Source organism: Elaeis guineensis, chromosome 8, assembly GCF_000442705.2.
Source record: "Elaeis guineensis isolate ETL-2024a chromosome 8, EG11, whole genome shotgun sequence".
In the NCBI taxonomy this organism is placed as follows: domain Eukaryota; kingdom Viridiplantae; phylum Streptophyta; class Magnoliopsida; order Arecales; family Arecaceae; genus Elaeis; species Elaeis guineensis.
The window spans coordinates 130,989,543-131,133,721 of NC_026000.2; the positions used below are offsets into that span (position 1 = coordinate 130,989,543).

Here is a 144,179-nt window from a genome sequence, read left to right on the forward strand (position 1 = left end):
TTAGGGGATGACAGATGGGGACAAGGCATTCCAATTAACTTCAGACAAGAGTTGTCTTATCCACCCCCTCTCTCCCTCTCTTACAACTCTAGTTCTTTTAGGATAAGGTTTGTTCTTTTAAGACAAGCCTAAAAGAATAAGCCATTCCTCTTAGGACAAAGGGTAAGATCCTAAAGAAGGAGGTCAAAGCCAGAAGAAGGTTCTAAGAGGTCCAGACTCAGGTCTGAAGGAGGGTATGATCAGTTGGAGGCTGGTGGAGTTCTAAGAGTTAGAACTCTTGAAGCAAGGTGAAGGAGGAACGCTATCCTTGGAACGATTCCTGTGTGGATCACCATTGGAGGATGAATACTTAGGTGCCTAGTGAAAATAATTCTTCACCAAATTAGAATTCAAAAGGTATGCTTACTAATATTTTTTATATATTTATGCTTTGATTGCTATTATCAAGGATTCCTGGATATTAGAATTTTGGTGCACCCAGGTGTTTGAATAAAAATTTTAAACATCTGAATCTTCCATTATGCCACTAGAATCCAACAATGGTATCAAAGCCTCCTTAATTAATACAATCAGAGGATAGCATGTTGGCATGATTTAATTTTACCTAGGGTTATTGGTTTGGTTCAGTGCGGATCAAGAGTTGAATCCGATTGAACATCTAAACCCTAGACATGCTTAAAGATATGTTTAGATGCATTTTTTTTAAAGTATGATTATGCATCATTATAGAATGTATGAAGTACATTATGAAATATAATCTAGATAGTGATCATCTAGGGTTTCGAACAAGTTCAATTCGGGTCATGAGATAAGTCCGATGAACAGTCGAACCCTAGTCTATCTTAGAGATCTGTTTAGATGCTTTAATTCAGGATATGATTCACACCTAGCATAGCATGATTATGTACCATTGTTAATGTATTAAAAAGGATGTGCATGAGACCATAAAGCCCTCCTAAAAATTATATTAAGTCATAGTGGTGCAAATCAAAAGCGATCTAAGTTTGACAGTAATTGATCGATTGGTGTTTAAGGCAAGTGTTCTTGAGTGGTGGTTACTTAATTAGAACCATTATGAAAGTACGGAGAGTCTCCTATCAATCTTATACTTATTTGATCAATTAGATTAATTAATCTAAATTTGCGATGCTTAGTGTTTAGGACCACTACATAAGCCTTCATGCTAAGTTAATTTCATATCAAAAACTGTAGTAGGTTTGTTGTGCAACCACATGGCCTACTATTGAGGTTTGATGTGGGATAGTCTTGGTACATTTTGATGCTTACGATATTTTTGGATGTGTTGCTTTGCTGTGCAACCATAAGAGCAGCATTATTCGAATATGACTGTATAGAAATAGAGGATCTGACTTAACTAAAATATTATTGTTTGTTGTGTAACTATAAAGCTATAAGTATTTTAGAGACAAGGTTATGTTGAGAATTTGAAAAGAGTTTTCTATTGATAAACTCATTAAAAATTTATTGTGTAACTGCAAGACTTTTATGAGGAATTAGGATCGAAACCTCACTAAAAAAATCAATTAGGGTTTCTCGTTTATTATAGATGAGGACTATGGTATCTGATAAAATAGTAAGAGACATAACTAGATAGAAGATCTCATCTAGTTATGCATGTCATCATGAGTGGTCAGCTTATACTATTATTTTTAGTTCATATAGATCAATTCTGTATTTTGGAACTTCACTCTCATTGCATAGCATCATTGATGCAAATATATTGACCAATCTGAACTATGTGGACTGATTGGGAACTTACAAATTAGATTCGCATAGGAGAAGATCTCCTATGTTTTGGATATTTCTGACCCTGATTCAATTAGTGATAATACTTTCAAAAAGAAGAAAGAAAAGGATGTCCCCATGGATATCACCTGTTATTATTGTAGCAAGATATGACATTGGAAGAAAGATTGCAAGAATTATCTTGCAAGTTTGAAGCAAGGTGCAAGTGTTGCACTGAAAGGATTGTATATGATACAAACTTGCTTTTCATTGAGTACCTCAGTCTCTGACACTTGGGTATCGGATATTGCTTGTGGTTCATATATCTACAATTCATTAAAGAAACTATAAAATCTCAGAGGACTGAAAAGAGATGACCACAAGCTTTTCAGTGCAAGTGGAGAGTCCATTAGTACAGAAGCTGTGGAAATCTATATGCTGAAGTTACCTTCGGGCAAGACTTCTTGCACTCAACGAAAATATGTTTCATATTGATAAAAATATGAAAAAAAAGAGAGAAGATGCGTATATCATATATCTCTGAAATTGCCACATTGGTCATATTAGTGAGTCAAAGATAAATAACTTATATAAAGAAGAATTCTTTGATCTCTATGATTATGAATCATTGAAAAATTGTGAATCTTATCTCATGAAAAAGATGACCAAGACTCCATTCTCTATACATGGAGAGAGGACAAGGGAGCTATTAGCCCTAGTACATTCAGATGTATATGGAGCAATGACAACTCAAGTCAGAGGAGGATACTCTTACTTTATCACCTTTGTGGATAATCTATCAAAATTTGGATATGTATTCTTGATGAAACATAAAATTGAAACATTTGATAAGTTCAAGAAGTATCAAAATATGGTTAAAAAATAAATTAGAAAAAGATATTAAGATTTTTCGATCTGATCGAGAAGGAGAATACGTATCCAGTAAATTTCTTGATCATCTTAAGTATAAAGATTTTCTCTCTCAATGGATCCCTCCTTACACACCACAGCTAAATGGTGTAGCAGAAAGGAAGAATTATACTTTGATGAATATGGTGCAGCCCATGATGTGCTTCATAGATCTTTTAATATCGTTCTAGAGATATCTCCTAGAAACTGCCACATATATATTGAATAGGGTGCCTTTAAAGTCTGTTGTTAATACTCTATATGAGATATGAAAAAGAAGAAAATCTAATTTGGGGCTGTCCTGCTTATATCAAAAATATTTGTGGCCATAAGCTAAGTGCTAAATTAGACAAGTGTAGGTTTGTAGGATATCCTAAAAAAATTAAAGGATACAATTTCTACCATCTTACTGAACAAAAGGTATTTGTTAGTAGGTATGCTACTTTTTTAAAAAATAAATTTATACAAGAAGGAGGCAGTGGAAGGAATGTTAAATTCAGAGAAGTTCAAAATCTATAAACCATTTCAAAATTATCAGTAGATGATTCTTAAAATAATTCTCAACCAGAAGTACCCAAGGATGAGGTACATCCATAATACACACCTCCTCTCTGAAAGTTAGATAGAGTGCAACAGAAATTTCTAAGATATGATTTTATCATTAAGAATGACAATGAGATCAACATCATTGAGGATGATGATCCACTAACCTATTCAAAAGCTATCGTGCGTAGAGACTTAGACAGGTGGCTAGATGCCATAAAATCTGAAACAGACTCAATGTACATTAACCAAGTATGGATTTTGGTTCATGTGCTTAATGGTGTGACCATAATAGAGTGCAAGTGGATCTTCAAGAAGAAGATCGGAGTAGATGGCCAAGTAAAAACCTACAAGACTAGGTTGGTGGTGAAGAATTTTAGTCAAAGGCAAAAAATTGACTATGATGAAACATTCCTATCAGTGTCTTGCTCAAGTCCATTCGAATATTACTTGCTATAGCTGCATACTACGATTATGAGATCTGAAAGATGGATGTCAAGATCATTTTCCTCGATGGTAATCTTAAGAAAAAGGTCTATATGACTCGGCTAAAGGAATTTATCTCCAGTGGAAGAGTAAATCAAGTATGCAAGTTAAGAAAATTAATTTATAAATTGAAACAAGCTTCAAGGAGTTGGAACATCTATTTTGATATGATAGTCAAAGAGTTTGACTTTATCAAAAATAAGGATGAACCATATGTGTATAAGAAGATAACGAAGAGTGCTATTATCTTATTAGTTCAGTATGTCGATGACATACTACTCATTAGAAATAATATCTCAATATTATAATCGATCAAGATTTGACTATCAAATAATTTTTTTTATAAAAAAATTGGATGAAGCATCCTATATACTGGGTATAAAGATCTATAGAGATAGATCTAAGAGGATGCTAGGCTTGTCCTAATCTCAGTACATAGATATTGTGTTAAAGATGTTTAACATGGAAGCAACAAGAAGAGGTTACCTGCCTGTAAGATATGATATATGTCTCTCCAAGAAAATGTATCCTAAGACATCTGAGGAGAGGAACAGAATAAATAAGATTCCTTATATTTCGACTGTGGGATCAATCATATATGCTATGCTATGTACCAGGCCTGATATAGCTTATGCTATAAGCATAGCTAGCAAGTTTCAGGCTGATCCAAGGGAGAATTATTGAAAAGCTATGAAAAATATTTTTAAGTACCTAAGAAGGACTAAAGATGTTTTTCTTATACATAGAGGATCAGAGTTGAAATTAAAAGGTTATACAAATTCTAGTTTTCAATTTGATTTAGATGATTGCAAGTCAATATCAGAGAATATGTTTATCCTAAATGGTGGAGTAGTAAATTAGAAGAATTTCAAACAACAGACTATAGCTGACTCAATCACTGAGTCAGAGTATATTGCTGTTAGTAAAGCCGCCTAGGAAGCTATCTGAATAAAAAAATTCATCACAGAAATGGATATAGCTTCTCAGATAGAATGACTAGTGCTAGTTTATTATGTTAACACTGGGGCGTTACTTAAGCCAAAGAACCTAGGTCTCATTAAATATCCAAGCACATCCTTAGATGCTTCCACCTCATTCAAAAATTTATCGAAAGATAAGATAATAGAACAAGTTGATACTAAAAATAATATAGCAGATCCATTCACTAAGGTCATACCACAATAGCTGTTTGATCGCCATCTCGATTGTATAGGATTAAGATACAAAGGTGATTAGCTTTAATACAAGTGGGAGATTGAAAGAAGAGTGCCCTACAAGTCAATCGCATAATTGATGCGATGGAACTTTTTTTTATGATCTTCCAACTCATAAAATGACATTATTCATTAGTTAATAAAATGAGGTATTGATTCATCATTATAGCTGGATCTTATTATGTATAAGATTATAATGAACCTCATGAATTAGGATAGTGATTTTAGGGCCATAAAAAGTTTATGCCTGTAAAATTTAAAATTCTAATCCTAAATATTTCTAGTCGTAAGAATATTAAGGATCAATTTTTTGGATAGACTGGCACATCCTATGTATGCTCGATGAAGAGGGGGCTAATTTCACAAGTCACTTGTGTGAGACACTAATATAAGGATGTGGATGCTCATTAGTAAATGAGTTTACTGAATTGACTCACCGATAGAGAATATCTTATGGAGCCTTACTTGCATGTCAAAAGATTGTTCTCTAAGTAAAAGTTGTGCAAGTGATCCTTAGACCTGAGACCACCATAGAATCTTATACATATAAATCTATATTTTGGTTCATATCCATGTATAACATTAAGATATATATGAGATGTTCTGAATATGATAAAATATGTATGAAGATTGTAAGTCGATCAATAAGGAATCGATCACTCTTAGTAAGAGGAGATGACATCCTATGCATTATCATCTCCAGATGACTCAGAAAGTCTTTGGCCAAAGCAGCATGAAGATTAAAAAGAATTTTTAATACTTTATCATTAGAGTCATCACTGATTGATAGAGAATCAATATGTATATGTGTTTGAGTTTGATATAATTCTATATTCATGAACATATTCGGGATGCAGGATGATCGAAGAATTGAATTATATGGTAACTTACCACTGAATGATATATTTGATATTTTTATCAAATTTTATATCTTCTGGATAGTCATGATACATTGCTAAATAACAATCTTGACTTATAGATTTGATCGGATTAAAGAGTTTAATTCGATTATCAATTAGAAAAAGTTCTATATGCTGAACTCGGGGTGGCAGGATTTGGACCTTAATCAATTAGAAAAAGTTCTAATCAAATTAGGTCAACTTGTATCTAGACCTACTGCTGGCTAGATGTGAAATCCAATAGATCACACACATTAAAAAGTTAGCCAAGAACCCATTTGATATGGTTGATTGGAGTTTTAGATCCAATCAAATTTTTGTTAAGCATGCTAGCATGTGTGAAAACTCTAACTCCTTGAATCGGATTTAAATTCAGTTCGAATCTTACTTCTTGATCAAACCAAATTATGCCAAGGCTTATTTTGTGTTTGGATCAGGGTGTGGCTACTTTGGATGGTGCCACATAGCCTCATAAGATACCATAACTAAGAGTCCAAACTAAGTTGAACTCTAGGCACGCTAGAAGTCTGTTGGCGTGTGGTTTGGCGTGAGGGGAAGGAAAGAGACCTTCTGCTTTGGGATTAAGACCCGTGTGGTAGTCCATATCATCCTTCATTCTTTGGCACATATCTCAAAGGTTGATATAATTTTTTTTTGGATTTACTTTGGCATGGAGAATTTTTGCAATGAAGGCTGTGTGCGTAAAAAAATGAATTCATGCAACTTATCATGTGAAGAGTCCTTCTGCCATGGGATAGGAGGCATCCCTATCTGATAAATCCCAACATTTGAATCCTTATTCAAATAAGGATTAACATGGAAAAATCTCAAGTTTATCTAATAAGTGGAAGGATGCCAAAAACATCTCTTTATGATGTGCGTGCGCAGGAGAACTGCAGGTTATGCGAAGAGATGTGAAGACTCCTATTTTAAGCAGATGATTGGCACCATATTTATCTAAATTTTTTCCTTATTTGAATCAGATTTAAATGCTGATTCCACATGTCTTCTTAGGAAATAATCTGATAAATGATTGGATGCCCATGATGCCCTTTATTGGGCGTGTGCGTTAGAGAGGAATCAAACACCATATTTGCTTGAAGAGTTTTTTCTTCAGAAGGACTCTTATTTCTGATATGTAGATCAAATATGCTTTTTCCTAAGAGGTGTGGCTTCTCTTTTGGTGCCCCCTCGTGTCTTATAAATAGGGGATGGCAGATGGGGACAAGGCATTCCAATTAAATTCAGACAAGAGTTGTCTTATCCGCCCCCTCTCTCCCTCTCTTACAACTCTAGTTCTTTTAGGACAAGATTTGTTTTTTTAAGACAAGCCTATTTCTTTTAAAACAAAGGATTTAAGAGATCTTAAAAAAGGAGGTCAAAGTCAGAAGGAAGTTCTAAAAGGTCCAAACTCAGGTCTGGAGGAGGGTCTAATCAGTTGGAGGCTGGTCAAGTTCTAAGAGTTAACTCTTGAAGCAAAGTGAAGGAGCACTGTCCTTAGATCGATTCTTATGTAGATCACCATTGAAGGACGAACACTTGGGTACCTAGTGAAAATAATTCTTCATCAAATCAGAATTCAAAAGGTATGCTTACTAATACTTCTTGTATATTTATGCTTTAATTGCTATTATCAAGGATTTCTAGGCATTAGGGTTTCGGTACACTCGGGTGTTTGAATGAAAATTTTAAATATCTGGGCCTTCTGCTGTGCCCCCAACACTCACCACATAAGAAACTGTTCCTATCTTTTTGAGAGAAGGCCCATTATGATTTTTGCCACAATACTCACATGTCTCTTCCCCTATCTTCTTATTAGAGTGATTTTCTAATTTGTCATGTTGGTCTCTTCGAATTTCTATTGATCTGGACCCCTTCCTATCCTCCTTTTCTTTTTCCAATCTTTTAAGATCCAATTCCACTTTCAAACTTTGTTTTAGTACATGCTTGTAGTTATTAAAAAGGTGAGAGGACAAGTGAAACCAAGTTTTATATCCTAGACCATACTCAATTCTATTTACTTTGCTTCTTTCAGACTCCATGAGCTAAGAGCAAAAATGATTGAACTCTTTGAATTTGTTTGCATATTCTAGTACTGTCATATCATCTTTTTGCCTCAAAGTTAAGAACTTATTTTCTTTACCAATCTAATTGACCTAAAAAAATATTGATCATAAAATATAATTTTGAGCTCCTACCATGTTAGCTTATTATGATTATTTTCATATGTGGTCTTTATTACAGTCCATCAAAGATCAGTATTTTTTTTCGGCATAGGTATGGCTAACATGACCTTTACATCCTTGGGATACTATAGGGCATTGAATATTTTCTCCATTTTGTGAATCCAGATCTCCACAACTAGAGGATCAGGTTCAACATCAAACAATGGTGGGCTAAGCCTTCTAAACCTCTCATAATATGACTCCACAGATGGTATAGGTTGAGGAGCAGCTTGTGTTTGCTGCTGTTGCTAAATAAGCTGAACCATCCCTTGGCATACTCCAATAATATCTGCCTAAGTGGCTGGCACATTAGGGTCTGTCCAACTGGCTGGTTGGCATCCCCCCTTCTAGTCCCTCTTGCTTCTCTCCTCCCAGTGGCAAAGTTCACCAAGACTTCATCCTCTTTGTTGCTCATCATCACCTATCCAAAATATAAGCATTAATCAACTTTTTTAAATGAGTAATAAGAACTCTATGGAAATTTATTTACTCCCATTCAATTAAACGTGATCTAGCTAAAGGAGACCTAATTACTTATTGCTAGACTTCAAGTTCTACCCATAATCTATTGCTCTGATACCATAAAATGTTATGCCTCAAATTCAGAACAAAATACAACCATACTACCGAGGGATACCATCCACGATAACACAAAGTCTATCAATCATGATCAGCTAAAATCTATCACAAATAAAATATAATAAAATATTTAATTTAATTATTTATCAAATAATTAAATCAAGATTGATTTAAAATATGTAAATCCAAAATCAAATATCAAACCCAAGTCTTACAATTTATAAATAATTAACTACAAGTCCATAATTATCTAATAAACTAGTTTTAGCTGCAAACTTTCAAAGCTTGCTACACAAATCTTCAAATTTGGATCCTCCATCGTTTCTAACCTTATTCCTCTATAAAAAAAATAAAGAGGTATAAACTACACTAGCTCAGTAAATAAAATCTACGCTTTCTTATCGAATCAAGCATAAATTTTTCTATGATAATATAATATTAAAAAATAATAAATAATATAAAATAAAATATTTCATAGGACATATAATAAAATGAGTCATAAAAATAATCATGTATGCATAAATTATGAACATTTCGTAAACATGATTCATAAATCTTTCTTATCAATTATTCATGTCATATTTTAAAATATTGCTCACAGATGTTCATGCTATGGTAACTTTATATCCGTGACAAGGTCATACTTCTTAATTAATAGTTCTTATTTTATATGCCAAATTTATATCCATAGGTGGAGTCATATTTCTTGTATATGCTAGCTTTGAGTATCGACCTTCTCAATTTTAAAAATTTATTCATGACTATTTGAAAGTTTTTAAAATCTTTACATCTTTTTCTTAAAAGATATATATATATATAGATAGAAAAATAATAAAATTCATATTTCATAAATATATTATTTTTATAAAATATATTTATAAAATCACTTGTCATAATAAAACATACTTTTCATATCTCATATATTAATTTTTATTTTATAAAAAATATGATTTCAACAGTAATAGATCATTTGCATGAAAAATATAATAATTTAAAAATAAATAAATATGTAAAATCTACTTACCATGTTCATCCTAAATCTTTAAACTTCGTTAGAAGAATCAAGTGATCCTACTAAAAATATCAAAAACATAATCCCTTCTATTCTATGAATTCAATAAGATTAAATTATAAAGAAAGAGGATAATTGACTGAGCGGACAACACGAATCTATGAAATAAGGAAATAAGACTCAATACTAGGATTCACATATCTTCTTGTAGAGGAAGTGGAGGGAGGCATCCCTCAAAAAAGAAAATCAGGATAAGATCATTAGGGGTCATATCAGGATGATTCAATAGGGATTAACAGTAATCAGATTCTATAAATATTTGGCAAGAACCAAACCGGATCCAACATACTGCATGAATATTAAAGCAATTTTGGGCCTCCTTTCTAAACGAATTTCTTGGTTCATAGTATGGGAGCATGACAACAAACACTGGGGTCTATGGATTAGATAGAGAGAGAAAAAAGGTAGAAAGAAAAATCTAGAGAGGAGAGAGAAATACAAGAGTTTTTTTTTTTTTACTGCCAGTAGGTGGCTGATGACGATATATCAAAAAAATCATTAAAAAAATAAAAAAAAAATTCAATTTCTGATGGAACCGACAGCCAGCGATGATGCCTAAGGCAAAGAGAAGAAGGGAGAAGAGGAAGGACCGAAACGTTACCCTAGCTCTAGTGGCGTCTTTGGCCTGAATTTTCAATGGGCATGGCGAAAGAATCCAGTAAAAATCAGGAGAAAGAGAGAGAAAGAATGCAATGATCACTAATGGAGGGCTATACGAGGAATGAGAGGGCTATTTATAAAGAGCCCTTGGATCCTCTTTGCCCTAAGACTCCGGCTCTTCTTGGATTCAATCGTTGAAGAAGACTCTGGCTCAGAGTCTTCTTCCAATGTTTTTTTTTTTGGTTTTTTTTTTTTTTTGGCTGCTTTAAAATTGTTACGGCTGGTCCAATTGGACCACGTTATCACAAGGTCTTTCAACAAGTTACCTGATAGATATTATAAATACAATGATGGAACAACTTGTCTAGATGAACATCACAAATGCATCCTATTGTGATATTACAAGAAGACGTAAAACCACATCACATGTGATGGCAAATTAAGAGCTGCCGCAATTGGATGATGATTAGCTTGTTATCAAGGACGGATAAGTGTTTCCAAACTCTGCTTCATCTTTTGAGCAATAAGCTTCCTAACTATTTCTCGTCTCTGTCAGATCTGATAGTTTGTAGCAGGGAGTGCAGGTCCCAATCAGTTTTTGCTGAGACGGTGGCATCAGTAGGTTGATGATGCTTGATGGTCATCTCTCATGAGATTCAGCAGAGTAGTGCTTAAACATGTCCAGCAGGACTGGCATCAGATTGTTTTTCTCTGAAGTTCCAAAGTTCATTTAGTTCTCCTCTTATCCCACCCAAAATAATAGTAACACCTGATAATTTAAGCCCAGAAATGGTCATCATTCATGAACGACATCATAACAGATTGATGGAGGATTTAAATATTCATGACCAGAACAAGTAGATACGGTTCATTACCTAAGGTGCAGGGAACCAAGTAGAGCAGGGCAGGCTGTCCATGTCCCTTCATTAGGTATAAACCAAGATATGTCAAGGATAAGCCTGCAAAAAAGAGAGCATTTTCTTAGGACAAAAAGTTTGTTACAGGTGACCATGTTGGACCCAAGCATTTCCTATTTTGTTCTCTGCTTTTGTGCAATTAAACAAATTAAAGTTTCAGTCTCATGCATTTCATATTATCTGATTCTCTTCTTTCGCACAGCATAAACAAATAAAAGTTTCAGTAAAGAGGTGTTAACTGGAAGATCACAAGATGCAATTATCAACCATGCAGTGGTTAACTATCTAGTGGTTCCAATCATCAGCTGTGCAACCAGTGCAGATGAAGGAAATAATAAACTACAATAAAGACAACACAACACATATAGGCTCATGATATGGTTGTTCAGCAGCCAACATGCTAAAATCTTTCATGCTACAATGAAATTCCTGAAGCAAATAGATAATTTTGATATACAAGCATGACCAAATGGTGCATGTGTCCTTTTCTGCAATGAGAGTGAACATAAGAAATCTCTTTTATGCAATCGGTTTTTAAGAGACCTTCCATAAGAGCAATTTAACTTACACAATTATGTGAGAGCTTATAAATGGAAAAGAAAAAAAAGGAAGTGCCTAAGGCTTGGGTTTAAAAAAACTAAATCATTCAATACATTTACAAATATAGATCTTAATGATGCACTCCAATACTCAGGTGCACCTTGAGTGTAATTACCAATTGGTGAACCTGACCATCATTGGCAAAGCCCATGATTAAGGCTAGGTGATGAATCTAGCGACCTTGAATTAGTACAATTTTCAGCTGAAGCATTTCCGAAAATAAACTAAAACTATCAAACTGAATGCTAGGTCTTATTTGACCCAGAAAGTCAAAAGCCCAATTTAGCTGTTCTCAACCTATTCTAACACCAATGAAGATGTTCAAGAAAGTCTAACCCCCAAAGTTTTCATATACTACAGCCTAGACCATCGGGCTAACAGGAGGTTGGCCTTTCCCCCAAGAAAAATAATTAAATAGCCAAGCATTTAAGTCCAGTGGCAAGATTAATTCAACTGACCCAGCACCTAGCCCACTTATAACATAATATGGGGTAGATTGATGGAGGCTTGGAGTAATCCTTATGCAAAATTCATTCATAAGAAACTGCGAGATGTAATATTGACCGTGATTGACTGTTGGTGCAATGTATGACCTCAAGGACTCTGATACAGCAAACTTGGATTTTTTGAGCTATGGTATGTGGGTTAATCTGGTGCAATGTATGACCTCAAGGACTCTGATACAGCAAACTTGGATTTTTTGAGCTATGGTATATGGGTTAATCTGAGCACTAATTTGTTGGTATGCATTGGAAAGAGGTTATCTAAAGCTAGAGGTCCCACTGATGTCCCTCCATTCCATCTAGGTGTCAAGTGATCATCTATTGCTTTTGTTTTGAGCAATGTTATATCTTAGCACGCAGAAGAGTGTCAAACAGATGTACTCCATATTTTTGCTGAATTTGGTCCCACATGCAAGCGACAGCTTTTAAAGCAATAAAACACCAGTGAGGCCTTCTAAGGATGAATATAAATTGACAGAGTACTCTAATAAGATGAACAGAAACAGCAAGTATATTTGATCACATTAGTTTCCTGTTGAGTCTAGAGCATAAAACATCAACTTCCAAGTCCACAAAACATCAAGGGAAATTTGTAAGAGCTAGATTATGTGAACTTCCATGCAAGGTTTCAAGTGAAAAATTGCACTAAACAGTGCAGGTTGTACCATTGTCACCTAGTATGGTATAAGGGCTCGATACATACCCGTACAAACACATGGTACAGGTACTGTTCCAACTCCAACAGCATATTTTATGTCCATGCAGGAGCGTATCATACTTGAGCAACCTGTACTGGTAAGTTACCAGCACACAGTCCGGTACTGAGACTTGAAACATTGTGTCCAGGCAAATTCGTAATTGTGCATTTAATTTCAACATGACCAATATGAACTAGATTCAATTACTTCATGATGCCCTTCCATATTCAAGGCGTTTAGGAAATGATCCAATGTTTTTATAAACAACAATAACCATTGAGCTGGACTGCTATTTTATCCGTAAAAAAGTGTGAAAAAGGACATTTGTGGCTTTATACACAACATTGAAGGAATAATAGGTCAACATCTTTACTAAAACCCTTGGGCAGATAGTGATTAGCTACATGCTCTTCCAAGCTTCAATCCTTAAAAGGTCTTATCTCTAGAGGTTCATTGAGATGATTTGTATGCCTACACAGTTGGCTTTACTTGTTATAAATGTGTGTGAGATTTAATGACAGATTTTGGATGCCTCATGAGCAGCCTATAAATCATGCTCATGGCTGAGGGCATTTTGGTTATTCAACAAGACAGAAGGCACAGCCTGATACATTATTTAAACAAAGAAAAGGCAGCCTTGAAAAGCAAAATTGTTGCTTCTTCCCTTCTTTTTTCATTCCCTTTCTTTTTTCCCCTCATTCAGTAATACATTCTTAGGCAGTATTTGGTTCCAGAACAAAGAATTCTGATTAGCTGGGTTAAAGGGAATGACTTGGAGAAAAAAGAAATGAATTAGATGATTCCACCTATTAATGGGAGTACGTTCTTTTTAGATTAAGTGAACTAAATGGGTTAGGAAGTCAAAAATTGAAGCATTTATATGTACCTACTTTTCAAAAATACGATTTTCCCTTTTGAAAAGTTGATTTAACCCAGTGCTCAAGAGTGTTTGGTTGAAAAGAGTGGCATTAGTGGGTTAAAGGACCTATATTTCTTCTTATTTCCCAATAAAACACAGCCCTACTAATCCTTTCGCATCTTATCCATTGTCTCCAACAAACAGGCCGATGTTCTGATCATAGGTTCTCGATATATATTATGCTAAGTTAACCTTTAGTGCTATCCACACCAAAGTACTTGAATCATGGTGAAACCATCCAAAACACCACATACTTCAATAAACCAAGCAAGCTTTGCATGATGAATCTGTGAAGAACATTCCATTAAGCTTTATAAAATTACAATTAAAAATAGACACATGGTCACAACCCATACCAACATTTTAAAAAGTAGAAGTAATAAATTCTGTCATAATTGCTCAGAAAAAAAAATCTTCCAAGAATAAAGAAAAGTAACAAAACCAGACTTAAGGAAAAAGAAGACCCACCAAATGCATAGCCAAGTACCAACCACAGGAAATAGCCATTCAACACACCTTTTTTAGTTGATTTATCAAATCTGTGCCAAAAGAAGATTAGTTATAATGCGACCAACAGAAGATAAATCTTAACCAACTAATGCACTCATTACCAAAGTGCAGCACATAAATGGACTCAGCTAAGATAATAACATCTATTTATCACATTAATTTGCACAATCAAAGACTGAACACTCTTCAAATATCATGCCAAACTTATAATCAGCATGGAATAAAGTCATGAGGTAATAATGGAAAGAGACTATAAAGAGAAGATGATGGCAGCATGGATTAAGGAAGAGTACTGTGATTTAGGACATGGGTGATGTGGTGGTGCACTAATTGAATAGGGAGGGAAAACATGGTGTTGGACAATTAATTTTACTCTCTTGAAATTTCAAAGGGTCCAGCTTGTCTAACCATCAAGAGATCCCAAACCTCCATGAATCATTTCAGATCAATCTCTATAAAGGGAAAATTGGAAATTAACAGCTGTTTGCTTTTAATTGAAATCAAATCCTTCTAACTTAATTCAAATGAAGCTGAGAGTAGAGATTCAAGCCTACGGGTTTGGTTTCCATGTGGAGTAAGGTTATGAGTATTTTAGGAACAATTTTTGACAGATAGATTCTATGAAGCAGTATACCAAAATCAAAATTGTTGCTCTTTAATATTGTGCATGGGTGTGTATAAGGCCAATAGGCATGTATGCATGCAAGCAGTTCTTGCCAACAAGCCAGCATATATTTTAACAATGTTGATTTGATTTAAAATAGTTGATGTCAATGAGCTACATTATGTATTTTTCGTTTTATTGACAATCAGGTCACACTAGAAATCATTTTCTGAAAACATAACTAGAAGTTCTTCATCACTTTAAATGTCACTACACTGCAATTTGTATCTTGGTCCTGCACCAGCTCTTTAGTGGCTTCCTAAGCACAATAATAAATATAAAAATGGATGTTTGGCTAGCAGGCTTTAGCTGCACTTGCTACTTACTTTCTTATTCCTTCTTATTTTCCCTTCCTTCTTCCCACTTGCTTTAATTGTTATCAAACTGGCCATCTTACTTCCATCCTCAAAGCCTTTAAGGCACTCATATTGACAGATCAAGGATAAAGACTTCCATTAGCTGGTGTGAACAAGTCAGGTTTGGCAGAGGCCAAGCCAGGTCCATCCAAACCCAAAAAGCTAATCAGTTTCAAATTGTCCTTACTCCTTATCAGGTTCAACTTGGGTTCTATCTGCAATCAGATTCAAGCTGCACTTATTAAATTTTTGAAAACTATTGACCCTATTGATATTTTTCTCCAGCATCTTTTTTCACGACATGTAACAACCTCATAATGGTAAAGCAATAAACTTGTTCGTATCTGCAATACCAAATTTTTGTTTTCATCATACCAAGTAGTTTCCACGTAACAGAAACCAAGGATTGTGGCCTTTTGTAGAACTTCAAGATTGCAATTATCTCATATTTGATGCTTCGTATCTAAATCTAAAAATGGCAGTAAAAGTAAATCCATACTTCCACTAGGCTCATTTACCCAAAACATCACTTACATTCATTACCAATCACTCACAGAAATGCATGCTTTATCTTAATATTTATTACCCATCCAAAGGTGATTGCAATTATCTCATATTTGATGCTTCGTATCTAAATCTAAAAATGGCAGTAGAAGTAAATCCATACTTCCACTAGGCTCATTTACCCAAAACATCACTTACATTCATTACCAATCACTCACAGAAATGCATGCTTTATCTTAATATTTATTACCCATCCAAAGGTTCTAAATAATGCTTGGACACCAAAAAAGAGGAATATGATGTTTCAGATAGATGAGGTTTTTAGACCTGTTTTTATACATTTCAAATGATAGATGACAAAACTCTGAATGAACACATACATGATAAAGTGTTAGGATTCAAATTATTATTTTAATGCATGAAACAACTCTTAAAATGCACTAGCAAGAAGTTCAAAGTATCAAAACTTACAAAAAAGAAAAAAATATATAAGAGAAAAATCCCATGCCAAAAGGTGCCAGAGCTTGGTAATGGTGCTATGCATGTGCCCAAAATGCATCAGCCCATGTCGTGTGTCAACCAGCACCTCAATCCTTTAGATTGTTTATAATTAATGATATTCAAGATACTAATACCAATACCTTTTTGTAAAAGAGAAAGGAGCCAAAGCATGTTTTTGCTAATATGGTAACATCCAAGAGATCTTACAATATGTGAAATCAATATTATTCCATAATCTTGTGGTTTTCTATAAAATATTTGTCATTTAAAACATTTCACTCTATTAAGAGTTCTTTTTATATTACTTGCAGCACATCCCATGGAACTTCTAACACACATTAGAGAGTGGCATTAAGACATTGCGCTTTGACAAGATAGAAAAGAGAAGCATTTTTGTTTAATTTATGCTGATCATACAAAGCTTTTTGGTCATTAATGTTGTTAATGACATGATTTTTTTGCAACATTTATAACTAAAGGTACAATAAAGAGTTCTCTAACTAATTCTGTAATACAAATTAGGTTCCATTGAGATCACCATTCTTTTGTCCTTTTACTGAGAAAGCTCTTTCAAATTTTTTAGAAGTTCAGATGTTATGAGGAATTGGATGGGAAATATAGAGAAACATGAAAATGGACATAGAAATAGTGTAGTACAGTTGAACTCGTATGCAGACATTGGGCAACCAAGGACTGTTGTTGGTGGTGAGGTGATCAGTTGTTTTTCTGATATTTCTATAGCTCAAGCAAATCACTTTAAGATATTATATATAGGGTTAGTACAGCTGTCATGGATAGACTTCTATAGCACCCTTTGTCAATGCAAGTGGATCTGCTAAGCAGATCTGATATCCAAGCCTCAAAATCCCACCTTACACAGTTCACCCATCAAATCCTGCAATAAACTTTAGCTAATCCCTCCCTTCTCAAGATCCTATCTAAAATAAAAATCTCCCTTTGCACAATGTATCCTCCTCCCAAGTCCTAGATCAAGCTCTCTGCCCGCAAACTTCTGAGGTCCCAATCAATCTCCATCCCTCCCCACTTCGCTGCCTCCATGTATGTGTATGTGCATGAATCTTTAATCCATATCTTTAAGAAAAAGAAGTAATTATGCATAAATAAAAGAATAGTAGTTATTGCAAATATAGGAAGCTAAGAACAACTAGAAATAGGTTATAAGTCTTTCTCATATAATATGATCTCATAGAATTTGATATTTATATTAAGACAGCCCTTTAATATTTTAAGCGACGCATCATATTTGTTATATTTTTTAATGCAACATGCTGGAAATTCCATCAGGTATCATTTTATCAAATGTCTAATATAGGCTGAAAAAAATGTGTAGAAGGGATAGTGATCAGTCAGTGGTTTTGAAAACAGGCTGAGCAATGGTAGCCACCTGCTCAAGCCAACCAGGAAAGTTAAGGAGGTGGATTAAGTGAGGGTAAGAAGCCAATGCCTCGAATATCCACTCAGACAAAGCAAAAGAAAGGAAAGAAGAAGGCACGGCCACTCCGACCGAGTTGACTCATTGCACTACTAACAGAGTAAGGATTTTGCACTTTGCATGCTTCCTCGCATGTACGTGCATTTTGATATGCTTATATTTATGGTAGATGGTAAATGAACTAATGATTTTGTTGTATGCCTTATTGTGAGCACGATAGATGCATGAAAATAATATAATATGAAACTCACATAATTTTGATAGTTGGTGGACAGTGGTGGTGATGGACTATCCATGTCATCATTGCCCCCATCACAAGCTGGAAATGTGGCATGATCATTGCCCTATCACAAGCTGAAACGTGGCAGTGTGGCACCATTGTTGCCCCCATCACAGGCTGGAAACATGACTATGGAGTATGGATAGTCCAAAGTGAGATTAATTTAAAATAATTGATATGCATTCTTGATATCTATGGATGGTGGGCTATGGGCTAATCTCGTTGACATCGTTGTCCTGTCATAGGCTGGAAATGTGGCATTATCGGTGCCCCATCACAGGCTGGAAATGTGCCATCATTGCCCCATCATTTGGCGGGAAACATGGCCATGATTAGCCCGAAGCTGAATTCAAAATAAATTACATTGTAATCTATTGAATTGAATCTCGGACATATAATTATAACTGTGAAAACACAATCTAATGAATGCATGAGTTATTAATTAACCTGCTGGGTCATTATTATTTATTGTTCCCTGCAGTTATTTTTGAATATCTTATGATGTTGATTGCTTTATCCTATCCTAATTGCTACAATTGTTGTTAGACAATTTTTTCATTCAATATATGTCTGTGTGTATAAGGGAAATTCTTACTGAGCTGTTAGCTCATATCATCTTGTTGAACCTTTTTCCCGAGTCACAAGATGCCTAATAGAGGAATGTTGGAGATGATCAACAAGTGATGGATTAGTTAGTTTATTTGTGATGCCAGATGAACAATTGATTTATGCAGTTGAAGTTGAACAAATTTTACTATTTGTTAATGGTGGAACTATTTAGTTGGATTATTATGGTTATGACGTGTTTTGATTTAAATTTCTGGTGTTATTGGAATTTTGTTCATTTTATAGGCCTTGCATGCTCCCTACAGCCATGCTCTAAGGATCATGCAACCGTGTCACATGGCCGAGCTAGGTAAAGACTCAGGGCATGAGACAACCTCTATCTGATGCAATACGTTACCGTCAAAATGGACTTGGTCCTTAATCATGGTGTTCTCCAATTAATATTCTTGTAAAGTCAATATTACTTTAGTTCATAGCATAACGTATAAATTTTGTAAAACTAACATATGGCATGATTCTTTAGAAGTGAAATCAGATGATAAGCTGGCATTTGTAAATCGGCATTCTCCAATTAGATAATAAACTGTATGCACCATAAAACTATTAAATGCATTATCCAGGATCCTCAAAATGCATGGAAAAAGACTTTTAACACATAAAAATTCAACAATTAATGAGGATACCTGAAACTGAAAGCAACAAGCAAGCCAGGGAATAGAATGTCACCAAAACCAATCATGTCATAGCCCCCCAAGGGTCTGAAAATCTAGGAATTCTTAGAAGCATTGGGATGGCTTCTCCACCACTATTATCACCACGGGCAACCTACAAAAATAAAAAGAAGTTACAAGTACCATTAACATTGCAGGTTCTTCTTCATAGAACTGCACAACAAGAAAGTTTGAATATCTCAAGCATATGGATATTGGTCTTTGCAGAGCAAATAAACTAAATGGAGGCAGCACAAGAGTAACAATGTTGTACATTATAATTGTTCCTCACATAGGATCATCATTCGAACAAAAATATGATTTTACCATTTTGACTATCAACATATATTATTTCATTGCAAAGTACTTTAATTTATTTACACAGAAAATTCGGTTATTCCAATATTTTGTTCATGAAAGCATCTCACTGCTAATATGTAATACATTAACTGTTGTATTACGATCAACAACTATCTTTACATATTACTGTATGATAACCAATGATGGCATATTCATAAGTCATAAAAGGTATTTTGTCTATTCCCACTTACATGTTACATTATCCTATATTAACCATCTTGATATGTTATTCTATGAAAAAGCCATTACATAGTTATGGCTCGAACAATCCAGGGTCCTATGAGGAGTGGACTGGGAACAAACCTAACCTTTAGTATTTTCACACAAAGTGACTATGCCGGACTCGAATCCATGCCATCATGCTTATCTGGCCTTTTGTCATTGCAAAAGAGCATGAATGATTGTCAGCCCTAGTAATGCAGCCACCTCCTTTACTTCTCTTCTTAGTCTTCTTATCTTGTTATCTAACCTATAGTCGTAACAAAGAGGGAATTTTATGGAAAAAAGCTAGAGCCGCACAATCAAGGAGCTCTCTTTTTATAACAAATTGGTGGTTTAAGCTTATTTTTAATCCCTTGATATACATCTCTCTCAAGTCTCAACCCTCTAATCTTTTCATAAACCCTAATCCTGTAAACCTTTTTTTACTTTTCTTCTTTCTTTTTCTTCTTTTTTTTATTTTCAAAACTAAATCCTGCAGCTAACATAATTGGTTCGTACCACAAAGTTATCTATTGTATTTCTTGACTTATTATTTCATCCTAACTATATTAGTCTCTCCAATGGATTTAAGTGTAGCTAGCATGAGAAATTCCTAGAGTGGCCAGCATGCGATGTATCATGTCATGTCATGCCAACACACTTATCTAGACATGCCAAAAAATAATTATTATATATGATTAAAATTAAAACCATTTTTATATAATAAAAAAGAGGGATAAAATGGATTCCATGCCAACCCATGTTGATGCCAATGCTAGCATTGGTTCGGCATGGTACATGCCAATCATCACAGACCAGCACAACCTGACACTTAAAATCTCTCTCTCTCTCTCTCTCTCATGTGCTCATTCTGACTTTTCATTCATTTTGAACAGTTGGGTACATTTTGCTTTCTCTACAAAAAGTAAATGCAGGTTGGGTGATTGTCTATGGCGTTCTCCTTTCAGCATACAACTTGTTTTCCTAAGCTATGCAATTCACATAGGTATCATATTATGTCACAAGTTTAGCAGCATGGGACAAGGTGGACATCGGGTACTATGTACCAACCTACATCATAGTGTATTGTGATGATATATCACAAGATTTGTCAATAAAGATTCATACCTCACAAGTCAGACCGAATATATATGATCAGTTATCTAAATCTGTGCAAATATATAAAAGTTCATGGAAAGGAAAGAATTTGTCTCGTGGAAATGGGCAGGACTATTGGTACTGTACCATTTTGACAGGAAGCCAGAACAAGAACACTTGCAGGACACTTGACCATCAATGGCCTGGATGTCTCGCTCGTCCCTTCCAAAACCAGTTAGGACTGACCGATATCAAGGCTGGTTTCGCTAGAACCGGGTGTGACCCAACCAGATCATTTGATTTCAAAATAAAGTGGGGGTTGGGGGGCACATGATTTGTTTTCCCTATGTTAGTCACAAGCGGTCAGGCAAGAAAAAGGTCAAGACAGACAGACACACACACACACAGAGGACAAAGAGGAGCAAGGAGGGCAGGTTTGGCCTGCCCTCAAAATTATCTAGTCCCCTCAATATTGAAAACCTCCCCAAGAACATATCAGTATTTAGTCAAATATTCATTTAGGACAAAAAAAAAAAAAAAAAAGGCTTCCTTACTGGGATGCTAGGCTATCCCATGAGTCAAGATGGTAGCATCGTATCGTCCTGACATGGGACAAAACCAGTATTGTGCTTGGTATTGATATTTTAAACCTTGCTCAAAACATTGACTATTCAAATTATCTTAACTAATTAATATAATTGGAAAATCAAGTTTTTGCTTTAAAATTTCAACTCCTTGTCTGCCTCAGATTGTTAATTCTATATAATGATACTTTATGTAAGGTTACCTTTAAAGTTTTCTCTTAAATGGTATAGATGAAAGTTTAGGTTCTTTTCTTAATTCTGTAATGCTATGTGATAGTCAAGATTCTTTTCAAGTGTTCACAACATGTTTATTTCCAAGTTACAGTACAAAACATGTAACAGAATAGGTTTCTCCTATTGTACATAGCAGGCCATGCCTACCTTTCCACGCCAATGCTTTCAATCAAAAACACGATTATGAGCAGGTAAATTGGCATCCGCAACTAGCACATGAGCATGACATAGGGTACCTGAGCTCCTATTCCAACCAATAATAGTAAGAAACTATCTAGTAAGAAAATGACATTCGAATGAAGTCTTGTTTTCCCCATTTTTAACCTGCAACATGGAGTTTAATTAAAGTAACATATTATACGTATAGTTGCTCTTGTGGAGTGTGAACACCTATCATGTTTCAGTAGAAACTAGAAAGTAGAAAGGATTCCGAAGCTTTAATAGATAAATAATTTATGAACGAAAATGGCCTAATGGTTGAGTTTACCAAGATTATAATAATTAGATACAATAGGAGACAAGAGATGATTAAAACAATCAACAGAAATTCTCATGCAAACGTTGTCCGAATTTATATACTTGGCTTGATGGAGAATCATTGATTATTATCCTCAGGGCATTCTTAGAACCTGCCAAACTCAAGTGCACAAACAAGGTAAAAGCAGTCCATTGGAAGTTCAGATATGTCATGATTTCACGAAAGCGAACCAATCATTCTATACAACCTAAGCAATGCAGAAGAGAAGATGAAAGATATGGCTGTTCTGAAAAACATGGCTTCTCTGAAAGACATGAACTGCTCTAGCAGATCACACTGAAGAAAAGCCACCACTGATTAAAGTTATTGAAACATAATCACATCATAAAGCATTTAACTTTTTAATGACTAATGAAGCCAATGGTGATGCCGCTAGAAGAACCACAAATACTATAGTAATAGATGTAAAAACACAATATTGTCTTTCCTTGCCTTTGCCCCTCACTTTTTCCTTGTCCTTTTCTGTCTTATAATGTGAACTATATAAAATATCAGTTTACTACCATAGAATAAAAGTAAAAACACATTATCACAACTAGAGTAGAAGTAGAAGAACCACAAAGATTAGAAAAATAGATGTACAAGCACATCTTGGAAAGTTCAACATACATACATAATAAAATAAATAAACTGGATGCCTAACTAAAGAACAAAAAATAGAAACAACAAAAAATTGGGAAAACAAACATGGCAAGCATTAAAGATAAAGTTATATGAACTAGCTTCTTGACAGTCAATCAAGGTTCGCCATCTTGGTACTAGACCCTGCATCAGTACCATTGTAATGACCCAACTTTTAGCCCATGAGCCGGCCGGAAGAGGCTCAACCCCATGGGAAACGCATGCTCGGTAGGTGACTAGAGGGGAGGAAGAAGACTCCGATCAGGAGTCTTCTTCTTTCCCAATTCCGACAAGATTGGGGCGACGTTGCCTAATCTAGGCTAAAAACCATAGAAACTAAACCTATAAGAAGGCCTTTTCTTCTCCCACGGACTCCATCACTGATTTCTCAAGATATCACCTGCCGATCTCCGAGTTATCCTTCGAATTTTTCCTTTTGGTTTGCCAAAAATATTGCCGAATCTCTTCCCTTGGGTGTCGCTGGACCGAGATAGCCACCCTCACCTTTTCTCTTTCTTTTCCCTATTTTCCACATGTCGCTGTCGGTTGGTTGAATAGGATACTTCCTTTTCCTTTGCTTTGCCAGTCACCGCTGGCGGTGGTTGTTGTCAAGATGGTGTCCATAGCTGTGTCCCTGAGTCCTCACCATCAGATGGTGTGGGGTCGCTAGCCATGGGACTCATGGCGATGTTTGGGAGGAAGAGAGAGAGGAGTTCTATTTTGAAAAAGAGCTCTCTCTTCTTCTCTCTTCTCTCTCTCTTCTCTAACTCTCTCTCTCTCTCCTCTCTCTCCCTCCTCCTCTAGATGGGTCAAGGAATCTGTGGGAGAGAGGTTCAAGAGACTTGAGTTTAGACCCTGATGAACCCGGACCGAGGGTTCTAGATAGATGATTTCAACCCTATGGATTTTATGTTTAATATTAACTTTGATTCTGTAGAAGAACAAACTTTCGGACAGGAGAATATTAAGGAACAAACTCCTGGACAAGAGAATATTGAGCAAGATTTTTAACACGCAGATTGTAAATCGTGTGAGTTTAGTCTAATGTCAATAGAGTTAAGAATTCTCCTAATCAACTATTTATATAAACAATATTTTTATGCATCAATGATTTTGCTCAATGTGGTTTTTGATAGCTGCATGCTATATACTTATTTGTTAAGTACATATGGCTCTGCATGAAGTTATGTATCATATATTACTGATCCTAATTTGAATAGACTTGGTACTTGTGTGCATTGAATTTTGCAAAGGAGTGACATCGAACTATAATTCTTTGACAAGTGTAAGTTTGAATTGTGTAATTGAATGATGGGTTGTGGTACTCTAGCTAGCCATGTTGTTAATATCCTGCCACAAATCGAAAATATGGTTGTGGTAGTCTGCAGGACTAGCCATTTATTGATGCCCCATCATAGACCGAAAGCGTGGTTCTGATAGTTTAGAGTTGAGTACTTACAGTCCTCAAAATTAGCGTCATGCGCTAGAAACGCAATTGTGGTAGCCAAAGTTGAGTGTTTGTGGTCTTCTAGACTAGCCACTATATTGATACCCTACTAGGCTAAAATTGGTTGCATCGTCGGCCGCTGTGTTGATGCCCCCTACAAGCCAGAAACATAGTTGTGATAGTCCAAAGCCAAGCACCTAAATATTATCAGATTCGATATACCATAATTTGAGATAATTATTTGATGCAATTTATTGCATAAAAGATGTATTTGCTATGCATTTTTATGATCGTGATATTTTGTGTCATGGGTTTATATGAGTAACAACCATTGTTAATACTCATTTATTATTATTATATTGGTGTTACTGTGTAAAAATTCTTACTATGTTGTAAAGCTCACAATCCTTCTTTTTTTCTTTTTTCAAATTATAAGATGCTTATCTTGGCTATAGTTGGAATCACGGTTGAAAAGATTAAATAGATAAACATCATTAATACCAGTTAGATGATTGAGTTTTGTAAATTATACAAATTTTTCATTTGAAAATATAGAATATTTTATTATGAATTGAGATCATTTGTATTTATGAAAATTAGAGGTTGTGATGGATTTTAAGGCCTTGTCCTAGGAAGTGTGCGGCTATATCGCATGGCCGACCTGGATGCTGGTTCAGGGCATGACAACTGTTGCTGCAAGGCTCCGGAGGTGAGGTCGGTGCTGAACCAAGCTGGAGATTTAAGATTGTGCCGATGTGGGTCAAACAAAACCTACAAAAGAAGTCCTAAAATCGTGGGGTGTCCTTCGATTTAGGATCCTCCGATATTCAAGTCAGCCGGGGCTTGAGAACAAGTGGTGGAGACGGAGAAATAAAAGCGAGAAATGAGAGTTTGAGAGTAGAGAGAAGTGAAGAGAACTCTAGTTTCTCAATGAAAACTTAGTAAGTTTTGTCTCTGTGAATTCAAACTTACCTCCCGAAGAGCACCCTGTCTCCTTTAGACAGAGGGAGTTCGCTTAGGTCTTAAAAAAAAATTATTAGGCGTTAGAGATCTGTTAGGCCATTAGAGATATGTTACATTGTTGGCCGCTAGAGATCTATTAGGCTATTGGCCATTGAGATCTATTAGATCTTAGATTGTTGTAACAGAATGGCCAGCTGTGCAGAGATCATGGGACGGCTGTCTATATGACAAATGAGCCGGAATACAATTGGAAGACAGTTACAGCTGAGCAGATGACAGCTGTCAAATAACCATCTAAAGATGCATGGCACGTCGGTAACAGATCGATGTGAATAGCTGATATCGGTAACTATCTGGACTGAGTGTTATCTTTTGGTGTCAATAATCAAGTCGACCAACAATCGAAGTAAGGTGACGGAGATCGAAACAAACTGAGGTGAGCATCAAGCTTGTAAGCAGTTCTGGATTAAACCGATTAGTAGATAATACTGAAAAGGCAGGTCGTCTTGGCCGATGTAATCTGAGAGAATATTTACTTCAGATAACAATCTGATACTATATATCCAGATGATGATATGGTCGGATAATATACACCAACATATGCTCCCCACTTTCCAAACCGAAATGAAATGCTTCACATTGATGTGGAAAGTATTTCAAAGGTCTCCATCCGACCTACACTATCATAATAAATGCTCTAATTGCCAATGGCTGGAAATATTAATTTTTAATCATTGAAGCGACACACCACCCTCCAAAAACTGCTCCGCCATACAAAGTAATGATGGGTGCTTGAAAAACTGAGATTCATAAATGCCAGAGTGACTGACTGCAGGACGTGCATGTTGGGTGTCAAAATGTCATTAGAGAACTTGGCTTTCCCATGGATCCTGCTTACGTGGCTAAATTAGGAAGAGGTGTGCTGAAATGACTCTGTACAGATTCGTTAGATGGCTGACAAGTGGCACCAATCTAATAGTGTACCAAATCAATCTAGGCCATTGAATACCTTTATAAATAGGCCTGCCTATGGTTGAAAACCACTTTACCATTCCTCCTCCGCTGAGACTACCAAAATTTCTCCAAAGCCATTGTGCCACCGATGCCGGAGGAGAGAAGTTCCTTGAAGCCACTGGAGCCAGAGAAGAGAGAAAAGTAGGAGCCCTTCAAGAATTTTTTTCAAGCCCATTTCCTCCTGTTAGGTATTGTCTCCATTCATCTTCTATAAGGATCTACGTTTTAGGGTTTTAGAAGCCTCTGTTTCACCCTCTGTTTCTTCTTCCTGATAGCTTTCCCTTTCTATTCTTGTTCTTTTTCGAATCCTTTCCTATCCATTCCTGTGGTTTCTTTCTTCTATCAAAATGTCCTCCGATGGCAGTACTGAGCGTGTCAAAGTAGTCGGGTACCTCGATCGATCAAGCGCTGTTCGATTTTGAGATGAAAAGTCTACTGGGGACAGAAGTTGAGGTCAACACCTCAATCGGGATAACCCCGAGTCTCTTATAAGGGACTCATGATTATCTTGGGCCAACTACCGAATAGTCACTTAACCGACATCAACCTTTAGGAACTTAGGGAGAAATCCTCCATTCCTAAAGAGTTCCAACTAATGAGCCAGGTTGGTGATGGCAGGATAATCGAACCTTTGGATGGTTGTGTCGTATTTTATATGAGGCACTTCATCTAATCTTCGATTTTTTTTTACATCCCTTTTTCAGTAATATTTTTTATTTTTATAGAATCCATCCAACTTAGGTTACTCCCAATGCCATTAGGGCAATCTTCATCTAAAGAAACACCCATATGAAAAAGATTGATGGTACTTTTCATCTCAGCCAAAATATAATTCGTCTGCCCTTCTTTCATTCACAATTGAAAAACTATTTTTTCTTTGTTTCCTCCGATGTTCCGTGGGGTTTCAGCAATAAATGGCATACCCTTGAAACCAAATGGAATCATACAATGAAGTACACCTTGAGGATAAGGAGCTTTTGCAGAGCTTCTGGGTATGAAAGTACCCAAGATGAGCTTACTAGTGACGGAGCAGTCTTTGCTTGAAGCCAGCATCAGTCAAATCTTTCCCCAAGGTAAGTCCAATGTCGATTTCATAATTTCACCACTTTTCATCAATATCTTCATTTACTGACTTCTGCTTTTATGTAAAAAAAATAATGAGGTTTAAAATACAGAGGTTGGCAGAGGCCAAGAAGAGAAAGCCAAGCTGATCAACTTGCTGCAGACCTTGCACCCAAGAAGGCCAAGGAGGCCGCTTCTTCGAGGTCGGCTGCCCCCCAATCATCATCCAGGCCTTGGTCATAGACAGCGATGCTATGCCGATCTCCGCTGTCATATCAAAACCAGCTCATCCAACTACCGAGATGGCCTGACCACCACCTCCCAAGGGTCCAAACAAAGGGGTCTTCCCCAGCCCTCCTCCGATATCGGCCAAGACAGCTCGGCCACCAATCACGTCCAAAGCCATCAGACAATCTGCCATCCACTTCAGCGAAAATAATTGATTTGGCGAAGGCATCACTTTTGGAGACACCAAGGCTGGTCTGAGATCTCTTCGGCAAGATGATGCCACAAAGAGATCTCGACTCCCAGAGGAGAGATCTTTTCATAGATCAGCTGGCGAACTATGGGTACACTAGCATCATTGATGTAAGTGTTTATTTCTCTTTTTCTTCTTCTTTTCTTTCTTCTTTTTTTTTACATCAATTTTTACCGATCTAACCATATTTTTCTTTTCTGTTCTTCTCTCTTCTTTTCACATTGGTATTTGCCGATCTAATCATTTTTTTCTTTTGTTGTTTTTGCAATCTACCATGTACTTTAGGCTGCTGCATGAGCACATGGCATGGTTGTATGAGAATAAAAAAGTCATGGAGGAAAGTCCTAAGGCCGAGGAGGTCAAGAAGGCGGTCGAGGAGGCTAAGAAGGCAGTAGAAAAGAAAGCTGCCAAGAAAAAAGAAACATAGAGGGATTGAAGAAGCAGCTCCAAGAAAAGATAAAAAATAAGCAACTGTGGACAATCAGCGTCAGCTGAATGAGAAAGATGATCAGCATGCTGAAAAGGAGGACAGCTGTGGAAGAATAGTGAGAGGATCTTCGAATGGAAAATAAACTCAAAGGAGGCCAAAGATACCATTGAAAAGTGGATGAAGCTTTGATCGCATATCGACGTTAGCTCGATAGGGACCAGGAGCGGATATCCCATCTTATCGAGGAGTATAAGCACTTGAAGCTTTCCAGGATGAGGTGACTGAAGCATCAGAGGGGCCTTTGACTACGGCTTCAAGAGCTGTCGATGCTTGATCATCAAGCACTTGTCCGACCTTGACCTCAGCAAGGTCACCGTAGAGGCATCTATAGAAGCAGTGGCCGAGATAACCTCTGAAGTTACAGCCACCCAGCCCCCTTTAACCCCTTCCATTAAGGTACCTCCAACCGAAGTCCCGACCAGCCGGACGAGGTCGTCATCACCAAAGGTCCCCTGAAGGAAAAGCTTAAGGAAGAGTCCAGTTCAGCTCCCCCAGCAGCTTCTCCAGTGGAAGATTCTCAGGCTAAAGCCTGCTTATATTTTTTCTTTTATTTTTAACTTTTGTATCAGCCCGATGTGGGCTTTTGTAGTTATTCTTTTTATATCAATGAAATAGAACTTTTTTAAATGTGTTTGTTTCTTCTTCCCGATCTCAGATAATCCGACTTGAGTTTTACTCATTTTGAAATATGCACAAGTTATTTATTTTCTGACATCGGTCAGATGATAACAAGTACATGCAACTTAAGATCAGTTAATCAAATATGTCAAATGACTATTTTCAGCTTAAAGAAATAAGATAGACTAACATGATTAACTTTAAAAAGTAATCTTTATCATTGAACTGAATTGAATCAGATCACATAATTGAAGATAAATCAATCTCTAATAATTCAATGTAAAGGTTTCAAAAATACCTTAACCGAAGTAGAAATGGCAAGTCGATTTTATCATCCAGAGATTGATAATCCGCTTATCCTCCCATAGTCATCATTAGAGAAATCCAGCTATAGATCTGAGCACTCTTTCCATAGGATTTAGGTCATTTCTTCATATTTCTCAATAAGGTCTAATCCAAAGATCAAAGATTCCAAATTGTCTAATGAGATCCAATTCGGAGATCGGGTGTCTCATGTTCTTTGGTGAGGTCCAATTCAGAGATCGGATGTCTCACATCAGGTTGTCCTGATTTGATCAGAATTTTTATGGCCTTATCGTGGCTTTTTCCAACCTCATTTGACACCTTGATTTCCTTCTTATAATCATCCTCGTTTGATCGGCTTTTACCAATCTGATTTGGATGAAGAAGGATTCTTCAATAGAAACTCTGGCTAGAACTTTGTCTTTATTGGGACAAAACTAGAATGCTTTTATTAACAAGATTTCATTGATAGTACATTCTAAGATTTTCAGCATTCCATGTTCTTAGGATATTTGTACCATCTAGATTTTTAATTCGTAAGCCTCTAGACGAATTACTTCGGTAATCTGTTATGGTCCTTCCTAGTTTAGGCTTTGAGACTTCAGCTTGTCGAAGAATCAGATCACCCTTGTGAAAAATTTTAGGCTTCACCGAGAATGTAATATCTGGCTACTCTTTGCTTATAAACTGCCATACGGATCTGAGCTTTCTCTCAGATTTCATCAAGTAAATCAAGATATTTCTCAGCTGATCTAAATTGCTTTCAGTATGAAAATTGTGTTATGATCGTAGGTAGACCATCTCAACAGGTATTACAGCTCTGTTCCAAAAATGAGTTTGAAAGGTGTTTTCCCAGTTGGTATCTGAGGTGCAGTCTGTATGCCAAGAGAACATTATAAAATTCTTCTGCCCAGAGTCCTTAACTTCATGAATCTTATTTTTAATCTTGAAGAATGATTCTGTTAGTGACTTCGACTTCTCCATTAACTATGGATGTCCAACTGAAGTGAATCTGTGATCAATGTGGAGCTCAGAATAATTTTTTTTATTTTTTTGTTATCAAACTGCTTCCATTATCAGTGATTATCACTCGAGGAAATCGAAATGGCAGATAATCGATTTTCATACAAAATTTTTATCTTTTTCTCAGTGATTTGTGCTAGTGGCTCGGCTTCTATCCATTTGATGAAATAATCAATGGTTATGATCAAAAATTTTCTCTATCCTATAGCCATTGGAAAAGGTCTCAGAATATTCATTCCCCATATAGCAAAAGCTAGGATACTGTAATAGAAATGAGCTCGGATGCAGACTGATGTTGAATATTGGCATTCCTTTACACTGATCACATTTGTTGACAAGATTGGCAGAATCTTTTTGAATAGTAAGCCAATAATAATCTTATCTGATTATTTTATAAGCCAAAGATCTCTCTCCAAGTGATTGCTGCAAATTACTTCAGAACTTCTCAAGAGCATAATCAACTTCTGATGGTCTTAGACATCAAAGCAGTGGAGAAGAATATGATCTCTTATATAGTTGGTTGTCTAGGATGACATACCATCCTGTCTTTTAATTCTTCTTGCTTCAACTGGATTAGCTGACAAAACTTCTTTAGCGAGATACTCCATTAATGGATCAATCCACTTGGCTCGTGATCAATTTGGGCAAGAGCAAGGCCTCAATATTAGGCTTTTCAAGAATGTCAACAAAAATATTTGAATAGAGCTCGAAGAAACCAGATGTGGCTGAATGAGATAGAGCATCGGCTCAGCCATTTTCCGACCTAGGTATCTGTATGACTTCTAGATCTTCAAAGCTTTTTGATAATTCTTTCATATTATATAAATATTGAGATAAAGTGAATATTTAGCTTCAAATTGACCCCATACCTGACCGACATAACTGAGAATCAATGAAGACTTTAGCCTCTTAATATTGAGTTCTTTAACCATCTCAAGTCTACAATCGATGCCTTATATTCTGCTTTGTTATTTGAGGTATCAAAATTAAATCTTAAAGTGCGTTTAGTGACAACGCCTTCTGGGCTTGCTAGAATTAAACCAGCTCCACTTCTTTTAGAATTAGAAGCTCCATCAACATATAATATCCAATAAGAATCCATATTAATATTTTTAAATTTTTCAAAATTGGTTCTTCATCAGGAATAGAACATTCAACAATAAAATCAGCTAGCACTTGAGCTTTCAATGAAGACTAAGGTCGATAATGAATGTCGTACTCACTTAATTCAATAGCCCACTTAGCAATCAATCTGAAGTATCAAGCCGCTGTAAGACTAACTTCAGAGGTTGATCAGTCAAAACTATGACAGAGTGAGCTTGAAAATAAGTTGAAGCCATCTTACGGATGTAATAAAGCATAGATCATTTTCTCAGTTTTGGAATATCGAGTTTCAGTATTTCTAAGCAATTTGCTTGTATAATAGATTGGTCTTTGTGTTCCTGCATCACTTCAGACCAAAATCGAACTAATAGCATTAGCTGAAACAGATAAATACATGAATAACTCCTCACCTTCCAGTGGCTTTGATAACAATAGAGCGGATCGAGATATTTTTGAGGTCATCGAAAGAGCTCGACATTCATCCACCAAGTGAAGTCTTTAATATGCCTGAGAATTTTAAAAAAAAGAAGATATTTTTTAACTAATCTGGAGATAAATCGACTGAGAGAAGCCACCATCCAGTGAGCTGCAAACTTCTTTAATGGAGCTCGGATGCTTCATTTTGAGTAGAGCTCAGATTTTTTCAGGATTGGCTTCGATTCCTCATTGAGTTATTAAAAAATTAAGAATTTTTTCAAGTCACTCCGAAAATATATTTATTGGGGTTGAGCTTCATTTATACTTGCAAAGTTCACCAAAAGCTTCCCTAGATGATAATATACCGATCTGATTCAGTGCTTTTCACCAATATATCATCAACATAGATTCCATATTGCGATAAATTTGTTGGTTGAAGATCTTGTTCACCAGACGTTGATATGTGGTACCTAATTTTTAAGATCAAAAGAAATCATTTTATAACAATACAAATCTCTCTCGATGACAAAGGCCGCATTTTTCTCATCGTCAGGTGCATTTTGATTTATTGTAATCAGAGAAAGCATCCATGAAACTCAGCAATGTTCCTGAAGATGTATCAACAAGCTGATCAATTTTGAAAGAGAAAAACTATCTTTTGGAAATCTTTGTTGAGGTCGGTGTAATCAACACAAATCCTCCACTTTCATTGGCTTTCTTTATCATGAAATATTTGCAATCCAATTCGGGCACTATGCTTCTCTAATAAATTTGGCCTTCAATAATTTATCAAATTCCTCATCTATTGCTTTCTGCTTTTCTGGAGCAAAGTTTTTTTTCTTTTGTTGCATTGGTTTATACTTTAGATCAATATTGAGCTTATGCATAATAACATCAGCTAAGATTCCAGGCATGTCGGATGCTGACCAAGTGAAGATATTGGCATTTGCCGAAGAAAAATATCATTTCTCCTTTAAGTCGGCTTAGTAAAGACCCAATTGAACTATTTTTTTGGATCATCACCCAAAGGAACAGTGACAAGCTTCTCAGCTGGTTCTCTCGCTTTTTCCAACATCAGCTTTATTTTCTTGATCCAATATTTTGATTGGTAAGGCTTCCACAGGTCTCTTCATTTTTGTTGCTATCAAGAAGTGCTATTTAGCAAGCATCTGATCTCCTGCATTTCTTCGACTCCATATTTAGTGAGGAATCAACTAACAAGTGGTAGGTGGAAACTACAGCTTTGAGGACATTGAGCCTAGGTCAGCTAAGAATTGCATTGTAAGCTGATGGCACTTTAACAACCAAAAAAATAATCTTATTGTTGATTGGTAGGGTTCTGTGCCTGCAATGACTAGCAAAGTAATTTCTCCTTCTGCTGTTACAGAATTCTCAAAAAGCCAATTAAGGAGGTGCCGACCTGCTTTAACTGACCTATCAAATTCATTTTTTGGAATATATCATAGAACAATACGTCAGTAGAGCTTTCATTATCTACTAATATTTTTGCTATTATCATGAAATGACAACAGCATTATTGTGAGGAGTTTGAACTCCTTTGACATCATCAAAAAAAAATAGTATTGTCTATGCATTGATGTTTTAGGGAGCTCCCAGCCACTTCAACTGTCTCTTCAGTTTCACAAGATCCAAGGTCATGTTGATAACTCTAGCTGTAGGTCTGTTGAGGTCATTTTCATTGTCTGGCTTCTATCACTAGTCGTAGCTTGATTGGCCGATCTTGGACATATTTGCTAAGTTAACCTGAGGTATAGTGCCTCAATTTCATCTTTCATTGCCGGCACTCAATGTCATGGCCATGATCCTGATGGTAGCGGTAGTACTTTCTTTTCTCTTTTTGCTGGTGGGGCTCTCATAGGGTTAGGTTAGGAAGATACCCTTGATCCTGATCTCCATCAGTATTTGAGCTCAAGGAGCAGATAAAGAAGTATAAGAATCAAATCACCGAGGTGGGCTTCCAGACCTTGGATTTTTTCGAGATTGATCAGTATTGCTTTGTTGATTTCTGCGATCTTCTTTTCGAGGTCGTTTTTTTCCACCCTCTTCTTTCCTTGCCTGACGGATTATGCTTTTTTCTTCTTCAACCTGAGTATACTCTGTACCCGAACAAGTATTTGCTCATAGTTATCCGGATAATTTTTGTTGAGGGAGAAGATCAGGCGGTTGCTTCTGAGTCCCTGCCTTAGAGCTGTCATAGTAATGGACTCATTGAAGTTCTTGATTTCCAGAGTAGCCGCATTGAAATGTGCAACATAATCCGCAGAGATTCACCTTCTTGCTACTTCATAATAAAAAGACCGTTAGTATTTTTTCAGGTGAACTCTATTATTTCCAAAGTAGGTAAGAACAGCTTGGCTAACTGTTCAAAAGAGGAAACAGATCCTGACTGAAGACCAAAGAACCAAATTCTTGCAAATTTTTGAGGCTGATTAGGAAGGTGATACAGAATAGGGCATCAGACACCCCTTGCAGCCTCATAATGGCTCTAAAACCTTTCAGATGGTCAAAGGATCAATAGAGCTGTCGAATGACTCCACAGCAAGCATCTTGAACTGAAAGGGACTGGTTCATCAAGGATCTACTAAGAGAAGGGAGATCACAGGCTGAAATCCCTTCCATCTTGTGAGCTTCCAATCTGAATTTCCATCAATTTCTTTTCAAGATCTTGAATCTTTTGCCTAAGACCTTCTTCCATACTCATTTTCCACTTGGAGCAATGATTCTGCCCCCCAGGATTGATCTGTGAGATCTAGAGCATGATTATGAGGATTTTGAGGAATTTGTTGCTGGGAATGATGGGATTAAACCACTTGAGGACTTGCTTCTCATTGCTGTTGCTCAATGGTACACTAAAGTTGTTGCAGCGCAGCAATGAGGGCTTGAACTTGCTGAACTAATAGACTAAATTGCTGAGGATCAATAGCAACTGGCAATTGGATGACCTCTTGAGCTTCTCCAGAAGAAGACGAGGCAGGAAGACAGTTATAGCTGAGCTGAATAACAGCTGTCAGATAACTGTCCATAGATACGATGGCACGTCGGTAACAAATCGATGTAGAATAGCTGACATCAGTAACTATCTGGACTGAGTGTTATGCCTTTGGTGTCAATAATCAAGTCGGCCAACAACCGAAGTTAGGTGATGGAGATCGAAACAAATCAAGGTGAGCATCAAGCTTGTAAGCAATTCTGGATTAAGCTGATTAGCAGATAATACTAAAGAGGCAGGTCAGTCTTGGGCCGATGTAACCTGAGAGAAGATTTATTTTAGATAACAATCTGATACCATGTGTCCAGACAATGATGAGGTCGAATAATATAGACCAACAACAACCATCCTATTATAGTATCGATACGTGGTATAACAATGTTAGTGCATAGTACAATACAATAAGGTTCGACATACCAAGGTCCATATGTTATGGTTTGATATATAGGTTTGGTATTAGTACAGTATGGTACAATCGGTATCGTATGGTACTAATCTATACAGCAGACTTTGTAGTCAATAGCTTATCTTTTAATTGATGAAAATGATAGCTATCCAAATAAACCAAGAAGAAAAAATTCATAAGACCATAAAGCAGATCCAGTTAACAAACAAGTTGCAATATAATAGTTACTGTAGTAACCAAGATTCATCATCTCGGTATCGAACCCCATATTGGTATGTTCCTATTATAGTATTGATACATGGTTCAGTATGGTCCGAGACAGCATACCAGTATAGGTATGGTATGGTATGGTATGCCCCATATCGGATGGTAATACAAACCATGGTAATAACCAGACATCACTAATGAAATTCTTGATAAATGAAAGATATTCCCTTATACAAATAAGTTATGAGAAGATATTTTTCCATCTGAAAACTCAATAAGTGAAAATATCTAGGAGCTACACTTACCGCAATCATAACACTTTTATGGAATATCAAGGGTGAAAGGAACACCCAGAATATATCGTAGAAAAATGCAGAGGTAAGAAGAGCTGATGCAACCTGAATTTCCAAAAAAAAAATGATTAGATGGTAGGATGTTGCAGCTACAGCAGAATCTGGATCTCATTATTTCAAATTACCTTTATATTAGGTAAGCGAGCCACTTGCAACACTGTAATCATCAGACAGATGCCCTGAAAGAATGGAAGAGAAAGAATCCAATTAAAGTAAGATGCAATTAAGATCTCAGCAGTATCTCCATGAATGAGTTACATAGAAGGAAGAATAATGCAGAATTTCAATGAACACCTTGTAGAATACAATGTTCTTATTTATATAGTTACAGGTAAACAATGCCAATGCCAACAAGTTGAACTAGCAGGTTTATGACAAACTTTTTTAGGTTTGTAGAATGACCTTTCAAAGTAGGATTTGAATAGTAATTTAACATGAATTTAGTGCTCCTATTGCTTTACTTCATCATTATTGTCAAAAGTATATTGACAATATATCGCATGACCTCTTCTGATATTAGGCAACACTGATGCTTAAACACTAGAAAATAATCCAATCTATATATTACAGATCAAACTCTGCTCCATAAAACAAATCCAGTATAGATAGGATAAAGCTTGCAGATTAAGTTCTTTTAAATCAGTGGAAAAAGTCTTGATAGCCATATGCAAGTGAAGTACTGCAGAGGTAGTTCGAATGAAAGGTTCTATTATGAAGGAGACTCAAACTGAAATCAGATATATCAAGGGTTGGACTATTGGTACCAGTGCCCATGTTGGTAGCTAATCATACCAATAGAGTACTGAGAGGTGTAAACACAGCAAAATAGCAGTGAAATACCATGTACTGGTACAAATATTGGTACACCCCTTTACTGGTATAACTCAGTATAGCCGGCATGAACCAATATGCAGGGTACTTAAATCCTTGATGGACTCCATGCAGTGCCAAAAGAATCCAAAAAACAGGGGGACTACTTTATCTAAACATATCTCAGGTTCCTATCTGAAACATGCTCCTACAATGGATGGAGATAGTACATGCATTAGTAACATGTATATATCATTTTGTAGACAGACTCAGAATTGCATGCAATATCCTGAGTCCTGACTTAACCTCTTGAAGTTTTCCGAATCAAAATGGATAAAAGAATTGCTCAACTGGTCTTAAAATTTTCAAATGTTTTTTAAATGTGTTAGAGCCATGGTTCTTTTTAAGGTCCACCCTGTGGAGTCCATGCCAAGTCACATTTATGCTGCTGGGCCAGTACTGGTATCTGGCTATTTCTTTTATTCTATGTTAACTAAAGTTCCTTTTTTTCAGTTGGCAGCACTTAAATTCTTCATTTTTTATAGCTTTCCCCAATAAGTACTCAAGAAGGATCCAATAAGAATTCATGCATGATCATGTACATGTGGCAGAAATGGTGACCTAAAAGGATGTTTCAGACATTTGTTTCATAGAACATTGATCTTAGTAGCAACTAGCAAGGATCTAATTGGTGGAAAGGTGCAGACATGTAGCTGACAAGCAGACTCAGATAGAATCAAAAAGACTTTGCAGGAAGTGCGGAACAGATTTGTGATTCTAGTGGATATAATGAAACTGAGAATATGAATGTTGTTGGTGCCCGTACAAACTGGCTGACTACCCAGATTGATGAATCTTGGTGCAATAGAAGAACGCCCTCTTAGGGAACTTGCCCATTCTTACTGAATGGAACATCTCCTAGCACCACCCATCTCTAACAATTTTCAAATATGACTCATAGAAGAGCAAGAAAGAAAGATCAGGTAGAAAAACCTACATAATGACCATTAACTTAAACATGAAGCTTGGCAGCTGAAAATGGAAAGTATTTTCAGCATTTATAATGAACGCAATAAGTGCAACCTGAGAAGGAGATATATGATAAATTTAGGGCAGAAACAACGAGAAATAAAAGAACTTTGAGGACTAAATGGACCTGTAAAAAAACCAGTGTTGTGATATCTCCTTAGAAACCTGAAAATGACAGTGGGACTTGCTGAGTTCAGGATAAGTCTCAATAGAATTTACCAAGGTTACCAATAAAATTTGAAGCAAAGCTATTGGGTTTACTAATAAATCTAGCAATGGGAAATGCAGAATCATGCTACTCCGTGATTCTCAGATTGTCAGGCCCATCCATGGAATGGACCAATACATAATGAGCTGCCAATTTTCCAAAATGTGGAGATTTAAGGCGAAGCATAATTGCTCAAGCATAAATGCATAAGCTGTAGCCTCATGTACTTTCTTAAAAGATTCAGAATTCCATGCAAAAATGATGTGAAAATAGGAAATATAAAGGAAGTGGGAGTTGGACATAATCACATAACTAGAAAATATTGGAGAGGATTGCACAATCTATGACCAATTATGCAAAAATCTAAATATGACCAAACTTTGTTCTAGAATTGAGTGCATATACAATATCATGCAATAATATCAAAGAGCCTCTCCTCCCTTCTAAGTTGTTGAAATAGTATAAGCTTAATGAATGTTAAGTGTATCTTCAGGTGCAAGGTGTGCTTCCTACATTAGAGAATGAGCTCCTTTATGCAATACAGGTCGCAATAGAAGACTCACACATGGCTGAGCCGCGAGCATTTTTGAAGCAATTGGCCTCAAGAAGTGAAGGAGGTGAGCCTTATATATAGGCCTTTTTGAACAATCCTTGTTTTGGCAAACTAACTGGTTGCCATTTCTAACTATCTATAGCACATGTGTTTAATCTTGGCTTCAAATTGATAATTCTGCAGAAGGAGCTGGAGACCTTAAATGGAGTTATAGCTGGATTTTGTCTCACCCTGCGGTCTCCAATGTCTTTATTTCTCATAGCAAACTAGAGACAGATGGGTTCCTCACAATGCTCTGTTCATTTTATAATTGTTTGCCATATGTAACTTTGTGAACAGTCCAAAATTGCAAGTTAATGGTGAGCTATTGCAATATCATTTCTTGCTCCTTGACACAAGTTATCTATATGGTAAGCTAGTTCAATGTCATTGCAAGCTCATTGACTATGTACTATACCTCTGGGGAACAAACAATTGCTCATACTTCTCATCAAAGTTTCCAGGTTTAGTAATGAAGATTAAATTGGCAATCATACTAATTAATTTCTAGATCTTGGAGATCCCTCACCTACATGAAGAACAATAAACAAACAAACATAATTCAGTCTAGCACTAGTCAAGTATAGTACTATTATGGCCAAGGTACGCTGTCTCAATACCAGACCCCATACCAATAAAATCCTATTATAGTGTCAGTACGTGGTTCGATATGGTAGTGTCGGAATGGAGTGGTATAGTGTACTAGTAAGGTATAGTATGCCCCATATCGAGCAGTATGGGACAGTACAGCAAACCAAGATTATGGCTAAAATTATCATGGTGGTGACCTACATCATCATCTTCTCTCCAACTTTGGAATCATTACTCTCTGTTTTGATTACTGAAATGCTAGCCACACAACTGAAAATCTAAATGTCACAGCAAGGCATCACTGACCAATCTATTCACATAATCTTGTCCTTACCCATATACAGCTACCAAGCAAGCTCCTTCAACTTTCTCACAAAGGCTCATACTTCCATGTAATGTCAGTATCTACTATATAAGCTTCATGCCATGACCCATTGTGACCTAGAAAAGAAATCTTGTATATGTAGACATTAGATTACTGGACTGCACATAGCTCTGTTAAAAATATATATAATTATTTTATTTTTGTATATATGCCATCAATTATTCTTATATGAAATACTTAATGTGAGTTAGTACATACAAGTTTGTAGCATTTGCTCAAGTTACAATAATGGAAGTATTTATACGAAAAAGAGACTTGCTAGCTTTCATATAAATGCACAAGAACAGCTAACCCACATATTAAGTTCAAGATTATGGCACTGGATTTACAATGAATATAAAAACAAGGACAGGTGTAGTAAAAGAAAAAGATTAGTGTGGAAAAATATCTTACAAGAACATCTTGCCCAATCCAGGCATGAGGTGAATTCCGATTTACAGCCCAAGAAATGGCAAATGCCATACAGAATGGTAAAACCAACATAGACAGAATCGAAACCTCCCCTAGAACAGGAAGACTTATAGTCATCCGCCCACAACCTTTAAGAATTCTGCTCAATAGAGATCAATAAACAAACAAACTGAAAACCAAAAAATAAACTTAAAGACAATAAAAATGAAAAATACTACCTGTATGATTCACAAAGAGTTATGATTCATAAGAGTAAATCAACTTAACATGACTGTACCTTGAAACAAGTGTCACCATGCAGACATGCATTCCCTGTCAAATAAAAACTTCAAAATATAATCATTAAAGGACCAGCTGCACAAATTACTCCACGCTTCTCTATCATAAGTAAAATTATACAACCTTTACAAGAAATAAGAATTCTGAAAATTCTGTACCTCAGTACTGCCTATGCAGAATAAGACAATCAGCAGCCAAACAAACCAAGAGGACATAAAAAAAAATAGAAGCACCAGGAAAGTAGATGCTGCTATAACAAATACTATGGCTCCCGTCGTACTAAGTTCTACGAATTCTTTCTCAGAATCTTCTTTTCTGCTGATTTGAGGATTAGTTTGATCCTGTCAATTAAGAGTAAAAGCAAAAGAAATCAAAAAGCATACGGCATTTCACTGTACTATAGTTTGTTAGAAACAAACAGGAAATTTCCTATGATTGTTTTGATCAGCATCAGAAATATAAGTAACTGAATGCATGTGCACCAGCATTATTGAATCACAAGATGACTCTTATACATTTCTATTTAGATACACTCATACACATTTTCAAGGCACTAAAAGAGCAGATGGAGCCTATGAGTTACAAGGTTTTCTCCCACAATCAGTAGCTTTTTAAGCAAAACTCATTCAAAATTAGTTTTATGGCATATGAGTGTAGGTTGATGAAAGATCATGTCCAACTGTATTCCATCAAACTCATTCGAAAAAGTAAAAAAATTTAATATCTTGTTGCTTCTAAACTTGAATTCACATGTATCCATGTAATAATGCAGTAGTAAAATAGCAAAGATACAGATCAAGTCTCCTTATTTGATTAGTAACAATAAAAAGTAACTTCATAAACTAAATCACTGAATGGCAGCATATCAGTTGCCTTTCATGCCATATTTGAGAATTCGACCATTGGAGATGTTAAGAATAATCCTGTTTAGGAAATATATCAATTAAGAGATCAATTAGATAATAGAACATTTGATTGAGATCATGATTTATATAGTTCATTATATCTAGATGGTTCATTGTATCTGGACTTTTATTGCTCTATATATAGAGCGTCTTGTAACATAAAATACATATATGAAAAGAGATACAATTATTACTTTCACATGGTATTAGAGCATTTCATGAGAGTAATTTAATTTCTGAGAGTCCAGTTTTCTGCACCACCACCCCACATTCATCAATTGAAGGTGTCATCACTGCACTACGCACCACTCACCGATCGAAGGCGAGACTTCTCATTGCATTGGCTTCCCTCGCTGAAGTCATATCTACTTCTTTGTCCACCGGCGTCATATGCAGGAATGTATTAAAAAAATGATTCCAAAGTCACCAACATCACAAGTCTTCCAATCTCTAGCAACACTGTAATCACCACCACGAAGCTGAATAACAAAAATTTTTCTGACTGGAGTGCCACTGTCGAGGTCTGGCTTATGGGTCAAGAGCAGGAAGATCATCTCTCCAAATTCATATATGATATTTAGACATCTGATCAAGCCACCCAAAAGAAGATTGATGCACAACTACTTAGTCTTTTGTAGCAAGCCATGGATCCATCCTTGATGGTTATATTTTGTCCTTATTGGATATGTAAAGAGGTGTGGACTCGTGCTCACGAGCTCTACACTAGTGACGTCACAAGCTCTCCCATCTGTTTCCACTGAGACAGGCCAATACAAATATGCAAACACACTTGGGCCAATTGCAAGCACTTTTCATCGAATTTAATGAATTGATGCCCTTTACTACAGATTTGAAAGTACAACAAACTCAATTAGAGAAGATATTTTCAATTATTTGTCTGTAAAGTATTCGACCTGAGGATGAATTAGTCAAACGTAGATCCTAGGTGGTGAATCAATTTCTTCACCAACAGATGTCTTTTCACGACTACTTCGAGTAGCCTCCATTCCAGCTGTCCTAGAACATGTGCCTACTAGAGATAGATCTATTTTTATCATACAATCTAATTTATATGTAGCACCCTCTAGCACTCGTGGGGGTACTCGAGGTAGTAGAGGCACTAGAGGTGGTGAAGAAATATTCCTAGATGTAGTTACTGCAACAAGAGGGCATAGTTGTGATACCTGTTACTCCTTGCATTGATTTCCTCCTAAGGTCGCCAATGCAGGATAGACAGGTTTCCAGTGTTGGTAGTATACTGCCCACTAAACAATCCATTATCGTCAAATTTGCAAAAGAATATGCCCATTTCTTACGAAGCCAGACAGCTCGACAAGCAACTCAACTTGTTGTTTTACTCGCTCTATCAGGACACTTCTACATGCCTCAGTCATCTCTTGGCCCCTAGATCTTGACTCTGGTTCTTCCGAGCATATATCTAGTAATCCCAATTTGTTCTCTTGTTTAACTAAGCCTAATGCTCTACCATTTGTCATATTAGCCAATGGGTCTGTTACTCCTATATGGGGCATTGGAACAGTAGCACGTACTGCTTTCCTATCCCTATCCCTGTCTTCTATTTTGTTTCTTCCTCAGTTTCCTTTTAAGTTAATTTTCATTAGTGAACTCACAAAAAAACTTAATTGTATCATAATCTTTTATTCTGATAATATTGTGATTCAAGATTCAAGGATTGGAAGGACGATTGGCACAAGGCATGAGTCTTAAGGACTCTACTGCCTATATGCTCCAGTTTCCTCTGAGTTACCTACTGCCTACATGATTGCTACTTCATTGCAAATTCATAGTCGTTTTGGGCACCCATCCTTGACTACCCTAAAGAAGATGGTCCCTTGTATGTTTAGTATAAATGAATTAAATTGTTAGTCATATTAGCTTGAAAAATACACAAACTCAATTTTCAAGCCGTGTCAATAAACGAGCTAGCACTCCTTTTTCTCTTGTTCACTCTAATATCTAAGATCCTTGTAGTATTATCTCAAGTCAAGGTTACCATTATTTTGTTATTTTTATTGATGAATACTCGAGTAACTTAGGTTTATTTGATGCAAAATTATTCTGAAGTATTTTCTATCTTTGTTTCTTTCTGTGCTGAGATTAACACTCAGTTTAGAGTTTCTATTCATACTCTTCATAGTGATAATGCTCGAGAATACTTCTCTACTTAATTTCGATCTTTTATATCATCTCGCAGTATGATACATCGGTCCTTGTGCTCTCACACTCAACAAAATGGAGTGGTTGAGAAAAAAAAAGGCATCTTGTTGAAACGACACGAACATTACTTTTACATATGCATGTTCCTCATCGTTTTTGGGATGATGCTCTCCTTACTGTATGTTATTTAATTAATCAAATGCCCTCTAGTGTTCTTCAGGATCAAATTCTTATTTCAATTTTACTTTCACAAGATGCATCCTATCATTATCCCCACATGTTTTGGATGTGTATGCTTCGTTCATCAATTATCTCTCGGTGCATCTAAGTTATCTACTTGCCTATTAAATATATTTTTCTTAGATATTAACAAGGGCAAAAAGGGTATAGATGCTACTCTCCCGAACTTCACTAATATTTTGTTTGCACCGATGTTATCTTTTTTAAGTCCACTCCTTTCTTCTCCAACTCCACTACATCATCATCCGAGTCATCCACCACCATTGCATCCGCTCTTATTCCTCTTCCAAAAATATTTACTTTCATGCCCTCTCCAATTCTTCTATTAGGAAAGCAGAACAAAGTGACCTCACTACATTTCAGCACAGGCAAAAGGCACCTCAAGCAAAAATTGCTGTAGCAAAAGGAGTGCATGACCCTCCGATGAGACTTGTCGAGAACTCTCTTGTACCTATAGCTCCTTCCACATCGGGTCCATTATCACCATCACCTTCTGAACTTGATCTGCCTATTGCACATAGAAAAGGTAAACATGCTACTACTGCTACTCATCCCATTTATAATTTTTTGAGCTATCATCGCTTATCTATTCTCTATACAGGCCTTCTCTCTTTCTTGGATTCTATTTCTGTTCCTCACTTTACTATAGAGGCATTGGCACATCCTGGCTGACGGGCAACAATGATGGAAGAGATATCAGCCTTGCATGCTAATAGCACTTGGAAACTGGTATCTTTGCCACCTAATAAGTCTACAGTCGTATGTCGTTGGGTGTACACAGTGAAGGTATCTCCTAGTGGAAAGATTGATCATCTAAAGGCTCGGATTGTTACCAAAGGCTATGCTCGGATTCCTGAGATAGATTCTAATGACACCTTCTCTCCGGTAGCTAAGATTGTTTCAGTCTGTTTGCTCTTTTTTTGGCTACTATTCATCACTGGACCCTGCATCAACTAGATATCAAGAAAAGATGTCTTTTTGCATGGAGATCTCAAGGAGAATATCTATATAGAGCAACCTTCCAGATTTGTTACTAAGGAGGAGTTCTCTGGCAAAGTATGTAAGCTTAAGAAGTCATTATATAGCTTAAAACAAACTCCTCGAGCCTGATTTAGTCGCTTTAGTTCAACTATTCTGGACTTTGGACTAGTGAGATCTCAATCAGATCACTCTATTTTCTACAGACATTCTAAGGGATGAAAAATAATTCTAGTTGTCTATGTTGATGATATAGTTATCACTAGAGATGATGAAGTTGGTATTACTCAACATAAGACTCATTTGCATTCACAGTTTTAGATCAAATATTTGGGATCTCTGAAGTATTTTCTTGGAATTGAGATTGTAAAACTTGAACGTGGTATCTATATATGTCAGAGGAAGTATGTGTTGGATATTTTGAAGAAAACTTGATTAGTTGGGTCCAAACTTGTTGATACTCCTATGGACCCTAAAGTCAGACTTGTACTAGGAGAGGGGGAGCCTTTCTCAGATCGTGGGCAATATTGAAGATTGGTTGGCAAGTTGAATTATCTCACAATTACCAAACCAAACATCTTCTTTGCTGTTAGTGTTGTAAGTCAATTCCTGGATTCTCCAACTATGGCACATTGGGATGCAATAATCCGAATTATCAAATATATCAAGACTGCGCCTGGAAGAGGTTTATTATATCAGGATAGGGGTCATGCTCAACTAATTGGCTATAGTGATGCTAACTGGGCTGGTTCACTATCTGATAGAAGATCCATGACTAGATATTATGTATTGTTTGAAGGAAACTTGATCTCCTAGAATAGTAAAAAGTAGAATGTTGTGGTCCATTCAAGTGCAGAGGCTGAATATAGAGCTATGGCCCTGCCAACGTGTGAGTCCATATGATTGAAGTAGCTACTGGAGAATTGGGCAGACACAATAATAACCTATGAAATTATTTTATGATAATCAAACAGCAATGCATATTGCCTCAAACTCCATGTTTCATGAAAAGACTAAGTATATTGAGGTGGACTGCCACTTTATTCGAGAAAAATTACAATCACGAGATATTGCGACTGCATTTGTTTTGGATCAAGTGATCAGCTGGCATTTCACTAAAGAACTTAGAGGTCCTCGGATAAATTACATTTGTAATAAGCTGGGCATACATTATATATATGCTCCATTTTGAGGAGTGTTGAGAATAATCCTATTTAAGAAATATATCAATTAGGAGATCAATTAGGTAACAGAATATTTGATTGAGATTATGATTTATATGGTTCATTGTATCTAAATGGTTCATTGTATTTGGATCTTTATTGTATCGTTCATTGTATCTAGATAGTTCATTGTATCTGGACCTTTATTGCTCTATATATAGAGCCTCTTGTAACATAAAATAGATATATGAAAAGAGATACAATTACTTTCACAGGAGACATAGTAAAACCTCTCCTTTTATTTGCTCTAACTAGTTTTTTGTTAAACTGGATAGGAGGAAAACCAAAGGAATGCAGTGAATGAGAATAAATAGAAACAGAAGCAAGGAACTATAGAGATCTTGCAGATCAAAGGGCCTCAGGACCTTCAAGTTGTGACAAGCATTCAAATTTGAAAGATGAAAGAGTATACAAACATTAAAAAAAACTTATTAAAAACAAAGGATGAAGTACCCAACAGTAATGAATGGTGAAAAAGATCCCATTAGAGTCATCCAAATAGATTTTGATGATTGTAACTGTTAAGTTTAAATGATTGAAGTTTGAGAAAGAATCATCAAAATCCAACTATTTTTATTTCAGGTTCATTTAGGAATTTGCAAATTAATTGGATCACAGCGACAAATTATGGAAAATTTCACCCAACAAAACCTCCCTGGTCCCCTTCTTAGCTAATAGAGAAAAACACAAGTACATAAATAAAAAAGTAAATAAGCAATGAGAGAGAGCGGGGGAGAATGATTATCAAATCTTAATAATTTGTAGGTACTTTGTTCGCATTTATTCAAGTTTGATTTTGTCGTAAGCAAAACTTATACAATTCCATGTTTGGTTACCTGATGATGTCAAGTAAATTGACAATTGCAGGATATATGATGATGGAGAAAAAGCACGTTAGAGGAGAGAATGCAAAGAATTGCAATACCAATGTTAATAGGATTAGAGGATGTTTTGACTCTACATATACAGTTCTTTTACATTGTTGGTAATATGCTTACCAACTTGGTGATTGTAATTGTTGTCACATAGATGTACTTGGGCTATTGCCCAAGTAAAATACAATTAATTAATTAAATGTTCCCATTCTTCCTGTGTCCTAATTTTCACAATGTATGACAGTGACAAGCCCCTCACTAATGTCCAGAACATCTATGCAAAAAGCTTGGGTTTGCAATAACAGAGGTTAGTAATAACATCTCATCATTGCACATGCTTGTCATTTTCCCATCTCTAAGCTACTACCTTCATCATAGATGGTCATCAGCTATTATGCCGTCACCACCAAAAGCCATGTCAATTTGGGAAATTTCTTGAGTTGTTTCATTCAAGGTTTTAAATCCATGGGACAAAGGCGTCCCAATTTCTCCATAGAAGGGGACACCCCACTATCTTGTCCCGTCCCAACAACAGTCCCAATCATGCAATCTAGTGGATATCCTCCATCCTTTTCCCCTTCTTTCCTTTCTTTGTTTCTTTTTTTCTTTCTTCCTTGTTTTCTTTTTTTCCTCTACCTTCTTTTCTTTATTTTCCTTCTCCCTTCCTTTCTTTTTTTCATTTTCTTCTTCTTTCCTTTCATTTTTTCCTTTCCTTCTGTTAAAGTATTATTGTATTTATGGCATTAGATGTATTCGTGATAGTAGCATATTAGGCTTATTTTATTTTTTACTTCTATGTCTTATTTGTACATGTCATTTATGCTAAGTCATCTGTACATATCTCTATAAATATTAATATAACTCTAGAGAGGGGTGCGTTGCTTTTACCCATATTTTTATGGTATCAGAGCCAAAAACCTAACCCTAGATAGGTCGTCGCCATAAGTGATCATCTTCGGTGGATCCTCTACCACCAATTACTCCCTTTCTTCTCCTTCTCTTTTCTTTCACATACCCATATCCATCTCTAGTCGATCCACATACCCATCATCAAACCTTCTCTTTTCTTTCATATTACTTTTGTCACGTTTATTGCTTGCTACAGTACCGCTACAGTACCATCGCAACAGTATTGCTATAGTAAATCCAACTACAGTACTGGCCATCAATTTCCTGGTGCGACTTTTATTTTGTCATCTTACAACTAACTTATGGTGGCTAACATGTCTTAACTACTTCCCATAGTCAATATCAAAATCTTGGTCCCAATTGAACTCACCGACACCACTTATCTTGTTTGGAAACAAGTATTTCTGAACGTGCTTAAAAGTTTTGGAGTTTCCTCACATGTAGATGGCACGACAATCATTCCTTCTCAAACAATTGAGGGAACCAACAACAGAGTTTTGGCCAATCTGACCTATTCTATCTAAAAGAAAAAAGATACAATCATACTGTCATGGATTAATGCGAAGTTGTCTTTGAGCATTTTATAAATGGTGATATCCACTTCACCAAAGATAGCGCGCGAGGCCTAGATGGCGATTGAAGCATATTTCTTAGATAAAATTACATGCACCACATTCTCTCTCAAGCCGGAACTTCAAAACATAAATAAGCGAACAATGAGCATGATCGAGTATATGCAGAATGTCAATCTGCTTTGGTTGCTATGACATTTAGCAGCGATCTTTGCCATAGGAGGTTAGGTCATCTGAGTCAATTGGTTTTGTCCAAGTTTATGAAAGAGACTAATGTGCTCTTTGAATCTAGAATAAATTTGTCTCATTATAATACATGTCATATTGGCAAACATGTAAAACTTTTCTTTAATAAATATGATTCCTTTTCGACTTTTTCTTTTCAACTGATTCATTCTGATATATGGCAAGCACCTATTAATTCTATTTTTGGTTTCAAATATTATGTTCTATTTGTGGATGATTACTCTCAGTCTCATTATTCATAGGTATATTTATTAAAATTCAAGAATGAGGTGTTTGACAAGTTGTTTGAATTTAAGGCTTTAGTTGAAAATGTAGTATAATTCATAAAAAATTCCTTACTTTATTTCATAAATGTAGTATACTTCATAGAATTTCTTGTCCACATACATTACAACAAAATGGGGTAGCTGAATGAAAATATAGACACATTGCTAATATTGTTAGAACTATACTTTTTCAATCTTGCATGCCTGCTAAGTTTTGGGCTGATGCGATTCAAATTGTGTTTTTCTCATTAATCATATTCTCTCTATTATTGTTTAAAGGGCAAATCACCTTAATATATCTTGTATGGCTATCCTCCTTATGACTTGCAACTTTTAAAGATATTCAGATGCTTGTGCTGTCTAGATCTACAGAACATCGCCAATCATAAGCTCTCTCCTCGGTCTCTACCTTATGTTTACTTGAAAATTTCTAATAAACACAAAGGGTTCTGATGCCTTTATCCAAGTACTGGAAAAGTTTATATTTTTGATATGTTACATTCATTGAATCTATTTTCCATACTCATCTCTTCAAATTTACTGACTCTACCCATTCTCATTCAAATTTTCAATTATTTCAATTTTTGTTGACAAATCCACCTCTGTTAGGTAATGATCTGATGTAGATGTCTTAACTAGTAAATACCTTGATTTGATAGACCAGGTCTAAAAGGGCAAGAAATCAAGCTGATTATGCCTGACCCAACCAGATTTTGACCCTGCCATGCTAAAATGGGCATAACTCTCACATCTACAGTCAGAATCGCTTATAAGACCCCAATTTTGAAAACTCTTCTGTGCTCTACGAGCCTGATCGCTTCGCCATCATAGCTAGTTTCAGGGCTAGATTCCATCATTTGACAGATCAACGGAGCCGAAGGATTTGGACGAATTGAAAGTCTTAAGCTTTTTCCTATTTTGTTTAAGATTGCTTAGGCGTTAAGTTCGGTTTTTTTCTTCTATAAATACAGTCCTTTAGGCTAATATTGTAGTAAGTCTATTTTCTTTGTTATTGAATCAAAACTTTAGATTAGAGTTTCTTTTTACTTTTGCTGTTCTCTTGTTTCGTACGTCTTCCTTCTCTCTTTTCCATCAAAGCATGGTCTAGGCTGCATCATGATCCCTCTACCCTCAAAGCAATCTCAAAATTTGTTTTTCTTCCTAACAATAATTCTGCTTCAAATTCTTCTAGATACTCTACTCCTAATATTTTACTAGATTCCTCCCGATTGGAAGGATTGCCTATCAACGAGATCTCTACCTTCTCTCCACCTAGGACTGAGACACATATCTCATCTGGCAATCCAAAACAACTTCATATCTATAATAAAAGACCTCATCCTCCTAAATCTAAAATGGAACCCCCAGTCACAACCGAAACCACATCCAATCCTACACTCCCAAATCAGACCGGTCACAATAAAGGACCAATTCCTCGCTCGGACTGGCTGAGACCTATCCAATTGTTGGGACCAATTCTTTGGATGCGACTAAGCCACCACCCTCTGTCGCTCTTACATTGTTTCCTATTCACACCCACCCTATGCTCACAAGATCCCTTGCTCGAAAGTGAGATATGTCCTCTTCTCTCATGGCTTCTACTTTACCTACTGAACCTCACTCTTTTTCTAAAGCCTTTCAACATGTAGATTAGCGACAAGCAATGTTGGATGAATATCAAGCATTACTCTCCAATGCTACTTGGGATCTTGTGCCTTCACCACCCTTTGTTAATCTCATCAGTATCAAGTGGGTCTTCAAAGTCAAACAGAATGTGAATGGCTCTTTGGAGTGCCTCAAGGCTCAGTTGGTTGCTCAAGGCTCTAAACAATAATCGGAGATCGACTTCAATGAGACCTTCTCCCCAGTAGTTAAGCTTACTACTATTCACACTATCTTGTCTATTGCTGTCTCTTCTAAGTAGTCTCTTTGACAGTTAGATGTTAAAAATGCCTTCATGGGTGTTGTCTGAGGAGGTCTACATGATGCAGCCACCTAATTTTGTGCACTGTCCTACCCCACCATGTTTGTCGAGTGCGTAAGGCTATTTATGGGCTCAAAAAATAGGTGTCCCATGCCTGGTTTCAACAATTTACCTCTTTTCTTTCTGTGTTGGGTTTCTAGGAGAGTCAACTGGTAGCTCCTCCTCTCTATTGGCTTCCTTAATATCCATCTTGCATGCTGAGTTTGCCATGAAAGATCTAGGCCCGCTTTATTACTTCCTAGGAGTGGAAGTATCTAATTCGACTAGTAGTGTATTCCTTAATCAACAAAAGTATGCTCATAACCTCCTGGAGCATCATGGTTTCTCCTCTAGCAAGTCGGTCTCTACTCCTCTTGCACTTAACACCAATCTATCCGCTCACAAAGATCGCCTGCTTAAGGACTCTTACACCATCAAATCGTGAGGGCTTTGCAATATCTTACTTTCACTCATCCAGGCATTTCTTATACTGTCAACCTCGTGGCCCTATTTTTGCATGCTCATGTAAACCATATTTCCAAACTGTCAAATGCATCCTTCGCTATATTTGTGGTACTTTATCCTATGGGCTTTAATTTTCTTGATGCCAGTGTCTGTCCTTAGTGGTCTATTCACATGCAGACTAAGCAAGATGTCCTGATACTCAGCACTCCAATTCTTATTTTTGTATCTTTCTGGGTCTAAATCTTATTTCTTGGTTTGCTAAGAAATAGCCTACTATATCTCGATCGAGCTTCGAAGCTGAATATCACATTGTCGCATTCACGCCTGCTAAACCATCTGGATTCGCTCTCTTTTTGAGATCTTGGCATGGCCCTTGTGCCGTCTATCTCTATTTACTGTGACAATCTTAACACCACTTATATTGCTACCAATCCAGTTCTTCATGCGCGCACCAAGCTCACTGAGCTTAATCATCATTTTCTATGAGAGAAAGTTCAAATGGGTGATTTGTCTCTTCTTCACATTTCTTCTGACAAGCAACTTGTTGATATCTTCGCGAAGCCATTGTCCACTTCCCAGTTTACTCTACTTTGATCCAATCTTCACATTTGACCACGAGATGTTCAGGTTGTGGGGGGATGTTAAAGTACTATTATATTTATGGCATTAGATTTATTTATGGCAGTAGTATATTAGGCTTATTTAATTTTTTACTTCGATACCTTATTTGTACATGTCCATTTATGCTAAGTCATCTGTACATATCTCTATAAATATTAATACAATCCTAGAGAGAGGTGCATTGCTTTTACCCATATTTTCCACCTTCATCTTTCCTTCCTTTCTTTCCTCTTTCTTCTTCTCTTCTACATAGATGGATTTCAGAGTTCCGAGCTCGTCCCAATCCCATTTTTGCACAAGAACAAGATAGGACGGCCAAGATGCCCCCTGGCCATCCCATCGGGATGTAAAACCTTGATTTCATTCTTTGTGTAAAGAACTTTACATCAATATGAGACGAATGATCATCAAACACTTGGAAGGTGGAAGCAGATTCTTCCTGTTATTTTTTAACTAGTTACATTAGTAACTAAAGGAGTTGTTTGAGCTAGATTTCACTCGTATGAATGTTGTTTTCTCCCAAGCTCTCAATTTTCATAGCCTTCTCTTCTCTCTTTTGATAGATTTCTTCACATGATTTGAAGTCAGGGATCCATGAACTAGGAACAACAAATTCCACTAGGCAAATCACCCTTTTAACTCCTCTGGTATTATCCAAACTTCAAACAATAGGATCAATTTGACCCCTTCGGAATGAAAATATTGCTGGGAGGGGGCGCAAATACTTGTTTCACGGGTATCCATGCCTGACTATCACACATGGACCATTGTATCTGTTACATCTTTTATTTTCCAGAGAGCTGCTTACAATTTTCTTGTGCCATCATGTATTCAGGACAGTTAGTTATTTGTTTGGAAGTGTAGCCACTCTTTTTTCCACAAAAAATGATTGATCATAGTCTCTTGCTTTGTTTTCTGAAGAATAACGTCAGCCACTGAGATACATTGTATGATAAGCATGATCTCAAGCACAATATGATCTGGTTCTGTAAAACCCTTCATGGTGATGGCATGCAGAATCATATTGACGACAGAAGACTCCAAACCATCTAGAGAGCAATTTTTTGAATGATGCTTATGACTGCCATTTGGTTGGAACAACTCTCATTTCCTAGTTCATAGTTATCCCCTTCATTCACCACTTCCTAGATCAGTCTGCAAATCCCCAAACCAATGGTTTCTATAATTAGGCTCCTTGTTCAGACTAGTCATACAGGTGAAGATCAGATTCAAGAATTCTATCCATTCATCAGAGGAGGAACAGTGTGTTCCAGAATTTATTATGATGGATCACCAGCAGCAGCTAACTTCATGAACCTCCAATTTTTGCACAAAGCATGCTAATACGTGATTAGCATTGAGAAGATTATCATTGCTTGAATCTGTTCCTAATGCATCTCATACAGAATTTGACTTTATACATGAAATTGTTTTCATTCTAAACCCACCTTCCTTGGTTCATCTCTTGCTGAAATTATTACCAAGGATACACAAATCTACCTCCCTTTAACATGCCCAAATTTTATTTTTGTTGCCTACTTGCCTCTGGAGATCCACTCGACCTTCTAATTTAGATTCTAGCATGTTGGTCAATGCAGCTAATTTTGTTGTTGATAGTACAAGGCACTGAGTTGTTTCTTTAGCACTTGTGACAGACTTGCCAAGAAGAAACTCGACCAGCATCAATATTACTGTTGTTATTTCACTACTCTCCCTTCTAGCTGATTAGCCTTTATCTAATAAGTGCTACTTTCCATCACATCTTGGATCACTGATGTTTCAGTTGTTTATATTTATATTGGCAACAAGTGCCGCTAATGGAAAGTATCATGCATGGAATGTCAAACTGCCCCAAACCATACCAGCGGCCTATCGGTGCAATTCAGGCATTTGATTCTGAATATTGGCGAAAATGGAACTAGGGAGAAGGAGACAGAGGAAGAGAGAGGGAGAGGAAAGAAGAGGAAAAGCGGATGATGGCTGGTGGTGACCCATTGAGGCCTCCGGGGCTCCACTCTCTATGAGAGAAGAATAGATAGAGGGATAGATAGAGAGAGGGGATGGAGGAGGTAGAGGAGAGGACAAAGGGAAAGGTGGCGGAGAGGCCACCAGAGGGTCAACGAGGCCCCCAAATAGCAAAAATTGACCCCACAGCATTCGTGGAGTCGAAACAAAGGCAGAGCCCTAGTTTTAGGGCTTTCTTTCTTTTCTTTTTTTTTTTTTTTTGACTTCATATTGAAGTCAAAAAAAATTTTAAAGAAAAAAGCCTTGAAATCGGGGGCACCAATCCTGTTTCGAACCCATGGCGATTTTCGTTGTTCAGGAGCTTCAACGGCCCTCCGATGGCCTCCCCACCACCGTCCCCTTGTCCACTCCTCTCCCTCCCCCTCTCTCTATTCTTCTCATAGAGGGGAAAGCCTCGGAGGCCTCGGCAGCCCTTCGAGGGCCTCCGTAGTCCTCTGGTGGCCACCACCAGAATATCTGCCAACCTCCCTTTCCTTCTCTTCCTCTCCCTCGCTCCCTCCCCTCTTTCTCTCTTTTCCTCTCCGGTTCTCCCTCCCCCCCACTTTCATTTCTATGTCAGTTTGGGCCCAGTACAGTCCAATATGGGAGCATACCGACTTGTACCACTGGCCTCCCGATATCATTATATGTTTATATTTTTGTCTTTGAATCTTGTGAATCATTATATGTTTATGTGCAAATAGCATTTTATTATAAGCTTTTCAAACAATTAATAAATGATCTAAGAAGATCTCTCTTTTATTTCTTCTTAATTTTTACTTTTCAAACAATATGCCAAATTTTTATTATTAACAAAATGTTTACCAAAAATTTCATCCCATGCCACATCAATATCTCCAATGCATCATTTTGCCTAACATTAGGTGAGGCATTTCTATGATTGGACATCAAATGTTCAATTTGAACCTTAGAGAATGTAAATGTATAAGCCTCAATTCAACAGCAAAAGTAATGTAAACAAAAACTCATAAATCATAATATCAAAACTCTGTAGCAATTCACAATGGCTTGCTACTAATTACAGATAATGGTCTAGAAAGAAAAGGGTATATGAAGAAATTGTCAGGCCCAGCTATAATAACTAGACCACTGGCAAATGAGTATAACTAGACTGGAGGAAAAAAAAAAGCAGAACAAGTATGCAACGGGGTATAAAAGCAAATGTAAATTCATAATGTCAAATGCTGTAGCAATTCACCACGGCTTGTTACTAATTGTATATTATGGTTAAGCAAAGAAATGGTATATCGACAAATTGTCAGGCCAAGCTATAATAACTAGAATTAGATTACTGGAAAATGCGCATATATAGACCTGATAAACCAGAACAAGTATGAACTCTTTTATATGAAGCATAAAGCGAATGACTACTAATGCACACCATAGTTTCAATTCACAATATACAGAGTTTATGATAGAAAAGCTGTAACTAACTTCATAACAATAAATATATAAAACTTGAGTTCTTTCAGAAGAAAAATTATTTGATTTCGGGAAAAAAGTAAAAACTTATCAGCTGAAAAACCTTCCGCGTCAATTCACTATAACGCTCATCAACCTGCTCGCATGCAATGTATTCATCCCACAGGGAAGCACAAACAACAGTTCCAACAGCCATTAACCACAAAAAGGCTGCTGCAGGATCAATAGCTGGCCTGTTTGGAGAATACAATTGAATATCCACTGTAAAATTAAAAACAATATGAGAAACATCAAAAAAGTGGATATTGAAAAAGTAAACAAAGAAATGCACGAAACTAGAGTTTTGATCAGACACAAATCTAGTGTAAAAATCAGGAAAAGGGAGTTTAAAACAATTTAGATGGAAACTCTGGTGGTATTCCAAATAGTATGATTCTAAGTTCCAGCTATTAAAGTTTAAGAGACAAGTGAAGCTATTTTACAAAATTGTGAGGACAAAAGCAGTTAACATCTAAATCGATGTAGGAAGAGATGAGAAGAAAAAAATCCAGTTCCATGCTCTTCTGCAAATTATCAGAGTTTGGGTGCCTACACCATGGATTAATATGCTCATATGTAGCATATCACCTTAATGGAACATACCATACTAACAGGTTGGTGACATGGTATAAGTGCTTGTACCTGTGATCTTGCCAAAACTTTATTTCTGCATTACAGCCACAATGGTGTGCATTAACATAGACCAATGCAAGATGATAGGAGCTTGTGCCATGTGGTTTACTCTAAATCCATGTCTAATTATCCTAAACAACCTTAACTCTGTTTAAGATGGTGTAGAACTCTCCCGACTGTTTTTTCATTTAAGATTGTGTAGAACTCTTCCTGAATGTTTTTCCTTATTCTTGAAAAAAAATTGAAAAAGGACCTGAAAACCTCATCTGTAAACTGGATAGAGTAATAAACAAAAGATCATCATTGTAAATATATCAAAGATCAGGATTGAAGATAACCAATTGTATGTTAGCTTTCCATGATGCCACAAGTTTAGCTTCCCAAGCAAAAGTGTATAACACCTCTGCGTACACCTACATGTGCTGTTATTATGTAAACACGTCTAAATATCTAAGATGGCCTTTATCATGAATCGTAATTATACTTTTGATGTTATCATAATAGTTTGGTGCTAGTTACAAGGCTGGTTACCTAAAACTCTTTAAAAACACATGTTAAATAGTCATCAAACTAGTTCAAATCATGTTGTTTTGTTTAAAACATTTCTGGGGACTGGTAAATAGCAGTTAAAATTTTTCATGTCAGAGAAAAATGAATAACATAAGAATCTTTGAGTATTAGTTAATTTAGTTTGGTTTGGGAATCTATTTTACAAACCTAGTTGGAATTCCATGTTCTGCATGCCACGTGTTAGCTAAGTGTGGCACAGTATGCACTCACCATGTCAGCCCATGACCAACACTCAGACAAAAAGCAATACTTTAGTCCTGGGTGTATGCAGTGTAAGTGTTAGACCGATCTTTAACAAAGTGGAGAGTCAAGTACAGCTCATGGACAACAGATTTTACATGGTTTTGCCAATTCTATGGATTAGAATTCATGTCAAGGAATCACTCATCACAAAAAGACATCCTGAAAGTACAATAATTTCAGAGCCTTGTTGAGATAAGTTATGCACAGCAATTGGTTACCATCAAGGGTGTACCTGATTCACTTATATAGACTCTACCACAATATGGAAGAGTACAAACTAAAGCTATGTTGTACATGGAGATGAACTTAGTTTGCAACTTGAATTTTGGAGATAAAAGCAACAATGCTCTCAGTAATGGGAAATGGAAAGTTAGCACTGGATAATCACATAACATCAAAACAGAAGCAGAATGTACACGATGTCTGTCAAAATCAAGTCTGAAGCAAAAGTCAAAAGTAACCAGAATGAACTAAATTATTGTGTAAATGGAAAAGAGGCAATCTAACAAATTGTCAGGAAATTAGCAAATGAAAATCCAAAAACATTAGAAGATGATATGGCCAAGCAATGGGCTAAATACTGCTACCATCTGAGAATGCAAAATGTGCCTAGCTAAGAGAACACTCAAGCACAATAAACAGAAAGCATCACAAAAAATTTAGTAGATGAGATAATAGAAAATAGGAGAATGAAGTATAGATAAAGGTTTGGACTTTGAAGTTTCATCTGAAACAAAATCGTATGGCCATTTAAGTGCAAACTGCTGCAGAAGTCCCAAACTTCAGCATTTTCAGTTGGTTTTCACAAGAACCTATTAGTTCTGATCGAGTTTCGGCAGAAAATGATCAAAACCCATTTTAGATGCTAAACTTAATGAATATTGGGGTATTTATTTCCATCTATTATTCAGTTCTTTTTCTGGCAATATTTTGGAAAATTAGCACCACTTTGTGGCGCATTTTTTCAATTTTTTTAAGTTCAAAAAGAGATGGAGCATAAACATTTAGCCTTTGTGAAACTTTTCTTATTATGGAACTTGGACTTTGAAAATTTTAATGAAATTGGTAGCATTTTAAGTTCATTTTCACAAAATTAATGGAAAATGTAACCATTTTCTGTATTTGCATGATTTTTTGTTGTTTTTGGAAAAGTTTGAGGGGGCAAAGGAAGGGTTTTGAACATAGGATTTTTGAATAATCTGACACATAATGATTCTTAGACTTTAGATAGTGATAACAAATGTCAAATTTTGAATGATAATATAATATATTTTTAAAATTATTGTCATTTAAAATAAACAATTGCATAAGATTATATTTTGAGACAAGTAGGCATCAGCCTGAAGCCCCCAAAATTATACAATCAAAAAAATTTAAGCATCAAAATATCCTAGAACGATGCCTTCTTGTTTTCTTGGTTTGCTTTTGTTTTTCATTTATATGGTTTCATTTGTTTTGGCTGACCCTCAAATTGAACCAAAACAATTGAAATGAAAATTCAATCACACAAGCAAAACCAAAAACCAAGCTTCCAACATTGTTCAAAATATATAATATTATGCATGCAAGGTTGTAGAGATTTGAAAGAAAGGCAGAGTGTCTACTATTATTAAGAAATTTGAACAGCAAAATAATTTATATTTAGAAAAGACTTAATAGCAGATAATACATTACAAATATCGCTGAGCTATTGGTAACGTCAAAGCGGGGTTTTGAAAACTGGTATCGGTGACCGAAATAGTCACTGACCGGTATGGTACCAAACCCAGTACTGTACCGACACACGATATGCGGGCGTGCCAGCCGAACCGGCATGCCGAATTTTTTTTTGCTTTTTTTTTTTTTTGGAGGAGGGTGTCCAATCAAGTTTTTATGGATTATTTAATATTTTAAAGTCCAAATTGATATTTAGTGGTATTCAAAGATGTTCGTATCACTCCGATACACCTTTAATCACATGTGACATGAATCTAAGTATGATATTATGTTATTTACTATCCTAAATAATCAATACATGGACTAGATATCATTGAATCCTAAAATTCTTAAATCAATTAAAAAATCTAAAAATACTCAATACATAACGATTATCAAAATCTGATCGACTGTCGATGTCCATAAATATCTAGATCATTTCATAGTCAGAAGGAACATCAATCCATTCCTCTAACCACATAGCATTATAATCCTCCGTGCTCATTCCATTAGGTAAGCACGCTAGATCATAACTCATCCTTGATCTCTCATTGAAGTCCTGCTCTAAGAGGTATCGTCGGCCTGATAGCCTAATTGTGAAGGGGCCCATCCAAATATACCGGCAGCAAATTTGATCCATGAGACACTCCAGACTGTATAGAATAGTAGCTACTAGAAGACGATGTCTCCTATGCACCATATCCGTAGGGATCATAGGCTGTCTGTGGCTGCAGGTAAAAGGATCCAAAATACAAGGACGAACTTGATACATCTATGGATCCTACTCCATGTACGAGGTTATTTGTAGCTGCATCATATCCTGAACAACCTCACGGAGCCCGTCGTCTGCATGAAATCATATCGTCACGGGCTCTACCAACTCATATGTCGTGGTCCCTATCATGCATGGTGTGTGTAAACTGAGACTCACCAGTGAATTGAAGACCACCAATTAGCTGTGTCTCCTGTCCTTCGATCTCTCTAGGGTTCGCCGTACCGGGCCGAACCACCCGGTACGGGGCGTATCGAGCCGGACCGGTGCTCAAACGATCCGGTTCGAACCTTTTTTTCGAGAAACACCCCGAACCGATATCGAACCGAGCGGTTCGGTCCGGTTCGCTTCCATACCATCCAAAATCGGACGGTATGATCCGGTTCGGTCCGGTTCGGCGTGAACCGAACCGTACCGACACCCCATGTGCCTAAAGTGATGAGGGGGAGGGGGGAGGGGGGTGGGGTTAGAGATCACATGCATAAAAGAACCCTTACCCTGCTTTGGAGTTCTCTGAGATGTCTCACAGAACTCCCGAGGGTTCGAAGGTCTCAACGAAACCGTTAAGACCTCCGAAAAATTAGAAAAAAACTCCGTCAAATTGCAGGAGTGGTTCGAAGAGAGGCTGATATTTGGCCAAAGGTAAGATAATATATTATTTTCTTAGTAAATATTTTTTTTTATTTTTGTTGTTAAAAATAGGATAAGAATGAGAAAGAATGAAAATAAGAGAAAATCATGCCAAAATCTTGTGATTTTAGGATGATTTAATTATATGTGATAGATCTTTGAAAGATCTACATGATGACACAAAAATTATTAATTTTTATTAATTATATATTTTTTAAATATTTTTAAATATTTATTTATTTAAAAATTAAAAAAAATCAAATTTTAGAAAAAAAATCAGAGTTTGAGAATCATGTTTAGAATGATTCAAACTACTTAAACCTAATTTTTAATTTTTTTTCAAATATTTGAAATTAAAAAATTATTTTTTTTTAATTATTTAAATTTAAAAATTTAATTATAAAATAAAAAATATATAAAAATAATGTTATATTTTAGTTAATTTAAAAATATTATTTGAAGCATATAACATATTTATTTTGAATTTATAAGTTTTAAAATAATTATTAAAATTATTTTAAAATTATATATAGTTATTTTAATTATCGTTAAACTATCATGTTTTGTTATACTTGCATATATTTATAAGAAAAAAATTTAGAGCATGACGTTCGTTCACTTTAATTAATCAGCTATTTTATAGTATATATTTATTTATATAAAAATTATTAAAAAAATAAAAAAATAAAAAATCAGTGTTAGTTTTGAAATTGAGAATAATGTTTAGAATGATTCAAAATAATTGAAATATTTGAATCTAACTTGAGATTTTTTTGAAATTTTTTTTGTAAATATTTAAATAGTAAAAAATATTATCAAATAAAAAATATATGTAATTAGTGTTATATTACAGGTAATTCGAAATAATTAGTATTTTGTTATATCTGCAGAAATAAGTAAGAAGAAAGATTAAGAGCGTGACATCGGTTGGGATCATGGCGAGATACTCTCGGCTCGGCATCATTGGAGATGCAAATGGTGCAACACAGAGTTCAAGGGAGGAGGAGTGACTAGGTTGAAGCAGCATCTAGCTGGTGGTTATCCTGATGTGTCGATGTATCGAAAATATCCGCAAGAGGTCCGACAATTGATGAAAAAACACTTTGCTGATTCGAAAGCAGCGAAGGAAAGGGCAAAGCAGAAAAAGATCGAAGTAGACCGTCGAGCTGCAGAGCCACCTTCTTATCACTCTAGAGAGTCAGAAGAGGCTTTTGCTCCAGATGATGAGGAGGCACAGATTGAGGCTGCCATTCATGCGAGCTTGGCAGATCAGTACCAGTAAGAGGAGATGGCCCGGTACAGAGATCGATTCGGACCATCATGCTACGAATCAGGATCTGAATCAGCGACTGGTAGGGGAGAATTCGAGTTCAGGAGGACTACCTCAATCAGAGAGCCTGATGGTAGAGGGAGCAGACGCAGCATGTCTTCTTTGTTGGGAGCTTTTGGCAGTAGGAGGAGGTCCTCCAGAGATATTCCAGCAGGAGCCAGCATTCAAGATTTGGATCCACATGCTTTGCCCAGCAAGGATTCAAAGCAGCAGAGAATTGACAGTATGCTGAAAAAAGATAAGAAGAAGAATATGTGGTGAGCTATTGGATCATGATTTCATTTCAGCCATATTCTAGCAAATGCAGCAGCCAATCCTTACTACCGATCTGCTATTTCAACCATAGAGGCTACCGGCCAGGGTGTAGATCCTCCAGGACCTAAGGACATCTATGGTCAGCTTCTTGACAGCAATAAGGAAGATCTGCAGAGATGGATTGTTTCTTATAAAAATAAATGGCCTACATACGGTCTGACAGTGATGTGTGATGGTTGGACAGGTCCTACTAGGCGGAGCATCATTAATTTTTTGACATACTGTGATGGAAAAATATTTTTTTACAAATCAATCGATGCTTCAGATAAGATGCACGATGCCACATATATCCTTGATCTGATGGAGGAGGTGATTGATTCAGTGGGTGAGTAGCATGTCGTGCAAGTCATCACAGATAACGGACCACAATATAAGGCTGCCGGAGAGTTGCTGATGGAGCAGCAACCGCAGATATACTGGACCCCATGTGCTGCACATTGCATTGATCTTATATTGATGGATATCGGAAAGATTCGCAGGGTGCAGCAGGTAGTGGAGATTGCCCAGACCATTACTAGATTCATCTACAACCACACATGGGTTCTTTCATTGATGCAGACGTATACTGGGGGGGAGATCTTACGACCGGGTATCACACGGTTTGCTACCAACTACATAGCACTTGATAGTCTTCTTCAGAAGAAAACAGTCCTATGTCAGATGTTTGTCAGTGCCGAGTGGCAGGAGAGCAGATATGCGAGGGCCGACACTGATGGAAGTCATGTGGAGAACTTGGTGACGAGTCAGTCATTTTGGCAGCGGGCTGAGAAGATAGTGAAAGCTATCAAGCCTTTATATGAGGTGCTTCGCACCGTGGACAGCGAGAGATATCCCTAGATGGGCTTCCTATATTACATAATGGAGAGGGCAAAGAAATAGATCAGTGAGAATGATCTCAAGCATGCTCAAGAATTCATTAACATTATTGAGCGCCGTTGAGACTATCAGATGGGCAGAGATTTGCATCTAGCTGGTAAGTTTGGATTCAAGAATGTTTTAAAATATTTTTTCGAAGCATGAAAATAAAATTGTGCTTAATCAGTCTTGAAATTTATCTGCAGCTTATTACTTGAATCCAAAATTTCAGTATACTATTCCAGAGATAGATATGGATAGCGAGCTTCTTGCTGCTCTTCGCAATGTCATATATAAGATGGTGCCCGATCCAGAAATCGTGTCGTTGTGTCTGCAAGAGGTATGCTAGTTTAAAACAGATGTAATTATTCAACTGAATTCGATCTGATATATTTATAAATAATAAATATATTTTATTTCAGACGAAACAGTTTAGAGAGGGATCAGACAGTTTTGGAGTCCCATCAGCTGTCGTAAGCAAAAAGCAGATGAATCCAGGTAAATTACATATCAATAATGAGCAATGTAGATTGATATGTAATTTTGCTTAATAATATCATCAAATTTGATATATAATTTTGCTTTTGTAGCTGAATGATGGATTCATTTTGGAATATCAGCAGAAAATTTGAGACATATGGCTGTCCGTATTCTTTCTCAGACGGTCTCTGCTAGTGGCTGTGAGCGTAATTGGTCCACTTTCGTCCTTCTCCACAGCAAACAGAGAAATCGTCTGACACAAAAATTCCTCGACGATCTTGTATATATTCACTACAATCTAAGGTTGAGGCTAAAATGCATTCAGAAGGAAGTTCAGTTGAAGTACACTGATCCGATGCTGGATGATTATGCCGATGAGGATGACGATCCGATCATCGGATGGCTTGCAGGTCAGCAGCAGGAGCCAGAGCTTGATGAGCCAGGATCCCCTCCACAACTAGCCAGTGTGATGGCAAGGGAGATCAGGGTGGATCCAGGGCAATGGGCAAAAAAAAATATTCCACATAGGGTTCCAGCTGATCAGCCACAGTCTGAGGGGACATAAGGGACTCATTCATCACATGACTTGCTATCCGATACATCTTCCCAGAGATTCGAGCGAAAGATGTATAGACGTTCCTCCCGGCAGCCAGCAAGAAGGCATCCATCCTCCCAATCACAGGAAACTCAATCACAGAGGGGCATAAGGGGGGAAAGGAAAAGACAGTTGCACGTGCACCACTCTCGAGAGTACAGAAGCGATCTGGTTCAGATACGGACACCAGGGAGAGTGATGATGATACTGGTAGTAGTAGCCATGGATCTGATGATCAGGGAGGAACTGGAGGATAGGAGACCACCGTTTATGAGACAGCCACAGGGTGATATTCGATTCACGGGTGAGTCTCAGTTTACGCATATCACACAGGATAGGGATCATGGTGGACGACTCGATAGAGATCGTGGGGAGCCGATTTCATATAGACGACGGGCTCCTAGAGGTCGTCCGGCACATGATGCAGCTGCGGACGATCTTGCACGTGGAGTAGGGTCCATGGATGTATTTGGATCATCCTCGCATTATGGATCCTATTATCCACAGCCACCTTATGATCCATATGCATATGGTGCATCCAAGGCATCATCTTCTAGTGGTTACTATCCTATGCAACCTGGAGCAGCTCCAGGATCAGATTTTGCTACTGGCATATTTGGATGGGCTCCTCTACAATCGTACCATCATCTTCAGGATACTTCTCAGAGTCAGAATTTTAGTGAGAGGTCTGAGATGTCTTACAATCCAGAGAGGATGCCTTATGGGATGATGAATATTCGAGAGTACGGTGCAGCTTGGCTAGAGGGTTGGACTGATGTCCCTTCAGACTATGTTGATGATCCAGATATCTACGAGCGTACACTCGACAAGAAATTAAATGCAGAGTACATCTTAAGGTTCGTATATTAGTTATTGCGCTTTGTACTTAAATATTTAGATACATTTTAATGCGTATTTTATATATTTTTTCTTTAGTTTTAAGATGACATAGTTGAAATATAATGTAAATAAATATATGTTTGAAATTTTGGATCAAGAGTCTTTGTACCGCAACCAACTTCAAATTGAACCCAAATATGTCAATAATATGCAATATAATGCCATATTGAGGTTGTATTTATCAATTATTAACTTTAAAAATTAAAAAAAAAAAATAAAAATCGAAAAAAATTATGTATCGGTACCGGACTGGTACACTCGGGCGTACCGTGTATCGGTACGGTACGGTACCAGTACCGTACCATACCGGTCCGGTACCGGCATGCCGTCCGGTACCGGTACAGCAAACCTTGGATCTCTCCATGATTATTAGACCCATGAGTAGCTAAAGAACTATCATCACTGCTCTGTTTGGTGTCTAAATCTGAGTGAACCGAATGTTCTCTCTACTGGGGCTGCAATTGTCTTTTCTTTTCTTTTATCTATGTGCATAGCGGCTGCCTGCCCTCTCATCATGCCCTGCTCTGGCTATCTAGGCTGCGAGGGTGGATGCTATGGCATATCGACTGGAGGCCTATGTGGAATGTTGCTACTTACCCATTGAGAGGCATCCACCCCAGCCTCACTTGCAACAAAACTGGCAAGTCGTAGAGACGATTCTGACTCATTAAACTCTGGCTCTTACTGCTGATTCATAACCCATCCGATTATCGGATCTTCATCTTCATCAACAAAATCACTCGTAGTTAGATCTGAGTACTTCTGCTGAACTTCCTCCTCAATGTATTTGAGCCTTAGCCTCAAATTATAATGCGCATATACAAGATCATTAAGATATTTATGGTTTAAATGATTTCTCTACTTGCTGTGGATAAGGAGAAAGATCGACCAGTTGCACTCACATCCACTCAATGAAACCATCTGGGAGAGGATCTTAATGGCAAGATCCTTCAAATTTCATGTAGATCCACCAAAATGCACCCACCATTCAGCAACAAAATCATTAAAATTTAGCAAAATCAAAAAAAGATTGAATATGTCAATACGATAATAGATTTATTAATATATACCTAGATTCATCTTTGATTTGCTTCTAATCGCTACATTACTTTCAAATAATTCTGTGCCCTCCCTAAATATTTTTATTTGTAAAAGCCTATTTGTTATAATGTCTTACTTGTTGAAAATATAGCTAAGTTAATAAACATCATTGAACATAACTTACTTGTTTAAGACACAAAGCCGCGATATTTGGATCAGGCTCCATCTCGTCTATCACATTTCGTAGGACGGACAAAAGCTCTTCATCCATGCCAGTCTTAGGTATAGAGTACTGGAACCTTGGGTTCAGATAATAAGATGCATAGATTTTCATAATTGATTAAGTTTATTTATATATACTTTGAAAGAATTTTTGATTTGTTGCTTGCCTGCTAAATGCAACTCCCTACCCATTTGATAGCTTTATCGATGGTCGATGATCCTGATGTACTCATTGACATGCTATGGATCTACCATCTCGATTTGTTCCTTTACCCTCTCCATCATATAATATAAAAAGCCCATCTGAGGATATCACTCACCATCCATGGCCCGAAGCACTTCATATAGAGGCTTGATAACCGCCACTATCTTCTCGACTTGCTATCAGAATGACTGTCCCTCACTAAGCTCTCCACATTGCTCTCCTCAATGCCTGCCCTAGCATATCTGCTCTATTGCCACTCAAGACTGACAAATATCTGACGTAGATATACTTTCTTATCAATCAGGCTACCAAATATTATATAATTAGTAGCAAACTGTATGACATCTGATCTCAATATATCACCCTAGCAAATTGCCGCATCAATAATAGGACCCATGTATGGTTGTAGATGAATCTGGTGATGTATGGTTGTAGATGAATCTGGTGATGCTATGTGCTGACTCCACTACCTTCTGCACCTTACAAATCTTTTCAATATCCATCAACATCATATCGATACAATGTGCAGCACAAGGGGTCCAGAAAATATACAATCACTGCTCCATTAATATCTTCCCTGTAGCTTTACACTGTGATCCATTGTTTGTGATAACCTGTACGATATTCTGCTCTCCTACCTAATCAATCACCTTCTCCATCAATCTGAGGATGTAGCTGGCATCATGCACCTTAATTGAAGCATCAACAAACTTATGAAAAAATGTTCTTCTATCACAATATGTCAAGAAGTTGATGATGCTTTGTCTAATAGGATCAGTCCAACCATCACACATCATAATCAATCCATACACAGGCCACTTGCTCTGATACCAGGCAATCCATTCTTTAAGATCTTTCTTATTCTAGTCAAGGAGCTCACCATGGATACTCTTGGTTCTGAAAGATCTACACCTAGATCGACAGCCTGTATAAATGAAATGACAGAGCGATAATAAAGATTGTCTGCTGCGTTGGCTGGGATATGACAGAAGTAAAACCAAGATCCAATAGCTCATCACATATCCTTCTTCTTATCTTTCCTCAACACAGTATCAATCCTCTGTTGCTTGAAATCTCTGTTAGAAAATGCATGTGGATCTAAATTATGAATAGTGGCTCTTATTGGAATCTCTCAGAAGATTTCTTTCTACTGCCAAATGCTTCCAACATGAATACAAGATGGTTGGTGCCTCTATTGATGGGATCTCTAACTGAGGATGAACTCGTAAATCGTGACTCAAACTCTGCTGCATTGCCTCCTGAGTCTGACCCATCATCATAAGCTGACAGCCTAAATAAAGCTCGATGTCTAGCTACTTTCTCTAGCTGTTACTGATCATCCAAGCTCACTTGAATGACAGCCTCGATCTATGCCTGCTCATCATCTAGAATAGATTCTTCCTCTGACTCTCTGGAGCATGGTATTCCATACCGGTCTGAATCGATCGATACATCCCAAACCGTATCGTATCGATGGAGAACCGATCTGGTTCAGATCAGATTTTTAGAAAATGGCCTGAACCGGATCGAATCAATCAGTTTAGTACGGTATCAGCCCGAACCATCCGATATCGGACGGTTTGATCCGATTTAGTATGGTTCGGAGCCGGTTCGATCTGGTTCAGTCTGATTTTTTTTCCTTTTTTTGTACTATTGGATGGAATTTTTTGATTTTTTAAATTCGATATGGTACGGTACAGTACCATATCGTATTGATTGGCAATCGATATGGATTTCGATATCGAGTCTGCGAATCTTGCCCTGGAGTGATAAGGTGGCTCTGCTGCTCGACGGTCTACATCTATCTTCTTCATCAAATTTCTTTCTTTTGCTGCTTTAAAATCAACAAAGTATTTTTTTCATTAACTGACGGACCTCTTATGGATACTTACGGTATATAGCTATTAGCTACATCCGAATAGCTATCAACCAAATATTGCTTCAACCGTGCAACTCTTCCTTCCTTGAATTCTATGCTACATCATTTATATCTCTAATGATGTCAACTTAAAAGCATCTCCCCATACTCCCAACCAATATCACGTTCTAGATCCTTTTCTTCCTTGATGGATCCATTCTTGAAAATTGATAAGCACATCACTTAAATAATAACGTAAAAATGATATATTTCATCTACTTAATTTTTTTATATTTTTTAAATTACTTATTTATTTTTTATTATTTTTAAAATAAAATATATTAAAAGTTTAAAAAATTATAAAAAATAATTTAATTTTAGATCTATGTAGAATCTTATCATGAATACTACATATAATTTTGTTAGACAATGGACATGCATGAAATGCTTTTTCTTTTCCAAATTTAGGCCTAGGCTACTAAGCGTAAGATGCATTGAAATATTGATAAATAGGCACCAAATTTATTCAAAAATAGCTTGTAAGTCCTTAAACAATAATCTAATTTTACAGTTTTTTTTAAAATTTATTTTTTTAATAATTTTTATTTTAAAATTATATTTTTAATTTAAAAAATTATATACTTAACAAAAATTAATGATTTTAGTGTCATTATGTAGATCATCCATAGATCTATAACATATATTAAAATCATATCAACAAAAAAAAATTGACATAATTTCTCTTTATTTTTCTATTTTTCATGAATGTTTCAAAAAAAAAGAAAAAAAGAGAGGAAAGAGAGATAGAAAGAAGAAACATACCTTAAAGAGCTTTAATCCATATATTCCTGAAGTCTTCCTACCACTCTCAGTATTAGGGAGTGAGAAAAGGAGAGAGAGATTGAAAAATAGAGAAGTACTTCTCTATCTCAAAAAATAAGAAAGAAGCTGAATCGAGCGGTTCGGCTTGGTAAGCTGCGTACAGCCTGGTTTGAACAAAAACCATCTGGTTCGGGGCCAAACTGGATGGTTCCTATTTTTTTTATTTTTTTATTTTTTCTTGTCGGGTGTTGAAAATCAGGGCTGAACTGATCCAGTTCCGCGTCGATCTGGCTCAATACACCCTGAACAGGGTGGTTCGATCCGATTTTCAAAACCATGATTCAAAGAATGGATGAAACATGTGAGAGGAGGGGTTATTATCAAAATGAATAAAGCATGCTCATTTACTTGCAAATCATGCTAAAATTTGGTCATTATCGAAGGTGTTAGTTATAAACCAATGAAGTTAAATAGGCTCCAGGGTCATTTTTTTCCGACTAAATAGGATGCTATTTAAGAAAACTTACAAGGTTGACTCAAGAAAAGTCCACCTATTTGAAATTTGAACCTAATCGACATTTTGGAACCTCTTTAATCAAAAAAGAAAGCCACATTGGAACCTCTCTAATTAAAAAAAGGAAGTCATAGTGGAACCTCATTTTAGCTGATGCTTATTGGAATTCACTTCCTAATAGGGACATGATGCCTCTAACCAATAGTGATGACTTTTCACCTACATAGACAAGGTGATTTGGCCATCAAATATCATTTAACATCATATTTTCATACCATTATATTTTAAAAAGGATTAAGTCATTAACTCATATAACAAGAAAAAATTATCCCAAAAGAATTTGTTCCATAGAAGAAAAGGAATTGATAAAAGAAAATTACTATAGAAAAGGGATAAATGACTAATATATTGAAAGAGGTAGTCAAAGAAAACCTTCACAAAATAAAAAGGTAAATTTCGATGTACCAATAACAGATTAATGGAGGGAAATTAGTTCAGATAAGAGATGGGAGAAAGTCAAACCAGCATCATTTATCAACGAAGGAAAGGTCGGTCATTTGGTTACTTAAGTATCAAATTTATGCAGCTGCCAAGAATGTGCATTATCTTAAGGGGCAAGCAAGCTTAAGAAACTCTTGTGGACAAACAAAGCTAATTCATGAGAAAAAACACTTCCGTTTTGATTGGAGACAACTTAAAATTATTGCTGGTTTCAAGATTCATTCGAGACTAAATGTTGGTCAAGACGTCAAGTATAATAATTGTATGGCATATTATTTATCTGTTATTTCTTCATATTCTTGCGTCCATCATTCTCAGGATCAAATTGTTTGGAGAATATCTAGAAGGTTCACCGTCTCGATGCCGGACCCCATACCGGCTCCAACTTGTTACCATGTCAGTATGCGAGTGGGACTGGTTCGGCATATTGAGTGTCGGTGCACCCCCATACTGTGTATCAGTATCAAACTAATACAGCACAGTATGCCTCATACCACCTAGTTCTGTATGATACAGCAACCTTGTCTGTAAGCAATATGATGTATTGATTTTTTTTAACAGAATCTTTTTTTTGTTCCTTAATTATTTAACCTATTTTGATATTTTACAATTTTCGATAAATTAGAGACTGGAATAGTCAAGATTGCTGAAACCAAAAGTTGTTTGCCTCGACCAAAACTGAAACTCTGTAGCTTAGAGTTAAGCCACCTACATTCTAAAAGACATCTTAGCTCTCGAAGCCAGACTGAATTGCATCGCATTCAATAGCCTGAATTTTGCTGATTTAAAATTCTTTAATTGTAGGCTTTTGATTGCAATCATTAGCGTTTTTTAAACTCCACAATCTTAGGAGGTTGAAAAGGGGTCAATTTAGATAATTTAATGGGCCATTGACTGTTCACATCACTGTAACATGAATACGGCACTACAGTCATGTGGGCTGCTAGGAGTCAGTTACTAGTTTAGAAAATTTGAGGAATCTTTATCTTCATTAAGAGTCCTAAAAGGACTAAAATTAGTTAACTTGTGGATCAAGTTTGAGGGTCTTTATAAAGTGGGTTAAGCAAAAGCTTGTATGCAGACTTTTTATTGTGAATGAAATTGTAGATTTGAGGCCAGGTCCGGCCCTCGTGTTTCCTCCCTCTTTCTTCCCCTCTCGCTATTTTCTGCTACTTATGCTTCTCTTCTCTCTCAATCTTCTTCTTTGTTTCGTAAAACTGTCGTTTACCCTGCCTCTTTTGAGTTATGAGTGGACCATATTGCTATTTACAGATTTCTGTGAGCATTATTGGATCTAATCTGATAACATATTTATATTTGATTGTCTAAGAGGGCTCGAGATTATGATCTGGTTCATCTTTCCACATGTAGTGATGGATGATAGATCCAAAATTAAAACTTAGTGCAATGCAAATCCTAAATGCACAAATATAAAACTGAAATCTGAAGTCGACATAAGTTAATTTTAACAACGAAATATTATAAAAACACCAACAGCAGAAATCAGGGAAATAGAATTAAATGAGAAAAGAATTGGAAATGCTGAAAATTTACCTAGGCTCACAAGGATTGTTGTCAATTCTGCTCAAATATGGGATTCGTTTAAGTCCTATGAGGTTCCAACCTTCGCTTTTCCATTAGATGTCGAATCCAAAGGTGGGAAGATTCAATGTTTCCAGAATTGGAGATCAGAATCGAAGAAGTCAGCACAGCAAAAATTATTGAGCTATGATCGGGATGGCGCAGCGGTAGGTCGGCGTTGGGTTGGCATCAGGATCAATGGTGGATGCAACTTGATTGTGGGGAGAACGAAGTGAACAGAACAGTCAAAATGAATTTGGGAATCACTCCCATATGACCTCACACCGTCCGATGCAAAATGCAAAGGCAAATATTTAAGGGGAAAATATACTCTATTTTTTTTTCTATTCTCTTCATGAATATAATGTATCCTTATTTATAGACCACTAGCTTAACAAATTTATGACAACTAAACAAATTCAAAAATAACAACTCGAAATAAATCCCTAACAGAATATCCAAAATAGCAACTTGAAACAAATCCCAACAACTAAACAAATTCAAAAATAACAACTTGAAACAAATTCCTAACAAAATATCCAAAATAACAGCTTGAAACAAATCCCAACAACTAAACAAATTCAAAAACAACAACTTGAAACAAATCCCTAACAACTAATGGATCTGGTCACATTCATCGAATGTGGACGGACTCAACCAGGGGTAATGGGTGCCAATCTGTCATCAAGCCAGATGCTTGAATTTCGAAGGCGACGGCACACGTAGGTTCGAAACATGCTCGATTTTGCATCAACTCTTATAGGCTTCAAAAAATTAGGCTCCGACAAATGGATCGTAACATATTGCTCATAAAGTTCTGGTTGAGTTGCTAAAGCTCGGTCTATGTTATCCAAGTTGCATCTTCTTCAGGCTGATACAACCATTTTACCAGAAAACTTTGTTCCCCACCATCTCTTATTGATACAACCCGATCATCCAGAATCTCCTCAATGACATCTTTCTTCTTCTGCAAGAAGTTCTAGGGACAAGAGGTGAAGGCAGCAAAGAAGAAACTGGGTTTTCTTGTCAGGGTAATATAGTATTAGGTCCTCAACATTAAAAATGGAGCTAATTCCCATGTCGGATGGCAAATCTAAAAGATAAGCATTAGGCCGATCCTTTTAAGGACTTTAAACGGATCTGTATTTCGTGCATATAATTTTCGAATGGCTCCTTGTGGAAGCCTTCCTGGTTTAATCCTCACCATTACCATTTCTCCCTCGCCAAATTCTTTTTCATGCCGATATTCATCTGCAGCCCTTTTATAATTTTCATTGTTTAAAATTATCTTACGTCGAATTTCATGATGTAGATTGTACATATACTGTGCGAAAGATGATACATGCTCACTAATCCTATGTTCTAGTGCCAGTTTTATTAAATCAATCATTTTCTGGGATTATATCCTATTACAATCTCAAATGGGCTCCTCCCAGTTGTTCGATTTATTGAACCATTATAAGCAAATTCTGCTTGTGATAGGATAATGTCCCAATTATTTATACATTCACCGACAAGACATTTCAATAGATTCCCAAAACTCCTATTTACAACTTCAGTTTGCCCATCGGTTTGGGGGTGGTGTGAAGATGAGAAAAGCAATTTTGTGCCCATGATTTTCCATAAAGTTTTCCAAAAATAGCCAATGAATCGAACGTCCCTATCGGACACTATCATTTTTGGTAAACCATGGAGACTAACAATTTCAGATACAAAAATTTTGGCTACATGTGTAGCATCAGAAGTTTTTGACAGGGAATAAAATGAGCCATTTTTGAAAATCGATCAACGACAATAAGGATGGAGTCGTGTTTCCTAAGAGTCTTTGGGAGGCCCAAAACAAAATCCATACTAAGGTCTTCCCATGGTGCATGTGGCACAGGAAGAGGCATGTACAAACAGTGTTTTTCCTAATCCCTTTTGCCCGTTGGCATGTCCCACATCGGGCAACAATATGCGCAACATCCCTTCTCAGGTTCCTCCAAAAGAAACGATCCTCAACCATTGAGATAGTTTTGTCTCGCCCAAAATGTCCCGCTAACCTCCAGAGTGAAGTTCCCAAATGATCAGATCCCGCATTGACCTGTGCGGAATACACAATCGGCTGCCTTTAAAAAGAAAACCATCCCGGATTAAATAGTCTGCTTTGTAGATTTGCCTTCTAAAATAGAAGAATGAATTTCACTAAAATCTGGGCAAGTGGAGTACTCATCCTTGACCTGGTCAACCCAACTAACGCCTCCATTGTTTAAGGTGGCCACAACTCGACTTAAGGCGTCAGCGGCTTTGTTTTCTACCCCCGCTTTGTGTTTTAACATGAAAGTGTATTCTTGAAGGAATTCGACCCACTTCGCATGCCTAAGGTTCAAATTTTTCTATGAGTTCAGGTACCTAAGAGCTTGACGATCAAAAATAAAATAAACTCTTTAGGTAGTAAGTAGTGTCGCCAATATTTTAATGCCTGAACTACTGTGTATAATTCCTTATCATAGATGGAATATTTTTATCTAGCCTCATTCAGTTTTTCACTAAAATAGGCTACTGGATGATCTTCTTGACTTAAGACTCCACCTATTCCTTCCCCGAAGCATCGCATGAAACTTCAAAAACTTTTTCAAAATCAGGCAATTTTAAAATGATGCTTTTGTCATCTTTTCTTTTATATCTTTAAAAGCCTTGGTCGCAGATTTTGTCCACTTGAATTCTCCTTTTTTTAAACAATTTATTATTGGGGCCATTATGGTACTAAATCCTTTAATAAACCTACGATAAAAAGTAGCTAGGCCCTGGAAGCTCCTAACTTCATGGATATCCTTGGGTTCAGGCCATTCCTTGATGGCTCTCACTTTTTCTGGGTCTGCTAAAATACCATCATAGACACAACGAATCCTAGAAAGATGACTCGAGGTTGCATAAAAGTGCATTTCTTTAAATGGATGAAAAATTTTTTTCTCAAAATTTCGAAAACTTGCCTAATGTGCTTAATGTGTTCCTTTTGGCCTAACTATAAATCAAAATGTCATCAAAATAGACGACTAAGAATTTTTCAATGAAGGGTCGAAAGATCTAGTTCATAACCCTCATGAAGGTGCTTGGGGCATTCGTCAAGCCAAAAGGCATAACTAACCATTCGTATAATCCCTCTTTTATTTTGAAAGCAGTTTTTCATTCGTCCCCAGGCCTAAGCTGAATTTGATGGTAACCACTACGGAGGTCAATCTTCATGAAAATGGATGATCCAGACATCATGTCTAGCATGTCGTCTAACCATGGAATAGGAAACCAATACTTGATCGTGATTTTGTTAATCGCACGACTGTCAACGCACATGCGCCAACTACTATACTTTTTAGGGTGACAAGCATTGGGACGGCACAAGGACTCATGTTTTCTCTCACAAACCCTTTTCTAATCAAATCCTCAACCTGACGCTTTAACTCTACATGTTCCTTTGGATTCATCCTATAATGTGGCAAATTAGGTAAGGACGAACCAGGGACAAGGTCAATCGCATGTTGTATGTCTCTAAGAGGTGGGAGTTCATCAGATAATTCTTCAGCTATCAGGTCACTAGATTCGGAGAGCAGGTTCTTAATAGGTAAAGGTGGCTCAGTCGAATCAGGGGAAATAGGTACGTCCCTAGCTACTAAGGCATAAACAATATCAGTGTCAATTTCTTTGCAAAATCTTTTTTTATTTAAAACATGCAAGGGTTTGGTGCTTTCAACACGGCCTAGCGGATTTCTAAACATTTTTAATGAGCTCGAACTCGGTCAGTTGGAGCTCGAGATGCTGATTTCCATAAAATTGGTTTGGTAGGATTCAAAATAACCTTTTTATCTTGATGCATGAAAACATACGTGTTTGGTCGACCATAGTGCATGACAGACAGATCATAGAGCCAAGGTCACCCAAACAGTATATGTGCAACATCCATTGGAAAGACATCACACCAAATTTGATCAGAGTAAGTCGCAAAATTGAGAGGAACTAGACACCACTGCTTAACAGGCATCGTGGTCTTATCTACCCAGCAACCTTATATGGACTAAGGTGTGGTTCGGGTCTAAGACCTAAGTGATTAATTGCTGATTCAGAGATAACATTAATACAACTTCCGCCATCTATGATGACTTTGCAACTTTTGTCGCCACATTTTGTGTAAGTATGAAAAACGGACGACGTCCCAATCATCTTCTTTCCTAGGATGAGCTAGGACACACCTTATGACTTGTGAAGGCATATTTTCATCAAGTTGATCGACCTGATCAAATGCCTCTTCGTCACTAGGGACATCTACAGCCGTGTGTTCAATTGCTTCTATGTCTTCAGCATCTTCAACATCTTGTTGAACCACAAGGTTCCGTTTAGGACACTCGTAAGCATAATGTCCTACCCGATGACATTTGTAGCATTTGCCCGATATATTTTCTTGTTTATCAAAGGCTACCCCTTTCCCTTTAAATCTGTGTTTGGTTTATTTTGTGTGCTGCCTGCATTTCTTGTCTTAGGGATTCAACTCCCTAATTTGGGAAGTGGATCTTCTAGCATGTGTTTGGGAAATTTTTTTGTATTCCAATGCAATTTGGAAAGCCTGCTCTACTTCTCAGCCCTATGTCGTGCTATTTCGCACTGCAAGTCCTCTCGCAGCCCTTTACGAAATCGTGAAAGGGTCATTTGCTCATCCTCTCGTAGATTGCAACGAACAAATAGTTGATCAAACTTGTTCATGTATTTCAATACGGAAAATGAACCTTGTTTTAAAGCTAGCAGTTGATCGAACAGATTTTGTTTATAAGTTGAGGAAAAGTACTTTTCTCTTAGTTTAGCCTTCATTTCAGCCCACAAGGTGGTGGGCTCTGGACCAATTCGCTCTAAATGCCATTCGACGCCAATCGAAAAATGCTTGGCGGCATTGATTATTTTCATTTCTCAAACCAAACTCGGCATTCGTCAGACATTTCATACCAGTCAAAAAACTGATCCATGTCAACAAGCCAATCGCTAAAAATTTTGGGATCCAATTTTCCATCAAAAGTAGGTGCATCTTTTTAAACCCTATTCATGATGTCATCTCGAGGACCTAAATTTTCTTGGAAGGGTGGGTTTTTTTGTGGAGGAGTTCGCATAAGCTGTCCCCTAAAATTATTTTCAATGTGACCTACAATCCTATTGGCAATTCCTTGCACTACATTATTTAAGGTCAATTTATTTTCACGTTCTTAAGTTGCTTCTAGGATGGAGACCCTATCTTTAATGTTTTGTATGTCGGTAGATAGTTCATTCAATTTTAACAAAATTTTACTAAATGGATCTTCGGGATCTTCATGAGTATCATCTCTAAACTTTGTTCCCTCTCTAGTTGTCATAATTGAAACCGGGCTCTAATACCAAAGCTAATGCAGGGTAAAAGTCTAGGGATGATAGACCCAAAATTAAAACTTAGCACAATGCAAATCCTAAATGCACAAATATAAAACTGAAATCTGAAGTCGACGTAAGTTAATTTCAACAACGAAATATTATAAAAACACCAACAGCAGAAATCAGGGAAATAGAATTAAATGAGAAAAGAATTGGAAAGGCTGAAAATTTACGGAGGCTCCAAGGATTGTTGTCAATTCTGCTCAAATATGGGGTTCATTTAAGCTCCTGTGAGGTTCAAACCTTCGCTTTTCCGTTAGATGTCGAATCCGAAGGTGGGAAGGTTCAATGTTTCCAGAATTAGAGATCAAAATCGAAGAAGTCGGCAAGGCAAAAGTTGTTGAGCTATGATCGGGATGGCGCAGCGGTAGGTCGGTGGCGGATTGGCATCAGGATCAATGGTGAATGCAACTTGATTGTGGGGAGAATGAAGTGAACAGAACAGTCAAATGAATTGGGAATCATTCCCATACGGCCTCACACCATCTGATGCAAAATATGAAGGCAAATATTTACGGGGAAAATGTACTCTTTTTTTTTCTATTCTCTTCATAATACAATGTACCCTAATTTATAGACCACTAGCTTAACAAATTTATGAAACTAACTAGATAACAACTAAACAAATTCAAAAATAATAACTTGAAACAAATCTCTAACAAAATATCCAAAATAACAACTTGAAACAAATCCCAACAACTAAACAAATTCAAAAATAACAACTTGAAACAAATTTCTAACAAAATATCCAAAATAACAGCTTGAAACAAATCCCAACAACTAAACAAATTCAAAAACAACAACTTAAAACAAATCCCTAACTACTAATGCGTCTGGTCACATTCATGGAATGTGGACGGACTCAACCAGGGGTAATGGGTGCGAGTCTGTCATCAAGCCAGATGCTTGAATTTTGAAGGCAACAGTGCACGTAGGTTCGAAATGTGCTCGATTTTGCATCATGTAGGACACTCTAAATAAACATATTTTGAACAGCTATTGCCCTAAATTCAACTTTTCCTATTGACTGTCCTAATCTCAGAATCTGGACAGCAGGCAATAAAGTCCTTCATAGCCCTAATCCTTCACCCTGAGGTCCATCGTTGCATATAGGCAGCCACAATCCTTTTCTATCCTACATCAAATATGGCATCAAAGCTCAAGGATCCTATTTGTCTTCTTTCTTTCCTGATCTTCTTCTTTTTACTTCTCATTTCCTTCCTTTTTATCACAAACAAGAATGAGGAATTGAGTTTCAGAATAAATGATCTTTATGAGCATGTCAAAATATGAGAAGATCTTTTGTCAGATGGACAATGAATTGGCATCTATCAACAATGCCAATGCAGGTGACATTGCAAGCAATTGCAGTGGCTTTAGGCATAAAAAGTTCCCTGAGGCTGAACTACAAGTCAAGAATTTTAAAGATGAGGAATCCAAAGAACTGATGTGTGAAGAACCTACAATTGATGCTTTATCATGTGAAGAGTCTACGGTTAAGTATCCTTCATGCAGCAATACTAGTACACACCATCAATGATCTGTTAATTGCGATTCAGCTGTTGATGAACCATCGACTTCTCAAGAGCAAAAGTCAAAAGAATGAAGATCCATGCCAGGATTAAGTCACTAAGCATATATGGCAAGATCAAGTCACTAATCTAAAGTCAGTGATCAAAATCAAACGAATATGAAGATTGTTCCTTATTAAGTTGCTAGATTTTCCTCAAAGATCAGCATCAAATGGATGATCAACACCCTCTTGCTTGTCAAGAGAACTTCATGTGGGCCTCCATCATCAAATCATAAAGACTACATGAAGGACCAAGCTTCTGGAAAAAGATATCAAGCACCAGATTCACCTAGTGGAAGAAAATGCGGAACTAAATTGCATCACATTCAATAGCCCGACTTTGCTAATTTAAAATTCCTTAATTGTAGGTTTAGGTTGAAATCATTAGGATTTTTTGAAGTAGATAGTAGCCAATGAAGGTTGTGCCGTAAGATCTTTAAGTCCATAATTTTAGGAGGTCCCAAATGAATTAATTTAGGTAAGTTAGGGGTCAATTATTGTTCATGTCACTGTAGCATAAAAAGTGATGCTATATTAGTCGTGGGCCATTTGTCAGTAACTAGTTTGTTTTGGAAACTTTTGTAACACCCTCTGCAATAAAAGAATAAACTTTAGCCGAAGATAGGAGGAATAGCTAAAGAATAATAGGGAAGAAGCACTTCTCTGCCTTCAATCACTAGCATAAGGGATGTAAAGAGCGTCAAGACTCATCCAGAGCTCAGATCTACAAATTTCAGCAGGGAAACTTCAACCCTAGATGGCGGCTAGGGTTTGGAACAAAAGAGAAGAAGGAGAAGAGTCGAACAGAAGGAAGACTAGGCGATTCCAAAAGGATCGGCCAACCAACCAGTCCAATCAAAATATCTGGTGCCAGCAGGTAGTGGGTAAAACTCGGATCCGTAACCCATTAACCTGTCATGAAGCAACAAGTGCAGCCCAGGCCCAAGCCGGTAGAAGACGGGAGCAAGCTCAAGCCTAGGACGGTAGAAGCCATTGGGCCCATTTCAATTTTATTGTAATCTCAGTGTTAAGCTGAAGTATAAATAAAATTATGAGGCTGTGATTTGGAAGTAAGCAATGTTATGAATGAACTCATTTTCCCTCCTAAATTTTCTCTTCTTTCCAGATCTCACTCTCGGATCCCCTCTCTTTTCTAAACCCCACTGATCTCCTCTCCTCCTCTCAATTTTTCCCCAGATCTCTCCCAATTTCCTCTCAACTTTACCTCAAATCCCTTCTCAGTCTACAAACTTCATTCAAAATCTCATTCTAAATACCTAGATCTGTATAAATCTGGAACAATTGGCCATAAAGTTACCTCAGTACAATCAGGTCATTACAAATTTGGTATCAAAGCTCAAAAAAATCCTTGGATCTGAGGCATAGAGACCTGCTATAGCTGAATTCCACTTTCTAGTATTACAGCAGATCAGATTGGCAGCTGTCCAGATCAGCATCATGTAACAATTGATCTCTGAATTTCTTACCTATTTGCAATAGCAACATAGATCTACACAGTGGAAGTTCAGATCTAAACAGTAGAAGCTTGGATCTAAAAAGAACCAGCTTAAATCTGAACAACAATAGAAAGAGAATTAATCTGTACCAAGATCTAAGAGTGATTGCTGTTCCAAACTGAAGAACAGCAACCAGACCTCAAGAACATCATAGGCCATCTTGGTTAAAGTTTTTCTGTAGCCAGGAGTAAAAAAATATATAAACCGGTGTTGTTAAATTTTACTCAAAACTGGTTTCAAAGCATTCAAAATAGGGGTGCAACACAAAAGCAAATACAAGGGCTGCAATCAGTTACAAATAGTAGAAAAGAATATGGCAGAGAGAACCAAATTGAAGAAAATAAATGAAAACATCAGAATTATAGAAGAAAGAATGCAAAAACCACCACTGAATGTACAACCAATTAGAAGACAGATTACAGCAGGTTACTGGAGATTACAATTCCAAAATTGGAATACTGGCCAAGCAATTAGATGAAATACAACTGGAAGAGAAACAAAGATATGAAGCACTACAAATTGAGGCAGCAAAGAGGCATGAGATTATGATGCAAGAACAAAACCGCAGACATGAGCAATTGCTGAAACTATTGAGTTCTCAGCCATCAGTATCCCAGTCCACAGAACAGTTCGCTGCACACAACACTCCCATCACCATAAGAGAAGGAAAAACACATGCATTTGAACATCCTGACGCCAGTACATCTGTAATACCTATGGGGGGAAGGGCAAGGGGCTGTTACCCACCCCCCCAAACCAGCCAAAAGCATAAAGGAAATCAAAACAGAACCAATTTTCATATACCTTTTCCAAAGCTGGATTTCCCAACCTTTAGTGGAGAGGAACCCATGGAGTGGAGCAGAAAATATGAACAATATTTCGAATTTACCAAATACCTGTTCTCCATTGGGTGGAGATAGCAACTATGCATTTCACAAGGAAGGCACATAGATGGAAAGAAGGTACTTCATTGATAAACAGAATGTAAACTAGGAAGAATTGATAGAGGTTGTATGCAGGAGATTTGATGGCAATAGCTTGAAACAGCTAGTCAGAGAGTTAATAAACTGTTGCAAATAGGAACTATGGAGAAGTATCAAGAAAATTTGAAGATTTGAGAGTTAGAATGTTGTACCATAACCCAAATCTCACTGAACAACATTTTATATAAAGTTACATCAGTGGACTAAAAGAGGAATTGGTACCCTTTATTGATTTAGCTCATCCTACCACATTCGAAGAAGTGTATGAACAGGCTAAGCTACATAAACAAGCATTGGCAGTAATGTGGAGTAAGAGTAAAGAGCTTAATAAAACAGCACCTCACAACCTGCTAGGTACTATGCTCCCAGAATTGTTACCCAAGGAGAAGTCCACAAGCCCCAATATACCAAAATTAAAACTTACCTCAAGGAGCTGGAAGGCAATAAGGGGAACAAAGGAAGGCAGCAGGTTTATGCTACAGATGTGGGGAGAAGTATCATTTGGCCACCAATGTACTCAGAAATCCACCCACTCTATCAATGCCTAGAAGTAGCTGAGATAATTGATGAGCAACTACTACATGAAGAAGAGGAAGATGAGAAACTATGTTGGAAGATGAAAAAGAGAATGAAATGAAAATTGTTGTTTATGCTTTAGTAGGGTAGAATCAGCATGAAACTATCAAAATATAAGGAGAAGCAGGTAAAAAGACAGTTGTCATTCTAATTGACACCGGCAGCACCTATAGTTTCATTGATTTTCAGGTAGCCAAAGAGGTGAAGGCTAACTTAACACCTACAACCCCTCTTATTGTGACTGTGGCTAATGGACACAAAGTTCTCAGCAAATTAAAGTGTGCCAACTTCCAATGGACCATGCAAGGAGAACCATATCAAGCTGAATTAAGAGTAATCAGATTGGATGGGTCTAGTATCATCTTGGGAATAGATTGGTTGAGAGCTTATGGAAGATGACTTTTGATTATCAAAACAACTCTGTAACTTTTACTAAAGATGGAAGACACATGACACTTAAAGGCATAACTAAAGGATCAAAACCAGCATTCGCCGTATCGGGCCGAACCGCCCGATATGGTGCGTACCGAGCCAGACCGGGGCCTTACCGATCCGGTTGGGCCTTTTTTTTCGGAAAAAATCCCGAACCACACCGAACCACCTGGTTCGGTACGGTTTGGGCCCATACCATCAGAAATCGGGCGGTATGGTTCAGTTCAACGCCGGTTTGGCCTAAACCGAACCGTACCGGCAGGGGGAAGGGAAAGGGGGGAGTGGGCCTTTTCACATGGGGGGTGGGGGAGGGGGGCTGGTGCTTTAATTACAACCACACCAAAGAGTGTTCTCTGAGACTTCTCAGAGAACACCCATGGGCTACGAAGGTCTCAACAAACTTGAGACCTTCAAAAAATTAGAAAAAAAAGGCAAAATTTTGTGAAATTGGAGTGGTTCGAGGAGAGCTGATCTTTAGCTGGAGGTAAGATAATCTATTATTTTGTTATAAATATTTATTTTTTTTTTTTTTGTTGTTAGAAAAAGGATAAGAATGAGGTAAAATGAAAATATGAGAAAATCATGCCAAAATCTTATGATTTTGGTATGATTTAATTATATGTGATAGATCTTTGAAAGATCTACATGATGACATCAAAATTATTAATTTTTATTAATTATATTTTTTTAAATATTTTTAAATATTTATTCATTTAAAAATTAATAAAAAATTAAATTTAAAAAAAAAATAAAGTTTTGGAATCATGTTTAGAATGATTCAAGCTACTTAAATCTAACCTAAATTTTTTTTAAAATATTTGAAATTAAAAAATATTTTTTTAATTATTTAAATAAAAAATTAATATAAATAAAAAATATATAAAAATAGTGTTATATTTTAGTTAATTTAAAATATTATTTAAAGATATACATATTTATTTTAATTTATAAGTTTTAAAATAATTATTAAATTATTTTAAAATTATATATAATTATTTTAATTATCATTAAACTATCGTTTTTGTTATACTTGCATATATTTATAAAAAAAATTTAGAGCATGACGTTCGTTGATTTTAATTAATCAACTATTTTTTAGTATATATTTATTTATATAAAATTTATTAAAAAAATAAAAAATAAGTTAGTTTTAAATTGAGAATAATATTTAGAATGATCAAAATAATTGAAATATTTGAATGTAACTTAAGATTTTTTTGAATTTTTTTGTAATATTTAAATAGTAAAAAATATTATCAAATAAAAAATATATAAAATTAGTGTTATATTACAGTTAATTCAATAATTATTTGAAGCACAATATTTTTTTTTGAATTCATGATTCTTATTTTATATATAATATGTTTGTAATAATTATTAAACTATCATGTTTTGTTATACCTGCAGAAATAAGAAAAAGATCCAGAGCGTGATATCGATTGGGACATGGCGAGATGCTCTGGCTCGCATCATTGGAGATGCAAATAGTGCAATACAGAGTTTAAGGGAGGAGGGTGACTAGGTTGAAGTAGCACCTGGCTGGTGGTTATCCTGATATATCCATGTGTCGAAATATCCGCAAGAGGTCCGACAATTGATGAAAAGTACTTTGCTGATTCGAAAGTAGTAAAGGAAAGACAAAGCAGAAAAAGATCGAAGTAGACCGTCGAGCTGCAGAACCACTTATTATCACTCTAGAGTGTCAGAGGAGGCTTCTGCTCCAGATGATGAGGAGGCATAGATTGAGACTGCCATTCAGACGAGCTTGATGGATTAGTACCGACAGGAGGAGATGGCCCGTATAGAGAGGATTCGGACATATGCTACGAATCAGATCTGGATCACGACTGGTGGGGGAGAATTCAAGTTAAGGAGAACTACCTCATCAGAGAGCCTGGTGGTAGAGGAAGTAGACCAACATGTCTTCTTTGTTGGGAGCTTTGGCAGTTGGAGGAGGTCTCCAGAGATATTCCAGCAGAGCCAGCATTCATGATTTGGATCCACATGTTTTGCCCGCAAGGATTCAAAGCAGCAGAGGATTGACAGTATGCTGAAAAAAGATAAGAAGAAGGATATGTGGTGAGCTATTGGATCATGATTTATTTCAGCCATATTCCAGCAAATGCAGCAGCCAATCCTTACTATCGATCTGCTATTTCAGTTATAGAGGCTGCCGGCCAGGGTGTAGATCCTCCAGGACCTAAGGACATCTATGGTCAGCTTTTTGACAGCAACAAAAAGGATCTGCAGAGATGGATTGCTTCTTACAAAAATAAATGGCCTATATACGGACTGACGGTGATGTGTGATGGTTGGAAGGTCTTACTAAACGGAGCATCATTAATTTTTTGACATACTGTAATGGAAAAATATTTTTTCACAAATCAATTGATGCTTCAGATAAGATGCACAATGCCACATATATCCTTGGTCTGATGGAGAGGTGATTGATTCAGTGGGTGAGCAGCATATCATGCAGGCCGTACAGATAATGGACCACAATATAATGCTGTCGAAAAGTTGCTGATGGAGTAGCGACCGAGATATACTAGACCCATGTGCTGCACATTGCATTGATCTTATATTGATGGATATTGGGAAGATTTGTAGGGTGCAGCAAGTAGTGAAAATTGCCAGACCATTACTAGATTCATCTACAACCACACATGGTTCTTTCATTGATGTGGACGTATACTGGAGGGAGATTTTAAGATCGGGTATCACACGGTTTGCTACCAACTACATAGCACTTGATAGTCTTCTTCAGAAAAAGCAGCCTACGTCAGATGTTTGTTAGTGCTGAGTGACAGGAGAGCAGATATGCGAGGCCAGCAGTGATGGAAGTCATGTGGAGAACTTGATGATGATCAGTCATTTTGGCAGCGGGCTGAGAAGTAGTGAAGGCTATCAAGCCTTTATATGAGGTGCTTCGCATTGTGGACAGTGAGAGATACCCCTAGATGGGCTTCCTATATTACATGATAGAGAGGCAAAGAAACAGATCAGTGAGAATGATCCAAGCATGCTCAAGAATTATTAACATCATTGAGTGCCATTGGGACTATCAGATGGGTAGAGATTTGCATCTAGTTGGTAAGTATGGATTCAATAATGTTTTAAAATATTTTTTCAAAGCATGAAAATAAAAGTATACTTAATCAGTCTTAAAATTTATCTGTAGCTTATTACTTGAATCTGAGATTTCAGTATATCATTCTTGGGATAGATATGGACAACGAGCTTCTTGCTGCTCTTCGCAATGTCATATATAAGATGGTGTCCGATCCAGAAATCGCGTCGTTGTGTCTGAAGAGGTATGCTAGTTTAAAATAGATGTAATTATTCAATTGAATTCGATCTGATATATTTATAAATTTAATAATTATATTTTATTTCAGACGAAACAGTTTAGAGAGGGATCAGACAGCTTTGGAGTCCATTAGCCTCTTAAGCAAAAAGTAGATGAATCCAGGTAAATTACATATCAATAATGAGTAGCATAGATTGATATGTAATTTTGCTTAATAATATCATCAAGTTTGATATGTAATTTTGCTTTTGCAGCTGAATGATGAATTCATTTTGGAATGTCAGCAGAAAATTTGAGACATGTGGCTATCCGTATTCTTTCTCAGTCGATCTCTGTTAGTGGTTGTGAGCGCAATTGGTCCACTTTCACCTTATCCACAGCAAACAAAGAAATCGTCTGACACAAAAATGTCTCAACGATCTTGTATATGTTTACTACAATCTGAGGTTGAGGCTAAAATACATCAGAAGAAAGTTCGTTGAAGTACACTGATCCGATATTGGATGATTATGCCGATGAGGATGACGATCTGATCATCGGATGGCTTGCAGGTCAGCAGCAGGAGCTAGAGCTTGATAAGCCGAGGTCCCCTCCACGATCACCAGTGTGGTGGCGAGGGAGATCAGGGTGGATCCAGGGTAATGGGTAGAAAGAAATATTCCACATAGGGTTCCAGCTAATCAGCCACAGCCTGAGGAGACACAAGGACTCATTCATCACATGACTCGCTGTCCGATACATCTTCCAGAGATTCGACGATAGATGTATAGACGATCCTCCCGACAGCCAGCAAGAAGGCATCCATCCTCTCAATCACAGAAAACTCAGTCACAGAGGGGCACAAGGGGGGAAAGAAAAGACAGTTGCACGTGCACCACTCTAGAGAGTACAGGAACTATCTGGCTCAGATAAGGACACCAGGGAGAGTGATGATGATATAGTAGCAGTAGCCATGGATCTGATGATCAAGGAGGAACTGGAGGACAGGAGACCACCATTTATGAGACAGCTACAGGATGATATTCAATTCACCGGTGAGTCTCATTTACATATGCCATACAGGATAGGGATCATGGTGGATGAGTCGGTAGAGATGTGGGAAGTCGATTTCATATAGACGACGGGCTCTTAGAGATCGTCCAGCACACGATGTAGCTGCAAACGATCTTGCACGTGGAGTAGGTCTGTGGATGTATCTGGATCATCCTCACATTATGGATCCTATTATTCGCAGCCACCTTATGATCCATATAGATATGGTGCATCTAAGGCATCGTCTTCTAGTGGTTACTATCCTATGCAGTCTGGAGTATCTTATAGATCAGATTTTACTACTGGCATATTTGGATGGGCTTCTCCACAGACGTACCATCGTCCCGAGATACTTCTCAAACCAGAGTTTTAGTGAGAGATCTGAGATATCTTACAATCCAAAGAGAATGCCTTATGGGATGAATATTCGAGAGTACGGTGCAGCTTGGCTAGAGGGTTGGATTGATGTCCCTCCAAATACTATGTTGATGATCCAGAATCTACGAGCGTCACAGACACTCAACAAAAATTAAATGCAGTCTTGAAGTTCGTATATTAGTTATTGCGCTTTGTACTTAAATATTTAGATATATTTTAATACATATTTTATATTTTTTTTTTTAATTTTAAGATGACATAGTTGAAATATAATGTAAATAAATATATATTTAAAATTTTGGATCAAAAACTTTGTACCGCTACCTAACTCAAAATTGAATCCAAATATGTCAATAATATGCAATTTAATACCATTTTGAGGTTGTATTTATCAATTATTAATTCAATATCCACAAAAAAAATTGAAAACCAAAAAAAATTGGGTACCGGTATGCTGATGCATACCGTGTGTCGGTACGATACGATACCGATACCGTACCATATCGGTCCGGCATCGATACGCCGTCCGATACCGGTACAGAAACCTTGATCAAAATTGAAGTATGCCAACGCCAAATGCAAATGATCACAGCTATATAGTGGTACAAGACTGGACAGCAGGGTAATTGTTGTGCAATTGGATGCATGGTGAACAATAAGAAAGATAAAGAAGAAACAGAAATACCTACTGTAGTGAAGGAGATCTTGGAACAATATACTAATGTATTCCAAGAATCCAAAGGATTGCCACCCAGCAGACCACAGGACTATAAAATTCCCTGTTACCTGGTACTACCCCTGTTAACATTAGACCTTACAGGTATACTTTTGAACAAAAGATGAGATAGAGAAGTAGATAAAGAGATGCTAAAATCATCACTCATCCAGCCCAATACCAGTCCTTATGCTTCTCCTGTTCTCCTAGTCAAGAAGAAAGATAACAGCTAGAGATTTAGTGTGGATTACAGGCAACTAAACAAGGCTACTGTAAAGGATAAGTACCCCATTCCACTAATTGATGATCTCCTAGATGAACTTGAAGGATCTCAATATTTCTCTAAAATAGATTTGAGATCGGGATACCATCAAGTAAGGATGAACACTGAAGATGTACACAAGACAGTATTTATAACTCATATGGGGCACTATGAATTCTTGGTTATGCCCTTTGGGCTAACTAATGTTCCGACAACATTCCAAGCTATCATGAATGAGATTTTTTATTCCATTTAGAAATTTGTATTAGTTTTTTTTTGATGATATTCTTTATACAGTAGAACCTTAAAGGAGCATGTGGAACACCTCAAGGAAGTCTTGAACCTATTGAAGAAGAATCAATTATATGCCAAAAATACAAATTTTCTTTGGATAGCAGCAGGTGGAATACTTGGGCACATCATTACAACAGGAGTGGCAACTGATCCAGATAAGGAGGCAGCAATGAGAAGATGGCTACACCAACTACACTTAAAGAATTGAGAAGATTTTTAGGTTTCACAGGATACTACAGAAGGTTTATTAAAGGCTATGAGCCATAAGTAAGCCCCTCAAAAATTACTCAAAAAGGATAATTTCCATTGGAATGAGGAGGTCAAGAGGCATTTAAGAAATTGAAGGAGATAATGTCAACAGCCACAGTCTTAGCCATGCCCAATTATACTTACCTTTCACATAAAGGTGGATGCAAGTGGGTATGGTATTGGAGCAGGCTCACTTAGCAAGGAAAACCAATAGCCTACCTTAGCAAAGGATTGAGTGAGAGACACATGGGACTATCAACATATGAAAAGAATTTTTGGCCATACTGTTAGCAGTATCTAAATGGAAACATTACTCAGTCCCAAGCCTTTCATTATTAAGACTGCCACCAGAGCTTAAAATACTTACTAGAGCAGAAAATCACCACATCCATTCAATAGAAAGGAATGCTGAAACTCATGGGACTGGACTATACAATACAATATAAAAAGAGGAAAGAAAACCTGACGGTAGATGCCTCATCAAGATGGGGCATGACTAAAGGAAGTGTGCAAGCAACAATAGCTGTAGTACCTACTTAGAGCAGTGAAATCACAGACAGTTATGAAGAAGATTCACAAGCTCGGCAGTCATAGCAGAGGTACTTATCGCACCTAACTCATAACCTGACTACACTTATAAGAGGGAATACTCAAATTTAAAGATAGAATTTATATGGAAAGTACAGGGGAACTAAGGCAGAAGATATTAGAAGTAATGCATGCATCATCTTTAGGAGGGTATTTTGGAATGAGCCGGCCTACAGAAGGATTAAGCAGCCGTTTTATTGGCCAGGGATGAAACAGGAGATAGAGAAAAAAGTGAAAGAATGTGGGGTATGTATCAAGAACAAAGTCGATGGGACCCCTTATGCCGGTTTGCTACAACCACTACAAATCCCAACTCAAGCCTAGTAAGAGATCAGTATGGATTTCATAGAGGCTCTGCCCAAGTCTGAAGGAAAGGACACCATACTGGTGGTAGTAGATAGACTCATCAAGTATACTCATTTCATTTCTCTGAAGCACCCTTACTCAGCTCAGGAGGTAGCAAGAGCCTTCCTAGACTCAATGTACAAACTACATGAAATGCCTCAAGATATAGTATCAGACAGGGACAAAGTGTTTACCAAACAAGTGTGGCAAGATCTGTTTAAGTTAATGGGGGTCAAGCTACAATTGAGTACTGCATACCACCCACAGACTGATGGACAATCCGAAAAGTAAACAGATGTCTGAAAACATACTTATATTGTCTATATTTCTAGAACCCCCACAAATGACACAAATGGTTATCCCTAGCTGAGTGGTGGTACAACACCAACCACCACTCCTCCTTAAGGATGACACCATATCAAGCCCTATACGGTCATCTTCCACCTATGTATCCAGTGGTTAATCTGGGAGTGGATTGCACACCACAGTAGCAGACTGGAATAGAGATAAAGACAACATGATCCGAACACTAAGAGACAGACTCAGAGAAGCTCAAAATCGTATGAATCAGAAAGCAGATAAGAAAAGGGTGGATAAGGAATACATAGGAGAGATGGTATACCTCAAGTTCCAACCATATAGGCAAAGCACAGTAGCAGTCCGCAAAAACCTCAAGCTCATCTCACGGTTTTATGGACCTTTCAGGATATTGGAAAGGATCGGTCCAGTGGCTTACCGACTGCAACTACTGGAAGGATCCCAGATACACCAGTATTTCATGTGTCTCCACTCAAAAGAAGCATTAATAACCCACAGCAAGTTTCACCCACAGTGCCACTTATCAAAGAAGAAGGACAACTTCTAGCCCAACCAGAGAAGATACTGGACGAAAATGGTGTGTAGAGGAAATAAGGCAGCTACACAGGTGCTAGTCAAATGAGCAACCTCACTTTGGAGCAACCTCAGTGAGGAGGAAGCCACCTGGGAGGACTATACAGCTCTTACGAGCTAGTTTCCCGACTTTGATCCTTGAGGACAAGGATCTCTTGAAATGGGAGGGGATGTGACACCTTCTGCAATAAAAGAATAAACTTTAGCCGAAGATAGGAGGAATAGCTAAAAAATAAAAGGAGAAGAAGCACTTATCTGCCTTCAATCACCAGCATAAGGGATGTAAAGAGCATCAAGATTTATTCAGAGCTCAGATCTACAGATTTCAGCAAGGAAACTTCAACCCTAGATGGCGGCTAGGGTTCAAACAGAAGAGAAGAAGGAGAAGAGTTGGACAAAAGGAAGACTAGGTGATTCCAAAAGGATGGCCGACCAATCAGTCCAACCAAAATATCTGGTGCCAGTGGATAGCGGGTAAAATCTAAATCTGCAACCCATTAACCAATCATGAAGAGACAAGTGCAGCCCAGGCCCAAGCCGGTAGAAAATGGGAGCAAGCTAAGGTTTAGGACGGCAGAAGCCATTCAGGCCCATTTCAATGTAATCTCAGCTGTTAAGCTGAAGTATAAATAGAGTAATGAGGCTGTGATTTGGAAGTAAGCAATGTTATGAATGAACTTATTTTCCCTTCTTAATTTCCTCTTCTTTCCATATCTCACTCCCGGATCCCCTCTCCTCTCTTCTGAACACCACTGATCTCCTCTCCTCCTCTCTATTTTTCCCCAGATCTCTCTCAATTTCCTCTCAACTTTACCTCAAATCCCTTTCCAGTCTACAAATTTCATTAAAAATCTCATTCTAAATACCTGGATCTGTACATATCTAGGAACAATTGACCAAAACTTACCTCAGTACAACCAGGTCATTACAACTTTTTAAGGGATTCATTTCCTTTTATGTAAAGAGTCCTAAAAGAGCTGTAATTCATTAACTTGTGGATCAAGTTTGAGGGTCCTTATAAAGGGGGTCGAGCAAAGGACTTGTAGGCTGGTTTTTTAATTATGAATGGAATTAAAGATTTGAGGCTAGGTTCATCCCTCTTGTTTCCTTCCTTTCTCTTCCCCTCTTCTCCTCCTTTCTTTATTTCCTGCTACTATTCATCTTTTCTTTCTCAACCTTCTTCTTCTTTATTTCATAAATCTGTTGTTTATCCTTACTTCTTTGGGGCTTCAAATAAATCAAACTATCTATGGATTTCTATGAACATTATTTCATATACCCTAATTACATTTACAGGTTTATATTTGATTGACTAAAAACTCTAGTTGTGATTTGGTCCATCTTTCCACATGTAGGGCACCCTAAATGGACATTCTTTTAAACAGCCATTGCCCTAAATTTCAAATTTTCTTATTAACTATCCTAATCTCAGAACCTCAACAACAATAAAATCCTTCATCAGCCTAATCCTTTGCCTCAAGGTCCACCATTGCATGTAGGCAGCCCTGACCCCTTACTATCCTACATCGCTCCATGTTGAGCACCTAATTACCTTTAAAAGAATAGAAAAGAAGATGATTAATTTAAACGAACTACATCTGATTTGTTTAAAATGCTTGACTTGCAATAATGCAATCACATAAATTATGCAATAATTACAGCCTAAAAGCAACAAAGCATATATTATATTCAAGTTGATGGATATCTAAAGCGATCTACACAAGAAGGATAATAGGTGCTTGCTCATATCATCCTACATCTATGATATGTACCATGTCAACAAATTATTAGGATGATATATGTTTGTGTACCTATATAATATCAAAGGAAGCTTGTTTCCTTATATCAAAGATTCAAAATAGTATTCATTGATATAGCTACATATGCAGAAATACAAGCTTGTATTCTACTCCCCCATTTTAAATTGTACCCAACCATTATCAACAACCTTGTCCCTATTTGGGATAATTTAAAATTCTTCTCCCTTTTCCTTTTCTTTTTTTTTTTTTTTTTTGTAAGATTTAACAGCCTAAACTGCATATTGGACATGTCAACAAGACAGCTAATGCTGTAAATTGAATAAAAGGGTAGGAAACAATTCCCATAATGCTACCAATATTTAGGCTTCCAACGATACAAAAAGCATGTTTATAACACCCATAATTCGATGTCAATGTATAATATAACAATATATTCAGCAATAGTTGTTGTTGTAGATTTAAGCATATCTTGTCATCTGATATTAGTTTGCATCAAGGTTTAATATTTTATTGCTCACTTATATAGCAGCTATCAACACCCATTAAACAGGCCCATTGCATATACCTACAAGGCTACAACACAATAAAAGACCTCTAAAATTGTCACAAGAGCCATTAAGTTACATCCTTATCTATTCAGTAAATTAGTCAAAGCTTTGCAATGCATGTTAAAAGTTAATGTGCCAATAACAATATTTTAACAAACATATATATGTATGTATGTGTGTGTGTGTGTGTGTGTGTGCATCTATATATATATATAAAGAAAAATATACACATGTACACACATATATACACGTCTCTGCATGTACCAAGATACAGCACAGTATATCATAGTAAGCCTATTATGCAAGTGAAGATACACACCTGTAATCCAAGCACATGACATCAAATAAACTAAATGGCAATGCAATTCACTTATGAATATAATAACACACCTCTTCCTCCACTATCCAAGGATTTTTTAATATTCTCTCCATCTGACTTTGACATGAGAACAACAGGAATTGTAATGTCCAGGGAAGTATCATTTTCAGGGCACCCCATCTTCTCAAGTTCTAGAACACAATACATAGAAATGTTAAAAAGACATATAAAGCATGGATGAACTCGATACATGTTCATTAAAAATGGTTTTTGGCATATGTACCCCTTCAAATATTGCTTATTTCATGTTTATGCCCTGAATTAACTATTTGAATATATAACTCGTCTCATCCTATTTTTGCAAAGGTACTCAAACCATTACATTTTTAGCTACCACCATTGATGGGCAGCCATTTTAAGTGTAAAAGCAACCATTTACTCTTTTACATCAATACTAAAAAGCTTATGCAAAATGAAAGCTCTTTGCAGTACAAACTTTTTTTTTTTTTTTAAATGATAAGTATTAGTGCAAAAGGGAAATGAAATTATTTACTTACATTTAAAATTATTTTACAATTAAACTGGCTACTTATTGAATCCGCAGCCAAAAGTTTAACAGGAGTAGCATGGCAAAAATATGGTAGCACAAGCGGTATACAAGCAAGTGCTGGTTTACGATGGATGAATATGCAATAAGCCATAGTTGCAGTGGTGTATATGCAAAAAACCCAAATGCTTTTCTGATTGAACAGCAACATATGGATATAGGAGCTACCTTCTTTATCATTTATCACCAATAAACCAGCTGCACCTCCTGACTGTGCAATTTTTGCCTTGTAAGCGAAGTCACAGTCCCCACGCATGGCCACAGCAATAGAATTTGATAACTGTATCAAAGGCAGTGTGCTTAAAAACAATAAAGGGAAAATAAAATGAAAGTAGTCTACTTCTGTTGTTGGTCCGTGTATGCCTTTCTTTTCTCATGCCATATAATGGGTCTAACCACTTTGGACGTCTATGCCCTCACCGGTTTTTTTTGACTGTGGTTGAAATTCTTCCATCTTAGGGATGATCCAATGGATGTCTCACAAAACATCCTGAGACCGCTTGGAAGAAGGATGGTCCAATGATTGAATTCGAACATTGCTCATTTCTTCGATGGTTGTGTAAGTACACTTTCTGTATACCTTGATTGAAGATCACAACCACTCATGTCAAGATCATGATAGCTTTAGCCTCCATGTCCTCTTTCTCATTTCTTCTATGGTTGTGTAAGTACATTTTCTGTATACCTTGCTTGAAGATCACAACCACTCATGTCAAGATCATGATAGCTTTAGCTCCAGATCATTGGCTTTAACTCCATGTCCACTTGCCAAATTTATCTTTTATAGTTCATTATGGCCGATAAAGATCTAACAGCGGTTCCTGCTGTATCTTCTTCAACTCTGGTTGTTTGCCTACTTTTCAAAGGATGACCAACAAAGATCTTGTTGTTCCCTTTGACCAGTCATTAACATATGGTCATGAATTGTTTTTCTGCCACAAGAACAGCTTGGATATCCAAATTTGTATATATTTTTTTGGATCTAGACTTCAAAAGAGATCAAATACCTTATTCCATTTTTGGACTTTGCATGTAGTCCTTCATGGTTTGTGAATCTGAATAAGAGGATATGGACTAATGATAACGAGACTGTAGAAGGCCGTAGAAGATCCAGCAGAATGAAACCTGGGCTAGTTCTTTATAGCTCATGATCTTCACTTCAACTAGCTCACTTCTCCAAATAACAGTTATGGTACAAAATCTTACTTTCCCTGACAATTTTCCAAATAGTTAAGATTGGCCTGAGCTGTTCTGTACATCTTCAACTCAAATGTAAATATTTCTTCAAAAACTCAGTTACTAGCTAAGAATTTGCAAATGTTCAAGGAAATCTCTGGCAACTACATCCAATGCCAGACAGCCTTCCAATCCATTCCTTTTCAGCAGCAAGTGCTACAAGGCCTGGTGGTCTTCCTTTTGGAGCATGAAGTTCAACTATATAAAGTGGACAAAAGTAATGCATGACCTCTTGAGATGATTACCTCCGGCATCTAAATCAACTAGAAAGAGGTTCTCAAAGACAACTCCTACCTCTGGAGGTAATACTTCTTATTACTCAGTTAATTTTGATGTTCATTAGTAAAATAATTCATGCCAGTTGAACCACATGCTGGATAGCATTACATCAAGTACTAAAGAAAAAATCAAAGTAATAACTCACTGTCACAGGTAAATGAAGTCTTCAAGAAGCCTGATTAAAAATATAACTGAGTACAGAGAGGGATATCCAGGGTGAAATGTTGCCTAAAAGAGTGCATAGATGGTCCCATGAAAAACCGAATGCAGATATAAGGTAGTTTTGTTAAAATGTCCGTGATGTCCACCACAATCATGATGTCATTCTTTTATATTTTTTGAACCACAAGATAATAACCCAGAAATGATGATATCATTTGCATTTTGTTTCCAACTGCAGTCGGTTCTCAATACTACTTTGGCAGTCATGTGCTTGGAGTCAGTTCTCTGAACTGCTTATTTACTGATGTGCTTACAGTTGGAGCCACTTCCATCATTCATGTGTGTACTCTCAGTTTCTTCCAGCATCAACCAAGCATGAATAGATCGATTAGAGACGTGATCACTAGTATGTGTTAACCTGGACTCATCTGATTCTATTTAATGACTATTTTCTGGCAATCATTTGCCATGCGGCCATGTCTTAAAAATTAAGATAAACAAAATGACCAAAAAAATATCTAAAGGAATGCAGCAAAAGCAGTAGCCAAAGATAAGAGAAGTAGACCTTGGAAGATGAAGCAGCACAGCAATTGAATGGGTTTGTGAGAACAGCAGGCTTTTCAAGAGCTTCAGAAATATGGATTGGCAAAGAGGCACCAAATCTGGCACTCATTCCGTCTATGCTTGGTTTTTCATCACCATTCACCCAGTTCCTTATGATAACCTGATATAAAAGGTATAACTTGGTAGTGACTTAGGGTCAGAGAATTATCTTTCATTCATATAAATAGCAAAAAGACCTGAGATATGCTTATGATTAAAAGCACTACTTGACAAATATCTAATTTTATCAAATAGCAGGAGAACTTTTCATTTGGTTCTACAAAGATGTACAAAAGGGAAGAAATTTTCACTTGGAGATAAGAATTATAACCCTTTTTTTGAGAAAAAATTGGGAAGACTTATCACTTTGATTCATGAGATTATGAAATAAGAAAATCACAAAACTCCAAAACAAATATATTTAATTACGAAGCACCCTCTCCACCCTAGATAATGCACTGAAACCTAACTCTTCCAATAGCTTTTGACCTATCTGATGATTTCTTTTACACCAATGGCTAATCTTGAAAAGATCTCTTGTTTCTTTCATTTCAACGCCTCTGCAACATGGCCATTAAAATCATGTTCCATCCCAATCTTTTTTTCGTCACTCTCTTCATCCTCTAAGTGAACCGACAAGATTTTGGGGGCTCAGGTTACCTTTCATTTCCTAATTCTTAAACCAGGAAGCTCTAGGTAACCTAGGACTAACAAAGGAGAGCTATTTTCTGCACATAGGTTGCAGAAAACACATCCATTTGGAAGTGGCCAAAAATGAGTTATAATTGTTGAGGACATATGCTGAAAAGCAGATAATTATTGGTGTAAGAAGGTTACTGCAGAAATCTTTCAATTTCTGGACCTTGCTTATCTTAAGAATATTGATGAAATGGAGCTGATCTTCAATGATCTAGTTGTAGAAAGATGTAGCATTTTTGGAGGATCATATATAGTACTTTTCTATTGTATCAGGTCATTGGTCAAGCCGAGATCAAGCCAACTTAATGTATCAAATCCATATGACAATGCCCCCAAGTGGTATTGAATCTACGTGTTCAATTCATTATGCTAGGTTTGATTTGGGCTTGACTAATGACCTGATTACTGTTGAGAATAATCCTGTTTAGGAAATATATCAATTAGGAGATTAATTAGGTAACAGAATATTTGATTGAGATCATGATTTATATGGTTCTTGTATCTGGACCTTTATTGTATGGTTTGTTGTATCTAGACAGTTCATTGTATCTGGATCTTTATTACTCTATATATAGAGTCTCTTGTAATATAAAATAAATATATAAAAAGAGATACAAACATTACTTTCACAGGGTATCAGAGCATTTCGTGAGAGTAATTTAATTTCTGAGAGTGCAGTTTTTTGTACCACCACCCCACATTCACCAGTTAGAGGTGTCATCGTGCACTGCACACCACTCACCAATTGAAGGTGAGACTTCTCGTTGCATTGCCTTCCTTCGCCGAAGTCATATCTACTTCTTTGTCCACCACGCCATATGCAAGAATTTATTAAAAAAAATATCAGATTCTAAAGTTACCAACATCACAAGTCTTTCAATCTCTGGCAACACTGTAATCACCACCATGAAACTGAATGGCAAAAATTTTTCCGACTGGAGTGTCACTGTCGAGATCTGTTTATGGGTCAAGGGCAGGAAGATCATCTTTCCAAATTTATTTCTAATATTCAAACATTAATCAAGCCACCTGAAGAAGATTGGCGCACACTACTTAGTCTTTTGTGGCAAGCCATTGATCCATCCTTGATGGTTATGTTTCATCCTTATCGGACATGTAAAGAAGTGTGGACTCATGCTCACGAGCTCTACACTAGTGATGTTATCAGGATATATGATGTCTTGTCCCGCCTATTTCAACTAAGACAGGCCGATGCAGATATACAAACACACTTGGACCAATTGCAAGCACTTTTCGCTGAATTTAATGAATTAATACATTTTACTACAGATTTAAAAGTACAACAGGCTCAATGAGAGAAGTTGTTTTTAGTTATCTGTCTACAAACAGTACAAAGTATTTGACCTGAGTATGAATTAGTCAGAATGTAGATCCCAGGTGGTGAATCAGTTCCTTTACTGACAAATGTCTTTTCACGACTACTTTGAGTAGCCTCCACTCCAGTTGTCGTAGAATATGTACCTACTAGAGATAGATCTATGTTTATCACATAGTTAATTTATCTAGAGCACCCTCTGGCACTCGTGGGGGTAGTCGAGGTAGTAGAGGCGTAGAGGTGGTCGAAGAAATATTCCTAGATGTAGTTCTGCAACAAGCGAGGGTATAGTTGTGATACCTATTGCATGGATTTCCTCCCAAGGTCGCCAATGCAGCACAGATAGAGTTTTCAGTATTAATAGTATCTACCCATTGAACAGTCCACTGTATCATATCTACAGAAGAATATGCCTGTTTTTACAGAGCCAGACAGCTTGATAGGCAACTCAACCTATTGTCTCGCTCGCTTAGTCAGGACACTCTATTGCATGCCTTAGTCATCTCTTGGTCCCTGGATTCTTGATTCAAGTGCTTCTGACCATATGTCTGGTAATCCCAATCTGTTCATTGTTTAACTAAGCCTAATACTCTACCATCTATCACATTAGCCAATGAGTCTGTTACTCCTTTACGGAGCATTGAAACAATAGCACTTACTACTTTCCTACCCCTATCTTCTATTTTGTTTCTTCTTTTGTTTCCTTTTAACTTAATTTCTATTAATCAACTCACAAAAAAACTTAATTGTATCATAATCTTTTCTTCTAATAATGTTATGATTTAAGATTCGAGGATGGAAAGATGATTGGCATAGGGAATGAGTCTCTAGGTCTCTACCACTTATCTGCTCAGTCTTCTCTGAGTTATCTACTGCTTGCATGATTGTTGCTTCTCCATTGAAATTCATAGTCATCTTGGGCACCCATCCTTAACTACCCTAAAGAAGATGGTCCCTAGTATGTCTAGTATTAGTGAATTAGATTGTCAGTCATGTCAGCTTAGAAAACATACTAGAACTGAGTTTCCAATTCGTGTCAATAAATGAGCTAGCACTCCTTTTTCTCTTGTTCACTCTGATATCTGGGGTCCTTATAGTATTGTTTCAAGTCAAATTCTACTATTTTGTTATTTTTATTAATGATTACTCTAGAATAACTAAGATTTATTTGATGAAAAATATTCTGAAGTATTTTCTATCTTTGTTTCTTTTTGTGCTGAGATTAACACTCGGTTTGGAGTTTTGTTCATACTCTTCATAGTGACAATATCCGAGAATATTTCTCTACTCAATTTTAATCTTTTATGTCATCTTGCAGTGTAATACATCAGTCCTCGTGCTCTCACACTCCTCAACAAATTGGAGTGGCTAAGCGAAAAAGCAAGCATCTTATTAAAACGGCACAACATTACTTTTACATATGTATGTTCCTGATCATTTTTAGGATGATGCTCTTTTTGCTGCATATTATTTGATTAATCGAATGCCCTCCAGTGTTCTTCAGAATCAAATTTCTATTTCAATTTTACTTCCCCGAGATACCTTCTATTCATTATCCCATGTGTTTATGGATGTGTATGCTTCATTCATCAGTGATCTCCCAGTACATCTTAGTTATCTGCTCATTCTATTAAATATATTTTTCTCGAATATTCATGAGAACCAAAAGAATATAAGTGCTACTCTTCCGAACTTCACCGATATTTTGTTTGTGCCGACGTTATCTTTTTTGAGTCCAATTCTTTCTTCTCCAACTCTACTACATCATCATTTGAGTCATCCACCATCATTGCATCCGCTCCTATTCCCCATCCAGGAACTTTTGCTTCCATGCCCTCTCCAAGTTCTTCTTCTGTTAGGAAAGCAGGACAGAGTGAGCTCATTACATATCAATACAAGTAAAAAGTGCCTCAGGTAGAAACCACTGCAGTAGAAAGAGTACATGATACTCCGATAAGACTTGTCGAGAACTCTTTGGTACCTATAGCTTCTTCCACCTCGGGTCCATTATCACCATCACCTTCTAAACTTGATCTACCCATTGCACATAGAAAAGATAGACGTGCTACTGCTGCTACTCATCCCATTAATAATTTTTTGAGCTATCATCACTTATCTATTCCCTATACAGCCCTTCTCTTTTCCTTGGATTCTATTTCTGTTCCTCACTTACTACAGAGGTATTGGCACATCCCGACTAGGGGCAGCAATGATGGAAGAAATATCGGCCTCACATGCTAATGTCACTTGGGAACTGATGTCTTTGCCACATGGTAAGACTACAGTCGAATGTCATTGGGTGTACACAGTGAAGATATCACCTAGTGAAAAGATTGATCGTCTGAAGGCTCGCTTATTACCAAAGGCTATGCTCAGGTTCTTGGGATAGACTTTGGTGAGACATTCTCTCCGATAGCTAAGATTGCTTCAGTCTGTTTGCTCCTTTCTTTAGTTACTATTCATCACTGGATCCTACATCAGCTAGACATTAAGAATGTCTTTTTGCATGAAGATCTCGAGGAGGATGTCTATATGGAGCAACCTCTTGGATTTATTGCTTGGGGGGAGTACTCTAGCAAAGTACGTAAGCTCAAAAAGTCATTATATAGCTTAAAACAGTCTCCTCGAGCTTGGTTTAGTCGCTTTAGTTTAGCTATTTTGGACTTTGGACTAGTGAAATCTCAGTCAGATCACTCTGTTTTCTATAGACATTCTAAGAGATGAAGAATAATTCTAGTTATCTATGTTGATGATATAGTTATCACTAAAGATGATGTTGGTATTACTTAATTTAAAACTCATTTGCACTCACAGTTTCAGACCAAAGATTTGAGATTTCTGAAGTATTTTCTTGGAATTGAGATTGCAAGATCAGAATGTGGTATCTATATATATCAAAGAAATATGTGTCAAATATTTTAGAGGAAACTGGATTCCTTGAGCCTAGCATGACCCCTATCCTGATACAATAAATCTCTTCTAGGCATACCTTTGATATATTTGATAATTGGATTATTGCATCCCAGTGTGCCTTAGTTGGAGAATCCAGGAATTGACTTACAACACTAACAGCAAAGGAGATATCTGGTCTAGTCATTATGCGATAATTCAACTTGCCAACCAATCTTCGATATCGCCTGAAATCTAAGAAAGCCTACCCCTCTTCTGGTGCAAGTCTGACATTTGGGTCCATAGGAGTATCAACAGAGTGCTACTGACTAGGCTGGTTCATCATCTGATAGAAGATCCATGACTAAATATTATATATTGTTTGGAAGAAACTTGATCTTTTAAAAGAATAGAAAGCAGAATGTTGTGGCTCGTTCGAGTGTAGGACTGAATATAGAGCTATGGCCCTGACTACGTGTGACCTGATATGGTTGAAGCAGCTGCTGGGAGAATTGGGCATGACACAATCACAACCTATGAAATTATTTTGTGATAATCAAGTAGTAATGTATATTGCCTCAAACCCCATTTTTTATGAAAGGACTAAGCATATTGAGGTGACTGCCACTTTATTCGAGAAAAATTACAATCACAAGATATTGCGACTGCATTTGTTGGTCAAGTGATCAGCTAGAAGATTTGTTCATAAAGCACTTAGAGATCCTCGGGTAAATTACATTGTAACAAGCTGGGCATACATGATATACATGATCCACCATAAGGGGAGTGTTGAGAATAATCCTATTTAGAAAATATATCAATTAGGAGATCAATTAGGTAACAAAATATTTGATTGAGATCATGATTTATATGATTCATTGTATCTAGATGGTTCATTATATCTAAACCTTATTGTATGGTTCATTGTATCTAGACAGTTCACTATATCTAGACCTTTATTATTATATATAGAGAGCCTCTTATAACATAAAATAGATATATGAAAAGAGATATAATTATTACTTTCACAATTACAATAGGAAAAATACGATATATGACATCCAATAACACCAAATCTTTCTACATCCAGATCTATCCATATCAAGTTATCAACTCTACTTCTTCAATATTCTCAACAGGTTATATAAAATTAGGCCTATTTCTTTGGCCCAAAACAGTTGTGAGGCATCATTAGTGTACACCACTGTTAAATACTATGGATTTAATGAAAATCAGGTTACCTAATCCTAATATTGAAGGTTTATTTTGAGTCTGCAAATTCATTTGCTAGAAGTGTCAGGAAACAGTCCTGAGGAAGCTGCTTGCTTTCGATCTTGTAGAAGAGATTTTAAAGGTGGATCAACTACAACAACAACATACAAAAGAGCATCTATATACTGTTTGTACTTTGTACAGATTACCCTGATATGATTTTACAATGACAGATCGAAAATCATAGAACATTCCTTACCTGCATGCAGGTCACACCTTCTGTTTCCTTTTGGAGATAATCCATTTAATTAAGTTATACCTGATGTTTCCACTAGAGGATCACTATATGCTAGTTCCTTTTTTTGTGTTAATGAATATATGTACTTTATTCTCTCGCAATCTACATATATTTCTTTTTGAATGTTGAAAAAAATGTTAATAAGAAGTGGTGCTGAATCCTTCTGATCACATTTAGATATTTAAGATTTTAGTTGACGGGCATGAAATCAATTAGTATTGAATGATGTACAACATAGATTGTTTCATGTACTTTAGGATTTGTTTTACATCTATCATAACATTCTATATAATTATAAAATATAAAGTTCTACATTACTTGTGTTGAGAGCATAACAAATTACCATCCATTTATTTCAGTAACAAGTCAATAATGTTCATACGTGCACCCTGATTTGGAAACTATCATTATGCGTTCTTCTGAAAAACCATCAACTACCTGTTTGTTGTTTCTACTTTCTTCCAAAGGAAAATGATGAAAGCATATCCTCGAAAAATATACTCTGACTACAGTTATTGCTTTTCTACAAATTTTTGCATGGATAAATTATCAATTAAATATTTATGCATTGAAATATAGATTTTAAATGATAGAATTTTGAGTCAGTCCAAACTGTTCTATTTGGAAAATTTGAACCTAAGGCTCACAAAACTTGTCATGAATTTGACCTAGCCTCAGATGCTCCCAAACCACCATTGTTCTCTAAGGGTTCATTTGGTGGTTTTTGTTTTTTAAGAAGTCATTTTTCAGAACTAGATTCCCTTGGGTCCTTTTTTTTTTTTTTTAAAAAAGTCACATATTATAAAACTACTTCTGATAGATGGGCTTACCATATTTGAAAGAAAAGAAGCAATCTCACAAATAAAAAAGCTGGAAGCTAGATAGAAGCATATTTTTGAATTCTGCTTTTTGCATAAGTATTTCTCAAATAATATTGTCAACCAATTAATTTTTTAAGGAAGTATTTTTGTTACAAAAAGACATTTTTAAAGCAACCAAATGCACCCCAAGTCATCAGAGAAAGTATATTATGGTATATGGATTATGCGAATAAGATGGCTAAATTGTTCAATAAGCAAACTTTATCAAATAGCCCATTGGTTTCGGAGAGTTTAATACTGCTAAGCAACATTAACAATCTTGTGGGATGGGGCCATCTCAGTTTCTTTGTAGAAGGAAACATTCTATGTCCCAACATTTGGGATAGTGCCTGGTCTTGTAACTTGAGATGGTAACTGATAAACACTTAATTTAAGTATTTTAAATTAAAAAATTATATTTAATTTATCTTATTTATTAAGAATTTGATGTTTCTTTCTATGTTTTACAGGAAAGGTGATCGCCGATACAAAGAGTCCGATTCATAGATCAAAAAGACTCAAGTTTGAAGAAAATTGGACTTAAAATAAAATTAAAATAAAAGAAAGACGCATCCGGTATTATAGAAAATGAAGATACTATGCAAGGAATCCAAAAAGGATATAGATGTCATTATGAATGAACTTTTGTTTCTTTTTGGAATTTATAAAAAAGGGTTTCACGTGAGCGCATGAATTCAAAAGAAAAATATGGCGCGCGTGAATTCAAAACAAGAACCAGGCGCGCGTGAACGTGCGAGACGCGGCGTGGACGCGCGGGGACGGGCGCGGATGCGGGACGGGCGCTGACGCGGGTGTGGGCACACTGCAGACAAGTTCAAAATAAGGAAAAAAATAATATTTAGAAATGTTTTGAAAGATTTGTATTTGTTTTAGTCCCACATCGGAAAATCATGTAAAACTCCTCCCTCCTAACACCTATAAAAAGACTTTTGTACTCTCATTGGAGGGGAAACCCAGAAATTCTTCTAGAGCCTTGCATAGAGGAAAAGAAAGGGACTACTTCATGAGCAGCTAGGCTAGCAGTCTCGGGAGTGGAGAAAAAATTTTGTAACGACACAGAGATGGTTTATTGTTCTAAACTTTTCTGTATTTCTTTATATGCAATAAAGATTATGCTTTTTATTTAAATTGTCATGAGTTCTTTATTTGCTCCCTATTATATGCTTTTATTTATGCTTTCTTGTTAGATTAATATTAGGAACAACTTTTACTTTTCGGAGACGCGTCGTGATCTACGGATACGGGGCGTGCCGAGGAAAGAAGAGTTGGTTACCTAGTACTTTCCGGAGACGCGCCGTGATCTATGGGTACGGAGCGTGCCGAGGAAAGACAGGTATTTTTCCTAAGATTAATCACATCTATTTAGTTAAAAAAGAAATACAACTCTGCTAGTGCAAATTAATTCAAAACTCCCGAGCTCTTTATTTTTTAATTACCTCAATTTTACGATAATTTATTTTCTAAATCAAAAACAACACTTCTTTCTTTTACCTTGCAATTTCAACTTAGTCCAAGGTCCCTGAGGATACGATCTCGACTCATCCTACCTACGTAGTGAATAGAGTTATTTTTGGTGCTATCAACGACTACGCATCAAATTTTGGCGCCGTTGCCGGGGATCTTGGCACGGTTGAATTAAAAAAAAAAAAAAAAAAATTTAAAATTTAAAAAAAAAAAAAAAAAATGCTTTTCAGTTTCTATTTCTCGCTCTAATTTTTTTTCCAGTGCTTTCTAACTAGATAATCTTATTTGCATAATTACATAATTATCTTGCATAAATATTTTACTACTTTTTAATCTTAGAAATTTTTCTGCTTAGAATAATTTGCTACTTTTCATAGCCCAGTAATTTATTGCTTTTTGGACTTAATCACTTAAATTTATTTTCTTGCAAAACAAAAAAAAATAAAAATAAAAATAAAATATACAACAAGATAAAATTATATAAAAAAAAAAAAAAAAAAACCACTGACATTTCATAACACTTAACTAAAATAGCGTAACCTCAAATATAAAAATTTCTAACCTGATTGGACACCTTGTTTCTTTGCATTGCATCTCCATAATTGATCTTAAGGGCAATAACCCATTAACCAGATAAGGTGGGGATTTGATCACCCTTCCTTGGCCCACAAATCACTCCCTTGCATTTGCATAACCTAGACCTTAATTTAAAATCAACTAGACGTCAACCCTAGGAATTTCGAGCTCAATAGGATAAGAAAGCTCTAGAGTTGAACCGAGTGCGGATTGGTTAATTGCTCGGTGTCTAAGGCAAGTGGTTAAAGAAAGTGGTTTTCAATTGGTTCCGTTGACTGACCTGGCCAACTTAGTTGGTGTCTAAGGAAAGCAACGAGCAGGGAACCTCCCACATCTTACGCTTACCTGGCCGAGTCAGTTAGTCAGTCTTGAGCTTGGAGTGCTCAAAAGCAATCTTGAAAGTTAGGAGCTGTCTAGATCTAAGTTAACCTTAGGATAGAGAGTCTATGATTGTTTAAGTTGATTGCAATTAACATCTAAACATTAATTAATTTCTCCCTTTTCATAGATTTAAGATTCTTAGGTTCTTCTCTTTAGATTTTCTTCATTCTTTTCTCACTTTATTATAAAAATATTATAAAAAATTAAAAAAAAAAATTAAAAAAAAAATTTAAAAAAAAATTTCTGTGTGTGCTCTACAGTATAATTGTAAGGTGTATGCTTGGCCGTAGATCGTTACGATCAGAAATCCAACCTTTTGATCCAGAAATAGAAAGAACCTTCAGAGCCAACAGACATAAAAAGATGGACCGAAATCAGGAGAATGATCCACCCAAGCAATTGAAGGAGTACTTTACTCCTTCCACATATACCTACTCTCCTTGTATTCAAGTACCCCCTGTGGAGGCCACTCAATATGAAATTAAGTCAAGTATCATCCAAATGTTACCTTCATTTTATGGACTTAGTAATGAAGACCCTTATAAACATCTTGAGGAATTTCTTGAGATATGCTCAACTGTCAAAATTCACAACTTCTCCGATGATGCTCTTAGGTTGAAATTATTCCCTTTCTCACTTAAGGACAAAGCCAAATACTGGCTACATACTTTGGATTCCATGACTATATCAACCTGGGACCAGCTGCAAGGAGAGTTTCTCAAGAAATATTTTCCCATAGGAAAAACTAATCAAATAAGGAAAGCCATAACTAGTTTTTCCCAATTAGATGGAGAAATGTTTCATGAAACATGGGAGAGATTAAAAGACCTTATTAGAAAATGCCCCCACCATGCTGTACCCAAGTGGCAGTTAATCCAATGTTTTTATGATGGGCTCTTTGAAAGATATCGACAAATGGTCGATGCATCATGCGATGGGACATTCATGCTGAAAAGTGAGGATGAGGCATGGCAACTGTTTGAAATTCTAAGTGAAAATTCATTACATCATATGTCTGCCTCTATTAGAGATAAACCCATGTTAAACTCAAAAAGAGGTGGAATATATGAAGTAGGAAATGCCATAGATATCCATCAAAAGGTAGATGAACTGTCCCAAAAATTAGATCGTCTTCTAAACACTGGACAATCCCCGATTCCACCTAATCCAATCCAAGAAGTTTGTGCATTGTGTGCAAGTCCGAACCATTTTGTTAGTGAATGCCCAGCCGCACCTCAATTTCCTGAGTTTGTGCATGAGCAGGTTCAGCAAGCTCAAGTCCAACAAGCTCGCAGACCAGGAAACGATCCATATTCGAATACTTATAACCCCGGCTGGAGAAACCATCCAAATTTTTCCTAGAGACCACAACCAGTGGTTGGTCCTGCCACACCTCGACCTCAATATCAAGATCCAACATATAGGCATGGACCATACCATCAATTCCAAAATGTTCCTCAACCGTCTACTACTGGTCACAGCTCAGCTTTTGAGGAAAAAGTCCTGAAAGCACTAGAAAGATTAGAAGTCAACACTCAGATCCTTAACTCCCACACACAATCCATTGCCAAGCTAGAGATCCAAATAGGTCAACTAGCGACTGCATTCAGTAGGAGGGAAGAAGGAAAATTACCTAGCCAACCTGAGAGCAACCCAAGAGGGCAATTTGTGATTGAGAGTTATAATACTCCAGAAGCTTTTTCTGAACATGCCAAATCAATCATGACTCTGAGAAGTGGGAAGGTCATTGAACACACTAGTAAAACCAATGAGACTGACCCTAAACCTCTAACCGAATCCAAATCACCCAGGAATAAGGAGGACCTGAAAATAGAGAAGGAACCAACTGCACCGAAATTATCTTACTTGCCTAAAGCCCCATTTCCGGATGCCTTGAAAGCCCCTATTCCTACAGATAAGAAGGGAGGAAAACTCGATGAGATGTTGGAATTGTTTAAGCAAGTCCAAATTAATCTTCCCCTTCTAGACGCAATCAAACAGGTCCCTGCTTATGCCAAATTTTTGAAGAATTTGTGCACCCAAAAACGTAAATCTAGATCACAAATCCCAAAGAAAGTACGTCTCACTGAACAGGCTAGTTCTGTCGTCCAGCATGCCACTCCTCCAAAGCTTAAAGACCCAGGAGCCCCCATCATTTCCTGTGTTATAGGAGATTATCACATTGAAAAAGCTCTTCTAGATTTAGGGGCAAGTGTGAATCTTTTACCTAGTTCGGTGTATGAACTTTTTGGATTCGGAGAACTGAAACCCACATCAGTCACATTACAGTTAGCCGACAGATCAATTAAAAAACCACGTAGAATGCTTGAGGATGTCTTGGTCAAGGTAGATGAGTTTTACTTTCCAGTTGATTTTCTGGTTCTCGATATGGAATTAAGTGGCAACCCCAGACAAATTTCCATTATCTTAGGACGACCTTTCCTAGCTACGGCGAATGCATGCATCAATTGTAGGACAGGAGTCATGGACGTATCGTTTGGGAATAAGAAACTGAGACTGAATGTGTTTGGTGCTTCCCAAGGACCATCAATGGATAGTTGCTTCAAAGTAGATACACTAGAAGATATTATAGAAGATGCAACACCCACAATTCTAGCACCTGAACCTTTAGATACTTGCTTGGCTCACTTTGGAGTGTATGACTTTAAGGGATATATGAAAGAAGTTAACATATTGTTGGATACACCACATGATAAAACCACTCCTCCATGGACAATCAAGTATGAGCCATTACCCATCTTTTGTTGGTTTTATCGCATATGACGTCTGGCTGAAGACGTAAAACTTAGCGCTTTTTGGGAGGCAACCCAAATTTCGTCTATTTTGTTTTAACTGATCATCATTTTTTTTAAAGAATAAAGGACCACTCTGTATGGAAGAGTCTGTTAATAAACTTGACGTCTGGCTGAAGACATAAAACTTAGCGCTTGTTGGGTGGCAACCCAACGATTTCATATTTTTTTTTACTTTATCGCAGCTGCAGGAATTTAGAACAAGAGCCTATTAATCAATGAAGCTATCTTCAACTTCCGAAGCAAAATTATCCCAGGTGCACTCTCTCCTTTTATTTTCTTTGCTTTCCTACTCCATTGAGGACAATGTAGATTAAGTTGGGGGGGAAGGAAATTAATCAAATCCTCGAGTATGGTCAGAAATAATTAGTTTTGTGTATTCAAATTTTATTTTGATTAAGAGTCAATTAGGCATCCTAATAAATGAATGATTAACGGTCAAGATAATTTTAGAGATACCGAGGAATAAATTATTAAGAAAACCCAATGAATGGTAGGGTTTGAACTAGACCAAATTTTAGGAGTGATTCTACAACCCTCTTCTTACTGATCTCAATAAAGAATCTGCTTCATGGAAAATTGGGAGGAAAGATCGAGGTATGCAAAAATTCTCCTTAAAAAAAAAAAAAAAAAAAAAAAATATTGGTCTCCTACTGAGTAACCGGACCCTTTCGCCTAAGTAAGCGTTGTGGTTCACGTAAAAAGGAAGGCAATGTTAAAAAAAAAAAAAAAAAAAAAAAAATTAAAAATAATAATAATAATAATAATAATATTAAGGAGACTAAATTGCAAGAAGATAATAAACCTCTTTTCCATTAAGTTAGAGGATTTAAAGAGTAAAGTGGAGAGTTGGTGAAAGAAAAGCTCTGAAATTTCTTTAGTTAATACTCAGCCACTAATTGGGTCAAATTGATAATCCAATGAAATATCTCTTTAATGGTCTGACCAAGTAACATTTATCTTTTGGGATGCCTAACCTACTTTTTATTCAAAATCAAGTCGGTACACAATGCTGATATATCTATTTTACTCGAGGACGAGCAAAAATTCAAGTTGGGGGGTGTGATAAACACTTAATTTAAGTATTTTAAATTAAAAAATTATATTTAATTTATCTTATTTATTAAAAATTTGATGTTTCTTTCTATGTTTTACAGGAAAGGTGATCGCCGATACAAAGAGTCCGATTCATAGATCAAAAAGACTCAAGTTTGAAGAAAATTGGACTTAAAATAAAATTAAAATAAAAGAAAGACGCATCCGGTATTATAGAAAATGAAGATACTATGCAAGGAATCCAAAAAGGATATAGATGTCATTATGAATGAACTTTTGTTTCTTTTTGGAATTTATAAAAAAGGGTTTCACGTGAGCGCATGAATTCAAAAGAAAAATATGGCGCGCGTGAATTCAAAACAAGAACCAGGCGCGTGTGAACGTGCGAGACGCGGCGTGGACGCACGGGGACGGGCGCGGATGCGGGACGGGCGCTGACGCGGGTGTGGGCACACTGCAGACAAGTTCAAAATAAGGAAAAAAATAATATTTAGAAATGTTTTGAAAGATTTGTATTTGTTTTAGTCCCACATCGGAAAATCATGTAAAACTCCTCCCTCCTAACACCTATAAAAAGACTTTTGTACTCTCATTGGAGGGGAAACCCAGAAATTCTTCTAGAGCCTTGCATAGAGGAATAGAAAGGGACTACTTCATGAGCAGCTAGGCTAGCAGTCTCGGGAGTGGAGAAGAAATTTTGTAACGACACAGAGATGGTTTATTGTTCTAAACTTTCCTGTATTTCTTTATATACAATAAAGATTATGCTTTTTATTTAAATTGTCATGAGTTCTTTAATTGCTCCCTATCATATGCTTTTATTTATGCTTTCTTGTTAGATTAATATTAGGAACAACTTTTACTTTCCAGAGACGCGTCGTGATCTACGGATACGGGGCGTGCCGAGGAAAGAAGAGTTGGTTATCTAGTACTTTCCGGAGACGCACCGTAATCTACGGGTACGGAGCGTGCCGAGGAAAGACAGGTATTTTACCTAAGATTAATCACATCTATTTAGTTAAAAAAGAGATACAACTCTGCTAGTGCAAATTAATTCAAAACTCCCGAGCTCTTTATTTTTTTAATTACCTCAATTTTACGATAATTTATTTTCTAAATCAAAAACAACGCTTCTTTCTTTTACCTTGCAAACTTAACTTAGCCCAAGGTCCCTGAGGATACGATCTCGACTCATCCTACCTACGTAGTGAGTAGAGTTATTTTTGGTGCTATCAACGACTACGCATCAAATTTTGGCATTTGGACACTCAAGATAGTGGGACACCCTAGCATTCCACTACTGCTTAAATACTTGCTGCTACAAAACTGTTAGCATAGATCATCAAAGGCCAAAAAGTTGTCTCTCCCTTTATAACATTCCATAGCCCTAAATCTAATCTACCTGATGGGAGGAATATCAGGGATCATATTTTTATTATGTTCCTAATAGCAACTGAACTGAACTGATTTAGTTTTAAAGTTTGATACTCGAGAACATTCAGCTTCTACTAAAATAGCCTAGCATTTTGTGAAGATACTCAAGAACAAACTTCTCCATTTGATACATGATATTGAATAATTGATACTAAGCTGGTTAGAGCTAGCTGCTACTTCTCATATAAACAAACTAGGCTAATAGCAGCCATTAGTGTAGTCAAACAGGACATCTGCTTTGTGATGCTTAAGTTGCTCCTTGAGTTTAAGACCACTGACCACATAAGAAGTGGATAACTAAAAGCCAACCTCAAGTTATGGTGTAAGTTGATCATAGTGAGCCAATATTAATAAGCTTGTTGAAGCTATATAAATAAGGTTTTATGTCTCGACAGGATAGAGAGCATCCCGACCGTCCCATCCCGTTCCATTCTTATGAGAAAATGGGACTGAGATGGAGTCAGGATTCCGAAACCCATCCATGCAAGGAGAGAAGAAGAAAGAGGAAAGAAAGGAAGGCAAGATCAAGAAAATGAAATAAGTGAAAAAAAAAAGAGGAAGAAGAAAAATGAAAGAAAGAAAGGAAGGAAAAAGAAAGGAAAGAAAGGAAAGAAAGGAAGGAAAGAAGAAAAGAAAGAGAAAGAAGAAGAAAAAAAGAAAAAAGAAAGAAAGGGATAAGAGAGAAAAAAAGGAAAGCGAAGAAAAAAAGATAGGAAAAGAAGAAAGAAAAGAATGAAAAAGGAAAGAAGAAAAAGAAAGAAAGAAAGGAAAGAAGAAGGGGGGAGAGAGAGAGAAAGAGAGAAAGGATATCTATCCAGATACAGAATCGGGACCACCACTGGGACAGGGCGGGACCGCGAGGTCCCTCATTCCATGGAACAACTGGAGCACCGTTATCCAATGAGATTTAAAACCTTATCTATAAGTTCCCATACTGCATTCAAAATAAACTAAGAGTACAGAGCTTTTTTGAAAACCCTTTCTCTGTCACTGCTTTACAGAACTTCTCCAGCAATTGGTACTCTCAAGTGCTTCTTTACCCAAATTAAATGAAGCTAACAGAATATTTCAGGTTCCAACACTGAAATTTACTTTGAAACTTCAATGTCAGCTCAATGTAGATTAGTGGGTCTCCTCCATTAAATGATTGCTAGTGTCAAGACCAATCATCTTTCCAGGGAAACTCAGTTCTTGATAGTTGTATTTTGGTATCAAGAGTTATGAACCAGTTATTCAGACACTACAAAAGAAGGCTTTGTTACTTACTCCAGGTACTGCATCACCAACTTTATAACTCATACTTTTCATCCTCCTATTTCATTTTTGCTTTCATTGCCTCCCAAATTTTCAAATTTCCTGCCACTCCACTAGTACAATGTATTATGATGATGCTGTCAGAATATAGATGTTAGCAAACATTAAATCAGGAGTTTGACTTTAGTTTTAGGAGGAATCCAAATCCATTATAGGTTGGCTACTTAAGTGTTCCTATTTTCTTTTTATTTTTCTAGCCGCTCTAGGATTCATGAGTCATGTTTCCTATTTTGCTTTCCTAATTCTTGTAGAACAAGTAAGATGATATGTAGTGCCTTGTAGACCATCTATTCAAGCAATTATGAACCAAAATCATATGGGGCAGGCACTACAGAAAAAATTATGAGGCGGACTTCCTATTTTGCCATGTCTCCTTTAATATCAACCTTAAAGAAGAAATCTAAAAGTCAAAGACTTTTTCACTAATGGAGTCATTTGTCTTGCAATTAAGAAAACACGGCATTGTCTTTCTTTCTCATTTTTAAAACACGCTTTTTACCAATACATATTATATGGACAGATGATATAAACCAAGCAAATTAATTATCAAGGAAGTCAATACACACTTTTAGATAAATTGGTACACAATTTGTAAAACATGAAGTTCCCCAGGACATAACAGACGGCCAAGTGATATGTACTCAGCAAACTAGTTATTCAACAACCCAATATATACCTCCAAACAAATTGATACACTATTTTTAGAACATCATGTTCACCTGTATACACTATATAGACTAGTGATACACAATCATCAATTTTCTGATGCATACTACAAGCTTTTTTGGTACACACCCAGTAGTTATGCAATAGTAATACACATCTCCAAGTAAAAAGTATGTTCTAGAAACTATGTATTAATTTACTTGGAAGTGTGTATTATATCATTGCTAGGTGTATATTAAACAAGCTTGCGGTATGCATCAAGAGTCAATGAGTGTATATCATCAGGCCATATAGTATGTATTGGTGAACGATATTATAGAAACTATGTATCAATTTGCTTGGAGGTATGTATTGGGTTACTAGATGACTAATTCACAATGTATATATCACCTAATCGTGTACTATATATTGATGACTCTATATTTTGGAAACTATATATTAATTTATCTGAAGCATGCATTAGATCATTACTAGGTATGCGGCAAAGAAGCTTGCAGCATGTATGAGGAAGTCAAGGGATATGTATCACCAAGTCATGTAGTGTGTATTGGTGAACATGATATCCCAACAGCTATATATCAATTTACTTGGATGTATGTATTGGTTTATTAGATGAATAATTTATTAAGAGTGTATCACTTGACCGTGTATTGTATATTGGTGAACTCTATATTCTGAAAACTATGTATCGATTTATCTGGAGATGCATATTGATTTGCTTGATAATTAATTTGCCTATCATGTATCATATGGCCATGCAATATATATTAGTAAAAAGCATATTCTGAAAATGAGGAAGAAAGAAAATGTCAATATATCATTCTTTTTTAATCACATGTGTTAATGTCTCTGTTAGTAAAAAAAATCTTTGACTGTTCGGTTTTTTCATTAAGATTGGTAATTGGTATTATAGGAGACATGGCAAAATAGGAAGCTTGCCCCATAATCTTTTCTCTAGTGCCTGCTCCATATGATTTTTGTTCAGCAATTAGTCGAATGAAATTTGCCTACAGCATCTATGATTGTTTAATCCTGACAAAGCTATTAAATATCCCTTATTCCACCTCTCTCTCTCTCTCTCTCTCTCTCTCTCTCTCTCGCTCGCTCTATGTGTGTGTGTGTTTTAGAAATACAATTGACAGACACCAAGGTCCTATCACAATAACATTCCTCTTAATAGAAAAGATAAAAGAGGAATATTCAATTAAATTGACGGCTCTAGTGGCATCTCTTTTTCTAAGTCAAGAAACTAGTTTTACTTTTAAAAAACAAGGAAAGAAATCCAGAAATCTTCTTGATAGAGTCCTCAACATAAAGCAAGTATGCCCTTCTTTCCTAAACAAAAAGGTTTGTTTCATCCAAGAAAGTTCACAAATGCATGTGTTTTCATCTTGGGACGATGCCATACCCCAATAGACAAATTTCTTTATCTCAGGTTAAGCAAAATTAAAACACTAATAACAATTCACCAAGTTTTTTTTTTTTTTTTTTTTGATATCTCATAATTCCCCATGCTTTGATTTTGACTTGATATAAAATGTTAGTCTCAAAATTCTTTCATATCAAAGAGAATCACGGGATCAATGAGAAAATTTCCCAAGTTAAGATCTTGAAAAGAAAAAAGGGATCAATCCAAGAAAAATCACTTCATAATGCCCTAAATATACCGCTAAAGAAAAGAATAAAACAATGGGAATGGATTCAATTACCATCCGGAATGTATTGTTGCAGCCGGGAAATTTGGCGATGGAGTCGTCTTCTTTAATGATATCCTCAGCGGCCAAGACGACGGGATGCCAGACTGAAGAGAAGAAGAAGAAGAAGAAAAACAAGACGATGCCAACAGTGCAGAGGAGAGGAGAGGAAGAAGGTCTAAGGATCGCCATGGCCGAGATCTCTTCCTCTAATCCTCCCTCTCCCTCCCAAAGAAAAAATAAATAATAAAGAAATGAGAAGGGGTTTCCTTTTTCTATTTTTTTTTTTTTTTTCCTATAGTCTCTCCCTCTGCGATCTTTCTATATCTATAACTATATATACATGCCTTTTCCTTCATCCCTTATTCCCGGAGCCCGCTACAAACGCGGCGTCCGTCGATACGTTTTTGCGACGTTCGACGCCTGTAGGAGAGAGAATTTCATGAGGAGGTGAGCTTTTGAATAACGGCCGTTGCAAAAAAGAACAACAGATATAACCGCTATAACGGTTTCGAGATCTGGACGGCATTGACCTGCGGCAAAAGAAGTCTATGACAAGCCACTAATTTGTTCATCAAATTCCATTGGGCCAGAAAATTTTAGACAGGGTACATTAAATCATTCTATGTGAGGCCCATGTTCCATAGAGATTGCAAATAAATTAAGCATGAGTCATACCTAACCATATTTTCCTATCAAGAAATGATTGCTACAGAATTTAAGATTGGTCCTCATTTACCGAGTGGATTAATATGTTGTTGCGTGCAGCACTATGGATGCATTTCTTCTTTCTTGACAACTGATGAGTTTGTCACTGCATGCAGGATGATGTCCATATTATTATTAATTGTTAAGGAGCCTTTGATGCAAATTTTTCCACACATTTCCTGTAAATTGATAGTTGCTTCCAATCATCGCATTTGCTAAGAATGTCAAAAACAGATTGATATCCGAAAGCTGGATTACTACAGCCAAAAATATTACACACTGTAAAAGAATTAAAACAAGAGAAATTCTTTGTAAAGTTGATTTAAAAAAAACTTTTGATTGCATCTCTTGGAACTTTCTTCTTGACCTCATGGCAAATGAGAGATAGATTGGATATCATCCTTGCTAGAGTCCTCAAGCAACTGCATCCTAATAAATGGGTCCAAAGGAAGATGGTTCACAAACAAAAGAGGTATTAAATAGGGAGATCCTTTTTTTCTAATGCTTTTCATCCTACTGGCTGATATGTTGAGTAGAATGATCCAACTGACCAACTCAAAAGGGATTATCAGTGGTGCAAGTCCTCCCAACATTCTGAAATATTCAGTGTCTTCAATACATGGATGACCCTCTAATTTTTTTGCAGTACCCCAAGACACTAAGTGGTTTGAAAATAAACATTGGAAAGACTCAAATTCTTGGCATGAATTTATCAAAAGTTGAAACTCAAAACAATGCAAAAATCTTAGGTGATAAGGCATCAAATTTTTCTGTTACTTATCTTGGTATTCCTCTGCATACATAATGCTAAATTGAAGAAAGGTGACTCAGATTTTTTATTGAAAAAAATTGAAAAATGCCTATTGATTGGAAGGATAAGCTCTTATTTATAGCAAACTATCTCATATTGATCAACTGGGTGCTTCGTACCATATCAGTATACTGGATGTCGACCATACTCTTACCAAAGAAGATAATCAAAAGAATCAATTATATATCTCAAAAATTTCTCTAGGGACATTCATATAATAGACACGAGGAAATTGGGACACAATTTGCAGACTAAAATTTTGGGAGGGCTTGGAATATCAAATTTGAAGACTCTAAATTCAAACTTGCTTATGAAATAGTGGTGGATGTTTTTCTTAGATCTCCAAAGATCTAAAATCTCTCATCATCAATATATATTATCACAATGGAACGCCACTTAACCAATCTCCCCAGTTACAAAGAACAGCATCACCATTTTGAAGAAACATATTGAGTATATCAGAAATTTTCAAACAATGCATAGAAGCGGTCATAGGAAACAACCTCTTAACTTCATTTTGGAAAAGTCTATGGCATGGCGAATCTCTTTTGCGATCAAAGTAAATCAAATAGGATGACAACGTTACAAACTTTATAAACAAAGAAAATTATATCTTCAACTTTGGAACCCCTCAAAAATTTGGGGCAAGAATAGAATTTCAAGATCTACTTAATAAGTTAAACAAACTATCACTCATAATGGATGGTGATAGGAGAGTGTGGAAGTAGACTACATCAAAATAATTTTCAATTAAATCATGTTATAAATTCCTTATCCATGGAGGTATACTCTCTTCCTTTGCAAAGAGCATTTGAAAAGTAATCATACCAGAGAAGGTAAAGATATTCAATTGGATCTGCTACAATGATAAAATACTAACTATGGAGAATCTAAGGAGAAGAGGAATATAGATCCAACAAAACTACTTTATGTATGGAGATCAAACAAAGACCATAGATCATCTCATGTTAGAATGTCAATTTGTGCATGCCTTCTAGGATAAGTTACTCCAAGGAATTCCATCACAACACATTCCAAATAACATGATAGACTTTTGGAAAGCTTGATAAACAGGTATACATCTCGGCTTAAATCTAGCTGCGAACGCATTGCTTGTGATTGGATTTTCGTGCCTTTAAAAAAAAAAGAATGGAGAATTTTTTGCTTTGAGGTACACTTGCACCTAGAAGAAGTGAAACAAGTGATATACATGTTTAGGCTGTGGACATTTGAGCAAAAGGATAATTCCCTCATTGAGCTTTCAGCCAAAATGAGGAATGGATAAAGATAAAAGAAAGAAGCTGAACATGGGTCTATGGTGTTAGATGTATGCCCTAGAAGTCAAATTGGCCGATACTTATAAAACTTTCTTAGGATATATTTTGTAATATTAACTTATAAATAAATAAAGTTGGATTTATTATCATTCAAATCTATATTATTAAGTATCTCAAATGGGTATGATAACATATATTCTCAAAAGTTGAGAATTTGAGACATGTATCGTTATAATTAATTCATAAATTGCTCCTGATTGTAGGATCATCACAGAGACGTTGTTTGATCTAGAGAGATTGGTGTACAATCATTTTTTTAGGATAGATGAGTCTTGATGCTATGGTGTGGAGACACCAGAGTGAGAGTATAAGTGTTTGTTAGGAACAAGGATATTGAGCATGACCAGTCATGAGTAGTCACTATGATGTCTACCTTCTTGTCAGTGACTAACTCGATGCTGCAGTAGTATGACTAGTTCTTTGATCCGTAGTACCTCGACTACTCATAATGAGGTTGCTGAAGTTTGACTACATCATAACTTGATCTTCTTGTCATATGAAGTCTTGAGGTGTACGTTAGCTGCAGTAGACTCGTTATAGAAATAGGATGCACATCAAGATGAGATTTATCGACATCGATAGATGAGAAGTAGTCCTATGTAGATCATGAAATTGAATCCCAAAGTCCATGATAATGATAGTGTGAAAGATAGAAAGATGTTTCTATTGGATTTCACATCAGATTAGAGTCAATTGATTCTAGCATATGACAAGAATCAAGTTTGACGAGTTATCCTTAACCTATGTCTCATCGAAACTCACAATAAAAAAATCAAATCGCATGATAATTGTACCTAGAGGTTCATCATTCAATTCTACTGGATTGCCATCACATATTGTCAGATGTCACTGGTAAATTATGAGATTAATTAATAATTTTTTTGATGATCAATGATTTTTAATTTATTGAATTAGAAAGGTTCCAATCTATTAAAATTTTTTTTAATGATATTGATGATGGAGATCATAATATTTCTCACTACTAGACAGAATTGAATCTATGGGATCACACAAACAAGAATTTTAAACTAAAATTACATAATTGGGCTAAGTATAGTTTGATTAGGTTAGGATTAATTAAAGTCCTAGCTTTGGGTTTAAAGAAACCATGCTAGCATATGGTTAAACTCATTTTCTCCTACTTGTTTTGGGTCCCCTATTGGATAGGACTAAACCAAATCGAAGCAAGCTCTAATTGGGCACCAAGAGTTGGTGCACCCAGGTATTATTAACCACCTAATCAGATTAGGTTGTTTGGCACCCCATATGGTTTCTTCACAATGATGAGAGGGCGCACGCCTACATGGATGAGATCCATATATGTGTCACCCACTTGGAGATAAGCAAGGAAGAGAGAAGGGGATAAACCCCATCCTCTTGCTGATAAAGATAAGGAGGAGGTTATATCTGAATTCAAAATTGAATTTGAATTCAGATTCGAATTGGAAGTGTTTGAATTCGAATCAAGGGAGGATTGGTTTGGACGACAACCATCTTATCCAAGTTCACACCAATCTGATTTTTATCTTGCTTTTGTGCGACAAAATGAAGGAGAAATCAGATGGGGCAATGCCTTAGCAGAGTCCTTCTGCTTTAAAGCATTTGATCTGATCAAATATCTATAAAAGGGCTACTATCAAATGGTTTGATGAGATGAATGATCAGAAGAAAAATCTCAGATCCCTCCTCTCATATCCATGCCTCCTCTCCCTCTTTTCTCTGATCTCTCCTCCTCTTCCACATCCAAAGTTGTTGGATGGCCCATCTAGTGGTCTCGAGGCATCGAGTTCCATCTGATTTACATAAATGAATGAGAAGACTGTGATCAAGTGTTGACCGAAATCCTGTCGGAGATCAGATCCAAGCCTGATCCAAGAGTTTGCAAATCCATCTAGGAGTAGATGGATTGAAGATGGAGAAAATATTCTAGTCGGATCTCGAGTGAATACCTGTAGAGGTCGGACACGTGTGCAGCTCAACAGTGAATCTCACAACTCTACGATCATCGGACTGTGAAGTTCATCTACCCATGCAAGGCAATGCGATCATCTTATAATCTGATTTAAATTATTTAAATTTCTATTTTTTTCTTAATCTAGATGCATGATCAATCTGGACATGATCAAGATTAGATCTCCATCGGATCGCACGTCGGATCGAAAAGTTTTTGAATTTCGCTACACCCTGATCTGATCGATCGGGCATGCAATCATTCCTTCATATGGAACCTAGCTAGAGAAGCCTTTTCTTAATGAAGTTCTTAGAGTTACATGCATTCCATTGTAGACTATATACAAAGGATATTTTATTGGGGCACCAGTTAGTGGTGTCGTTTCATGATTTGTCATCTATTTATCTTAGTTTAGATGTGTTGTTGGCCAAAATTTTGTTTATAAAAAACCACCTTTCTTCCCTATATAAGATTACATATAAAATATCCTGAAGGGAATGTCACTTACCTCCTCAAACATTTAAAAAAAAATGACTTATCCGATCCTGGAGGTGGTCTGAGTCTATCGTGTTTAAGTCCACTTAAGTCCTATTAAGTTGCTCTAAGCCTTTACTGATCACTGACAAATGACATCTATCTACCTAAGATGAGGAAGCCTGAGATCAGAGACATCAACTAGGGTTCTCCCTTACTTCCTCCATCAAGGCCATCTCTTCCAGCCCTATCCTAAGTTCCTTGTCCTTGATCTTTGCATCTTTGCTAACAAGTAACTCTTACCTGCCTAAGAGTGAGGAAGTGTGAGATTGGAGAAACTAGCTAGGGTTTCTCCTTTACTTCCTCCTTCATGGCCCACCTCTCCCAATGCTATCCTAGTCCTTGGTTTTTGCATATTCAATCTAGCAGTGCTATGCGAGGGTCTTCCCTCTCTCTTTGTGTCCATCATTGACCCAAAGCCTCAACAACCAATTATTCAATCGTAAGAACTATTTTCTCATATCGATTTAATTTGATGTCTCCATTTTGTGCTATCATCTTATATCTTTTTCTCTTAATTGCTTCATTCATTCGGTCTTTTGTGGTCTTGTGGTAAGAGCACTCAAGCCATTGTCCTCCATTTCGAGTAAGGCTCCTCTTCTTCGAATCCCTTTGAGGTATGACCCATTCAAGGCATTCATGATAAAATTAATTTATCTTGTTATATTTTTCGTTTCATACATCAAATGACTCTGTATATATATGTTAGTATGCTAATGTGCCATGAAGTTTGTGTGGAATTGGTGTTTTCAATTCTATATGTGTAGCAATCACTTAATGGTTTTTATAGTTTTGGTATTGTGGTTGATTTGTAGCCACATGTGCTAATTATTGCTTATTCGCAATATTGTGGTTGGTTTATGGTAGTTTGTAGCTGCATGTTTTGAATTATAAAACTATATCCCAACTTCAAGTGCTCATAAGTTTTATTTTATTAAGTTGAATTTCAAACAAAGCACATTGTTAGTTTATGGTAGTATGAATAGATGCCTTTTTAGTGGGGATAACATGGTCCCAAATATCCCTCTAATTGTTCAAGTTCCCATTCCAAAGTTTTTTCTAAGCCTCCAGACTGGCTCATCATATATCTTCTTATTTAATAGTATATGTAATTTAGGCTTCTAAAGGTTTCTTACAATGTTATGTCAAAAATTATATATTGTATTTTTATAAATTCTTTTAGCTATCTTATTGTAATGTGGTGTCTCTAGAATTAATTTATAGTCTCTTATATGATTTGACGTCACTAAATCAAGTGTTTATTTAATTTCAAATTTGAGAAATGGTGTAAGCTCTAGATTTAAGCATTGGAAACATTTCAAATACTAATCAATTCAATAGATTTTTAGTTTGTTGATTTAAATTTGTAAATTGTGGTTGATCTCTACAACATTCTCTAATTACTAAATACTACTTCCCAAATATCTTATTGATGCTTAGCAGGGTGGCATTTAATGTGTTAACATAAAATTTAGTTTTGGATCATATTCTATACCTCTTAAATTATTTTTGTAATTGTGTACCAAAATTCAATAGATTTGGATACTCCCAAACAATAACTCATGCAAAACATCATATCAAGCCATTAAATGATCTACTTTTGAACCACTTGATGCACGGGCAAATTATCTTTGAACTAGATGATTTTTGATTTTGAAATACTTTTTGTTATATAGATCACACTCAACAATGTGGATTCTCCATATCAAAATTTTGTCATTGATTTTGGATTAATAGAATTGAGGCTTCGATCATTCTGGAACAAGAGTACACTAGTACACACACAAAAACTCTATCTCTCTCTCTCTCTCACTCTATGTATGTAAAGTTGTAGATTACTTTTAAGGAATCCAAATATCTTTTGGATAGTTTTTTTGTCTATATTGAAATTCCTTCAAACTTTAAAAGTGATACCCAGAGAGGTATATTTGTTCTTTCTTAAATCATTGAATCATAGATTATATATTAAGTGATTGAAAATTGAAAATGTCTGCACATGTTAGCTAGAAACATCACATAATATAGAAGTGGGAGTTTTGGGCTTTATTCTTGATGAAATAAAACTTCACACTTTTCTATTTACATTTTTAACTATTTTTCTCTTAATTTAGAACTATCAAAATCAAAGTGCAAGGAAGATTTTTATTTATATCTCAATCTAATTAAATAGGTAAAAATGAGATTATTGAATATATAAGAGATGAGGATGATAAAAATGAAGATAACACTAAAAATAATTGTGATAAAGATTAAGAAAAGGTTTTCAGTCTGGAATCACTTTATCAAGAAGAAAAAAATAATGGATCAATAGATACTTGTAAATATATAAAATAGTATCATAGTAGTACTAAAGGAGGAATGAGTCATCGGAAATGTCATCTTGAAAATATTTGCCAGAAGTATCAAAAGAATCTTATTAATCAAATATTTATAGAGTAGATTGAAAAGATTTGGTGGTCTTTCAAATTCAATCAAGAAGAAAGTAGAAAAATTCTTGCAAAATTTATCATGTGATGAGCTTCCTTTTTGTATTATTGAGCATTTTGTTTTTATAAATTTTATGTGATCTGTTGACCCAATATTCAATGTTATAGGTGGTAAGACTATAAAAATGACTATATTGCTTTGTATCAAGGAGAAAGAAAAAAATTGCATGGTAGTTTTAAGAAATTAAGTTCTTGGATTAATTTTACTAGTGATAGTTGGATATCAAATCAAAAAATTGGTTACATGTCCCTCACCGCACATTATATTGATTTTTGATTTTATTCTGTATAAGAAGATAATTAGTTTCAAAAATCTACCATACTCTCAGATAAAGTTTGTAATTAAAGATGCTATTGCAAATTATCTTCATGAATGGAAACTGGATTCTAAAATATATACCATTACTTTTGATAATTGCACTACAAATAATGCTATAATTTGAAGGGTCAGAGATTATTTTTGTTATAGAATATTATTTGGCAAGATGCAAAGATATATCAAATGTGCTATACATATATTAAATATTATGATTTAGAATAGAATGAAAATAATTTACAGGACAATTGAATACATACGAGAAATTGTTAGATATGTGTCTATAATCCCATATCGAATATAACTTTTTAATAAAATTGCATAGCATTTAAGACTTTCTATTAGAAGGACTCACTTTGGATGTTGCTATAAGATAGAATTTTATATTTAAAATATTGTATGATATATTTAGCTATAAAGATATTTTTATTAGATATGCAACTGAACATTCATGCATATCTCCCACCAATGATGAATGGAAAAGACTGCTATAATTCTTAAATTCGTAAAAGTCTTTATCAATGCCACTAAAATATTTTTTGATTCTAAGTATGCCACATCTAATTTGTACCAAAAAGAATTTTGGAGAATTAGGATGGTATTGATGGATATGTAAGTGTTCATGCTGATGAAACACCAAAACAATTGATGAACGAAATACAAAAGAAGTTCAATAAATATTGATCTCAATGCAATAATTTATTAGTAATTGCTTCTATTTTGGATCATAGATCGAAGTTGATATTATAGAGTTTGTAATGAAAGGGCATTTGATGTGAAAAAGAACAAAAAAATGATTCATGATATTCATACTTTCCTTTATAAACTTTATAATGTGTATGCAGATGCAATAAAGGTGCAGTCCTCTATAAGTTTAAGTGAGCTAACATTTGATTATGATATACAAAGTGATACAAGTTTAGTTACTTCATTTAGATTGGAGAAAATAAAACTTGATATGGAATTTATTGAATTTAGAAGTCAAAGTTCCTTGAAATGCCCAAAGAAATCAAAGTTAGATAGTTATTTGGATGATGATATGTATTTTGATTTAGAAGATAAAAAAATTGATATCTTAATATGGTGGAAGAGTAATGCAACAATCTATTCTATACTATCAAAAATATTTGAGATATTCTCACTATGTTTATCTTGATGGTTTGATCAGAGTTGGCATTCAATATCAGTGGTAGAGTTGTAGATCAATATCAAAGTTCTTTAAATCTATCTACCATCGAGGTCATGGTTTGTATACAAGATTAACTTCATGAAGTATATGACATAGAAATATAAATTTTTTAAATTTACATAATATTTATTATACCTATATTTCAAAGATTAATGATAATATTTGTGTTAACAAGTGTAAGTAGCTCGAGTTTTTTAAAGTTGAATGCAGATGATGACACCCCAGATGGAGCCGAATAGTAAATTTTAGTAATCATGTTCATAATTTTTTTATCCATATAAACTTACAAGTTTCTATATTTAAATTTTTTTATATCTAGTTATTTACTTTATTCAAAATATAGATTCTTACGATAATAGATGAATGAAGATGGAGGAGCAAAGTTATGAAGATTTGCTGCAAATTTCTTATAATTATTTAACTTTGTTGAAGCAGTGCAAGTTTCATGGTACACACATATTCATGGTCATGGATGCCTGTTCTTTTTGTACACACATTCTTGGATGTTTGTTCTTTCTGTTAAATATGAAAATAATGGTTTTCATTTGATTATTATGAATGAAGGAACATATTACTCAAGTTTTACCTCTTCAATTATGTTATTATGCATGTCCTTTTAGCACGATTTTTTGCTTCACAATAGTGACATAGTATATTCTACTTCTGAGCCACGTATTTTGTTTTTGTGCTATTTTGTTCTTTTCCTTGAAGAAATGGATCATATGATACAGTAACAATGTCATGGTTATTGTTGTTACTATTATTTACTACCTTAACAAGTTATTGGTCACTAACTCACAGTCTGAAGGAAATATGAGCATTTAAATTAGGCTGGCCCAATCAGGCTCGGGCAGAGGTATAGCACAGCCCAATTCCAGCCTTAGCTACAATAGAGCCTTATGTTGAGGTGGACTATCAAAACATATCAAAATGATTTTGAAGAATCATAATTTTGCATGTAAATTAAATAAAGCAAAATACATGCCTTTATTGGAATCTTCATTTGGAAATAATATCAAATTTTATAATGATATCTTAATAGGCCTCCCAAACTACCTCACCAACCATAATAACTAATATCTACACTATCCTATAAAACAGGATGTCAAGGTAAGTAATTTGGTGGAGTCTTTTTATAATATAGATCTTACTTTGATCTTTGATAGATGATTTCAGAATCATTAATTTCTAAAAGATACAAGACTTTACATAAAGTTGCGAATCAATGACTATTTATTAATTCGTAAAAAGTAAATCAAATTGTGACATTAGTTAATTAGGAAAGAACAACACATAGTCTCTTTTTGTAGTCTTGCATTGTTTTCCTAAGTCTGTTATCCACGTAGCTTCCATGCAACGATTGGTGAAGACTTTGGAGTGAACACAAATCCAAACATTGTTAGTGTAGTAGAATGCATCAATGAAACAAGAAGAGAAAAAACTCAAGTTTTCTAATGCCATTCTAGTTAAATTTATTCTACTCAAGGCAAGGTGACAAGTTACAAACTCAAAATTAAACCTAAAATCAATAACTTTAGAGATTATCTTGCATTTAACAATCATTGAATGATTTTGATATGAAGCAATATCTAATATTCATATTATGATTTGGAAGTTTCGCGGTCCTTATACAATACAAGTTGAGAACATAAGCAGATGATTAGGATGGCATGACACATGCTACACACTAGCAGACATCCTTCTATTTGATAAGATTTGTGGGTTAGGTTGAAGCATGGCTGTGGCAAAACCTAGTGGAAAGAGGAGGGAGAGTATTTAAAAAGTGAGTACTTATAAAGGAAGGAGAGATCAGAAAATGGATGATCCAAGATGAAGTATAGGTTTTATAGGATGGGTTGAAATTGACTCAAAGCTGATATATACACTAAAATTTGTTCTTAGGGCTAATTGAGTTCCTTTTTTTCCTTCTATGGCACTCTTAAATTTTTTATCGAAAATAAAACTAGTTATTTTAAGAGGAGAGGGAGAGAAAGAGTGTGGAGTCATCATTGAGGTATCATCTTATAGCTCATGCACCCCCATCTTGACTTTTTAAGTCCAGAATCCCAGATCCTCCGTAGTGTATAATTTGCACCATAGAGTACTACGCTGGGCTCAATGGCCACCATCAAGAGATATATGGTTATCAAATAAAATAACATTATATGATAGATGGTGCATTATTGTTGATAGTTGTCTATCGCTTGATCGTAGTCATGGGTATTGTACAACATTGTGGGCAAATCAAGCACGTAGTATTGGGATGTGAAGGGGTTTCATGCATGCATTTCCAAAATTTTGTTGCAAAAAATATTAGATTAAACTATTTAATCCACAAATACATACATAAGATCTAATCTTGAAACTCCTATAAATAGATTTATGACATGAATTTATATGCATAAAAATTTGAATCTAAAATGACAAGCATGTGAATCAAAAACAACATTTAGTAATATATCTAATCTACCACTTCTAGGGTTCCGAACCCAATATCTGAGCATGGTTAGTCAAACTCCATGATCGAAAATGTAGATTCAGATGTCCTCTCTAGTCGCTCATAGCCGCATAAGCATCCGATCTCTACAGATATCCACACGAAGTCCTCGAACCGATCAGCCCTCCATAGAAGTGCTAGCTCGTGCAATCGACTTCTAATGGCAGATTTGATTTGATCTCCTTCTTTGATCACCTCAGATATTTTTGATGTCGAAGATAGATTAGAAGAGAATGCTGGATGGTGAAGAAAAATTTGATGAAGGCTCTCTTCTCTTTGATTTTTTTCTCATCTAAAAATTCTAGAATAGTTCTAGGTCTCTCACCCGAGAGGAGATCGGTCTCCTCCTTTGTTCATGCCAAGAAAGATAGAAGTCCACCCAAACCTCATACCCCAAAGAAGGTTTTTGGCCCCTCTTTCCCTTTGGTATCTCATGGTGAAAAGCTCCCATCAATTGGCACACAAAATTACAGTCTTTTTATTGTTGTCGCATAAAATAGGTAAGATAGGATAAGAACTGGAGTTTGTTGCAATTCAAACTATTTTGAATTTCAATTTGACTTCAGCATTTTCTCATCCTTATATGACTTAAAGAGAGGCTTACCAAAAAAATTTAGTCATAGAAAATAATTAGGAATACTTTCTTTTCTCACACACAATGGGCGCCTTCAAAAAAAGCTAACGTGTGGAAGGATAGGGATAGGGTTTTAGGTTGAAATTCAAACCATTTTGAATTCAATTCAAAACCAACCAAATCCTATCCTTAATGGACAACAAAAGAAGGGTTAGCTTCTGATATTCTCATGCATAAATTGATTTTGTGCGGTGAGAAAAGGTGTGAGACTTTTTGGGTGGCACAAGGGAGAGAGTCCCATTCATCTGGGACTCTAGGGTCTAACCAATTGGATTTCTTTCAAACCTAATTTAATTAGATCCAAATAAAATATGATGAACTTAATCTAATTAGGCTCTTATAATTTTAATTAAATCTAATTAAATCAATGAATTAATTGAGTCATAGATCCAATCACATCTGAATTATTTCTTCCTTACTGATTAGGTTATCTCATAACCTAATCATACTTGACCTGATTGAATCCAATTCAATTAGACTTGATCCAGACTTTAATACACAGTCAAATTAAGCTAATTAGTGATCTAATCACTAACTAATCCTCTATTAATGATAGAGTCTAAATCCAATGGGACTCTTCACCAGAGTCTCCATCCAGTGAGACTCTTCAACAGAGTTCCAGTCCATTGGGACTCTTCAGCAGAGTCTCAGTCCATGCTAATCGGAGAGAAACTTCTAATATATGTGACCTTATAGGTTTGAACCTAATCTTATAGCACAAAAATAAATTTCTATACTAATCGGAGTAACCATCTAGTAATGGTATTCGACGTTCGGATAGGTCGAATGTATGCAAAGCAATACTCAAGAACCTATTTGGATATAGTTATCGTATAATTCATCCCTTTGATCCTTAATGCTAGGATGGCTTAGAGTTTAAACTATCAACTCTTAACACTACATCTATTATGTGTTTCAACCTAATAAATCTTATGACTCTTCACAAAGATTGCCCTGGCCAAGGTCTTACTAAATTGAAACACAAAGCATTCTCTCCAATCTTTTAGAGTGGTTAATTTCATCTTGATTCATGCACCGACTTCACAAGTACTTGATTGTACCAAAAATCTTCTGATCTTGAATTAAAAATTTAGGTAGTCCAGCACTAAAGCACAGTGAGTTGTTTGTAAGTTACCATGGTGATCTTAGGTCAGAAGGATACTTATATCCATATCCCTTCGGAGTGACTTATGATAGCAGAGTGCTCTGGAGTTTGTCACATTCAATGAAATGTACTCCTATATTTCACCTGTATGCCATATCAGCGTCTCTACGCTCCTTGGTTAAGAGGACAACCAACCTATATGGTACATAATGACCTACACTTGATATATCTATCATCCTAGTAATAGCATATCATTTGATCGTGAACTCATTTAAGGACTAAACGATAAATCCTCCTTTATCGATTTAAAATAGTTCTAAGAACTTTCATCATAACACATAAGTTCGATATAGAAAATATACAAGTTTATGATAAAAGTTATTAAATAAATATTTTATTAATTAATTCATGTACAATTACATCAAATAGCATAACTGTCAACAGACTGATGATTGACTTTGAGACATATTTTCCAACAACTCTCATTTGTACTAAAACCAATTGGTACAGTATCGTATATCCATCTTCATTTTGTGATCTTCGAACTCCTTTACCGTAAGAACTTTAGTTAATGGGTCGGCCAGATTCTCCTTTCCGTCGATCTTCTGAAGATCAATGTCACCTGGATCCATGATTTTTCGGACAAAGTGGTAGCGACGCAGAATATGTTTTATCCGCTGATGTGCCTTCGCTTCTTTGCTTGAGCTATGGCTCTCGTACTATCGTAATAAAGTAGAACTGGACCATCGATGGAGGATGCCACTCCAAACTGGGTGATGAACTTTCTCAACCATACAGATTTCTTTGCTGCATCAGATGCCGTGATATATTCTATCTCGCATACTGAATCGGCTACGATGTGCTGCTTGAAACTTTTTCAGCAAACAGCTTCACCATTTAGGATAAAGACATATCTTGACATGCTTTTGCTATCATCACGATCTGACTGAAAATTAAAATCAGTATATCCCACGAGTTTCAAGTTAGATTCTCTATAAACGAGCCACTGATACTTAGTATTTCTCAAATACTTAAGGATGATTTTTGCAACCTTCCAATGGTTCTCATCCAGATATGATTGGTATCTACTCACTACTCCTAGTGAGTATGCCACATCCGATCTCATACACGTCATGACGTACATTATAAAATCCACCATCGAGGTATATGAAATTTTACTCATACGTCCTCTTTCTTGAGGGGTGTCGGATAATCTTTCTTCGAGAGAAAAAATTTTATGACCTATCGAAAGATAGCTTTTCTTAAAATTCTCCATGCTGAACCATTTCAGCATGGTATTTATGTATGTTGATTGGGAGAGTCTTAGCAGCCTCTTAGATATATCCTTATAGATCTTCATCCCTAAGATGTAGGCTGCTTCTCTCAGATCCTTCATGAAGAATTGTGATGACAGCCATACTTTTATTCTATAATGCAGGGACATCATTTTTGATTAAGAGAATATCATCCACATATAAAATAAGAAATATAATTACTGAACTATTAGCCCACTTATATATACTGGGTTCCTCTCCATTCTTAATTAACGAAGTCATATATTCTGATCACCTAATCAAAACGTATGTTCTAACTTTGAGATGCTTGCTTTAATCCATAAATGGATCTCTGAAGCTTGCACACCTTGGATTCGTCTGTGGACCTTGGATTCGTCTGTGGATGCGAATCCTTCAAATTGTATCATATACATCTCTTCATTTAGCTCTTCATTTAGGAAAACTATCTTCATATCCATTTGTCAGACTTCATAGTCCAGGTATGCCACTATCGCAAGAATGATCCGAATAGACTTGAGCATTGCCACAGAAGAAAATATCTCATCATAGTCAATACGATAATGTTAACGATACCTCTTAGTAACCAGACGGGCTTTATAGGTCTCCACCTTTTCGTCTGCGCTCTTTTTCTTTTTGAAAATCCACTTACATTCTATAGATTTTATCCCTTCAGGTGGATCAACCAATGTCCATATATTATTGATCTTTATGGATTTTATTTCGAATTTCATGACTTCAAGCCATTTCTCAGAGTCGGACCTCTGCATTGCATCTATGTAAGTAACTGGATCCTCATTATTCTCATCGAGCTCAACAGATCCCCATCCCGAATCAAAAAACTTAGGTATCTGTCCGACTGACATGGTACTCTACCAGATCATCTTAAGGATGTTTGTATATTGGGCTCCAGATTTGATCTTATCAAATTCGATTTAGATTCAGTCACTGGTGTCAGTTCTTCTACCTGTCGAATTTCATCAAGCTCGACTTTAGAGGCACTTATTCCTTTACTAAGGAACTCCTTTTCTAAAAAGTGTGCCTTACTGCTGACAAATATCTTTTATTCAGCAAAAAGGTAAAAGTAGTATCCCCTCATTTCCTTGGAGTATCCTACAAAATTATACTTATTGGACCTAGGTCCAAGCTTGTCGTTTGTAATTGTTTGACATAAGCCGGAACTCCCAGACCTTAATATTAGAGCATGATCCCGACTCCTCCACGGACCTTGGGTGCAGCGGAATCAGCAACGAACAGATCTGGAGAGTTCTGGACTCGATCAAAGGCTCTTGACGAAATCAGCCTGGTTGCTATCTTCTTCGTCAGCCTTTCGTTCCAGATGAAGAATGCCTCTGAAATCACCTCTAAAAATTCCAAGATCTGGTACCCAACCAGATCAGACCTGGATCGAGTCTTCCATTCATAGATCTCAATCAGAATATTCTAGATAGGGAAGAAGGTAGATGGAAACAGACCATGCAGATCTGTCCTGCTGCAGCCTTTCCTGTAGATCTGTTGATGGAGATCTCACCCGTGCCTCAAACGACCTCAGATCAACTCCAGATCTGAGAGAAACTTGTATCAACCTCTTCTCAAGAGATTTCAGATCCTGGACCTGATGCTTGGGTGGCTGAAAGAGAGGGAGAGAAGAAAATGACTGGCGGCTGCAAGGGGGAAGGGGCTAGCGCCTCCTTGCTTTTCTTTCCTTTTATGGACTGGCGGCAAGAAACCCTAGGGTTTCTTGCTCCCGAGGTATGGAGAATTATTGGAGAGAGAGGAAGAAGAGAGAGAGAGACTTGGGAGAAAGAGTTCTGTATTTCCTTGGCTTAATCAAACCTATACAAGTACATGTATATATAAACACAGGGTCAAGTGATCCAAACCCAAAACTCCCTTGACCAACTCTATGGGAGATTAGGTTAACCCAAACCCATATACACCCATGACTCGACCTAATCTCACCTATCCTGGGCCCAGACCTGGCCCATAAAGAGTTGGTCCCTTGAGGCCCACATAACCTAGACCTCAAGAACCCGAAAGGCCCATAGCCTTTCAACCTAGGGCCCAACTAGTCCTAGAGCCTCCATGAAGCCCTCATGAATGATGGACCTTGACCTTAGCTTGGTCCCCTAGGCCTTGGGCACACCACCTGGATCACAACAATCTCCATCTTGATGTCCCAAGGTCTCAACCAGCTCCACTCTGTCCATTAGCCGAAGTAGCTCAACACATCTCTGAAAGCTGTCCCGTGGAAGTACCTTCGTAAGTGCATCAACTGGATTCTTCTTGGTGTGTACCTTTACCAGCTCCACCTCATCATCCTCCACAAGCTCCTAATTCGATGATACCGAATGTTGATGTGCTTTGTCCTTGCATGATAGACTGAGTTCTGTGCTAATAGAAGTACACTCTGGCTGTCACAGTGCACTCTAATGGCCTCCTGAGTAAGGCCCATCTCCGTCAACAAACTCTTGAGCCAAATTGGCTCCTTAACTGCTTCTGTCAGCCCGATGTACTCTGTCTCTGTAGTGGATAGGGCCGTGATAGGCTGCAGACTCGATCTCCAAGAAATAGGACCTCCATACAGGCTAAAGATGAAGCCTGTCGTAGACCTCCGGGTATCCACATCTCCACCGAAGTCTGCATCTACATAACCATCAATCAGCCCCTGAACCTCTCTGGACATGTCAGAGTATCCCACTGCACCTCCTCGCTGTCCGTAGCAGATGCCAACTCCAACTGAACCCGTCAGGTATCTGAATATCCACTTCAGAGTTCTCCAGTGCTCTCTGCCAGGCTGCGTCATGAACCTGCTAACCTGACTCACTGCATGAGCGATGTCTGGCCTACAACAGACCATCGCATACATGCATAAGGGACCTTCTCCATCTCCTGAGCCTCCACCTCAGTCTGTGGCGCCATGATCTTCGAGAGTCTGAAGTGACCGGCAAGTGGCAGCTCCGCTGGCTTTGCTCCCTTCATCCCGAACCTCTCTAAGACCTTCTGTATGTAGCCCTATGTAGCTCCCCTGAGATAGATGCAGCACCCTCCAAGCTCGATCTCTGAAAATCTCCATGCCTAGGATCTTCCTTGCAGGGCCCAAATCCTTCATCTCAAACTTCCGAGATAAGGATGCCTTCAGATCCTGTACAACCTTCCTACTCTTGCATGCTATAAGCATGTCATCCACATACAAGAGTAGGAACAGTCTAGAACCATCCTCAAGAGACTGAACATAAACACAGAGATCAAACTCGCACCTGAAAAGTCCAATGCTGCGCACATAGGAGTCGAACCGCTTGTACCATTGCCTCGGCGACTGCTTCAGCCCGTACAGCGACTTCTGCAACAAACAAACCTTTCCCTCTGATCCTGGATCTCTGAAATCGGGTGGCTACTCCATGTAAATCCTCTCCTTCAAATACCCATGAAGGAACGCTGTCTTGACATCCATCTACTCCAGCTCTAAATCCTGAGCTGCTACAATGCTCAGCAACACTCTGATGGAAGTATGTCTGACGACGGGAGAGAAGACCTCGCTGAAATCGATGCCTTCCTTCTGGGAGTATCCCTTGGCCACTAACCTCACCTTGAATCTGATACCTCCCTGCTTTGAAGGCCCTTCCTTGCGACTGTAGACCCATTTGCAGCCAATGGGCCTCTTCCCCTGTCGCAACTGCACCAATCGCCACGTCTGATTTTGGTGGAGAGACTGCATCTCCTCGGACATCGCCTGGACCCACCGCTCTCTGTCTGGCTCTCAATAGCCTCCTGATACATATATGGGTCTCCATTCGCTGTCACCAGGATATATGACAGCATCTTCTCGAAGCTATATCGGTCCGGTTGCCTGATGGTCCTCTTGGCTTATGTAGGACAACACCGATATCAGTCCTCGATCCAGCTCGCTCTTGCTGGACCTCTCCACCTCGATCATCCATCCGAGTCCTCTCCACCTGTGGAGATACCTTAAGTAGGTTCTCCACCTGAATGTCATGTCCTCCCGTAGTACCTACAAGAGGCAAAATCAAAGAGGTAAGCTGTCCAGCAGCGCCCTGCTGGACCTCCTCCTACTCCTGCTGCTCCTCCATGTCTGCTCACCTCCGTAGGACTGACTCCTCATCAAAAGTCACATCCCGACTAATGATGACCTTCTTTTTCAAGGGATCCCACAGCCTGTATCCCTTAACTCCTCGCGGATAGCCTAGAAACATCGTCTTGCGTGATCTGACGTCTAGCTTGCTCCGCTCACCAGCTCCAATATGCACATAGGCCGTGCACCCAAATACCCATAGATGGCCCAGCCAACTGTCCTCCCAGACCACACCTCCTCTGGAAGCTGCCATCCAACTTGGTGTGAGGTGACCGATTGACCAAGTAACCTGCTGTGTCAACCCAGAACTCTTTTGGAAGCCCTGTCTGTAGCCTCATGCATCATGCCTTTTCTAGAAGTGTTCTGTTCATCCTCTCGGCCATCCCATTTTGCTGTGGAGTCCCCTTGACTGAGAAGTATCTCCTGATCCCACACTCCTTACAGTAATCCTGAAACTCTCTGTTGTGTACTCTCCACCATTGTCTGACCTCAAACACTTCACGCTCCTCTCCTGCTCCTTCTCCACCTCAGCTCTCCAGATCTTGAACTTGGTGAAGACCTCTGACTTCTCTCTCATGAAGTAAATCCAGAGTTTCCTTGAAAAATCATCAATCAGGATCATGAAGTATTTGGCCCCATTCCTAGCTAAAACTGGGGTTGGTCCCCACACATCCGTGTGTACTAACTCCAGAGGGGCTGCACTGCGGGCTGTACTGATATTGAACTGAACTCTCCTCTGCTTTCCCATCTGGCAAGGCTCACAGATCTCCCCTGTAGCACCATCCTCCAGATCAGAGATAAGTCCTCTCCTGCTCAACTCCCTCAGCCCCTTGTCACCCATGTGGCCTAGGCGGTAGTGCCACATCCTGTAGACCTCCTGCTGGTCCTGTGCTGCAGCTGCTGCATCAGACTCTCTGGTCACCACAGATCCCTCCATGCGATAGAGGTTATTGTCCAACCTTCTGCCTCTCATCACTACCATAGCTCCATTGGAGATGTTCAGTACTCCGCTTTTAGCCCTACTGCTGAAGCTGTATCCACTGTGCTCCAAGTAGCCTAGTGACATTAGATTCTTTTCCAGCTCCGGGACGTGCTTTACATTTGTCAATGTTCTCACAATCCCATCAAACATCCTCACCCTGACTGTCCCTATCCCAGCCACCTTGCAAAAATGATTGTCGCCTAGAGTCACTGATCCCTCATCTGTCTTGGTGTATGTCGCAAACCAAGACCTGTGTGGTGTGTAGTGATGTGAGCACGCAAAGTCTAGTGTCCACTCCTCTGTGTAATGCCTGTGACCATCTGATACCACAAGTAGATCATCCTCCACCTGCTGCCCAGCAACTGCACTCACTGATTCTGAGCCACTTCTTTTCCCTTCTTGCTCTTCCATAGTGGACATTCTCGCTTGAAGTGCCCAAACTCGTTGCACTTAAAGCATTTAATCTCTTTCTTTCCCTTCCTGGAGTTGGACCGCCCCTTGGACTTGCTTCTGCCTCTGCCTCTACCTGTCCTCTCCCCTACTGCCAAACCCTCCTGGGGAGCCCGATCTCTGGTCAACTTTTTTCTTTGCTCATTAGACCTCAGCACCGAGACCATGTCCTCATATTCCAGAGTCTCCTTGCCGTAGAGCAGTGTAGTCACCAAAGAATCATATGATCCTGGCAGCGAATACAAAAGCAACAGGGACTTATCCTCCTCATCCAACTTCACCCCGATATTCATCAACTCCATGCACAACTGGTCGAACCTCTGAATGTGGCCAATCACATCAGATCCCTCCTGCATCCGAAGACTGTACAATCTCTTCTTCAGCATCAGCTTGTTGCACATATTCTTCCCCATATACATCGTGTGCAACTTCGACCAAAGGCCCTTCAGGGTCTTTTCTTCCAGCACCGAATACAACGCCGCATCCGCCAAACATCCTCTGATCATTGAGCATGCTTTCTTCTCCAACGATGCCCACTGTCTATCTGTCATTCCCTCAGGCTTCTCATCCAAAGTCTGATCCAGATCTGCTTGCACCAGAAGATCCTCCACTCGGATTTTTCACATGAAAAAATTCTTCTTGCCATCAAACTTCTTGACATCGACCTTCATATTGCTGCCCATGACTGGATCCAAGCCAAACAAGCAATATAAAATCAAGAAGTGTAGAATATACCTTGATGGTACCTTGCTGAAAATTTTCAGTACTTGGGATCTTCAACTTCTCGTGCTTGGAACCGCTTCCAATTTGTAGATCTCGAATCGGGACATTCTAGACAGAGAAGAAGGTAGATGGAAACAGACCTTGCAGATCTGTCCTGCTGCAGTCTTTCCTGTAGATCTGTTGATGGAGATCTCACCCGTACCTCAAACGACCTCAGATCAACTCTAGATCTGAGAGAAACTTGTATCAACCTCTTCTCAAGAGATTTCAGGTCCTGGACCTGATGTTTGGGTGGCTGCAAGAGAGGGAGAGAAAAAAATGGCTGGCGGCTGCAAGGGGGAAGGGGCTAGCACCTCCTTGCTTTTCTTTCCTTTTATGGACTGACGGCAAGAAACCCTAGGGTTTCTTGCTCCTGAGGTGTGGAGAATTGCTGGAGAGAGAGGGAGAAGAGAGAGAGACTTGGGAGAAAGAGTTCTGTATTTCTTTGGCTTAATCAAACCTATACAAGTACATGTATATATAAACACAGGGTCAAATGACTCAAACCCAAAACTCCCTTGACCAACTCTATGGGAGATTAGGTTAACCCAAGCCCATGTACACCCATGACTCGACCTAATCTCACCTATCCTGGACCCAGACCTGACCCATAAAGAGTTGGTCCCTTGAGGCCCACATAACCTAGACCTCAAGAACCTGGAAGGCCCACAACCTTTCAACCTAGGGCCCAACTAGCCCTAGAGCCTCCATGAAGCCCTCATGAATGATGGACCTTGGCCTTAGCCTTTATCCTCTGGGCCTTGGGCACACCACCTGGATCACAACACTTAAGATAAGTGAGGTTCGGCCTACGCCCTGATCATATCTCATATGGTGTTTTACTAACTGACTTGCTTGAAATAATATTGAGCAACAAACAGGCTGTCTCAAGTGTATATCTCTAAAAAAAATCGACAGACTTGTAAATCTCATCATGGATCGAACATGTTCAACAAGGTTCGATTCCTCCTTTCTAAGACACTATTATGCTGTGGTATCCCTGGAGGAGTCCATTGTGAGAGAATCATATTCTCTCTAAGATATGTCAGAAATTCACTGAGAAGATATTCACCTCCTCGATCAGATCGAAGAGTCTTAATACCTTTTTCAATTTATTTCTCTACTTCATTACGAAATCGTTTGAATATTTTAAATGACTCGGACTTATGTTTCATCAAGTAGACATACCCATATCTAGATAGGTCATCTATGAATGTAATAGATTAGCTATACCCTCCTTTGGCATTAATATTCATAGGTCCACAAATATCACTATGTATTAGATCTAGAATTTTACTAGCTCGTTCATCTTTTTCAATAAAAGGTGACTTAGTCATCTTTTCAAGAAGACAAGACTCATAGATCGATAATGATTCACAATCATTGATATTAAAAATACCCTCTTATATTAATATGTTTATCCTACTTTTGTTAATATGATCGAGCTTGCAATGCCAAAGGTAGGCATCTGTGATATTATCTAATTTTGAATATTTATTTGGAGTGTACATTACACTTACAGACTGTGACAAAATATAGATGCCATTTCTTAATTATTTTCATATTATTTTAATATCATTCATAACGATATCATAATAATCATTCTTTATTGATAAACTATAATCATCTTCGATCAAAAGGCCAACAGAGATTATATTCATCAAGAAAGATAGACAATAGTGACAATCACTCAAAATGACACCATTAAATTTGAAAACAAACTCGACGACTCCTAAAGTCCGGATTGAAACTTGACTTCCATCTTTCACATTTAAAAATCTCTTGTCGTTCTCAAATTTTCTACTAACTTGAAGTCCTTACAATGAATTACATATATGAACTGGACTTTCGATATCCAATACCCAGGTAGTCATGTCACATATAGAAAAATTACAAGGTGTTATCATATAAACACCTTGATCAGCAACTAATTGATCATTTCTCTTTAACCTATTTGGGTTATAGTCTGCTTGACTCGATTCAGTCTTAAACTTTTTAGCTAGATTGGGCTCAAGATCAATGTTCAACTTCTGATAATGGCTATCGAAGTTGGATCCAATAAGCTCATCACTGTCAAACAGTGAGTGGAGCGGCAAATTATTAGTCATTTCTGAAAAGAAAAAAAAATACAGATCAAATTAGTATATAAATTAATCAAGCTAAAGACATAAATTTTAGTCTAAAGGTTCTCCCACTATTTTATATGAATTGATAGTCTCTACCTCCAATTCGAAGAATTATCTTAATATCTTAGTGGGTACTAGAATCCGCATAGACTGCATACAGGCCCGAGTATGGCTCGACCAACCCATATGCATCTATGGGTAGGTTTTCAATCAATTATTTCTTCAAATAATTTTTAGTAATTAATTTCACCCCAGATTTTATTTTAGTAGGCAAGGGGCCTCCATTGAAAGTCCTGATTAGGTCCAACCATTAACATGAACCTACTCAATGATTCTAACTAATGAATAATGAGGCTTGAGTATGGCTCGATCAATTCAATCATTCATCAGATAGTACAATAGGATCATCATATTGTAATAATTTCATCATTCAGAGAAATACCAGACAGATAATGCCTGCAATGTCAATCAAAAATAATGGACCCATTACCATTCACCTTAATGGGAGACTATGATCTAATTATCACCATAACTAGCTCATTTTATGGATCTAATAATTTAGAAGATTTGATTAATATAATTTAACAAAATTAAATGCATAGACCAGCTAATCTCAATTCTCCCACTGACTTCACCAAGTTAGATCAGGGTGGACTAAAAACAAGCTGGTCCTACTGACAAGTCATCATTCTTCCCACTGACTTCATCCAGTCATGTCAATAATAAAAATAAGTCAAACTAGGGGCACCTAAATCAGTCAAATTAATTTTCTAGTAAGCATAAGTCAACCCTAATCATTAAGCAATCTGATCAAAATTTGATTCACTATGTTGGCCAAGTAAGTGAGATCGATGGGAGGGATATGCCATTAACTCATCATAGATTCAATCTATGCAAGTAGCTCTCAATTAATGACCATCGATCAAGACTACCAAATATATCTTAGACACCAACTGGTTAATCAGTTTCAATTGGATCTACTTATGAATTTGGGTTTGACCACTGAGCACAAGATCAAAGTCCATTTGGGTCTAATCAAAGATATGGACTCGACTAACTACAACTATTGTATTGGCTTCAGAGAAATTTTGATTTAATCTAATTTCTTTGCTTAGTCCATTTAATCTTTGATTCTAACCCTAAGGTTTAATCCAACTAAAAGGATCTGATTAAGCTAACCCATAAACCCATCATCCATGTTTTATGCGGAAGACATTAGATCTTTAATTCACAATTCTAGATCTAATAAGTTCAACTTAATTCTCAATTAAGTTTTAGACTGTGAATAGAAATTTGATATTTGAAAATAATTTCAAATTTTATAAAATATTTTTATAATTAATTTTATGTACAATCATTTAGATCTAAAATTTGAATTGGCTCATCCCTGGATTAAGCCGACTCATTACAATGGATCAACTAAGTTTTAAGACTTAGTTGACTCATTGATGATGAATTATTATTCATAATTCTTAGCCTATTTTATTGAGTCAACTCAACAGAAATTGAGCTGATAAATCAGGATCCTGAGTCAACCCAAACAATACTGAGTCGACTTAACAGGCAAACTACAATAATTATATTAATTTTAGATTAAAATAATTTTATATAAATAATAATAAAATCAATCATAAATTATTTTAGAATAATTTTAAACATACTCACGATCCTAGATTTTATTTGCAAAGATTAGATACAACTACTTTTTATACAATGTATCATATACATAATCTTAAATTTTAAGAAAAGTATAGTTTTCTTTTCACATTCATGTTCATGGGATATAGTCACAATGGCACCCCTACATATCATAAGAGAATCCAATTGAATGAAAAAAAGAGATCTAATCTCTATTACCTCCTATGACCGGATAGTCTGATGACAAATCCGATCTGATTACTTCGCTACTCAAATCATCTAATCTAAATTATTTTAGATCTGATTATTATATTTTAAAAATATCAAAATTAAATAATAATCATCATAAATAAATTTTATATATTTTAAATTAAAATCAGATTTTATAAAGATCAGCACAAACTAGGACAATCTTTGCACTGTAAAAGATAAATCTTACAACAGGATAATCTTATATCAGTTTATGCAATCAGATCTATAACTAATTTTAGATCTAAATATCATATATCAGATCTAATCTAAATTAAATTATAGATTTAAATACATATAATATCATGTCATATCTAACCATTGCTCTAATACCACTGTTGAGATGCGCAGGAGTTTCATGTATGCATTTAAAAAATTTTATGATAAAAATATTAGATTAAACTATTTAATCTATAAATATATATATATAAGATCTGATCTTAAAACTTCTATATATGAATTAATGATATTAATTTGTATGTATAAAAATCTAAATTTAAAATGACAAGCATGTGAACTAAAAATAACATTTAGTAATAGATTTAATCTACCACTTATAGGGTTTCAAATTTAATACCTGAGCATGGATAGTCAAACTTCATAATTGAGAATATAGATCTAGAACTCTTCTCTAATCGCTTATAGCCATACAAATATTCGGCCTCTATGGATGGTCCACACGAAGCCCTCGGATCGATCAGTCCTCCGCAGGAGTGCTACTCGCACAGTCGATTTCTGATGGCAGATCTGATTTGATCGTCTTCTTCGATCACCTAGGATCTTTTCGATATCGAAAATAGATCAGAGGAGGATACTGGATGGTGGAGGAAAATTTGATGAAGAATCTTTTCTCTTTGATTTTTTTCTCACCAAAAATCTTAGAATAGTTCTAGGTCTCTCACCTGAGAGAAGATCAGTCTCCTCCTTTGTTCACGCCAAGGAAGATAGAAGCCCACCCAAACCTCATGCCCCAAAGAAGGTTTTTGGCCTTTCTTTCTCTATGGTATCACAAGATGAAAAGATCTCATCAGTTGGCACACAAAATTACAACCTTTTGATTGTTGTCGCACAAAACAGGCAAGATAGGATAAGAGCTGGAGTTTGTTGCAATTTAAACTATTTTCAATTTCAATTTGACTCTAACTTTTTTTCACCCTTATCTGACTTAAAGAGAGACTTATCAAAGAAATTTAAGCATGAAAAATAGTCAGGAACACTTCCTTTTCTCGCATACAACGGGCACCTTCAAAAGAAGCCGACGTGTGGAAGGATAGGGATAGGGTTTTAGGTTGAAATTCAAATAATTTGAATTCAATTCAAAACCAACCAAATCCTATCCTTAATGGGAAACAAAAGAAGAGTTAGCTTCTAATTTTCTCATGCACAAACTGATTTTATGTGGTGAGAAAAGGCATGAGACCTTTTGGGTGGCGGAAGGGAGAGAGTCCCATTCATCTGGGACTCTAGAGTTTAACCAATTGGATTTTTTTCAAACTCAATCTAATTAGATTTAAATAAAATATGATGAATCTAATCTAATTAGGCTTCTATAATCTTAATTAAATATGATCAAATCAATAAATTAATTGAGCCATAGATCTGATCAAATCAGAATCATTTCTCTCTCACCGATTAGATCATCTCATAACCTAATTAGACTTGACCTGATTGAATCCAATTCAATTAGACTTGATTCACACTTTAATGTTCAATCAAATTGAGCTAATTAGTGATCTAATCACTAATTAATCTTTGATTAATGATAGAGTCCAAGTTTAGTGGGACTCTTCATCAAAGTCTCCATCCAGTGGGACTCTTCAGCAAAGTCCCAGTCCATTGAGACTCTTCAGATTAGCCATATGATTAGAGAAAAACTTCTAATGTGTGTGACCTAATAGATTTGAACCCAGTATTATAGCAAAAGAATAGATTTCTATACTAATCGGAGTAACCATCTAGCAATGGTACCCGACATCTAGATAGGCTGAATGTATGCAAAGCAATACTCAAGAACCTATTTGGATATAGTTACCATATAATTTATCCCTTTGATCCTTGATGCTAGGATGACTTAGAGTTTAAACTATTAACTCTTAATAGTACAATCATTATGTATCTTAACCTAATAAATCCTGTGACTCCTCACAAGGATTGTCCTGGCCAAGGTCTTACTGAATTGAAACACAATTTATTCTCTCCAATCTTTTGGAGTGATCAATTCCATCTTGATTCACGCACCGACTTCATAAGTATTCGACTGTGCTCATAAATCTTTTGATCCTGAATTAAAAATTCAGGTAGTCCAGTACCAAAGCATAGTGAGTTGCTTGTAAGTCACCGTGGTGATCTCAAATCGGAGAGACACTTATACCCATATCCCTTCGGAGTGACTATGATAGCAGAGTACTCCGGAGTTGGTCACGTTCAGTGAAATGTACTCCTATATTTCACCTGCATGCCATACTAGCATCTCCACACTCTTTAGTTAAGAGGACAACCAACCTATATGGCACACAACGACCTACACTTGATATATCTATCGTCCTACTAATAGCATATCATTTGATTGCGAACTCATTTAAGGATTAAACGATAATTTTTTTTTATCGATTTAAAATAATTCTAAGAATTTTCATCATAACACAAAAGTTCGATATAAAAGATATACAAGCTTATGATAAAAATTATTAATTAAATATTTTATTAATTAATTTATATACAATTACATCAAATAGCACAATCATCAACAGACTGATGATTGGCTTTGAGACACATTTCTCAATATGTAGAGGATCCTGGATCTTTTTTTTCATTTCTTTTCAACATCTAAGTTGCAAAATAAGATTTTGGTTGTTTTAATTCCAAGTTCAATTTTACATAATGAAATGAATAATATTTCTACACCAAACCACATCATGTTAATATTGTTGGAATTTGATGTCTTGAGATTCGACTCACAAGGAGCCCACAGTGAGGTCCAGAACGACGAACGAAATCCAACGAATCTAAGAACAGCCCAAATGAAGTCCAGACGGAAGAGATACGCACAAGAAAAGATCGAAAATAGGTGGCACGGCCCATGGGACGGTGGAGGCCGGTGATGGTGCAGCATGGCCCAGCATGCGGATGCACAGGTGAGGCCTAGGCCCAGGTGTACGTGCGTGGGTGCACATGTAGGCTGACCCAACGGATGCACGGGCGTACGGCCCGCAGCATGCGCAACATGTGGTGTACCGCAGTCCATCGCAGACCGCGGTCCATGGAGAGGCGCGTGGACCACACACCCATTTCCTTGGTGTTTCACATAGTTCATGGTGGACCGACGACATTTTAGATGGCATTTCTTGCAATCTTTGGGGTTTTTCATGGATCGAGTGACCAGCGCACGATCGGATGGCAGCTGGGGGCTTGTAGGTACGATCCGATGGTTCAGGAGGTTCAGGGTGCTATCAGGAGTCCTATTACACCTTAGGCTTGGGATTGAACATGGATTTTGACCTTTAAGAGGCCTGTGGCGAAACAAAGAGCATCGACGGTCTATGGTGAGTTCGACGGAGACCTGTGTGTAGTAGCCAAGAGACAGGGAGTCAAGCAGCAGGTAGTAGACTCTGAAAAGGAGCCGACAGAGAACGGGAGCAAAGGGCTTCAGACAGACTATCAGGCAATGAATAGCGATCCTTTCAGAGATTCAGAGATCTCCTTAAGAGAGAGAGTTTTTGTGAGGGAGAGCTTCCTATGAGAGGAGATTGGGTGTACGAGTGTTGAGGGTGTGATCTCCTCTTATAATTTTCTCTTTTTCATAGTGAAGCTTGCATGCCCTGTGGAGGTGAGCTTTTTGACTTATCCATGTATTTGATTGTACTTTTGTTTTTGTTTCTTCTTTCTTTCTGCTGCATCGAGTGGTATCGAAAAGATCCTGTGATGGTGGTGTCCTAGCCAGACATCTCAAACAAGTGATATCAGAGCTAGGCGGTACCAAGGCATAGGTTGTGTTATGGTGACCAAGATTGAGGATGGAGATGACGGGCTCAATCAAGGTAAAGATCAATAAATTTGATGGAAAAAGTAATTTTTCCTTGTGGCAAGCGAGGGTGAAGAACATGCTCATCCAACATGGGTTGATTGATGCTCTCTTGTATGAGAAGAAGCCGGACACCATGAAGTAGAAGACCTGAGGTGGCTACAGAAGCAGACGCCAGATGATGAGTACCATCCACATGTATCTGACGAATGAGGTGGTGATACATGTACTCGATGAGATTTCTCCGACGGTGTTATGGTCGAAGCTCGAGGAGTTGTACATAGTGAAGTCTCTCACCAACACTCTCTTCCTCTGAAGGTAATTTTACCAACTATGAATAACTGAGGGACAGAGCGTGCTGGAGTATCTCAGCTGCATCTAGAAGATCCTCATCGATCTTCTCAATGTTGGTGAAAAAGTTGAGGAGAAGATCAGGGTACTAATCTTGCTAGCATCGTTTTCTCCTTCATATGAGTCCCTGGTGATTGCTCTTCTAGTGGGGACGAGCATCATCAAGATGGATGAGGTCATCATGGTGATTCTCCAGAATAAGATTCTCAGACGAGAGAAACCGACTTCGAGCTCAAGCGGCAGCTCAGTTTTGACAGTTTCTAAAAGAGCAGGAGGTGGCAGACAGAGCGACAGAAGATCACGATGAGGGTGGTCTAAGTCTAGAACGAGAGACTTGAGCAAGATCAGATGTTATCAATGTGATGAGTTAGAGAATCTAGTTAGAGATTATCCTCAACTCAGAGATCGGACAAGGGTTACTGCAACGACGATCAGTAGAGAGACAAAGGATATTATTCTAAAGAATCTGATGAGGTATCTACTTCTTTTCAGCAGTAGATTTTAAATTCTGCATGCACCTATTATGTATTTTGCAGAGCGGAGCAGTTTGACTCCTTGGAGAGCAGTGAGGGCATTGTTCATCTGTTGGATGGATCGAGCTATACGATCAGAGATATTGAAACGGTCAGCTAGAGGATATATGATGGTGCAATGAGGAGATTAGAAGAGGTCCGATACATACCTGATTTCAGACAGAATCTTATCTCACTAAGCAGACTAGATTTGACTGGCTACAGATGGGTAGCTGATGGAGAAATCCTGAAAGTCATGCATGATGATAGGGTTCTTGTAAAGGAGAAGAAGAGGATGAGAGAACATTACTATCTGATGGAGAGTCAGTACGAGGTGGAGCTTGAGGAGCCTAAAGCGA

General features: G+C 36.8%; 1 protein-coding gene, 1 non-coding gene and 1 pseudogene across 2 annotated transcripts; 1 reads left to right on the forward strand and 2 right to left on the reverse strand.

Moving 5' to 3' along the window:
* Positions 1-10,585: 10,585 nt before the first annotated feature.
* LOC105049590 (signal peptide peptidase-like 2) lies at positions 10,586-114,103 on the reverse strand. The gene is given in 15 exon segments (XM_073262192.1): positions 10,586-11,042; positions 11,149-11,232; positions 14,379-14,449; positions 19,429-19,495; positions 19,498-19,570; positions 35,939-36,031; positions 36,112-36,165; positions 39,995-40,151; positions 40,290-40,324; positions 40,450-40,632; positions 55,283-55,440; positions 92,248-92,367; positions 92,952-93,063; positions 95,026-95,184; positions 113,792-114,103. Coding segments are annotated over 15 exon segments (1,641 nt in total). The 5' UTR covers positions 113,969-114,103; the 3' UTR covers positions 10,586-10,944.
* LOC140859740 (uncharacterized) lies at positions 60,662-63,185 on the forward strand (annotated as a pseudogene).
* On the reverse strand, positions 105,550-105,655 carry LOC140851413 (small nucleolar RNA R71). Its single transcript, XR_012134166.1, has one exon. It is a non-coding gene; the product is annotated as a small nucleolar RNA R71 (small nucleolar RNA).
* Positions 114,104-144,179: the final 30,076 nt, after the last annotated feature.